Source organism: Mustela lutreola, chromosome 4 (genome assembly GCF_030435805.1).
Source record: "Mustela lutreola isolate mMusLut2 chromosome 4, mMusLut2.pri, whole genome shotgun sequence".
Taxonomy (NCBI): Eukaryota; Metazoa; Chordata; class Mammalia; order Carnivora; family Mustelidae; genus Mustela; species Mustela lutreola.
This window is the reverse complement of record NC_081293.1, coordinates 185,396,261-185,518,156: the sequence shown is the minus strand read 5'-3', so window position 1 is coordinate 185,518,156 and position 121,896 is coordinate 185,396,261. Positions and strand designations below refer to the sequence as shown.

Genomic DNA, 121,896 nt, shown 5'->3' with positions numbered 1-121,896 from the left:
AAAGTTTTTCCCCACGTGTGTGGTCTGCAAAACACATCCTGGTTCTACCTGAAATAGCCTAACTGGGCCTCCGCCCTGGGCCCTTGCGGCCCACGGACTCGCTTCACTGGCCTCTCAGTCCCGCCCACTCCCCTCGGACCCGGTCCCTCAGCCTGCCTCGCCACTGCGCCTGCGCCCGTGGAGCGCTCCGCCGCGGGCCGTCAGGGCGGGGTCCCGAGCGGGGTGTTCCGCCCAAGGGAAGAGGAAGAGGAAGTTGGGGGAGGATCCTAGCTGGGAGTGAACCGGAAGTGCAAACGCTCCTGCTTCTCTTCGGCCAGGCGGAACCTGCTCTGCTGGGCCGGGTGGCCGCAAAAGAACTTTCTTTCTCCCGCCCAGCGGTCGCCGCGGCCAACTGCCTCGCCCGCCTGGCAGCCTTCCCCGCCTTCTCTTCCCCTCTCCAGCTCCGCGCGGCCCTGTCTTCCTCTCACCCCGCGGTATCCGCTTGCTGCTACCACCGCCTCCTCGTCTTCTGCCCGGCCAGGCGGCCCGCCCCGCTGCAGTGATGTGCGACAAGGAGTTCATGTGGGCCCTGAAAAACGGAGACTTGGATGAGGTGAAAGACTATGTGGCCAAGGTAAGCGGCGACGAGTGGAGTGCGCGAGAACACGGAGGTGGGATGCCGATGAGGCTCTGGAAGCGGACGGGAGCTGGGCTGGCGGGGGTGGGGGTGGGGGGAGGAGAGACAGCCTGGATGGAGGTGGCCCCGAGGAGAGAGGGGAGCCTGGGAGCGTCTGAACTGAAGCAAGGGTCCGGATACCACGGTCGCGTTCTGTCAGGTAACTGGTTGGTGTGATACGGTCAGACTCTTCTTGTCCGCCTGCTCCCTGGGGGAGGGGAGGAGGGGTAACCCTCTTTGAGAGTCGCTTCTGAGCCCTGGTCATTTGAGTTTGGTCGTCTTCTATGGCGGAGTTACTTCAATCTTTCTTTGAATGGAGGTAATTCTCCATCTTGGACCTGCCGGTTGCTGAATGAAGTAACCTCAGTGATTAGAATCAGAGGAACGTTTTCTTGAACTTTGAACCTGTTGAGAATTTGAAGTATTCATTGACCCTGGAAAAGAGTGCCGAAAATAGCAATGGTTGAAATTTTGAAATTCGGTATCACTTCACTGTGAAGTCTTAACTTTGGGTGTGGCCTTTTTCCTCTCCCACACTACAGCGGACAGGTATTTGCTTCAAGTGGTGAGGTTGTCAGTCAGCACTTGGCAGTGTTTCAGATAATCAGACTAGTTTTCAGACAAGTAGGTTGACTTCAGTTACTCCATGTTTATCCTCGATCCCACCTGAAATGCTCAAACGTGTAATAGATAGTATGCAGTGTAGTCACAGTGTGTTTAGGGGTAAAATCGTGATGAAGAAAGCTCATCTCAAACCTAAACTCAGAATAGAAAGTTGACTCTGCTTTGTGGTGGAATGGTAAGCTTAGAATCCCACGCTGACCTGCCTCTGGACCCTGAAACTGTGCCTTTTGTAATCGTTAGAGAACTGACCTGCGATTATAATACGATGGTAATGTAAAAACAGATCTCCCAAAACGAAAGTATAACCTTATGACGTAACCATGGAGGGTGTCTTCTGAAAAATATAATTTTATGACATAACCAAGGAGGACATCTTGCTCATCTTCTTAAAAAGTGAGAATTGGATCTGGATTTTAGTTCTTCAAAGGGTATGACCACTGGTATGTTGTTTTTGCTTCAGAGATCTGTGTTAGGAAGGAACTAAGCAGAAGCAGTGTTTCTTAAAACTTGCAGGATTGTGCAAGGCAAACCACTGCTAGTTTTTACTCATTTAATACCATTACAGTTTAGACTTTTGCATCCAGAATATGTATTTTTGTTGTTATTTGCAATGGATTCATAGGACACCATTTGCTGCCTTCTCAGGTAGTGGCAGTCTGAAACCTGACTTACTGGATGTTTCAGTGTAAGATTGAAAGGAAAACATGACTGGGGTACTTTTATCCATGGTACACTTTCCAGTGATGGGACACTGTGGTACTCTGGAATCAAGTGGGCTTTTGTTTTTCTGTTATGGAAGAAGCTAGGTTATTTGATATACCTGAAATATGAAAAGTTGGTAAATATTAATGGAGCTTACAGCTACAAAACAATACCATTTATGTGGTGTCTTCCTGATCCATTATTTTATATCATCCTTGTGAGTCTTGTGAAAGTCCTTTTATTAATCCCATTTTACAGATAGGAGTACTGAGATGCAGGGTACTTAAAAATCCAATATATATATATTATATAGAGATAACAGATAATGAAGCCAGAACTGCTGACTCCAAAACTTAGGCTCTTTTAACTGCTCCATGCAGTCTCTCCCAATATAAACTGTAATTGTGAAAGTATTTGATATCAAGATTCTAGTAGAACATTACCCAATTTTTTTTAAGAGTATCAAAATCAGGTCATTATGTTCAGTTTGATTTTGTTCTTTCCCTATACTATCCTACTGCCTATTCTCATCAAAAGAGAGATGCATGAGAGGGAGGCTAGGCATTCAAAGAAAAGCAAAAGGAAGTATTAAGAACTGGCTTATCTCAAAAGTTTGACTATAATGTAATCCTGTGAACAATGAGCTTTTTCCTTAGTTTTATTGAGTATCTCGAGTCTCTTAAAATATCTTTTGTTAGTGAAAAATACCCCCCAAACCCAAAATCGCCAAAACCCACCACTCCAGTATTTACTGATTGAGTTCCCTTACAGTGCTATTCATACTCTCAAGTGCTTATAACATAGTTTCTTCTGCTCAGCAGCCATCTTCCCTGCTTATTCATTGCCTCATCCTTTTCATCTACCAATTTATGAACACTCATTATGATACTGAGTTTATGTAATGTGCATTTATCTGAGTAAAAGTATGTAGACAAAGTACATAAAGGAAGTTTGGACTCATCTAATTTTCCTTCTAAGTGGTGAGTCTTTAAAAATATTCTCCTCAGTACTCCTATGAAGATCTCTCACATTGTTAATACATAAGAATGGACCCATAGGTGAAGTATTTTAGTATTTTCCCTTTTTAAAACTAATATGTTAGGGGCGCCTGGGTGGCTCTGTGGGTTGGGCCGCTGCCTTCGGCTCAGGTCATGATCTCGGTGCTGGGATCGAGTTCCGCATCAAGCTCCCAGAGCCTGCTTCTCCCTCTCCCACTCCCCCGGCTTGTGCTTTCTCTCTCTCTCTCTCAAATAAATAAAATCTTTTTTTAAAAAAACCAATAATCTTACTTTTCTACCTGCTATTGACTTCTATACAGAAATCGGAAATAAGGATAGGCATAAATTACTGGTTTTGAGTGAGTTCTTAACTCTGAAAAGTAAATTCAGAGTCTCCAGATCATTGAAAAAACTATGTTATTAAATGTAAAAAGCAGCATATAAAGAAAATTTTAGGTTAATCTGTATTAAATGTTCATCTAGAACATTAAAAGCAGTATCTAAGACACTTTGGCTTCTTGAATTGACCTAAAGACCACAGTCGGTTAGTTAATTCATTTTTATTAGGCATCTTGCAGGTCCCAAGCACTCTGCTAGGCCTGACCCGATAGTGAAGAAGCTGGACACGGTGCTCAGTAGACTTAAGCATCTACATTCAGCAGACTTGTAGGGGGCAATTTTCATGCTTTTAAAGAAGTATGAAAACGATAAGTAACATCTCACTTACATAAAATTCAGTTTGTCCAGTTGGTAAACGAGCGAAAGCCAGAGAGTGAGATCTTCATGAGCAGCAGTAATAGATACTCGTAGCCCCATCCTCAGTCTCTGTACTTCTGGGTGACGTTACCTTTGCCTCATCTGCATTTCTATCTCTCTGTCCATTTCTTCTGTCGCAGTTAATTCTGCTTTCACCTGAGCTCCCATCTGCCAAATGGACGCCTTTGTTCACATAAAATCCAGATTGAGCCCACACTGTCTTCTCAGAAACTTTTTCATTTTTGTTGTCTCCATTTTGACTAATGACCTCCTGACCCAGCAATTTGACCAAATGAGAAATTGGGGGATTTTCCCCAACTACTCAGTGTTGTCAAGACTACCCACTTCATCTCTCTCTTTACTCATTCTTATCACTACTACTTGTGATTAATTGCTGCATCTTTCCCAGCTGAACTGTATTTTCCTTGACTTTGGTAGTCCTCTCTTTCCTGGTCAGTTTGCACATCTTAGTTGGGGAGATCTCTCTGTATTGTGAATTCTGACCATGTTATCTTTTTCAGCCAACCTCCTCCACTGTCCTTAAAATACTTTGTGATTCCCCATTATTATTTTTTCCCATTAATTAATTTTAAAAAGGGCCAGTTACTGCTTGGTTTGGAGGATTAGGCCATTATGATCTGGCCCATGCCTACCTTTCTAAACTCTTCTCTCTACAAACGCTCCGCTCCAGGCTGTGCCAGGCTGTTTCTTACTTGTATATCTTTACATGGGCTCTTTTTATCCTCCCGAACCAAGTCTGTGCACCTCAGTCCCTAACCCCCAACCTGGTTATCCCCTGTTTATCCTCTGAGCTTAAATTCCACTTCTTCCAGGAAAAAAAAAAAAATTGACTTAAGATGGTGCACTGCTTCTTTTACTGTTTGACTTATCAAATTGCTGTGACTTTGTTTACATGTCTGTCTTTAATTAGGCTCTGAGCCTCTGGAGTTTCGATACTATATTCTTTTTCATCTTTGTATCTCTAGTACAGTGCCAAGGAATTTCACACATTAAAAGCATATGTTCCAAGAAATTCTTTTTATTCTTGACTTAGCTACAGTTTCAATATACTTCATTAGCTGTATAATAAAGATTACTATTAACAGAGTGATTTATATTGCCGGGTACGAGAAGACACTCTGCACGATCTTTACCTAAGTTTTCTTTTACTTTTTACCCCAGCATTTCAATATAGCTAATAGTATTCCCATTTTAAGGATGAGGAAATTGAAACTTAGAGAAACTAAGCAACTTAACAAGGTCACAAAGTCAGTAGCATAAGGATTTAAATATAGAGCTGTCTGAATCTACCACCCGTATTTTTTTTTACTGTATCAGTCTGCCTTGAAATGGTTATCTGGTTTCTTAGCTCAGAGTAGCTTAGCATCAGCACCTTAAGAAAAAGAAAGGGGCTTGCAAGAAGGAGACACAACAAGTCATCTCTGATTATGAATAAAGACATAGGAAAAATGGCTATAATTTTTGAAATTTTTAGCTGTAACAATATAGAAATAGCATAAAGACAGCATCTCTTATAAACTTTAAATCTCCTCAGAGGCTCTCTTTGCTCAAGGTACTCTCTGAAGAGACTGATTATTTGATAGCTTGTGGAAACTTTTGTATTTATAGTCACATGTTCTTTTTTTTTTTTTTTTTTTTCTTAAGGTTTTGTTTTGTTTTTAAATACCTACACCCAATGTGAAGCTTAAACCACAACCCTGATTCAGAGAGTTGCACACTCTACTGACTGAGCCAGCCAGGTGCCCCTGTAGTCAGACAATCTTACAATTTATATTCCTAGTGATGACCCTGTGCAGTGCAGAAAGGGTTAAATTATGTCTGCATTAAGAAACAAAGTAAAGTATTGAGATCTTTATTCAGAATGGTTTCAATTAACAAATAGCACTTTTTTTTTCAAAAAGTATGTTCTTAAAATTTTATTTGAGCACTGTCATGCCATGTATAAATATAATTTCATTTACTTATATCAACCCATGAGCATAGTTAATGTTGTTAAACCCCCATTTTAGAGATTAAGAGACTGAAGCAAAGATTAAGTTAGCTTGCCTAAGGTCATAAAGCTCTTTTGAGTAGTGAAGCCGAGATTTGAACTCTGACTTCATAGCTCCTTGCTATATACTTCAGCATACCATTGACCTTCATTTCTCAAGAATGCTATGTAATTCAGGGGGTACTGTTTTATGCAAGTCTTAAAAATAATCACAGCAGGATGGTAATTATCCACTGAGACTACTTAGAGGTGAACTTTGTGGTAGAGTTTGAAGATCCAACTATCCTAGGAGTGAACGTTTGTGAGTTGTATTAATGGGCCCTTATAACCTCCAGTAGGTCTGATGTATGTACTCTCTTGTTTACATGTGCTTCTGTTTCACTTGCTGTGAAATACTATACATCAGGTCTCTAACTTCCCTTTCTCTATGGTTTCCTTTCCCTCTCCAGCCCCCATTCTAATTACATCTGCCTTTGACACTCTGATAGGTTTGAAAAGCCACAATTGTGCACCCTTTGAAAGGATAGGATCTCTTGAACCTGAGAAAAGTATCAACTCTAATCTTTAGAAATTGCAAGACTTATTTGGATCGCTTTTCACTTTTCTAATAAAATAGGCGATTTAAAAGCAGTCTTAATTTAATCTGTCTTGCATTTATTCATTTTAGGCAGTTTCCAGTTTTTCCATTCCTTTTTTAGATTACTGGCTTCTTTCTTATAAAGATTTGTCCCTGTATTCTGCCCTTTCTACATCAGGGCTAGTGACTCAGTCAGAAAGCAGATATATCAGCTTGTATAAATAAATATAGGTGCCCTCAGAAGATAGAGAAAATTTAGTGTAGATACACTTTTCTGTCTGTTAGGCTTTTTTTGAATGTAAAAGAAGATCTTTTTATATTGGAAGGGTAATGTTCACTCTGATATATAGTGTTTGGTTTGAAATTGTAGACATTGCCCTTACACTAGTGCAGGCAGTTAAAAGTATAATATATTAAAGCTGATTTGATTACAAAAATATAAGCTTTTACTATGTAAAAGATAACACTGCACTGAATATAATAAATTGAAGCTAAGTGTCCCATTGCCCATTTCCCCTGCCCAAGTAGTTTCTTAAATATAGGTTGTATTAGGTATTTTTAAGACAGAAAAGCATTAAAAAGACAAAACTTGCCCCATTATTCTACTACCTAGATAATTCCTTTCAATTTTAAAAATCAATTAATCTTTTAAATTAATTAATTAATTAATTCAGGAGCAGATTAAAAGATGCAGCAGCTATGACTTCCTTCTCTGGTCTCTGTGAACAAAGTGAACCAACAGTTTCACGTAATTTCAGAAAAACACTGGAAATTCAGTTACTCGTCTACTTCCCCACTTAAAAACAATTCTGTACATACGTCTACACTTGCGTTTTTAAATTCCTTGATAATTTATCTTAAGTTCCACAGTGAAATTTACTCATTTTACCCCCCCTTTTGTTCACTGGGGCATAGTATTCTATTTTATGGATATACCGTAATTTATTTGACTAGTGTTCTGGGGCGCCTGGGTGGCTCAGTGGGTTAAAGCCTCTGCCTTAGGCTCAGGTCATGATTCCAGGGTCCTGGAATCGAGCCCTGCATTGGGTTCTCTGCTCAGTGGGGAGCCTGCTTCCTCTTCTCTCTCTCTGCCTACTTGTGATTTCTGTCTGTCAAATAAATAAATAAATAAATAAACCTTTAAGAAATATATTTGACTAGTGTTCTATGATAAATGTTTTTTCCAGCTTATTTTTGTAATTAAACAGTGCTATCACGATTACCTTTGTATACATACCTTGGCAGTTTTCAGGTTGTATCTGTATTACTCTCCCAATAAAGTTTTATAAACTTAGGCACATATCAGTAAGCACATTAGACCTATTATTCCCTGACAACATCAGCAGCACTGGGCATCATCACACTTTTAGTTTTTGCTATTTGAATAAGTTGCTTCAAATTCCATTTTTTAATGAGGAAATCAAACATCAAAACTTTATTAGCATTTGTGTTCTTTCCCCCAAATTTTTTGTTCATATCTTTTGTTCATTTTTCTATTAGGTAGTTGGTCTGTTTTTTATTGATTTGCATGAGCCCTTTATAAATTAAGAAAGTTCATTTTGTCCCATACTTCGTAAATTTTTTTTTCCATTTTATCTCTTGACTTCATTTATTTTGTTGTTGTTCTATAACAGTCCTTAATTTTTATGTGGTAAATATATCACTCTTTCCCCTTTTGTGACTTGAATATTGTCTCCTACTTACAGAGACATCTTTCTTCTCTGTAAGATTATAGATAAATTTGGTCTTCTAAAACTTCTTTTTTTCTTTTTTTGGTATTTTAGGCATTTGATCCTTCTGCTATTTACTTTGAAGTGTTTGTTTTTATAACAGTTTGCTTCCATACCATTTATTGTGTATACCATTTATTCTTCTTTCCTTACTAATCTAAACTATTATCTTCATCACTGGCAGAATTCTGTGCTTGAATTTCTTGCTCTGGTTCTATCTATACTAAATTGTTTTAATTACTGTAGCTTCATAATATATTTTAGCATGGAATAGAGCCATTTTTCTCTTATATTCTCTTTAGAATTTTTGCACGAGTGTTCCTTTAAGATTTTTTTCCTTTTTTCTGTTGTCTTAGGGAAAATATGAGCATTTTTGGAACTACCTCAAGTTTAACCCTTATGTCTCCATAAGCATTATACATTTTTTTCTTGCATGTTGACACCATCTAATCTGAAGAACATAATCCAACATAATCCTTTAGGTAGGATCAGAGAATATAGTACAGTGTGGGAATATTCTGTATCAAGTATTTGAAGTAGTGAAGTTGTGTTGAGGTAATCCGATCATAGCTGAGTTGATAATTTTAAGAATTACTCTAGGTACCATAACAAAGGCCACCTTGTAATGAGAAGACAAGAATTAATTTTTTTGCAGCTATATCTTTACTATATTAATAGTTTTGATAGCTTGGAAGCTTGATTTTTTTTGTGGGGGGGTGGTCCACAGAACACTACCAACAGTGGAGAGGAGCTGTGATTATTGAAAGCAATGAAAGAGGAAGCAAACATAAGCTTACCCTAGAAAATCAAAGAGCAAAGAGTCATGTGACCTTAAAGTTCTAGAGGCCCATCCAGTGATTAATATGTATGGATATAACATTGAGCTTCAAGAAGAGTTTAAAATTAGTCTACTTTTCTCTTATTTAAAAAGTCAGAGATGTGTAGGATATATTTTGGAAAGATTTCTATTTCATAATACAAGATAATGAATACTTTGATACTTAGGTCTAAATTCCTGACCTTCTGAAAAATTTAGATATCAAAGAAAGGGGGTTGTAGATAATGAACACTTTACCTGTAGTATAATAGAAGCAATAACAGTCTCCTTAGGGAATTTGAAATTTCATTGTTGGGTTAGCCATAATGGCTTTGGAATTAGACCCTCTTGGCTCTGGCTCTCTTAACTAACTGGATTGTGTTGAGCACATTAGTTCCCCGCTCAGAACCTGGGTTTCCTCGGCTGGGGAAAAATGAGGCTATTAATAATACCTGCTTGGTATATGTTGACTGTGTGCCATTTTCCCTCGCATGCGGTGATTGTTAGCCAAGAAATGTTAGCCACTGTTACTCATAATAATAACCATAAATTTTTTTAGAAGCAGAACTACGTAAATATCATGTAGTCCTCCCCCCTTATTTTGTAGATGAGAAAAAATAAGTCATTAAACGTCTTGACCCAGATCATACTGCTAATTAGGATTAGGACTTTATGGCAGTTTTCTGGAACCAGAATAGGTGCTTCTCCCCCCCCCCCCCCAACTATGGTATTTTATAATAAAGTATTTTGTACTTTATACTAGTTACCGCCTCTGTTGGTGTGTTCTATTTTGCCCCACCCTATCTGCAGAGTAAATTTCTGCTTATTTTTAAAAGTTCTTGTTCTGTATGGCACTCCCTGTTTGTGCACTTAACTCCTCATTTATGCCAATGTGGTATCTAACACAGAACTTCTTTGAGGTGTTTCTGCTATACTGCAGTTACTTGAACTGGAGAGCTCTAGGCTCCTGATTTGACTGACAAGTCCCTGGACTTGAATTAGAAAAATAGTGGTTTAAGAAATTCAAATCTTGTTCTATGGAAGTCTTGCTCTTGTCTTCAAGTTTTGAATATTCAAAAAGAGTTTTGTGTTAATGACTGCTTAAGAAAAAAAAAGTGCCATGTGGGAGTGGCTCATTTGTTACCATTTAGATGTTTGAATAGTTTTTCTCAAACTTTAGAACTCAGAGATCACCTCCCCCTGAATATTTCACATCTTGATTTAAGATACAATGTTTGTAGTGGGGCTTCCCAGAATTTGAAGGCCCTTCCTGTGTTTGAGGAGTTCACTCTTATATGGTATGAATCTTGGTGAAATGCAAGACCTACCACAACAAAAGCCAGAAAATACAGATAAATTTCTTTTTCCTGCCTGCACTTAGAAAATAGGCCCCAAATTCATAATCCTTATTGGATGCTTTTTTCCTGGAACTGATACAAAGACACTGGCACTGTAAAGAATGTAGCAGCAGCAGTAAAATATGCAGTTTCCAAAAACAGAAGTCATCCTATGCCCGTTGTGGTATCTTCTACGCAGGTGCTTCTTGTGACAGATTTTGGTTTTATTTCTTGTTTTGAAGCCTCCTTCATGCCTGCACATTTACTGAGCTTGGATCTTGCTTGATTTCCAAACTGTGGAATCTCAAGAGAAGGCTAGTTACTGCAGTTTTCATTGGTTCATTCATAATTCATTCAGCATATCATTTGGGCGCCTATAATACCAGCCACCGTATTCAGTAAGCCTAGGAATACAGTGATTGTTTCTGAGGATCCATTTTCTTTAGTAGGCTCAGTTAAAAGGGTATACACGACAAACAATAAATAAGATAGTTATATGGGTTCTGAATAAATTATTTTCTTTCTTAAAACATGACATAAAAACTTAGAAAGCAAACATACAAATACGTTAATGTTAAGGAATATACAACCATATAAAAATAATAGACTGCTATAAGAGCCAAGAAAAAGTCATATTTGATTACGGTATAGAGGAGAATCAATGCTATAGAACATCAGACTCAAAATGGAAGATAATGGGAACAGAATCCCTTCTCTTTAAGGGTTTTCTTTGTGTCAGGTATGGTCCTACAGAATAAGGTAATATACATGTAGATAATGCATATTATTTAATCCGTGTCTGTCCAGGTAGGCTTTATCTCCATTTTATAGGTAGAGAAATGAAAATTAAGTAACTTGCCTGAAATCCTACAGCTAATAAGTGGAAGGACAAGTTTTGATCTCATTCTAAAAGAGTATTCTTTTTCCATCATTTGCACTGAAAATTTTCAGAACTACAAATGGAATACATAGATGGAAAAATTGAAGATTATTATGATATGTAAAGCGTTGAGATAGAACCAGCAAAAGATAGCATAAGCAAAAAGAACATACAAGTTCAAACTGATAAATAGAAATACAAGTTTTCACACCTGAAAAGAACACCCACAATTGGAAATAGAGGGTCCCCACATTTTATTCAAAATAGGTAAATGTAAATGAGGAGCATAACACATCCTGACTAAAATGATTAACTTATGAAGATTTTTTTTTTTTAGTTTGTATGCTTATAGGCAAAATAATAATGTGAATTTTGAGGTTAAATCGTCTTACCTTTAGATTTTCTGGGATAGTATTGGAAAATAGTGAAACAAGCAGTTCTGTCAGGAATAAAACATTGAATCAAGTTGTCACTTATGCATGATCACGACAGAAAAACAATCTTAAGAAAATATATATACCCCCTTCCCCACTCAGTAGATTTCTGCAGAAATCATATTTAAAATTTTAGAAATTGAATTACTTTTTCCCTTCTGTCTTCTTTTTTGCCCCCTCTTTTCCTTCCCTTTTCCCTCTTTCTCCTTATTGTGGTTTTATTTGCACATATAAACTTTAGGAATGTAAACCATTGGATCCAGACACGAAGATATTTCCCAGCCTACGTAAGGTTTTAGGAATAAATTCCAGCTGTGACGCCATGACTTAGTTTCTTGAAAATGAAGCTAATTTTTTTATCACACTAAGCTTTCTAAATTGAGGTACTACCATAATATTTTGAATGGATTTTTTAAATTTTGGTAGTCTTCATATAAATGCATGCATTCTGTTAAATTAAAATTTTAATTTTATACCACCAGTAAGAATTTTAATACTTCACTATTTCCATCTGAAAATTTCTAAATGTGACTGATTGCTTTAAAATCTTCCAGAGAAGAAAAATCAAGTGAGCTTTTAATAAGTAAATCAGCTATACAAAATTAATTTCAGTGCCAGAAGTAGTCATCTTGAAGAAAAAAAAAAAATGAACCTTACGTTGAAAGTTCTGTGTAGTATACAGATGAGGGATTATACCATAAGATTTGAGCTCTGAACTCTCTGGGCTTTCGTTTAAAAACTTTTTTGTTTTAAAAAAAGTAGATGCTTTAAAAAAAAAAAAAAAGTAGATGCTTAAAACTTCTATTAGGTAAAAAATACTTAAAAACAGTCATGCATTATGTTTGCACTTAAAATTTTTTCCAGCTCACATTTTGATTTTTATTAGTTTTGTGTGATACCAGTAAGTAAATTAATGAAAACGAACTCTAATTTGAATGTATCCTTCCAGAACCTTGAATAGTCCTAAGTTAAGAGTCCTGGAGACAGAAAATCATAGTTATTTGCATAACTATTTTAAAAACACAGAACTTTGTTTTATTTTGTAGTTCTCATCTTTACACAAGGTATATGTGGTTTTTTTCTGTGAACAGTATTTTTCAAAAATTTTTTGCCAGATTCTCAGCCATCCATTAACCATTGAAATATGTAAAAGTACTACCATTTGTAGTAATTTTGTCAGTGAAAATAACCCACAGTTCGGATTGTGTATGGGGTGACTAATCCTGGTAGATTTTAGAAGGTGATTATTTTGGTCAGAATCAGCATAGTAAGGATTTTAACTAGTAATAAAAAAATTGTTCTTCAAAACAATTTAAAATGTTTTCTGTGGATGCATTATTATTTATGTACTAAGTAGGTGCTCATTAAATGAATGCTTATTATGGGTGTTATTCCTGTTCATTACTTTGAAATGAGTTCATATTTATAATATTGAAAGTTTCATGCATTTGGTATGGCAGACCTTTACTGAAAACTGTAGAAAATATGTAGAATTAAGAGCAAGTGATTAAATATTTCTCAGACCATCTCCCTTTCTCCTGTGCTGTCTGCCTGTGAATACCACCTTTTTTGTTTTCTTTGCTTCTCAGTGGTAAATTATACATTTGAATCCACTGCTATGTAATTTATAACTCTGGTATTTTTTATCCACTAATATCACTAGTGGAGTATTGCATAATTTTTTTTGGCAAAGTTGTATCCTGAGGCAAGGATTTGTACCCTCGAGGGGCAGGAGAGAGGACAGAGGGACAGTTGTAGGAAAGAAGAGGCCATAGCATTCATCCAGTTCTCAAAAGGTTCTGTCATTATGAAAATACTTAATACTACAGTCTTAAGGAAATTTTGAACTCTGAGTGAGGAAAGGTAATACTTAGCTGTAACTGAATTACCGGGTACATTGACTCAAATATATAGAATTTGTTAAATTTAATAGTTTTACTGCATTCTCCTGTCAGTCAGGTGTCCAGTATTAACTTACCTGCTGTGCTACAAAATGGTCACACATATGCTAATTTAGTCTATTCTTTGTTGACTAGCTTTTGAGGACACTGGTTTCTTGTGACAGTACAGTATGTTCTTATGCCGGTGGAACTCAATTGCAGTAACATCATAGGTATCTTGGAGATCAAAGGAAGCAAATTACCTGTGTATTTTCACCTGAAAAAAGTCCTTAAAAAGAGTTCTCGGCAACAGTCAAATGACCATTTTATTTGAAAATACTGTAAAGAATGCCATCCCAGTCTGAATGTTTATTATTCAAATGAACCTAATGTGTTGCAGGAAGTACTGCATCTAGTAAACATCACACCCAAACCACACTTCTGCAATGCATATAAAAGGTTTTGCCATTGGGGCACCTAGGTGGCTCAGTCCAAGCATCTGCCTTCAGCTCAGGACATGATCCCAGGGTCCTAGGATCAAGCCCCACATTGGGCTCATCCTGCTCAGCAGGAAATTCATCTGGTCAAGTAACACTTATTACTTGACCACCCCACCCTCCTTGTGCTCACTCACTCATTCAGATAAATAAGTAAAATCTTAAAAAAAAAAAAAAAGATTTGTTGGGTTATGGACATTGGGGAGGGTAGGTGATATGATGAGTGCTGTGAAGTATGTAAGCCTGACTATTCACAGATCTGTACCCTGGGGCAAATAATATATTCTATGTTAATAGAAACCATTTTAAAAAATTAATAAAAATTAAAGATTTTGCCATTACAGATAGGCAGTCTGAAATTACTGAAAGTATGTATGTATTTGTAAATGTGTTTTTATTATATATTAAGACCGTTTTGTTAGGAGAGTAGATAAGGCGAATATTAAAAAAAAAAGCTGGGGAAATTTGGTGAGAGGAAGATACAGAAAAATAGAAATACAAAGGGAACTAGACTAGGTGAATGGACCTACTCTCTGTTTGGACTGTGAATGATAGAGATAGAGCACTTCATATCACAAAGCCCCTTGAAGTGATTTTTTTTACTCACTCTTGTACCTACCTTTTGCCACTTATTTGCCTTAAACTTCCAGAAGACATACTTAACAGTGAGGTAGTACTAGCACCCACTAGAAGAAAAATTACTCTCTGGACCATATAAGTGATTAAAATGGCAATATTTCTAGAATATAGGTAAAGCAAAGCAAACCAAAGACCTCATACTTGTCCTGTGTTACAAATAAATATAATGATACTCTAATAGCCACCATGTAATATTAAGTTATTTGCAGAGTGCTTTGTCTGCATTTTCTTATTTAATTCTCATAACATTTGGTTTAAAAAAGACACCATGAAAGATTGTTTTGACAGATAAGGTAAATGAGAATTGAAGAAATTTAAGTAATATGCCCAGGTTAACCAAGCTAGTAAATGGCAGAGCCAAGATTTGTCTTTAGGTGTTTGATTTCATAAACCACTCTCATTCCACGTCATGAACAGGAGTTTTTTGTTTTGTTTTTTTTAAAGACTGACAGGGTAGAGAAATGGAGTTTCAATTTTTTTTTTTAGTGACTTAACACAAACCTATTGTCAAAAGACAATAGAACCACAGTGACCATAGTCCAGCTCATGCTTTGCAAATTACACCTGTTACTTGACCTGATGAATTTGTGTCTTTTTGTTCACTTCTGTACTTTTCTACCATGTAGAGTAATATCTCGCTCTTAGTGGGAGCGTATAAATATTTGTTGGATAAATGACTAGGGAATGAAAAAAATTTGAACCTCTTATAAAAGATCTAGAGCTGTGCATGTGATGATAAGAGTTTATATAGAAAGAGCTTGTAGTTATTCTCTCTCCAGAAGATGAAATTAAGATCAGATTAAGGATTATCAGCTTGAGCTGAAAGTCACTGGCAAGATTTGAGTCTCTAAATGGCAGGAAAAGAAGAGCATCCAAAATCTAGACAGGAAATAAAGTGTTAACAGACAGAATCCAGGTGAACCAGTTCCCCTTCACGTTGGCATTAGCAAACTGGCAGAAGAGGGGTCTGAATCATGGTGAGGGGGAGTTACAGTATTGTCTTGGGATTTAACTCTTGTCACCCAGTACATTAGGGTTCTTCAGTGCTTTTAACTAGTTTCTAAGGTGTAACACAAAAGATAAGGAGATCAAAACATAGATGCCGGGCCACTTTGAGTTACTCATGTAAGAAGTCCTTTATTTAGGGGTGCCTGGGTGGCTCAGTGGGTTGAAGCCTTTGGCTCGGGTTATGATCTTGGGGTCCTGGGATCAAGCCCTGTGTGGGGCTCTCTGCTCGGCAGGGAGCCTGCTTCCCCACCCCCACCTCTGCCTACCTCTCTGCCTACTTGTGATCTCCCTCTGTCAAATAAATAAATGAAATCTTTTTTAAAAAATCATTTATTTAGATCATTATAAGACTTCTTTACCTTTGATAGAGAACGTTGCTCATTTTTTTTTTTAATGATTTGTTATTCAGGAAGAAACCATCATATTAATACCAAAGCCAGGTATTTGTTTGCTGGTTTTGCTTAAAATGAAAGATGAATTCAGCACCTCCTTTGGCTCCTAGACTTTGACTCAAAATATTAAGACTTCTTTAAAATAAGACTTGGAGATTCTCTGCAGTTAGTCCTAAAAGTGCTGTATGCTGTTAATTCTTGTTTTCATTCCAAATACTCATTTTTATAAGGATATTTTTCGACCAGATTTATGGATAATTATTTATTCCCTGTCTAGAATTAGATAATTATTCTAAAATAGTGGATTCTGTGTGTGTGTGTGTGTGTGTGTGTACACATACATTATAAATACTGGGGTTTTTTTTCAAGCATTGAAAACTCTTAAATGCACTTTTACTACTGATATTTATGAAACTAGAAAAATAGATTTTTGAATTTGAAATCAGATATTCTGAGGTTAATTTTCTTTGGAAGCAAGATGGATTGGATGATGTTTCTGTATAGGTTTTTCTAATGGATTTTTAAGTTTATAAAAATTGTCATTACCTTTTAGCTAATATGGAAAGTTACCAGAATTAGTATACTTAAAACTTCTGTTGTTGCGAGATCTAGGCAAAACAATGTTTTCAAAGTCTAATGTGAATTAAAATAAATTTAAGATTTTAAAAAGCCTATAACTTTATATTAACACTCTTACAAAAGCTGTGGTTTTCCACAGTTTTGGGCCTAAAGGTAATATTCTTACCTTTAATATAGTAATTTAATATTTTTATCTTTATTTTTAAAGCAGTAATTTTCCGGTATTGAGCTCTTTGCTTCATCAGTAATTTAGGACATTCACTATTGGTTCCATTGTGTATGTGCATGTTTTATGTGTCTAAATTGGTATGTTTTGTGTGTTATTTTTGTTGCTTCTTCCTTTGGTGTTTTTTGGTCCTGGTTTGTGTTTATGTTAAAGTTTTTGGTATTACTTTATAGTTTTATTGCAGTGGGGTTAGAGAATAGGTTCTATAAGATTTTCAACTTCAGGAGGTACTGAGGTTTTCTTTAATCTATTACATTCAAGTTTTGTTAATCATTGTAAGTTAAAGGTGTAGTTTCCATAAAGTTTGAATTTCAAAAAAATTCGGTATGTATTAATTCAGTCTTACTGATTGTTAATCATGCCTTCTATAGTCTTACCTGCCGAAGCCTGATATTATATTGGTCTCTCACTACGGTGCCATTTTGTCAGTTGATTCTTGCTATTCTTTGGTAGATTCATGACTAACATACATAATTTTTAAATGTAAAATGAACATCTCTTTCACATATACTCTTTGCCTTGAATTCAACTTTGTCATGTAGTACTTACTCAGAAATTTTTTAGATATATGTGCCTGATATATTTTTGCCCATTTGTTTATATTTTTCACATTTTCTCACAGTATTTTGTTTTTAGGTGTGTCTCTCATTGGATTTTTGTTTGCTTTTCTTTTACCAATGTTACTTAACAAAACCCAAATTCATTCTTCATGTTTAAATTTGATAGTTAAACCTATTCACATTTGTTAACATAACTGATCAGTTTAAATTTTCTTTTTAGACTTTGAATTTATTTTATTTCAACTTATTCTCATTTTGCTTTTTTTTTTTTTTTTTAGTCATAGGAATTAATTTTCTTGGCTTCCTTTTCTTCCATGACTTGAAAGATACTTTTTTTGTTGTTGTTCTACCAGAACTTAAATTTCATCAGAAAAAAAGTGTTTGAGTCTAAATTTTTGCTAAGCAGTAGCCTTTTTTGTTTTTGTTTTTCAAAACAAAAATCTGTGTTGCTGTAATTGAGTAGAAAAGTAATGGATTTTTAAATTTTAAAAAATATAACATTATTATAATTCAGAAAATGAGAGTATTCTCATGGTCCTTGTCTCTAAAGATGACAACTAATAAATTTAGTGTATATATTCTTTGAAATTTTTTATGATTATAGATAAACATATTTTTCTAGGCTTTGAAGTAAGTAGGATCATTCCTTTATTCACTCAACAGAAATGGTCATCCCCGCATGTCAGCAGTACAGATTACCTTCATTGTTCCTCAGTTTCCTTGTAAGGGAATAGTAGTACTAATTTCCTAAAGCTTTTGTAATAGTTAAGTGAATTAATACCTGGAATGTACTTGTAACATTGCCTGGTCACATGGTAAGCATTCAAGAACTATGTTATTTTCATCTTAAATGATTCTGCATAGTATTTCATGGAGGATATGCTAGCATTTATTTTAAAGTCTTCCATGTACAGTATTTAGTTGTGATTGTGTCATTTATAAGGCTCAAATTGGATAGAATCTAGTCGATTTTTATTTCCTCACCTACTTTCTATTTTATATAAATGTGTGATTGTATGTGTGTGTTAAATTCTATCTTCTCTCTTAAGACTTCTAACATCTGTATTATCTAGTTTTTAACCATATTTGCTTAAATAAGGACTTAATTGGCTTTTCATCATTAATTCTTTGATGCCCAAACTCCCTGATCTTGTGTTCTCATTTTGAATTCATTTCTTCTATTTCACTAAAGCAGCAGTTCTCAAAGTACTGTAGTTCTCATAGATCTTGGCGGCGGGGGGGTGGGGGTGGTTGGGACCCTCTTCAAGACATCCGTGAGGTCAGAATTATTTTCATAGGAATATTAAGACTTTCTTTGCTCTCTTCACTATGATGACACTTCTACTGATGGTGCAGAAGCAGAGGTAAGTAAAGCCACTGTTAAAATCAAGGCAGCAGCACCAAACTACGTGACTGCTAGTCATTGTGAACTTCATTTACCCCAACACATGCACAATTAAATATATGCCAGTTTCCCTTCAGAATGCCCTTGATGAAATGCTAAACAGTGCACTTTCATTAGCTCTTGGTTATGGTGTACACTTCTTTCATATTCTGTGTGAAGAAATGGGAAGTATGCGTAAAGCACTTTTGCAGTTGGAGCTGCAACCTGAACTCGCTGCCTATTTGATGGAGCAAAACCCTGCAGATTATAAATTCGGTTACTCCATCTTGGATATTTGGCAGGTATTTTCTTGCAAATGAAGTTAGTGAGCCGAAGAAAAAAGTCAAAATTGGAACATTTGCATCTGCCGTTTTGAGCTTGACAGCGTCCCAGAACTTAATGGCTTTACTGATGAGATTGGAAGTGTTATCAATGAATGTGATTGTTTTGATACTGAAGAAAGAAGTGTGTGAACATTTGGAAGATCTGTGAAACTCAGTAAACCGGTACTTTCTAAACGACCAATTCATTACAAAATCATGCATATTTATAAAAGATCCATTCAAAGTGTAAATAGACTGATGGGTTTTAATGTAACAGTATGAAGTTCATTGCTACAGTGACAGATTCCACATTGTAAGTGACCTTTAACAAGCTACCACTTGTTGAGTTTTAGTGTAGAGTCAAAGAAAATCCATAATTAACTAAAAAGGCTGTTAAAAACATGTTAAATCTGGGGTGCCTGGGTGGCTCAGATGGTTAAACTTTTGCCTTCAGTTCCTTCAGCTCAGTCATGATCTCAGGATCCTGGGATTCAGACCCTACATCCTGCTCCTTGCTCAGCTGGGAGCCTGCTTCTCCCTGTCGCTCTCCCTCTCTTTTTTTAAAAAAGGTTAAATTTTTTACTTGTTCAACTACATATCTGTGGGAGGCCACATTTTCTTCATATATTTTGCCCAAAACGGTATGTCAGAACAAATTGAATGTGATAGCAGATATGAGAAGTAAGCTGTCCCCTATTAAAGCAGACATTAAAAAGAATTGCCCAAAAAAAAAAAAAAGTGTAATGCAGTGTCACCCTTTACATTTTGGGGGAGAAGGGAAGAGGAATATAGTTATTTTTCATTTTTAAAAATCCCATTTATGTTAGCATGCAGGGTTTCTTTTTGTGATTTCTAAGTGAATTACTTTTTAAATTTTATTTATTTATTTGACAGAGAGACACGGCGCGAGAGGGAACAGAAGCAGGGGGAGTGGGAGAGTGAGGAGCAGGCTTCCTGCCTAGTAGGGAGCCCGATGCGGGGCCCAGTCCCAGGACCCTGGGACCATGACCTAGCCAAAGGCAGACGCTTAACGACTAAGCCACCCAGGTGCCCAATTAATAAATAGTTAAAAGGCTGTCTGTCTTAACAAATACCCATAGATGGAACCATTATAAACAGAAATAACTTTGGGATGCTGAGACTAAATGTTGGAGAATTTACTGCATTAGAAGACCTAAGATACTGCTCACCTCCTCCTCCCCTCATGGGAGCATCAGTGGTGTATTTTCTGATTTGCTGGTGCCCAAGACTGCCTTTGCCTTTATATATGAATGTTGATTTGCTTGGTGTGGAATGCATGAGTCATAATTTGTTCTCTCTCAGCTGCAGATCAGAAAGTGTGTAGACTTTCTGCCTACCTCCAACATACTTATGGACACCTCATACATCCCCCCAGCAGTGTCAGTGTCAGTAACTCTCCTCAGAGGCTTAGACGTGATCCCCAAGTCCTCTCCAGAAAGCATTACTATAGATAGTTTCTGTCTCTTGTCCTCTGGAATTCAGTGTTGGAGAAAGAGACTAGGCTAATTTAATTTTCGTTAGAGTTAACATATCTTTTACTTTTTTTTTTTTTTAAATCCTTGGAAAACAGAAATTGCAAAACTAGACTAATGGGCACTGGGGGCGGGTGGTTCTATTGAATTTTGTCAGTGGGCTTTTAGGATCTGCAGGTTCAGGTCTTTTTTTTTTTAACTCAAAAAGTTTGCTTTTATAACTTTCAGTTCCCTTTGTTTTGACAATGTATTATTTATAGATTTTAGCTTTACTATCATTATATCATGTAAATCATTTTTATTTGTTTATCAAACCTCGGTATTCTGGGAGAATTTCTTAAGCTTATAGTCAGTTCTTTATTTAAGTTTTCTTAATTTAGGCTTGGTACCGTTACCCAACTCTGACTTTGGTGCGGATTTTAATCTTGCAATTTCAGTTTTAATTCTCCTGTCATATTTCACTTTCTCTACCAGTTTCCTATTCCCAAAAGCCTGGATCTCCGTTTGTTCGCTTTGCATATTTGCTTATTTTCCTCTTAAGATACTTTTTTCATAGAAACTATGTCTTTTGGATTCTATCTTGATCACTCTGTGAATGCTTTCTACAATTTTCTTGAGTTTTCAGTATGATTTTATTTCCTTTGTTATAGTTTTCTTGTAGTTTTCATATACCCTGATACTGGTTTTTTTTTCTCTAAGTTACCCTTTAAAGGGGAAAGCTGTCCAGATTGAGGGTATGCAAACATGCCTAGAGTGGAGCTTGACATAATAACCCTGGGGCTTGATCTTATAACCCTGGGATCATGACCTGCACCGAAATCGAGTCAGATGCTTAACCAACTGAGCCACCCAGGTGTCCCCATTCTGAGCTTTTTGAGTTGGCTTTTTCTGTTCGTTTTCACAGAAGTTGAAGCAGACATATTAGGAATGTGACCTGGAGAATGTATCAGTTAACACTGGAAGACAGTGTGCTTTCTGTTTTAGTTTGTGGACACAGTTTAGATGAAGTGAGAACTTCTAAACATTTAGTATTAGCATTAGGATTTAATGTGTTCCTACTAGTTTTAATTTATTTAACATCATTATTACATTATTAACATATGAAATACTCTATTCAGTTTCTGAACTAGAATTGATGGCACACTCACCCATCTCCCATGAGAATACTATGAGCAGGTCTTGCCTTCAGTGAATTTTGCCATTTTCTCTTCCCCAACTTTTTTTTCTATCTTATAACCTGATTTCAGAGATGTTAAAATACAGGAAAATGCATGCTTTGGAATAAATGAAATATATGATATGGTTATGTTCTATAAAATAAGAACTTTAGTGGTACAGGGTATTTGGTATTAAACTACATTTCCAGAATTAGAGTAATAAGGTAAACTCTGGCACATCTGCTCAAGAATGGTAGCAAGATAAGATACCTTAGGGTTAAGGAAGTGTTATTTACTTTCATAGCAAAAAATTAAACAGAAGGACAGCGAGGTAGTAATAATTGTTGTGTTTTAGATGGCAGGACTCAGTAGAAGAAAGATCTCTTCTTTCCAAATCTTAATGAATGTGTTACTTTTTAAGTATTTTTGTGGTGGCTGTGGGGTTGTCTGTGACACTTATGAAGGGATCAATTAGATTATTTATAGACTTTATTAATTATGCTATGCTAATTTCCCTTTTTTTGCAGTTCCTAGACTACTATTAGATAAAGGAAATCTCCATCATTCCATTGAAATTTTTATGTTTTAATGTTATGCTTTGGGGAGTGATGGTAAAGGATGGTGGGATAAGAATGTCGTGAACTAGATTCAAGACTACGTGAATGGCCGTATCCAAATACTCTGCCTATTTCTTTATGTAGTGAGCTAAAGGAAGTTTCCTGAGTACTGGCGGGCCTCCTTCCTCATCTTTTCTCATTTTCTAATAAATGTCTTAGGTCACCATAATGAAGATAGGTGAGGTACAACTAGAGGGAGGTTGGGGATCAGAACTAACAAATTCCTTTTAATAAGAACCTAGAAAGAACTTGGTAGCCTAGAAAAATAAAATGGCCATTTTAAGTTGAAATTGAATAGCAATTAATGTAATGGCCCAGCATGTATGCTCAGAAAATCTGTAACTGAAGTTCGGGGTAACAGCAAATCATATAAAAAGATTTCATTTTAGTTATAATTTGATGTGGCTGCTAAACATAATGGGTAGTCCAACATGAAACCAGGGACTGCTTGTTCCATGTGTCCCCAAGGGGTAGAACCAGAACTGTAAAGTGGGAATGAGCTGATCAGTAAGATCTTGAGTTTCCTTTCATTAGAGAGGTTCAATTTTAGGTTGGACATAACACAAACAAGGATTTAAATGGTGTGAGGAGTTGGATTAGATGACATTCAGAGTCCTTTCTAACACTGAGACTCTGTGACTTTCAGACCCACTGATGATATTTTTAAACTACCTCTTTGTGGAGTAAGAGTTGTTATGGTAAGCAGCAGGTTCCATAGTGTGACAAAGATGCTGTAAATGACTGCACTAATTCATTAAATTGGACTGTTGGCACAAGTCACCCATAGACATCATAGGCGATATGTATATAAGTAAGGCACTCTCCTTTTTTTAATGGAGTTTTTATTGAAGTACATAAATAACAAATACCTAATTGAAAAAAGGTAAAATATAGTAAGAGACGTAAACTAAAAACTGTGAGGATTAAAAGAAGGGAATTCTATATCAAGAGTATCAAGGGGGGCAAAGAGTATCGGTAAAAGTTTCATGAGAGAAAATAGGTCTCGAAGAGTAAGTGGAATTTCAGCAGATCAGGACATGAAAGGAAGTGGGGTAACCCTGGCAAAGAAAGGCAACAACATGAAGTTTCCCGGAAGCAGGAGAGCACTGATGTGTTGGGAACAGTGTAGTATGAGGTAAAATGGCCAGAAAGGCAAGTTGGGGTTGAAGTGAAGAGGACTTGAATGTCATGATGAGGATTTTCTATTCAACAGAAGGTAGCAGTTGAAATTTTTTGAGTGAAGAAGCATGAGCAGTCTTACTTTTTAGGAACATTGATGTACTTGATCGACATTTGCTGAATTGCTGAAGGTGGAGAAATTGAGTGGAAAGGCATCAAAGAACCATTGAGGACTTTGTTAATAAAAGCGTTTGGCATTATTGAGTGCTCACTATGTGTCAGGCACCTTAACGTTATTTCAGTGTAACCTCACAACTATGTCGTGTGGTAGGTACTTTCCAAATTAATACTTCCCGGATTCCCAGGAGGAAATTCCTATGAGAAATCCATACACCATAATTAATTTCTGCAGGCATATTCTCTTATGTGCATGTATGCTGTGTTCACCCACATTCTCCAAATCACCTTAGTGAATATTGTTACGTCTTAATATAGCATTTTATAACTATTATAACCAGCAGTCACAAATTATTGAGGTTTAAAAGTACCATATTAGGTATTGTGGTAGAAATAAAAGAAGTACAAGATATAGTATCTGACTTCTAAGGTAGGCACACCTATCTTAGGTATTTATGGTATAAATTTAGGTATAAATTCTACTTTTTTGTACCATTCGCATGCCCAGCACAACATGGCTGCTCAGTAAATAGTAATTGATTTATTGATATTAAAAGTAGAACTAGGCCATTACACCAATAATTTTCTAGTCAGATAAGAATTTATCAGTATGGCTCAGGCTCTTAGTTATTCAGAACAGTGATACTTGAGAAATGAAGCATGATTAGCCTTCACAAATGCCAGTAATGTTATTTAATTTTCAAAAACCACCCACTGTCCAGCCCTAAAATGCCATGCTTCAACATAGGAATAAAGGATATTGCTTGCAGTTTACTTGGTTCTCCTCTTAACATAGACCTCACTGATTTATAGATATAAACTAGTCATGCATTATCACATCTTTTTTTTTTCTTTTAGTTCTATGAATAGTTTTGATTAGGATCAGGGAAGAATTGGAGCAGGTAGTCTACGGTTGCTGGAATATGGAATAATCTTAGAACTCTTCTTGGGTTCCATTCAATTTGGAATGTCACATAGACTTTCTCCTCCCACCGTAGTCTAAACCCCCTTACTTGAGAGGCACCAGGAGTCAACCTGTCCTAAAGCATTTCATAGTCACTATAGTGCTTCTGGATAGAATGTATTTAATTTGAACTGCTCACCAGAAAATATTGTGAAGTTGATTATCTCTGCCATATTACTTATCTGGAATATGCCGTGTTTAGAGAAAATAAGAATAGCTTAAAAACAACTTAGAAGAAAAATAAGTCAAAATATAATTGTAAGATAATAAAAATCTGTGTTGTACATTTAACAACCAACAGGCTTCATGTTGCAATAAATGAGTAAAATGAAACTGGATAGATTATTCTTATTAAAAGGGAAAGGAAAAGCTAGGCAAGCCTTGATGTGATTACAAATTAGGTGTGTCAGTTTGCATTACTTCACCTGTATATGAAGGTGTGTGAAGAGTTGTGTGTGTGTGTGTGTGCAGAGCTGTTATTTGTGACCTGCAAAATTACTTACACACGTATCATGATGAGAAACAGTCTCATAATCACAGTGTTACTGCATGGTAAAGTCTTTAAACACATGTAAACTTTATCCCTAAGGAAGCATTTGTTATTCAAAAAAATCTCTAGTCTAAGTATTTTGATATAGATATTATTACAGGACTGTATAGGGCTGGCTGAATTTAACACCTGTTTAAATTACATGTGATGAAAATCAGAAATTATAACCAAGATCCCCAAAATTTGTTTTAACCACCTGGTTGTCCTGGGTAAGTCAGGAGAAGTGACAGAGAAGCAGTAGTCAGTAATGTGGTGTAGCTGAAGCCAGGAGAGTGTGTGTTTAAAAAAGGAAGAAATGATTGACTTTGTCACTTCTGTGAGGTCACTTAAGGTGAGGACTGAGATAACCTTTGCATTTTGCAACATGGAAGTCATTGACCTCAGCGGAAAATGGTAATGGTTTAGTGTTGAGGGTGGAGGTCAAATTAGAACAGAAGGTAAGAAATTGGAGATAGCAAATATGGACTGTGTTTTTGGAAAGCTTAGCTGTGAGAGGGAGGAGGCGAACAGTAAGTGAAACGTCTTAAAGGAGGGTCGAAGGAGAGCGAATCGTGTTGTATTTTGCTTGTTTAGTGGAAGAGTTGTGGATGGCACATACTGATGAAAAGGAGACAGTCCAGCGGGAGAGGTTGAAAACACAGACAAGGGCGCCTGGGTGGCTCAGTGGGTTAAAGCCTCTGCCTTCCGCTCGGGTCATGATCCCAGGGTCCTGGGATTGAGCCCCGCATCGGGCTCTCTGCTCAGCGGAAAGCCTACTTCCCCCTCTCTCTCTGCCTGCCTCTCTGCCTACTTGTGATCTCTCTCTGTGTCAAATAAATAAATGAAAATCTTTAAAAAGAAAGAAAAGAAAACATAGACAAGAAAAGGGATAAATAAGGGATTAAATTTTCTAAGAAAACAAGAAAGGATAATATCCAAAACACTGGTGAGAGTTTGGCTTCAGATAGGAGGAGAGATTTGTCAGTTGTAGGAAGGTGTAGTGGAGGGAAGCTCCTGGGGGAGTGGCTGTCTGCAGGTGTCTTCTGTGTGAGGGTGTGATCAGGTTATCTGCTGAGAATGAAAGGGAACAAGGAGATAGAGAAGTAGAAAGTCGATTTTAAAAAGTGGAAGAAACTTAAAATAGTCTCTGTGGAAAGTGGAAAAGCAAGAGAAAAAGGAAAACATGGTGAGATTGTCATGTAATGCTCAGGGACCCCTTGAGATAGTAGATCTTTCTTTAATCCCAGAATCTGGGGGACTGAAAATTAGGGTTAGATTTTTCTTTGTAGCCAGTAATGTTTCATTAAGTTAGAATCAATATTGCAGAACAGGTGTCTAACTTCCTTTCTGGTGATGTCACTAACGCGTAGAGTATGGGTAGAGGGTAGGGAGAAAGGAACTAGATAGAGCACTATCTTCCTCCGTATTTTTACCACGTCTGCTGCAGTTAAACCTGTCAAGACTGTTGGGAAGAAAATGGTGAAATTCTCTCTACTTCGCTGAACACACCATTGATCTCAAGTTACTGCTGCTGTTACTAGATAGTTAGCTAATCCCTGTTTGCTTGAAATGGAAGGTGTCCTGTATGACCTGCTTCCAAATCCATTACTTGAGCAACCTCACCATTTCTTCAACCAGAAGCTTTATCATATCAATATTTACCTTATGTCAGAAACTGTACTAGGCCTTGGAGATCCAAAAGTAAGTAACAGCATCCGGGTACCTACCTGACCTGTGTTCATAGCGGATACTGATATAGGCAGTTTGAGTACAATGTGATAAGTGTTAATGACAGAAATGCAGGGTGCTTTGGGCACACCTGTGAGGTTCACATTACTCAGAGCTGAGCTGAGGTGGTTAGAGATGACTTTCCACAGGAAGTTGTATTAAAGCCTGCTTCTAAAGGATTGCTAAGAGTTAACTAAACAAAGAAGGGGAGGGGAGGGGAGGGGTGTGCTGGGGGAGGAATGCTGTGGGAATTGAAGTTGGAAGGGCAGTCACCAGATAGATGACTCCAGATCTTCTAAACTGTGTTGTTTAGACATTATCCTCTAGGAGTGATGAATAGCCTTCAGAGGACTTTTTTTTTTTTTAATTAACATATAATGTATTATTTGTTTCAGGGGTACAGGTATGTGATTCCTTAGCCTTCCACAATTCACAGCACTCATCATAGCACATACCCTCCCCAGTGACCATCATCCAGCCACCCCAGCCCTCCCCATCCTCCCCACCCCACCTCCAGGCCCAGCAGCCCTCAGTTTGTTTCCTAAGATTAAGAGTCTCTTGGGGCGCCTGGGTGGCTCAGTGGGTTAAGCCGCGGCCTTCGGCTCAGGTCATGATCTCGGGGTCCTGGGATCGCCCCGCATCGGGCTCTCTGCTCAGCGGGGAGCCTGCTTCCTCCTCTCTCTCTCTGCCTGCCTCTCTGCCTACTTGTGATCTCTGTCTGTCAAATAAATAAATAAAATCTTTAAAAAAAAAAAAGGAGTCTCTTACCGTTTGACTCCCTCTCCTCCCCCGTCCCATCTTGTTTCATTTTTTCCCTTTTTCCCCCACAAATCTCCACCCTGCCTCTCAAATTCGGAGGACTTTTTAAAAAGGGAATGATGTGATCACATTTTGTGTGTAGCAGGTTCTCTGCAGAGTAAAAAATGGAGTAGGCAAAATAGTGCTAGAAGTTGCGATCTTGATAAGGATGTTTTTTCCAGCAATTGAGACAACTGTTTTGATCTCTGAAGACTACCCAACAGGTAGGGGTCACCTTGATCCTCTCTCATCATGCTTTAAAACTGGTTCCATGTAGTTAGTTGAGGTATAGGATATAGAAGGCAAGAGGGAGCTGTGAAGGAGCTTGACTCAACTAGGTATTGCTCTTTAAGTCTCCCATGAAGATTGATAGCCCTGCTCTCATCCTGTCTCAAATATTGCCTTGCTAGCCATTTTGTAGGAATAGAGCCACAGAGATTTGATTTCAGGAAAATCTGTTATTGAGGTACATTGAAAGTTTTGACATGTATATACCTGTGAAATCATCACCACAATGAAGATAAGGAGCAGATCCATTACCCTCTTGCTCTTTTGTAATCCCTCCCTCCTCTTGTCCCTCCCCTTCCCTTCCCTTCCCTCCCCTTCCCTCCAGAAACCACTGATCCACTTGCTTTCACTATAGTGATAAAGCCTGGGTGGCTCTGTGGGTTAAACCTCTGCCTTCGGCTTAAGTCATGATCTCAGGGTTGTGGAATCGAGTCCCACATCGGGCTCTCTGCTCAGCAGGGAGGCTGCTTCCCCCTCTCTCTCTGCCTACTTGGTGATTTCTGTCTGTCAAATAAATAAAATCATTTTTAAAAAATTATAATTTTACGGTAATGCTATACCTTCTTGATTACTTCAGTTTCTAATAATTCTTGAAGTCATGTAGTACCAGCCTTCCGAATTGTTCTTTTTAAAGTGGTTTTGGCTAGTCTAGATTCTCTACATTTTCAGATCAAATTTAGGTCAGTGTGTCAGTTTCCAAAAAAAGCCTGCTGTGGTTTTGACTGGTCTTGGGTTGAATCTACACGTCAACTTTGGGGAGAATCAACATCTTTACAGTCCTGAGTGTTCCAGCCAACAAACATGATATATCTCTCCATATCTTTAGGTGCTCTCTAATTTCAGAACTTTTTAGCAGTTTTGGTGTATAGGTATTTCACATTTTTGTTAATTTATCACTAAGTATTTTATATCTTTAGATTCTCTTGTAAATAATACTGATTTTAGTTTTGATTTGCAGATACTCATTGCTAGTATATAAAAATGCAGTTGATTTTATATATTGTTTTGTCCTGAAATACCACTAAAGTTACTTACTAATTCTAGTAGCCTTTTGGTAGCTTCCATAGAATTTTCTACATAAATGATAATGTCACCTCCAAATAGAGAGTTTTGCTTCTTTTTTTTTTTTTCAAAATGGATTTTTGTGTGTGTTGTTTTTGGTTTTTGTTTTTTCTTTCCTAATTGCACTGGTTATGTTGAGTAGAATTGGTAAGAACAGATATGTCTTGTTCCTGATTTTTAGGAGCAAAGCATTGAATATGTCCCCAATGAAATATGATAATTGTTTTTTTGTTTGTTTGTTTGTTTTGTTTTGGGTGAAAGCCCCTTATTACACCAAGGAAGTTTTCTTCTTTTCCTAGTTTGCTGAGCTTTTATCAGGAAAGAGATTTAGTGTTTTGTCAGGTACTTTTTCATTTACTAAGATGATCATATGGTTTTTTCTGGTTTGTTGAAATGATGATTTATGTTGACTGACTTTTCAGATATTTAACCAACTGTGTATTCCTGGGATAAACTCCTTTTGATCATGGTTATAGTCTTTTTTTTATATCTTTGGATTCAGTTTGCTAAAATTTTGTTTAGAATTTGTGTTCATGAGGGAAGAATGCCTGTAGCATTCTTTTGTTTTGTTTTGTTGTAGTGATCTTCTGTATCATCATTGTCGCATTTTGAAGAGTAATGCTGACCTCATAAAATGAGTGGAAATCTTCCCATCTTCTGGAAGAAGATTGGTATTACTCTTTTTCTTAAATGTTTGGTAGAATTTACCAGTGTAGCCCTCTAGGGCCTGGGAGTTTCTTTGTGGAAAGATTATCAGTAAAGTCTGATATTAGCACTTTGTGTATTCACTCTTTTTTTTTTTTTAAGATTTTGTTTATTTATTTGACAGAGACACAGTGAGAGAGGGAACACAAGCAAGGGGACTGGGAGAGGGAGAAGCAGGCTTCCTGTGCTGCTGGATCTCAGGACCCTGGGATCATGACCTGAGCCCAAGGCACTTAATGACTGAGTCACCCGGGCGCCCCCAGTCTTTATTTTTCTGATCACCCTGGTTAGATATATATCAATTATATTGACCTTAGAGAATCAGCTTTTGATTTCTATTACTTTTTTGTTTTCCGTTTCGTTTGTTCCTACTTTTTTATTTTTCCCTCTGGCTTACTTTGAATTTAATTTTCCTTTTTATAAAAATAAAGTTTATTTTTTGGAGCATACTTAGGTTCACAGCAAAATTGAGCAAAAGGTACAGGGATTTCCATAAACCTTTCTTCTTCTCCCTAGTTTTAAGTTTTTATTTAAATTCCAGTTAACATACAGTGTAATATTTCACATGTACAGTATAGTAATTCAGCATTTCCGTGTATCACCCTGTGTTCATTCCAAGTGTGGTTCTTAATCCCCATCACCTGCTTCATCATTCCCCCCACCTCTGCTCTGGTAACCATCAGTTTGTTCTCTGTAGTTAAGTCCGTTTCTTGGTTTGCCCCCCTCCCCTTTTTTTTTTTTAACCTGTGCTCATTGTTTGCTTGCTTGCTTGCTTGTTTCTTAAATGCAAATGAGTGAAATCATACGGTATTTTTCTTTCTCCAGCTAGTTTATTTCACTTAGCATAATACTCTCTGGGTTGGGTGTGTGTACGTGTGTGTGTGTGTGTGTGTGTGAGAGATACTCTCTAGTTTAAGGTGAAAGTACAAAAATCATTATTTTGAGGCCTTCCTACTTTACCAGTACAGATCTTTTAGTATTACAAATTTCTCTTTGAATATAGCTTTTGCTAAGGCTCCACAGAAGAGGATTTTTTTTTCCCTGTCCATCATACAAAGCCTTTCTGATATTGTCATCTTTTGTCTGCTAAAATAAGAGTTGTAAAGATATGTCTGCAGGGATAAAGGATGAAGTTTAAACTTCTGACTCCATTTCATATGCATTTCCATAATTAGACTAAGTGGGAAGATGCCACTTACTTTGATTCAAGAATGTATCTTTTTGACGAAGTCCTCTTATTGATTACCTACTACAAGCAGTACTTTCTTTTCATGAAAAAAGCACCTATCCAGTTAATGTTCTCTAGCTAATATTAGTAATGGAAAGGAAATACTAATAATATAAGGAAAAATATATTTGAGAGTCACTGAAGCAGTATTTCCATTTGCCTCAGAGCCTCTCATTTGTGCAGTTGTGAGTAAAGGCTAAAGTGGCATATCAAGTTGCCCTTACTATTTAAATTTGTTTCCAAATACCAAGTATATAACATTAAGTCATACCTTTAAATCTCGAGCATTATGCAGAAACCTGCCTTTACTCAGTTTGGATGATCTTTTAGTGCTAGTATAAACCAACATCAGGGTCCACAGAAATAGTAGCTGACCTTTATTAAACATTTTATACTGTGTCAGAAACTATGTTAAACTGCACCAAGTGGCTTAATGATGCACTAAAACCTTGTGAGGTCTAAGCATTTTTATTCCCATTTTATAGATAAGGAAATGGATTTGGAAAATAACCAGTCTAAGGTCCCATACTACAAATAAGTAGTAGAGTTGAAGCTTCAACCCCATCTCCAGTGACTTTAAGCATGTTGTATACCTTTCTTCTGTACCCATATAGAGTGTGTTTGAAAGAACAGCTTTTAATGGCCATGGAATGATAGGGTTCTGAACATCTTGATTCAGAATATGGTTTGATAAGTAGTTGACCATACCAGGGTAAGTTGAGAAAATAAATTCCTTCAGACATGTTGCCACTCTGAAAATCTGAACTTTGTTTAAGAAAGATGGGCAGTGGGACGCCTGGGTGGCTCAGTTGGTTGGATGACTGCCTTCGGCTCAGGTCATGATCCTGGAGTCTCAGGATCGAGTCCCGCATTGGGCTCCCAGCTCCACGGGGAGTCTACTTCTCTCTCTGACCTTCTCCTCGCTCATGTTCTCTCTCACTGTCTCTCTCTCTCTCAAATAAATAAATAAAATCTTAAAAATAAGAACTTCAGAAAACTTAAAAAAATTGTTGAAGAAAGATGGGCAGATACTGAGTTGGAGGCAACGTGAGTTTAGATCTCACTTGTTAACTAAGCCACAGTAAATTAATTAGTTAACCTGATTTAGCTTCAGGCTTTTCATTTATTAGATAGAGATTTTCTCCTTTAAGGTTGGTTTAAATATTAGAGATTGGGTGTCTAGCACAGTACCAAATCCATAGTAGCTGGTCAGCAAAGAGGCTGGTTGTATTTGTTACTCTTAGAATCTTCTCAGTGAATGAAAAGTTTTTTTGAGGCCTTCATGACCCACTCCCCATCCATCACCAAGATTAAGTCCTGGTCTTCTTCTTTTTTTTTTTTTTTAATTTAATTTTATTATTTCAGCGTTCCAGGATTCATTGTTTATGTACCACATTTGGGCTCCATGCAATACGTGCCCTCCTTAATATCCACCACCAGGCTCACCTAGCCCCCCACCACCTTCCCCTCCAAAACTCTCAGTTTGTTTCTCAGAGTCCACAGTCTCTCATGGTTTTTCTCCCCCTCTGATTTCCCCCAACTCCCTTCTCCTCTCCTTCACCCAGTGTCCTCTGTGTTATTTATTCCTTGCGCTCCACCAATAAGTGAAACCATATGATAATTGACTCTCTCTGCTTGACTTATTTCACTCAGCATAATCTCCAGTCCCATTCATGTTGATAAAGTTGGGTATTCATTATTTCTGATGGAGGCATAATATTCCATTGTATATATGGACCATATCTTCTTTATCCATTTGTCTGTTGAAGGGCATCTTGGCTCTTCCCACAGTTTGGCGACTGTGGTCATTGCTTCTATGAACATGGGGGTACAGATAGCCCTTCTTTTCACTGCATCTGTATCTTTGGGGTAGATACCCAGTAGTGCAATAGCAGCATCATAGGGTAGCTCTATTTTTAATGTCTTAAGGAATCTCCACACTATTTTCCAAAGTAGCTGCACCAACTTGCATTCCCACCAATGGTGTAAGAGGGTTCCCCTTTCTCCACATCTTCTCCAACACTTGTTGTTTACTGTCTTATTAAATAAATTTTGACCATTCTGACTGATGTAAAGTGGTATCTCGTGTGGTTTTGATTTGAATCTCCCTGATGGCTAATGATGATTAACATTTTTTCATGTGTCTATTAGCCATTTGTATGTCTTCTTTGGAGAAGTGTCTGTTCACATCTTCTGCCCACTTTTTGACGTGACTATCTGTTTTGTGTGTGTTGAATTTGAGGAGGTCTTTATAGATCTTGGATATCACCCTTTGTCTGTACTGTCATTTTTTAATATCTTCTCCCATTCCATTGGTTGCCTCTTTGTTTTGTTGACGGTTTCCTTTGCTGTGCAGAAGCTTGTGATCTTGTTAAAGTCCCAAAAGTTCATTTTCTCTTTTGTTTCCTTTGCCTTTGGAGACGTGTCTTGAAAGAAGTTGTTGTTGTTGAAGAGGTTGCTGCCTATGTCCTCCTCTAGGGTTTTGATAGATTCCTGCCTCAACGTTGAGTTCTTTTTACCCATTTCAAGTTTATCTTTGTATATGGTGTAAGAGAACAGTCAAGTTTCATTCTTCTATACATAGCTGTCCAATTTTCCCAGCACCATTTATTGAAGAGACTGGTTTTTTTCCACTGTATATTTTTTCCTGCTTTGTCGAAGATTAGTTGACCATAGAGTTGTAGGTCTGTTTCTGGGCTCTCTACTGTGTTCCACTGGTCTGTGTGTGTGTTTTTGTGTCAGTACCATGCTGTCTTGGTGATCACAGCTTTGTAGTAAAGTTTGAAATCAGGCAATGTGATGCCCCTAGTTTTTTCTTTTTCAACATATCGTAGCAATTTGGGGTCTCTTTTGGTTCCATATAAATTTTAGGATTGTTTGTTCCAGCTCTTTGAAAAATGCTGGTGGAATTTTGATTGGGATGGCATTGAAAGTATAGATTGCTGTTGGCAGTATAGACATTTTAACAATGTTTATTCTTCCGATGCATGATGCGTTTCCATCTTTTTAGGTCTTCTTCAATTTCTTTCATGAGTGTTCTGTAGTTCTCGTGTACAGATCCTTTACCTCTTTTGGTTAGGTATATTCCCAGGTATCTTATGGTTCTTGGTGCTATGGCAAATGGAATCGAGTCTCTAATTTCCCTTTCTGTATTTTCATTGTTAGTATATAAGAAAGCAACTGATTTCTGTGCATTGATTTTGTATCCTGCCACGTTACTGAATTGCTGCATGAGTTCGAGTAGTTTGGGGTGGAGTCTAAGTCCTGTTCTTCTGATAGTATTTGTACAGCACTGAGTTCCTTTCCTTTGTAACAGTTATGTTTTGATTTTTTTTTTTTTTTTGGTGTAAGTATTTTGTGTGTGTGTGGTTTTTGTTAACATTGTTTAATTATGTTACTTTTTGATTAATATCTTCCTCCCCACACAAGATGGTTAGTTCCATCCAATCAGAAGCCATGTCTGATTTTGTTCACCTTTGTCTCTGTGCACGGTGCCTGCCATATAGTGGGGCTTTAGTAAATGTTAAATGAAGGAAATGATTCTTAGTAGCAATACTAACTACCTTGTGATAATGATGTCTGCTTCCTTCAAAGTCATGATTCTTTTCCTTGAATTATAATACATGTCCTGTGATCAGCATAAACTCTCAGTATTTGAACTTACCAGTGTTCTGTGGTCACATCTTGACATTATGCTGACTGAACTCCTTAGAGTACAGTAAAGTATTTCATGACAGTTAGCATTATTGTCTGTTTTCAGTTTGGCTAGACATGATTGAATTACCTTCATACTGTATGTGTGCTACTATGCAGAATTTAATTTCAACTTCTTGGTCACTTATTTCACCTCACAAAAAATGTAACTGTTTCATGAAATTCTAATGATTTAAGAAGGGAAGAATACCAGGTATTTTCATGTTCCGTCTTCAGTCTACCATCCATCTAAATATCATTTTCATTTGGCTTCTCTTATAAGGGAGAAGATGTCAACCGGACACTAGAAGGTGGAAGGAAGCCTCTTCATTATGCAGCAGACTGTGGGCAGCTTGAAATCCTGGAATTTCTGCTGCTGAAAGGAGCAGATATTAATGTATGTAAAGAACAGTGTCATTTTAGAAAAAAAAAATTTGTTGTATGCCCTGAATAATATTTTCTATAGGCTTGTAAAATAAGAATAAAAAGTCTAAAATTATACCAAATTTCCTGTAACTAAGAATTTTTTAAAAAATAAGCAGCACAGACAGACTTTTAAAACTATAGGTAGCAAATGGCTAGCGTGCAGTGGAGGACTCTGCAGTCCTAGGATAAATCCAGATTGGAGTTTTGGACAAAGGTCAATAGGCAGAAGGTCAGACGAGAGCAGTCATCTCCCGGCTCTTGCCTTTTATAGCTTTTCAGACTTTTGGACAAATGTTTAAGTAACCATGATAACAAGTGAGATATACTTTATACATCTCAGGGGACACCGTGTCACCTGGCCCCATTGTATCAGTCTTTTACCTCTTTAGCAGCTAATTTCTACCCACCTCTTCCCTTCCTGGACCTCACTGACATTCCTACAATAGTGAGGACTTGGGGCTCAAAGAGGTTAAATAGTCAGTACAATAAGTGGTAGAGTCAAGGTCTGAGTTGAGGTCAAAACCCTGTGTCCTGTACTTCACTGCACTGATACCCAAGGAGATATTTCTTATGGGCTTGGGCCTTGGCCGCTGTCTAAATAGTGGGAAACTTATAGCTATAAAGCAATTTCATGTAACAAGGCAAATAGGAAAACATTGAGAGTTCTCTAAATAATCTAGAAGGAAGGGAGAAATGAAAAATAAAGTTTTTTATCTCATTATTTCATAGGCTCCAGATAAACATCATATTACCCCTCTTCTGTCTGCTGTCTATGAAGGTCATGTTTCCTGTGTGAAATTACTTCTGTCAAAGGTGAGGTCAATTGCTAATTGTTTTTAAGTTTTTATTTAAAATTCCACTTAGTTGATGTACAGTGTAATATTAGCTTCGAGTGTACAATATAGCGATTCAGTACTTGCATACACCACCTGGTGCTCGCCACAAGTGTGCTCCTTTATCCCTATCACCGATGTCCCCCATCCCACAGCCCTCCTCCCTTCTGGTAACGCAGCAGTTTGTTCTCTATAGTGAGGAGTCTACTTCTTGGTTTGCCGCTCTTTTCTCCTCTTTGCTGGTTTGTTTTTGTTTCTTAAATTCCACAAATGAGTGAAATCATAGTATTTGTCTTTCTCCGACTCATTTTGCTTAGCATAATACTAACACCATATGTATTGTTGCAAATGGCAAGATTTCATTCTTCTCATGGCTGAGTAATATTCCACTGTGTATATGTGTGTTTGTATAGACATCTTCCTTATCCGTTCTTCAGTTGTTGGACACTTGGCCTGTTTCCATAATTCAGCTATCGTGGATAATGCCACTGTAAACATCGGGTGTGTATATCGCTTTGAATTAGTATTTTTATATTCTTTGGGTAAGTATCTAGTAGTCAATTCGCTGAATCATAGGGTAGTTGTATTTTTAACTTAAGAGGAACCTCCATACCATTTTCCAGAGTGGCTGCACCAGTTTGTTTTCCCACTAACGGCGTGCAAGGATGCCCCTTTCTCCACATCCTCCCAACACCTGTTGTTTCTTGTGTTGTTGGTTTTAGCCATTCTGACAGGTATAAGGTGATATCTCATTGTAACTTTGATTTGCATTTCCCTGATGAAAAGATGTTTAACATCACCTGTCTTGTGTCTGTTGTCCATCTGGATGTTGTCTTTGGAAAAATGTTAGCTCATGTCTTCTGCCCATTTTTAGTCAGATTATTCATTTCTGGGTTTTAGGTTTTGTAAGTTCTTTATCTTCTCCCATCATGTAGGCTGCCTTTTAGCATTGTTGATCATTTCCTTTGCTGTGCAGAACCTTTTTAGTTTAATGTAGTCCCAAGACTTTATTTTTGCTTTTGTTTCCCTTCCCTCAAGAGACATATCTAGAAAGTTGCTATGGCCAGTGTCAAATTACTGCCTATGTTCTCTTTTAGGATTATTACGGTTTCAGGTCTCACATTTAGGTCTCTCATTCATTTTGAATTGATTTTTATGTATGGTATAATAAAGTGGTCCAGTTTCTTTCTTTTGGATGTTACTGTCCAGTTTTCCCAACATTGTGTGTTGAAGACACTGTCTTTTTTCCCACTGGATATTCTCTCTCTCGCTTTGTCGAAGATTAATTGTCCATATAGTTGTGGGTTCATTTCTGGGTATTCTCTTCTGTTCCATTGATCTGTGTGTCTATTTTTGGGCCAGCACCATACTGTTTTGGTTACTGCGGCTTTGTAATATAACTTGAAGTCTGGATTTGTGGTTGCCTCCAGCTTTGTTTTTCTTTTTCGGTGCTGCTTCGGCTATTCGGGGTCTTTCATGGTTCCATACAAATATTAGGATTCTTTGTTCTAGCTCTGTGAATAATGCCGTTGATACTTTGATAGGGACTGCATTGAATGGGTATATTGTTTTGGGTAGTATAGACATTTCAACAAATATTTGTTCTCCTAATCCATGAGCATGGGATGTCTTATCATTTCTTTGTGTCATCTTCGGTTTCTCTCATTGGTTTTTGTAGCTTGTTCAGAGTACAGGTCTTTTACCTCTTCGGTGAGGTTTATTCCTAGGTGTCCTATTATTTTTTATCTCAGTTGCTAATTTTTATTGTTTGTTTTTTTTTTTTTCAATTACTTTTTGACTGTTTAGGCTAAGTATATGGTTGGTCAGTTAAATTGTGTGTGGCATCAGGGATAGAAAACTAGAGGCAGTATTTAAAATTGAGGTCTAGAACAAGTGTTATTTCCAAATAGCTGGTCCACAAACTGTTAACCAGTTCATAATGGATAAGGAGCTTGAGCTAAACTCTAAATCAGTCCAGTCTCCTTTATCAAGAATATCTTGCTATGAATAAACAAGTTAGCTGAACTAAGCATTATACTTAGTGATGTAGATAATGTCCTAGACTACTAAGTTTGCAGACTGGTGCTAAGTTCACAAACTGCACTTTGAGTAGCCCTGGTATGAAATGTGTAAGCTTCATTTTCTGTTGTACATACCGAGTGAGATTATTAGAGGCAGTTTGCTATAAATAAGGGCCCTCCACGTCATCTGGTGTCTTGATATGCTTGTGGTTCTGTTAAGTTTGGAATTTTCCAGTGTTAACTCTAAGATGGGGTTCAAATTCCAGTCTCAACAAACCAGTCAGTTGCAAATGATGGAAGACAAGATCTTTATAAAACAGGGCACCAGTATTAATCCCAAGCTTATCATTTTATGACATACTCTAGAAAATACTGTTTGTAGCATTTCACTTGGGATTTTAAAGTAAGTCCTGCTAAAGGAAGAAAGATACCGAAATTAAATGAGTAAATGGATATAAAGTATTTTGCCACAGTACCTGACAAATGATCGATAAATAGTGGCTCCTATTTTAACTAAGACTGAAGAGGATTTTATGCTTCATAGATTTAAAAAAATTAGGAAAGAAGGCTAGTACATTTGTCTCTTAACTCTATTGATAATTTTTTGAAGATTTTAAGGATTTAAACTGTCAGCAGTTAATTCAAGTTCTCTTTCCCCCCCCCCCCCATAGCTGCATGTTAAACACCATTACTAAATTTCATTAAGTGTGTGGTTGTTACTGGCTTGGGGTTGGGTTTTTATTTTGGTAGAGGAGGTATAAATCAAGAGTAATTTTTAGATACTACACATTATACTGATATGAATGATGTGGTTCTTCCAAAGCCAAACAAATGAAAATATCATTCTTGGTCACTGCAGTTGATCCAGAATCTGTCGTAGGATGTGCTCACAGAGATAACTAGTCATTCTGTCTTCCTCCTCCCTGTCCATTCCTCCCCCACACCCATGGAAAGATTCTTTTGAAAGCTGACAGCTTCTGAAAGTCTTCCTTTAATCACTACTCCGTGAAGCGTTTCACTTGCCCCACCTGCCTTTGAGTCTGCCAAAATGCAAGGCTTGGTGGCTGACTCCCTTGCTGTGGGAAGTACAGAATAAAAATACCTTATTTTTCTCCTCAAAATTAAAAAAAAAAAAAAAGTACCTTTGAAAAGTACTGGACCATTTCATCCCTGGGAAAATATTTTTGCTTACCATATTCAGAACTGTTTGTCACAGGCTACAAGTATTGATTTACAGTTTGTTAAAGATTTATATAATTCCAATATTTTATTAGTTAGAATTCTTTATATTGCACGTAACTAAATCCAGCTCAGATAGGCTTAAACAGTAAGAAGACCTTGTTGACTCACATACCTACAGTTGAGGCCCACAGCCTGACCCTGGGGCTTAAGCCATATTACCAGGATCTGACTTCTCTTTGCTTCTCAGCTCTGTTCCTCAGCATGGACTTAATTACATTCCCCTGGCCTCAACCTGTCTGCTGAGTGTATAGTAAAAGAAACAGTAATAATACTGTCTTATAAATTTGAAAATTGCTAAGTAAATCTTAAAGTTCTCATCACAAGAAAAAAAACTATGTGAGGAGGTGATAGATGTTAACTAAACTTTAGTGTAATAATCATTTCGCAATATATGCATGTATCAAAGCAAACTAATACAACTCTAATACAAATGTTATATGTCAATTACAGCCCAATATGTCAATTACAGCCCAAAATATAAATTTGTAAGTCAGAATAAAAGATAAAACAGGATTTCTTCCCCCTCTCCTTTGTCTCTCTTTCCCTGATATTTTTTGATGCAGCTCAGGTTTTGTTCTCTGAAAATAAAAACCTAATTAAAAAATTAAATTAAGGGGTGCCTGGGTGGCTCAGTGGGTTAAAGCCTCTGCCTTCGGCTCAGGTCATGATCTCAGGGTCCTGGGATGGAGCCCCGCATCAGGCTCTCTGCTCAGCAGGGAGCCTGCTTTCCCCTCTCTTTGCCTGCCTCTCTGTCTGTCAAATAAATAAATAAAATCTTTAAAAAAAAAAAAATTAAATTAAAAAAACTATAAAGGAATCCTTTTTAGCTTAGGCTCTGTGGTCATTAAATGAGATGCTCCTAAGCATGCTCTTTCTTTTTAGCCATATCTCATACTCTGTTTCTTTCTGATATGCCCCTCTTTCTCCACGGGAGAAACAAAAGAGTTACTGTTTTACTAGAGAAGTCGCAAACCATCGTTGGTATTCCTTACTTCCAAAGCATGATGCTCCAGGTCGTTAAGACATTGCTATAAGATTCCATTTTCTGCCTTGATTTGCATGTACATTAGGCCCTAATATGTTTTCTTAGAAAGGTCTCTGTAATTATATACAATGTTGCTACATTATTGATTGTAAGTTGGTTGTTTGACTTTTAACTAGCTTATTTTTTCTTTCACTTGTGACTCTAATACTGTTCTTTTGTTTGTGTCTGAGCCTTGATTTCTGAAGGTAAGTGACGTTCAGAGACGGCTCTGTTAATGGCAGATGAATTGTACCCATGCAGAGCTGTTATTTTAGATGAAAGGGGTTTTTTTTACCTTTATGAAAGCATAGTAAAATTCAGTTCTGCTTTTTCAAAATTACTTTGATTTTTTATTATTGCATAAGCTTCTTTAATGGATACCCTATAGTTTTGTTAGCCAAATACTTTTTTGGAAATTGATTGTGCTCTTTCAGAAATCCTTCGTTGCTAAAATAAGGCTATTCCAGAGCACTTTTTTGTTGTTGTTGTTAAAATCAATATTTCTATTACGAAATCTGGTTCTGCCTTTTGTCAAAAGTTTGAATCCTTATCGATTATTACGAATTCATTTTAAAAGTACTTAGTTTGAAAAGTTTATCAAATTGACATTTATAATATATTATCCCGCTGATGTATCATTAGTATAAGAAAAAAGCCAAAGTAAACGAAGTTGAAAACTCAGTATGATTACAACCCATAGGGGTAAAAAGAAAGAAAAACCACAAAAACAAAAGAAAGAGGGTTAGTAGAACATTCAGAATCAAACTATGTGATATGCTAGATCACTTACTGGACAAGTTTTTTTGTTTCTAATTTAATGCAATGGAAGATGAAGTTTATGACCCATGTGGGAATTAGAAACATTTACTTCTTGATTGGAATGTCCATATAGCAGAAGAAGAAGCTAATATCTGTGGAGAACATAATATGTACAGGCACTTTGTTTATCTTATCACCTTTAATTTCTGTCAACCCAAATATATAGGTATAATGATCTCCATATTATGGATAAAGAAACCATTTGGCTCACGACGGTTAAGTATCTACCCAATGTTAAACAAAATACAATGGAATTAAGATTTGTTCCAGGATTATGACTCAGAAGTCCATGTTCTTTCCCTATCAGAATTACAGGGAGGGACAGTTACAAGAATGAAACACATTTATTTCTGTAGATAAAGTTATTTGGCCCGATCTTTTATTTTTGAACTAATAATTTTTTTTAAAAAGATCAATACACGTGGGACTTCTACTTCAAGATTGAGGTACGAGCACATGCCATGGTATCCCCTTTTTCCCTCCTATGACAGAAAAGTGGTTTTTAAAATGAATGAGTCAGTATTTGCTTTGGAACATAAGCAGGGCTCCATTAGAGAAGTTATAATGAATCCTTGAGACACAGAAAGCAGAGGGGTTGGGGTTGAAGAAGAAAACATTCCCTGAAATGAGCAAGAGAGTATTGAAAAGGTAGGAGCTGATCCAAGACTGCTCTAAGCCCAGAAGTGGTGAGCATCCTGAGTAACAAACAAGTGAATATTTGGATTCACTTCAGGAAGAAACCGATTTCAACCCAAAGAGAAAAACTGAGATGCAAGAAGGATCAGAATCAAGAACTTAATCTGTGAATAAATCTAAATGAATATGAAAATACAAAGCAAACACTGAAGTTAAAAAAATAAGCTACTATAGAATTATTAAATAACAACCTATAAGATGGAAAGGAGTACTTGAAAAACATCGTATAAAACTGGGGAGAAGAGACCAGGGAAAGGACACAGGTTAAAATGCAGGCCCAAGAGGCATCCTGGGAAATGTAGCAGTAGCAGAGGAGGAAGCAGCCCAAGCGAGAGTATGAAACAAACTTCTGCATAGAACCAGCAGCAACCAGACAGCACAGCAGTCCATGAAAAGGCCAAGCCTAATTGACGTCAGCTTGTTTTTATCAAAACAAAACAGACTGTTGAAGTATATATTATTTTCAATTGTAATTTTCTCAGTTGAATAAGGTTTTTTGTTTGGTTGGGCTTTTACCTTAAAAAATCTCAACCAGGAAATGTGAGGAGTAAAAGGGATGTTTAAAAGGTAGAAAAAATATATATATATATATATATCCTATAGTCTAGAGGTTGGCACATGTTTTCTTACAGTCATGTATGCCTTTCTAGACGATGTGGTCACTGGAGCTCTAACGCAGCCAAGGACAAACTAAAACAAGTACAGGAGTTTGTATGGATTCACAGAAAACCTGAATAGCAAGGCATTCTTGAGAATGAACAAAGCTGGAGGCATCCTAACCCTTGATTCCAAGATAAATACTCCAAAGCTATAATGAAACACTGTGGTACTGTCACAGAAATACACATTCTGTTCAGTGGAACAGAATAGAGTCCAGAAACAAACCCGTGCTTAATATGGTCAATAAACCTGTGACTGAGGAGGCAAAAATATACAGTGAGGAAAAGAAAGTGTCCAAAACATGATGCTGGGGAAACTGCACAATTACAGAAGAGTGAAACTGGACCACTTTCTTATATCAAGTGCAAAAAATAAACCCAGAATGGAATAAAGACCTGTAAATGGGACTTGAAATTTCCCAGAAAAAAAAAGTAGTAATCTTTTTGACATTGGCCTTAGCAACATTTTTCTAAGGCAAGGGAAACAAAAATAAACTCTTGGAACTACACTAAAATAAAAAGCCTTTGCACGGTGAAAGGCACTATTAACAAAATGAGAAGGCAGCCTACCGAAAGATTTAAAAATTATATATTCAATAAGGGGTAAATATCCAAATTATATAAACATACAGCTTAACACCAAAAACATCCAAGTAATCAAATAGACATTTTTCCAAAGAATGCATGTAGATGGCCAGCAGACACATGAAGGGATGCTCAGTATCACTAATCATTAGAGAAATGTAAAATTAAAACCACAATGAGATAACAATACCTTATACCAGTCAGAATGGCTAGTATCAGAAAGATAAGGAATAACAAGTGTTGTCAAGGACATGGAAAGAAAATAACTTTTGTGCATCATTGGTGGAAACAAATTGATACAGCTATTGTGGAAAATAATATGGCGGTTTCTTAGAAAAATTAAAAGTAGAAATACCATATGATCCAATAATTCCACTACTGGGTATTTACCCAGAAGAGATTCAAACGTTAATACAGAAAGGTATGTGCACTCCTGTGGTTATGACAGCATTATTTACAGTAGCCAAGATATGGAAGCAGTCTACTGTCCATACAGAGATAAATGAATAAAGGATACACACACACACACACACAATGGAATATTAGCCATAAAAAGGAAAGAAATCTTGCCATTTGCAACATGGACAGATGTAGAGGGTATTAATGGTAAGTGAAATCATAGACAAATACCATATGATTTCACTTCTATTTGGAATCTAACAAGCAAAACAAAGCATGAACAGACCCATAATTACAGAGAACAAGCTGGTGGTTGTCAGAGGGGATGGGGCAGGAGGATGGGCAAAATGGGTGAAGGGGAAAGGGGAGTACTGGCTTCCGGCTGTGGAATGTAGATGTCACGGGGATGAAAGGTACAGCACAGGAATATCGTCAGGGGCATTGTGATAGGCTTGTATGGTGACAGGTGGTAGCTACACTTTCAGTGAGCAAACCATGATGTATAGAGTTGTCCAGTCACTATGTTGTGTACCTGAAACATATGTAACATTGTATGTCAACTGTAGTTGTAAAAAAGCTGCAATGGAGAAAGGACAGGCATGGCTGCATGCATTCCAGTAAAACTTTACTTACAAAAGCAAGCATCTGGGTCATAGTTTGCACACTCCTGTTCTAGCTCATGAATAGTTTGGAATTTATAGCACACATCATTTTAAAACACCAACCCTCACTGGGAAAGTGATCTTTCCTAAGTGATACAAGTTGAGAATGTATCTATCATTCTGGGTACTTTCACTCACCTATGTTAATACTTATTTGTTGAAAAGTTTTATTACCAGTTAATGGAGCTAAACAAGAGCTTATAGGACAGTGATCTGGAATTTTCCTTGTTTATTACTGATCTTCCTGACTAAAATCTCATCAATAGCATTGTTTCATGAAGACCTTAGTTAGAAGAGGGTTAATCATGAAATGATACTCTTGAATTTTATTATTAGCCAGTGGACTCTCATAAGTCCAAAATTCATTTCTTTCCCACAGCTATATATATTTTGGTATCTTAATTTTCTGAGAGAAAGTTTGCCTGTAGCATTAATACACTGTCATGTTAGGCATTTCCTATAATATTTTTATGATATATATTATCTAACATATAGCAACATTTCTCTATTAATACTAAAATTCCTTATAATTTATGCAATATCTTATAATTTATGTAATTGATAATTGGATTTTAAGAAGTATTCTTGTTTCCTAATCCTGAGGAAAACCCCTTCTAAATAAACCACTGTGGTGAAAGGGAAATATTTAAATGTTTACTTCTGTTCCTCTTTCAAAGATGTTAAGTTTACTATAATTTTGTAGACGGGTAAGCTGAGTCATCTACTCTGGTGTGTGTTCCTATTTTGTCCCCACGTAAGTACACATCGCTATTAAAAATGACCACTCAACTTCTGTGAAAATAAGAATTCTTTTAAATAAATAGAAAAAGTTGTACCCTGGCACGTGAGAATGAAGGTCTTGTAAATTGAAAATGTAATCCAAGTTTTTAAAACATGGTAATTACAGTTTTCCTAGACTAACAAACCTATAGCATATTTCGATTGTTATTATACACGGTCATTTGTTACTAGTGGTAATTAGCACAGTAAGCTGTATCTGAGAGGAAGAAAGCCAAAGAAACTTGGGCTCTTTTTGTTTTCCATGACTTCTCTGCTTCACTGGGTCAACAAAGTTCCCTCCTTAGCAGGACGTATCTGCTCTAACCGTATGACAAGTGACCGCTGATGTGCAACACTAATTGTAGTGACTCCTAGCTGTTGCAGACAACTGATATCTCTGCTCCTGTTTGAGTAGGACAAATGAGATACCTTCCTCTTATGAAAAGGAAATGAAGCTATTAGTGTTTTATGGACAGTTGGTCTAAAGAGTAAAAAATACTTAACATCAGTTTAAGAAAATTTAGAAGACCATCTTATAACATTGATGTTTTTGCTAAACATATTGGCATTGTATTTTTAAAATGCAGCAGCCACTTAATGATAAAAACTGAATACCCCTCTCAAATACCAGCATTGTCAAATTTTCAAAGTGACTGTGGTACAGATTTGCTACTGAACGGAGAATCTAATGGATAAGAGCCAGAGATTGGGAAGTCCCCCTTCTCAGCAGAGACAAGTCCATGCTTGCAGGTAGAACCATTTTTCACTCTCATTACTCCTTGCTCCACCCCCAGTAGAACTTAGACAGCTTTACATACCCTCAAGCACAGATTCTCTGATTGCTCAGAACCCCCGAATTCTGTTCCATTTCACAGGGGCAAGTCTGGCTTTAAAAATGCTTTAGGACAGATGACTCTCAAAGAACCCAGCCATGCCTTTCTGAATTGCCAGAATTAATACAGCCACAAATTTTACTGCCTCAAATGAAGAAATCAGTTGTTACACTGTTTAATGTTTCCTGAGTCTCATACAGATACACCCATGGTAAGCTAGTTTTTTTCCCATTTAGATCTTTTAGTCTGGGGTCATTATTGAATAGTTTTTGTCACGGGTGTATACTGGGGCTCTGCTGCTTCCACACCAAAACCCCCCTACCCCACCCTGTCCAGTGTAGCTCTCAGTTCTGCTTCTTAATAGCTTTTGTGGTTTTGAGCAAGTTCCTTCACATGTAAGCCTGGTGAGTGTTCTCTCCTGCAGCACGGAGCCAGCACAATAGTTCCCCCCACCCCCCATCCAGAGTTTCACTTTTCACAGTTTCAGTTACCCTCGCTCAGCCACAGTCCAGATTCAGATGATCCTCCTCCTGACTGTCTGCAGAAGGTCAGTAGTCGCCTGGTGCAGTGGCCGTGCGCCAGCGTTCACCCGCTGCATCTCATTATGTAGGCCCCGATCATCTCATACCACCACCTTTCAAATGAGCAACAGGCACCTCTTCCTTTCACTTGAACCGTTAGAGGCCCAGTAGGGTTATTAATTGGCTTAATACCAGACCATGTCTCAGGGAATAGGGAGGCTGGAGGAGAAGGAGACAGGCTGGGGACTAAGTTCCTCATCTGATATGGGCACAATTCAGGGTGCCCCAAAACAGTGACAGTGGGAACATCAAAGATCACAGATCACTCACAGATCACACACAGATCACCAGAACAGAAAATGAAAAAAGCTTGAAATATCTCAAGAATTACCGAAATGCAACACAGAGATGTGAAATGAACTAATGCTATTGGAAAAATGGCACTGAGAGAGACTTGTTTGATCCAGGGTTCCCACAGACCTCCCATTTGTTTTTTAAAAAAAAAAAAAAGTATCTGAAGTGCAATAAAGCAAAAGCACATTAAAATGAGGTATGCCTGTCCTTGCCTCCGAGTAATGTTTTGCATACGTGAGCCTTTCCTTTGTCCTCTCCAGGTTGTGAAAATATGCAGAGAACTGGCTTCTTGTTCTCTTTAACGCCCCAGAATAGGAGTTGACAACCATTTTCTGTAAAAGACCAAATAATAAATATCTTGGGCTTTGCAGGGCACATGGTCTCTGTTACAGCTGCTCAGCTCTGCTGTTGTAGCACAAAAGCAGCCCTAAGCAATTGTGGGGGAGGGGGATGAGATGTCTGTGCTCTGGTAAAATGTTACCAAAACTATGTCTAGCAATGAATGGAAAACTTCATAAATATATGTTGAATAGTCTTGGGAATTGGTTATCTAGAACACTGTTTTTAGCTTGAAAGTGTTCAACAGTTGACATACTATATACATAATTGTATAAGGTTCTTCATTTTCCTGTAGGAGGCACAAAAATACTTAAAGTTAATAAATTCCTGAATCTCGGTCTCACCCTGATGTTTTTAGGAGAAAAGCCATAGGTCATTTTTAACTAAAGATAGCATGGAACACAAAATGTATAGTCAGAAAGCTCTAGTTTCTTTAACTTGCTAACTGACTTTGGGCAAGTTTCTTAACCTCTCTGAGCTTCGAGTTAAATCTCTTATTAAAAAGAGAGAATGGGGCGCCGGCATGACTCTGTTGGTTCCGTGTCTGCCTTTGGCTTAGGTCAATCCAGGGTCCTGGGATCAAGTCCTGCATTAGGCTTCCTGCTTGTAGGGAGTGTGCTTCTCCCTCTGCCCCTCTCCCCCACTCCTGCTCACCCTCTCACTCTCTCTTTCTCTCAAAAATAAGTAAATAAAATCTTCAAAATAAAAAAGAACAGTACCTACTTTATAGGGCTGCTGTGAAGAAAAAATGAGATGATGTATCTGTAGTATTAGATAAAAACTCAAAACTGCTACAAAAAAAAACTAACATTCGGTGCGTTGAGTATTGTATTAGATTCTTTGGGGTACCCAGAAATATTCTTCACTCTATCTCCTGTGTCTTTATGTAAATTAAATGTGCTATTAAATCCTATACCAGTAAATAATATACAATATGTATAAATGTAGATACTTGAATAATTCTTTAATGTTACTGTTTTTAGTAGATTTCAAAATTGAATTGTATAAATTCTATGATAATGGTAATATTTAAGTGTATACTCAAACAACTGAAAGTTCCCAGATTCTGAGCACTTTATCATACTACTGTGGAACTATAAAGAAATGCCCCAAATCATGAGATAAGGGAATTCTTAATGAGCAGTTTCTCAAGACTGTTCTAAAATGTATATGAATTCAAAATACATATTTTGCAGTTAACAGTGATTTGGTATGTATATACATAAGATGGTAGAAAGGTCCATTTCCTTTTAATGTGATGGATATATATGATCACTAAGAGTAAGATTGATGTTACTAATATTCCCTTGCACTGTGACCTACGTATGCATTTTTGTTGAGCAACTGTTACACACCAAGCATCATCCTAGGTGTAAAAAGTACAGAGATGAATATAACAAGACCCCTACCCTCCGGAGCCCAGCCTAATTTGGGGGAGACACGTCTTTGAATATAATTAAAGACTGGTAACTGCCTAAAGAGAAGTAGAGTTCATCTGTAACAAAAACTCCTCCTACAGTGATTTAACCAAGAAAGTAATTCATAACAAGATGTCTGAGGTGTGTAGGCCCAGGCTGGGCAGCTGGATGTGCTGCGTCATCAACATCCCACACTCCCTTCTCCATCTTCCCCAGACCTTATGGTCACAAGAGGACTGCTGAACTTCCAGGCCTTATGTCTGTGTTTTGGGTAGGAACAAGAGGAAAGAGCTAAGAACTCTGTCCTCCTAGGGCTTTATTGAAGAAGGAAAGGCCTCCAAGGGAGAGGCCAAATTTGTGTCAGATGGCCTTCTATAGCTCTGTAGGCATCTGGGGATTCAGTTTCTTTTCAGCCTCTGAAGCAGGGGAGAGCAAAGTCTAGTCTAATAGAAGGAGACAAATACAGAAAACCAGTGCATTAAAGTGTGATTGCTGTGGCAGTAGTTTCTATGTGACATAGTAGGCATTTGAAGGAAGAAGAGGTCAAGTGTGGTCCTGGAGGTCAAGGGCATGATGTTATAAATAAGGGTGCCATTACAACTTCAGGCACCACAATTCATAAAGCACTTGTAATGTAATTCTCATAAAGCAGTTGATACCGGAGCTGAACCTTAGAAACTTGTGTCCAGGAATCTAACAGAATTGTGGGGCCATTCTAAACAGAAGCAACAGTGTTAGAAAAGGCAGAGGGACAAAAAGAGGCCTTGATGCATTAGGGTAAGATAAAAAATTATTCACAGCTACAACATACACTAGAAAGGATTTAGCAAGAAATATGACTAGACAGGTAAATAGCAAATTATGCCTCATTTGCCATAATATTTATCTCTTCTCTTCTGTTAGGATACCTTTAAGGTTTTTTGGTAGGTGGGTAGTATGATGAGACTTGGATTTTAACAGACATCACCCAAATAAGTGTACGGAATCTGAACCGAAATGGTGTAAGAAGTGAAAAAAGAGGGGTGCCTGGGTGGCTCAGTCAAATGTCTGCCTTTGGCTGAGGTCATGATCCCAGAATCCTGGGATCAGGCCTGGCATCCAGCTCCCCTCTTAGCAGGGAGTCTGCTTCTCCCTTTGCCCCTCCCCCCACTTTCTGCTCTCTCTTTGCCTAATAAATATTTTTTAAATGTGAGAAATGATAGGAAATTATTGAATTATGATTTCTATATAAAAATCCTGAACTAAGAAAGTAATGGTAGCAAGGACAGCTGAGAATTGTTAAGAATAGTCTGTTCTAAAGACTTGGTGACTGATTATGTGGAAAGTAACAAAAATTATATGGTGTCTGCACATTTCCTGGAAGATGGTGGTATTCTTTACCATGATAGAGAAAAACTCAAAAATGAACACATCTGTAGGAAAAGATTATGGAGGAAGCACATGTAGAGGTGAGCCAGCTTGAGCCAGACGATGAGAACAATAACATAGGAAAACGGGCCTCTATCCCTAAATGGCCTTATCGGATGGAACCACCCTACCAATCTTAATACTCTTAGCACTAAACTATTTGAGAATAATTTATATTGTTAGAATGCTAGAATGCACATAATTACCGCAAATAATCGACTGCCAATGCAGTCCCTATCAAAATCCAGTGGCATTCTCACAGATACAGAAGAAAAAAATCCCAACTTCATATGTGGAACCACAGAAGATTCCAAATAGCCAAAGCAGTCTTGAGAAAGAAAAACAAATTTGGAGACATCACACCTCATAATTTCAAAACCTATTACAAAGCTTATAGTAATCAAAGCAGTAATGTGTTAGCATAAAAACAGACACACAGGAAATAAATGGGATAGCACAGAGCACCCAGAAATAAACCCACATGTATATGGTCAACTAGTTTACTAAAGAAACCAAGAACATAAGGTCAGAAAATGGCAGTCTCTTCAATAAATGGTATTGGGAAAACTGGAGAGCTGTCTTAACACCTTACATAAAAATCAACTAAAAATGGATTAAAGACCTGAACATAAAACTTGAAAAACCCCAATGTTTTCTTCCTAGAAAATGTTTTCTTCTAGGAAGAAAACATAGGGGTTAAACTCCTTAACATCTATGTTGGCTCTGTTTTTTTTTTAATTTGACACCAAAAGCAAAGGCAAAAAAAAGCAAAACTAAGTAGGTGGGACTACCTCAAACAAAAAGCTTGCTGTACAGCAAAGGAAATAACAAAATGAAAAGACAACCAATGGAATGAGAGAAAAGATTTGCAAATCTAGTATATAAAATATATAAAGAATTACAATATATAAAGAATTACAACTCAATTGAAGAAGAAACACAATCTGATTAAAATATGGGTAGAGGACTTGAACATTTTTCCAAAGACGACACACAGATGGCCAGCAGGTACGGATAAAAGTGCTTCCCCAGTCATCAGGGAAATGCAAATCAGAACCACAATGAAATCTCACTTCTCACCTGTTAGAATGGCTACCATCAAAAAGACAAGATATAACAAATGTTGGCAAGGATAGGAAGAAAAGGGAACCTTGTTGGTGAGAATTTAAATTGGAAAACAGTATGTAGTTTCCTCACAAAAAATTAAAATAACTTCCGTATGACCCAGCAATTCCACTTCTGGGTATTTATCTGAAGAAAATGAGATCACCATCCTGAGAAGATATCTGCAGCCCCCATGTTCACTGTTGCATTTATTGACAGTAGCCAAGACATCCAAACAACCTAAGTGTCCATCAACAAGTGGATAAAGAAAATGTGGTGTATAATATACAATCATGTGTGCATGCACACACACACAGGAATATTATTCAGCCATTAAGGAAATTCCGCCATTTGCAGCAACATTGATGGATCTTCAGGGCATAGTATAATAGTGAAATAAGTCAGAGACCAGTACTGTATAATCACTTATATGCAGAGTCTTTAAACACACACACACAGACTCATAGAGTGAGCTGATTGATGGTTGTCAGAAGTGGGGTGTTGGGAAATGGACAAAATGAATGAAGGTGGTCAGAAGATACACACTTAACAGTTGAAAGAGGGAGTTCTGGGGATGTAATACATACCATGGTGACTGTAAGAGGTAAAAAAGAATCAAAAGTGTTCTTACAGAACAATATAAAAGTTGATCTTGACAAAATAGAAAAGCTTAAGTGAAGAAGTACAGGGAATGATGGGAAAGTAGAGAAAATATCTTATAAAGTAGAGGGATGAGATACTGTCAGAACTGATGGAACAAGAAATAGAAATTTAATAAACTTATAAATTTAAATGCTAGTTATTTAAACCTCTAAAGAAACAAACTGATATTTTAAATATAAGAAATAAGATAGTCTGGGGAAGAAGGTGGTGGTGAGCTAAAGCCTCATCCTGTGGCAGGAATTAAGAAGATAATATCCAAAGTTAATAATGCAAATAAACGAGAGTATTATTTAGAGCTTGTTGAATGAGCAACTCTCCCGGAGCACTGGGGTAAGGCATTGTCTGTCTAGAACCCGGCGTGTATAGCGACACGGCCCATGGCACATGAGCGTGTTGAGAAGTTCCATAGGATTAGCACACAGAGAGGTTAATGGGGGAAGAGACTGGGGAGTTTGACCAGAGTTGGTCTTTAAAGAACTGTTTATGTCAAGTTTGGAGAATTCTCTAGGCCTTAGAACAGAACAGTGGAGATCTGACCAGGAGAGGAGGGTGGGGTACTAGCGGCTGTTGAATGGCTGAACCCTGGTCGGGGCTGCCATGCTGGCTTCTCTGGGAGTTAAAAAGGTTCAGACGTGGTACGGGAACAAACTCACCTCCCGAACACTGGGCACTTTTCTAGGTACTGGGAGCTCATTAGTCAGTAGCACAGAGGAGATGCTCCACTGGAGCTTCATTCTAGTAAAGGCAGCTAAAAACAACAGATAGAAAGCTGTATGTACACATTCTCAGAATTGAAACGCCAAGGTGCAAAGAAGATATTCTAGAATCCACTGTCCAGGTAAAGCTTTGGAGTAGGCCGGAGAGGATTTCCCTAGCATACAGAAGGGAGCCTCCTTTTATAGCCCACAGGACAACCATTTACTGCTCAGTTTTTGTACGTAGAATGTTCGGTGTTACACAGCGTTCTTTCAGAACATGTCTCGAGTAAATGGTTTGTAAGCTCTGAATTGTAGAAATAGACGTGTAGTATATATGCACTCTCCACAAGGTGTTGCAAAGAAATCATTTTGTCACAGTAATACGTCCTTTAGCAAAAGTGATTTTCCCCACATTACACCTAGGGAAACTCTTTTCTAAAGCTTAGCGAATGCATGATAGTGTAAGTGAAAGGCAGTCGTTGCCTGTATTATTGGCAAGTTATGTTTGTAGCTTACAGTTTCTGGTGCCTGAAAAATAATCTGGTATTTTCACCACTTAGTCTACAAACTTGCCAGATGTTTGGGGTTTCTTTTCAGTAGAAGGGACCCCATTAGTATAGAGATTCTTGATTCTTGATCTACACATTAGCCTATGCAGGTGATGGAGTCTCTGCGTTAGGGTGGACTCGTTCAGTATTAATGGCCATTTCCTCTCTTTTCAGGGTGCTGATAAGACCGTGAAAGGTCCAGATGGACTAACTGCCTTTGAAGCCACTGACAACCAGGCAATCAAAGCTCTTCTTCAGTGATGGACGGATGGGCTGACAGCTCTGGAAGAAGGGCTCTCCTGTGGCCTCACACTGCTGCCTGTCTGTCTGTCACTCTCTATCTGCCAGCTTCTTCAGCTAAATACTTTAAGAGGGGTGAGGGGAGAGAGAAATTCATAACAAATCAGACTACCAGAAAAAAACAATGTTTGGGAAGAGAGGAAAAAAACTGTGGTCAGGCTTTTACTCGGATTCCTGATCAAGTCCGCCTCTTTTCCATTTCCAACAAAACATACAGCTTATGCCCAAGGGAGAGCAAAGACAAAACCTACCAGTACCATTTGACCCTTTCAGCTCCCTAGCTAGTTTATTCATGAGATGGTGTCGAGGGTCTGATCCTCCCAAGGCCAGCTCTCCGTGCGGGGTAGCCGTAACTGCGCGAGCAGCGGCGGCTGCTGGGACCTAACTCCGGGTGCTGAGATAAGCAATCAGCTCTAGCCTTCTGCCTTAAGACGCACTCGACTGGGGGCCTCCTGGCGTAGTTAAGAGCGCTGCCCGTGGTCGGCGACCAAATCTTCCCTCAGCGACTTTCATCTTTACGTGGGAGCTCAGTTAAGGTGAGGGGGCACACTCCTAAATTGCCGGATGACTCAACTTTGGATTTCCTCTCCCCTTTCACATGGATTTCATGTATCTTTAGATAAAACTGACTAGTTTTATTTATAAAATCTTAAATTTTGGAAGCCTAAAGGAGAAATCATTCCAGTGTGCATATTTTTTTCTCCTCTAGATTCAGACGTTTATATAACATTGAAACACTTTCAACCTCCTGCTGGTAGTAAAAGGGGATTTAAACTTAGAATCATAGCCATAGCCTGTTAGTGTCCTATAGAGAATGGTTGTCTTAGTACCTCTGAATTTTCTTTATTTGCTCTTTGAATGGATTGGCCTCAGTTATGTTTGGAGAATCAAGGAACATTCTTTGGAAATCCTCTCTCAGACCCTCCTTGGATGCTGATTACTGCACCAAAGCTGTCACTGGGGTGAGATTTACGATCTGGACAAACTGAGCCCTGTCCCTTCAAAAGTTCGCTCATTACCAGGTTTCCCCAACTTGTCAGTAGGCTTCTGCTGAACACATGCCAGCCTGCCTGCATAACAGATCTTTTGTTTCTTTACTAAACCATGCATCACATTTAATGTGACCCCTTCAAAACGTATTCTGTGTTCTTAAAAATACAGGGCCCTTCAATGGGTGTTCTGACCTGCAGGAAATATTCGGACACATGTTCACATGTTCATTTCGTGAGCAGTACAACGAATTAAAACATATACCCTTAAATTTGCTATCTTGCATTTAAAATATTGACTCCTTTGACTTGCCATCCATAAAAGCTTACTAAAAATGTTAGGGTTTTTCCTCAGCCAAATCATGCAATAATTGAATGTACCTCAAATTTTTAAAGGGGGGGGGGTTGGGTTAGGGGCTTGTATTCAGATTATGGATAACAAAGAATTATGATTTTGTAAGGCAATGTAGCATTCTAAAGCAGGGTTAAACTAGTATCAAGAGTAGCCAGCTAATAACAAATTTGAGTGATTGGTTGCTGATCGGTTGTTAGGGTGGGTGTGTGTGTGTGTGTGCATGTGTATTTTTCCCCATGAAACTTTTTTTTTTTTTTTTTAAATCTTGTGGCTTTTTGCTTACAGCTAGCCTAACCCTGTAATTTTCCTGCATCCAAGAAAACAATCATAAAATAGAGGTTTAAATACTTCGATATATTTGGCTAATTCTGCTGTCTTAATACAGCTTATTAGAGTTGGATTGGAAGTCTGCAAACAGACTTCATTACACGACTGAATGGAAGCAGAGCTATCCTCACGAAGACGGAGGGCATTTTATCAGTCTGTATTTTGGGAGCAACAAGGTGTTTCAATACCCTCGTTTTCACCTTTTGGCATAATGCTGTTGACAAGGCGTGGGTTTTACCCGCTCTGGTTGTTACCTTTCCTTTCTAACCAGTGTGTTGCAGTTGGCCGTTGCAGAGAGTGCACTGTGTCCTGTCATTCCTAAACCTGGTCTGCTTTCCTCAGTCACCCGGCATAGAAAGCACGTGGTTCTTTGTACAGTTCATCCTGCTGTTCGTGTCGCAGTAGAGGCTCCTTCGCCTTCCCTCTTCTTTCTCAGCCATCTTGTAGGCCCCGTAACCCTGGGGCGACTGCTTGAGAAAATCACGTAAACATAGAATAGACTGGCCAATGTGGTTTACACTTTTTTTTAACTAGGTTATTTATAATGTATTTCTGAACCACTTGGCAGAGAAATTCACAACACTTAATGTTCATTTTTTGAGTAAAGGAAGCTAAAAACAGGTCTGCTTTTTGGTACTACATGCATTAGTGAAAGGTTAAGTAAGTTTTGTTCTCCGCTGAATATTTAACATCTCAGAAGAAATCTTGCATGTTCTGTAGTTTTTGTATTAAGTCAGTCATTTTGTATGCACTATATCAAGTAAAATCAGGTGGTTTACCTGTTTACATTAGTATCCTAACAAACTCCCCCCCCACCCTTGCAGCTTCATTCTGGTATCGAAGTAGACTTAGAGTTCAAACACAGCACCCGACGATACCCAAGTCACCCTCTATGCAGAACTCACCTTCTACACCCGGCAGGGCACAAAGGAGAGGTAGGCGGGTACAGTGTGTGCAAGCTGCAAGTAAGGCCCTTCACTCACTGATTTCTTTCCCCCCAAATAATGGATCTTAAATCTAGATGTACCAACTTTTTTTTTTTCCCCTAAAACTTCAACTGAGCTGCTCTTTACTTCCTTGCAATATTGTGTACTCGGTTGTGTATAGAAGAAGCTGGTGAGAGTGCCCTCCTACCTAAGCAATTGCAGTGTTTTGCATGCAAAATTTTAAGAATTTAAATCGTCCTGACTCTATTTCGTAAATGGAGAAACAATCATATCTTTCTAAGCAGTACTGAAGGAAGACTAGTGCTTTGTGCATTTTGATATATTTGAGTTCTTTTTTCCCATCATGTAATACTTTTGACGCAGTTGGGTTTCTCATATGATCCTAGTTCATGTACATCCGAATGCTAAATAATACCGTGTTTCAGTTTTGTGTTGCAAGAACAAATGGAATAAACTTGAATTGTGCTACAAGGAACGAGTCGGCAGCTTTTCCTCCCTCGGCTCCTGCGGCCTTCCTTTCCAAGCCCACCTCTCACAGCTCAACCCAGCCTCTGATTGACTCCGACTCTGGTCATCCATATTCCCCCTCGTAACCCCCAATGCTAGAAAAAAGTGGAAAGAAATAAGACAGGAAAGATTTAATTGAAATAAACTGCTCTTCCGTATCTGGAAGCTTTGGTCTTGTATTAGTCTCCCAACGCAGACTGGCTCACTTACAAAATGTTCGGCAATCCTGACTTTCTAAAAGCAAGGGCTAGCCAGCATGTCCTCGAGCATCCGGGCCAGGGTCATGGGCAGCCACTCAGATCTTTCCTATGCTCACTGAGGTTGCCGCACATCCCAGGGTTCACGTTTGCCAGACCTACTTGACCATGAGCATGCTCTTAGCATGTACTCCTCGGAACAAATGTTCTGATTTAACATTAAATCACTTTGAACCTCAAAATCTGAGCAAGATTATATTCAGCTGGATTCTGTTGTAATCTTGTCAACAACCTAAGACGACCGTGTATTTTTCTTTTGAAATGGCCAATGAATAATAACAATATGTGCAGGTGCTCAAAGGCAGAAAAAGCCATCTTCCAGGACCTTCCTATTGCCAACCAAGGTGTAAGCATGGGGCACCATGTAGGGTAGATGTGAGCATTCACAGATTTTTTGATCAATGAAACCTTAGGAATCAGGGGTGCCTGGATGGCTTACTTGGGTAAGTGTCTGACTCTTGGTTTCAGCTCAGGTCGTGATCTCAGGGGCCTGGGATCCAGCCCACAGCCAGCTCCTCACTCATTGGGGAGTCAGCTTGAGATTCTCGCCCTCTCCCTCTGCCCCTTGCCCCTACTGCACACACTGTAAAATAAATGTTCAAAAAAAGAAGTGGGGTCCATCTAAGTGTTTAAATCTAGTTAAATATGTGTAAAAGGGAACAGGGCATCTTCTGTAATCACTGAAGAACAGACCAGTATTAGTCAAGGAAGGCATTACATCTAGACGAAAAGCACTTAAGAGTTACTGTGAAAACCTGCAGTTAGACACCAGCAACCACAGGACTGCGATGCAACAGAGTAGATGAGATGGTTAGAGGATTTTTTTTCTCCTTCTGTGAGATCAGGGGTTCCTAAAATGTCCCTGGCCTAGCCACGTCACTGCCACCTGAGGACTTGATTGAGGTGCCCAGTCCAGGCCAACCGAATTGCAACGTGTGCTGAGCCCATCAGTCCACAGTGTAACTAACCCTCTGGGACATTCTGATGCACACTCGAGTTTGAGGACTACTGTGAGAGACCATTAGAGTCTAAAAACCTGCAAATGGGACGTCATCGAGGTTGGCTTCCTAGAGATGAAGTAAAGGGAAGCCTCTAACACGGGAGCGTCAGCAAAACTGAACCCCCAAGAAAATCTCAAGATGAGCCTCAAAGTTAGGCGCTGGGCAAAAGAAGCGAAGGGAAGATGTAACAGCTGGCCCAAAGAGACCATGCTTGTGAGAATGACCCTTTGTTATTAGGGGGTTTTCCCTGCAGGATGTCCTGTCACATGCTGTGGGTAGTATTTCCGCAGGAGCCCAGGGTTAGGGTCCCCATGGCCAAGTTGCTTGAGCCTTTCCCAAGTCCTTCCTTGAATCCCACAGAGAGGCGAGGAATTTGGGAAGAGAGGACACGCGTCTCCTTATCTTGTGCCTGACTCATTGCAGGTCACGGGGATTGCTCCAGTCACTTCCCCCGTTCCCTGCTGGTTTCTGCCTGTCCATCCTACAGCAGGAGATAGCCACACTGGGAGGCCAGTTCCTGCTGTCCCCACTCCCCCCCCATTCCCCGTGCTGGTGTTAGTGCTGTGAATGTGGATCCTTCTCTGCGGTGGGACCACCATGGGCTCAGAAACCGCCACCTGCCTGTCACCTCACCGTGCTCTGTTTAGGATCAACTCTTCTGCCCAGATACTAGCCCGATCATCACACATCAGCCATAGGTTACTTCCCTGCAAGGCTCTTATTTCATTGAAATAATAACTAACTGCCTGAGAATAAAATACGTCAGCAGCTTTTATAGTACCTGCCCCTTGGTGGACATTCACCATATTTGTTCTGAACTTCTCATGTGAAATCACTACACAGTCCAATAGGACAGAAGCGTTGTTTTCAGTAAATCAGGACTAAAGGATCGCGGTTACGACCATGGGACTATACCTAACTGTCACTGTACGCAAACGGCCCTGTAGCATCGTAAGTACTACTGGGACCACAAACCCCAATCAATGAAGTAAAGACAAATATCATAGTCACAATGTCACATGGAGGAGTGCTGACCGTGGGGTCACATGCAGGCCACCGAGCCATTGTGGCATATACCGAACACAGCTCTCAATAGAGCAGCAAAACAAAGCACATTCCGGCCACCCTGGCAACTTCTGAGCCTTCAGCAGCTGCCGCAGCAGGGATGGCCTTATTTACAGAGTTGGGATAGAACGACGGGTCACATGTCTAGCGACCTCCGCAGTCACACCTCTTAGGACACAAAGGAAAATAATGCATCGACAATTCCTGATCACTGGGTGCTGGTTTTGAGGATACTACTAGATCACTAGAATCTTTTTTTTTAAAGCCGCGATATCTTCCTAAGCTCTTAGTAACAAATCTGACGATGTATTACGTAGCTGTAGGTCCCTGGCTGACCTCTAATACTGTTCCATCTCCGGGGGTTGGCTACCAAGTCACTCTGTGTACTCAGAGCAAGGCTACCTTTACCATTGAATTTTTTAATTAACATTTATTGGGTGCAAGTTAGGAGCTAAGCATTGTGCCGAGGACTTTTTACCACAGGACCTTATCCAATATTCACAATCATCGTTTTGAAAAGGGAGATGAAGAAATGTTCAAGAATTTGCTCACAGCCAGTCAGTAGCTCAGAGCAGTAAAAGTTAATTCTGATCTGAGTGTTCCAACTCCTTCAAATTAAGTGGAAGTAAAAGGTGTTCTCACCCAGATACCCAAAACCAACGCTCAGACCTACTGCCTTGGCAGAACCCTGCCCTGATCCATGGAGGACACTGTGTGGCACTGGCGCAGTCATTCTCAACAGTGGGTGTCCAGAACTAACTTCACATGACCGAAGCATTGCCCTATCCCCCAGCCCTGGGCACCTGCCATTCTGCTCTCTGCTCCTGGGACTCTACTTGAGTTTCCACATATGAGTGAGGCTGTGCAGTATTTGTCCTTTGTCTGGCTAAATTCACTTAGCAGGATGCTCTAAAGGCCTAGTGATGTTGTTGCATATGGCACGATTACCTATTCCAAGGCTGAATAATAGGACATCATAGGTCTATAACCACATTTTCTTTATCTGAGCATCGACATTTAAGAGGTTTCCCTATGCTGGCTCCTGGGAATAACACTGAAGTGAACACAGTAATGCAGACAGACCTCTTTAAGATCTAGATCTCAACTCCTTTGGATATACACCCAGAAATAGGATCGCCAGTGTCCCAAGCCCACCTTAGAGGCGTACATTGTCTTTCCACAAGCTCAGCTTTATTCAATCATAAAGGTTGACTATAATTATCAAACAGGTTCAGGGTTCTAAACTCAATGACCTACAACTTGGCTTCATACATGTCACACAAAGCACAATACAAAGTCACACAACAAAGAAGACAACGAGGTATAAGAAGTGAAAGCAGCAAACTCCCAAGTCCGTCCACGAGCGGGCAGCTGAGAGGAGAACTCGGTCCAGTCCAGGTCAGCTCTCCGCACTGACGGCTAATTCCGTCCAACAGTGGAGAACCTTTCTTTTTTTTTCTTTTTTCTTTTTTTTTTTTTTTTTTAAGATTTTGTTTATTTGACAGAGATCACAAGTAGGCAGAGAGGCAGGCAGAGACAAAGGGGAAAGCAGGCTCCTTGCTGAGCAGAGAGCCTGATGCGGGGCTGATCCCAGGACCCAGGGATCATGACCTGAGCCGAAGGCAGAGGCTTTAACCCACTGAGCCACTCAGGTGCCCCTGGAGGACCTTTCTTTAGGTCCTGGGCAGAGCCCTAAGCAGCAGCTGCCTTTTCAGTGTGGTCAGATATGGGAGAGTCCCAAGTTGAGAGTCTGACAGTCTGACAATATGTTACTTTGGCTGCAAAAGTCATCCCTTTTTAAAGGAGTTTAATCAGTCTTGGGCCCTCTGGTTCTCTCGATTACCAGCTCTCAGTTCTTCTAAGCTATCTTGGCTTGGATGCCTATACCAGTTCTGGCAGCCATCAGCCCCTGCAGGTTTCGGGGAAACCTGGTCTTAGCTGCTCTGCCCCTGGCCGCTTCCATCACTGCTTGACAAGAATCACTGCCTAACATGAATGACTCCATCTTGCTCTCTCCAGATGGATTAAACATTAACTCTAGTTTTGGTGTTTTGAGAAACCTCCCCATTGTTTTCCATAGTGGCCACACTAATTTACATCCCCACCAATAACTTGGACAACACAAGCTCCCTTTTCTCCACTTCCTTGCCAACACTTCTCCATTGTTGTTGGTTTTTTGTTTTTTGTTTTTTGTTTTTTAAATAAGAGCCAACCTAACATATAGGAGGCAATAATTCATTGTGGTTCAGATTTGCATTTCCCTGAGAATTAGTGATATCGAACATGTTTCCATATCCCTGATGGCTATTGGTAGGTCTTCTTGGAAAGGAAGGTCTTTTGGGCTGTTGAGTTATAGTTCATTATATGTTTTGGATATTAACTCCTTATCAGATAAATGGTCTGCATATATTTTCTCCCATTCCATAGGTTGCCTTTTCATTTTGTTGACAACTACCTTTGCTGTGCAGAAACTTTTTAGTTTGATGTGATCCCACTTTACTTTAGCTTATGTCTGCACTTTTGGTGTCCAATCCAATATCAGCAGCTTTTCCCTGTTTTTGTCTATGGGTTTTATTGTTTCAGGGTTTATATTTAAGTCTTTAATCCATTTTGAATCAATTTTTCAATAACAGTCTAATTTCATTATTTTTCATGTGGATCTCCAATTTTCCCAATACCTTTTAACAAAGAGATGTTTTTCCCCATTGAGTATTCTTGGCCCCTTTGTCAATATTAATTGACTGTATATGTGAGGCTCTATTCTGTTCCACCAGTCTGTATGTTACTATACCAATACCATATTGGTGATTGCTATAGCTTTGCAATATCTCTTAAAATCAACGAGTATGATACCTCCAGCTTTGTTTTTCTTACTCAAAACTGTTTTGGCTGTACAGGGTCTTTGGTGGCTCCCCGTCATTTTTAGGAGTGTTTTCTTATTTCTACAAAAAGACCACTGGGGTTTTATTAAGCATTGCATTGAGTCTATGTACCACTTTGAGAAACATGGTCCCCATTTTAACAATAGTAATTCTTCTAATCCATGAACATGAGAGGTCCTTCCACTTGTGCTATTTTTTTCTGTCAGTTTCTTATATTTTTCAGTAGACAACTCTGTCACCTCCTTGGTTAAGTATCATCTTCCTTTGATACTGTTGTAAATGGATTTGTTTTCAATTTTCTCTTTGCAGAGTTGTTAGAAATGTAACTGATTTTTGTATCCAAGGACGTACTGAGTTTTAGGTCTAACAAGTTCTTATAACTATACTGGAGTTTTAGGTCTAACAAGTTCTTATAACTATACCGCAACACTATGAACCTGGAAACAGTCCTATACCTATGCTTATCAAAAAAAATTACCATTTAAGGGCGCCTGGGTGGCTCAGTGGGTTAGGCCGCTGCCCTCGGCTCAGGTCATGATCTCAGGGTCCTGGGATCGAGTCCCGCGTGGGACTCTCTGCTCAGCAGGGAGCCTGCTTCCTCCTCTCTCTCTCTCTCTCTGCCTGCCTCTCTGCCTACTTGTGATCTCTGTCAAATAAATAAGCAAAATCTTTAAAAAAAATTACCATTTAAGGGAGTTAGGGTTTCAGGATATTTTGATGTTTCAGCATTTTAAGTGAGCATTTACTATGATCTGGGCACCATTCTAAGTAATTTCGTGGACCACAATGTTTACTCTTCCTAAAAACCCTATGAAGTAGGACTATCATCATCCCTGTTGTCAGATGAGAAAACTAAAGCTCAGAGACGTTAAGTAACTTGACTATGGTCCCACAGCCAGTGAGTGTTAGAGCAGGGCTTCAACTCAGGCAGTCTGACTGAGTTGCCTCTGAACCAAATCATGACATTTTAGTCAATTAACACAGTTCTTTAAAAGATACATAGAAAACAGTTTATGGATTTAGGATTTTAAACAATCAGGTAGAAAATATTATGTAACATGCATTCGTCAAGGACTTTGCATGATGAAATCAAATTCTACAAAGATGACATTTAATTTTCAAGTTTGAGAAGCAGCGATATTTGAGTGTAACATACATGCAAATACATATTGAGTATAACATACATTTTAGGGGGGGCAGTCTAAGAGATTAGGATTCAGAACAAGAGTCAGCAACCTACAGTCCATAGGCAAACCTAGCCTACCACCTGCTTTTGTAAATAAAGTTTTCTTGGAGCGCAGCCATTCCTGTTCATTTGCTTACCACATATGGCTGCCTCCACCCTTCAAGGGCGGGGCAAGCAGCTGTGGAGCCTATATGGCTGACAAAGCCTAAAATATTTACTATATGGTCCTTCATGGAAAATATTTGCCAATGCCGGTCATAGAGGTTTAGGTGTGCTAGACTGAGAAACACCCGCGGTGAAAACACCTTTAGGACCTAGTTCTAGAGTGATTAGCAGAATCAGGAGAGAATGTTATGGGTTTGTTGAAGCAAATGAAAAGCCGAGCCCATCAGTAAGGCACCTCTTTACAGCTGTGGGGAGACGGTTACGGTAACCATGCCCAGTGACTCGTGCCTCTCAGTATGGGTGCTCTCGGGTAACCCCTCTCTGCATGGGGTCTTGAGCTTGGCCATGTGACTTGCTGGGGCCAAATGGGCCAAATGTGAAACCAACAGAAGTTAAACATGTACTTCCTCATCGGGGTTTGGATCTCAGCAGGAGGAAGATGAACTCTTCAGGAGAGGCCACTTGGAGAACAGATGCATCCCAGCCTGCAGGCCCAGCTAACCGCCGCCCGTGACTGAGGCCATCTGGGCCGCCACCTCCAGACTTAGGAGTGACACCAGGTGAGACCAGCAAAAGCCCACTAGCTAAACCCAGTCCAAGCTGCAGAACTGTGAACAAACAGTGGTGGTTTTAACCCATTAGGTTCTGGGTGTTGTTGAGTTTTTTGGTTTGTTTGGTTTTTGGTTTTTTGTTTTTTTTAATGCAGAGTACAGGCGGGCAACAATACCCTAGCTGAAGGGCATCAGGAACCAGTGGCGTTGCCTAGGGATGAGAAATTACGTCTGAAAATCAAAGGGAAAGTGATCACACACACACACACACACACACACACACACACGAAATACCAAATGCCATTAAGGACCCAGGATTGCCTTTTCTTTCAAACTCCTGAAAGGAGGGAGAATAGATTAAAAGACAAAAATCTTTGCCTTTTTAGGGAAGGTCAGATGCTGTAAATAATAAACTCTCCTCTTTCTAGAGAATCGTTATTCCCTTCTGTCTTCGGAGACAGAAAAGGAATCGCTCCCAACCCTGCAGGGCTTTCTTTTTGCCTCTTGGAGAACTCAAAGGCTGGTGGGGATTTACACGTATGAGCCAGATCCCTGAGCCAAATTAGGCAGGCAAGGCGGAGAAGCAAGCTGTGGTTTAAGTAGTGTGTGGGGAAGGGGCGCCAGGCGGGCTGGGGGAGGCTGGAAAGACAGGGCAGCGCAGAACAAAGGGGAGCCACAAGGGCGAAGACCCTCACCAGAGATTCCCGGGCAAACTGCAGGGAGAGCCAGCCCTGGCTTCCAGCCCCAGATGAAGGCCAGGAGGGCCCTCAGTGCTGGCCAGCAGGGGTGGGGGTGGCGGGCTCCCGCCTGCACCCGGGGCAGGAGCCTCTCACACTTCAGACCAAGACCTGGGAAATCCTGCGAAAGCAGCCCTCCCGAGATCCATGCCAGCCTCGAGCCCAAAAACTGCCTTGGAGAGCTCTAGAAGCTCAAGAGTGCCTCTGACAAGGAGACAAGGGAGGGGAAGGTTGCAGGTCTGAAGGAGGAGGGACAAGGTCACGTGGGATGTAACTAACACAGGAGACAAAACGTCCACTACAAAAGCAACTGGGGCCATTTCAGCTCAGAATGAAATTCATGAAGGGAGGTAGTGAGGCTCGTTCTCCAAACTGTGAGCTCATTCATTCAGTCAACGTGTATTTATAGCCTCAAGGTGCGCGGCACTGTTGTGGGTCCTGCAGACAGGACAGGACTCCTGCCCAACTAGGGCTTACAGCCCGTGAGGGGAGAAAAACCAAACAGTAACAAGAACGGGAAGTCTAGGGGTGACTGGGTGGCTCAGTCGATGGGTGTTTGCCTTCGGCTCAGGTCATAATCCCAGGGTCCGGGGATCGAGCCCCACATCGGGCTCTCTGCTGGGTGGGAAGCCTGCTTCTCCCTCTCCTACTCCCCCTGCTTGTGTTCCCTCTATCCCTGTGTCTTTCTCTGTCAAATAAATAAATAAAATCTTTTTTAAAATAAATAAATAAATAATAACGCAAAGTCTACTCCTAAAGATCATGACATGTCCTGATGGGTGCCGGAAGGAAAGAAGCAAGCTGGCTGAGAGAATATATGGGGTGTGGGGGAGATCGGGAGGGGGCCTCCTTGTTCCTGGGGGGCAAGCACCTGTGTCGTGCTCAGGTGTGTGTCCCTCCCAGTGTTTGTGCATTTGAATGAAATGTTTTGGCTTCAGGTCAGCAAAGCTCCACGCGGTTAGACTTCTCCCACTTTTCACTCTATGGTCTTGTGTGACGCTGATGCAGGCTAAGACATGGTGGGGGAGGGGCACCAGCAGCATGGTGACCAGAGTAGATGCTGAGCAGGCCCTCCAGGGGACTCACCGGGTTCCCTGCTAAGGACTCAGCAGGTAGGGACAGGGAACAATTCTCCAGTGCCATTTCTGCATAGGAACATTCCCTACCCTAGAGCCAGCAGTATGGTCCCCATACACTGAAGGGTTCTGCTCCAGAGTGCCCTAGATCATCCTAATGGGACCACTCAGGAGAAAGAGCCCAGCTTTCTCTGTAGGGAGCTAATAATGCTGGCCATTTCTGGGGGAGGACGACCAGGCTTTGCTCGCTTTACAAAGCAGGAACATGGTCCCTAGGCTTTATCACCCCGAGGACAAAGGGGTTTATTACCCCGAGGAGGACTGGGGTTTCTAACATCTGCTCCTCACATGAAGCAGAGAAGCCCTGGAGATTTGCTTTTCATCTTTTTCTTACTCTCCCCTTTGTCCTGAGTGTACCATTACATAACAGCACTATAGATCATCTCTGTTCAGTAGCTACGAGTTTAAATCTTGTTTCATGTCATTATTAGCAATTCTTTTCATAATGAGAGCAATGCATAAAAACCCCAATTGAGACCTGGACATCAGACACCTAGTTGCCACAAGTAAATGAACTGTTTGCTCCAAACATTTCACCGTGGTTTGATGGCACGGGGTGGGGCGGGGGGGGGGGGGCTCCCTCTCTGAGGATAACCAGACTCAACACAAATGTTTTGGTTGTGTGACCCTGTGGATTATCTTTTTAAAGTTTAAACTCCCTCATTTCAGAATATGCAAAGGGTAGGACTTTAAAGGGCATCTTCCTGATCAAATCTAATACCTCTGGCCCAGAACTTTCATTTGATTAAATTTCACTTCTTGAGATACTGACTCGTGAGTGTCAAATACATGATTTAATATGCTTGCTAAATTATGGAGTGTTGAACAAAGGGAAAGGATTTTTTTTTTCTCTTGCCACCGTTATTTATTTGGGTTAAAGATTGCCTTCTGCTTCCTGGCATATGTTAAGAAATAATTATGTGAGAGTTGTGTCACATCATGAATCAACCTGACCGTCTTTTCCGCCAAAACTTGCACCTCTACTTTTGGCGTCCCTCTCTTTGAAGTTGTCCTCTCTTTGCTAAGAAGAAATAGATGCTTTCATAAGCCTGTGGGCTAATTATGTCAAGGGGAAGGTGAGGAAGCAGGTTCCTAATATAGGTTCAGGGGCTGCACAAGGTTGAACTTAAGCTGACCACGGGAGAGTAGCACTTCCTTTTTTCTCATTGCGTTTTGTTCTGCCTGCACTGAGAGACAGTCGTTCTGAGCCTTCAGGTAAACTTGTACTCTAGATGAATTTGTCCAAGTTTCTTGTGCCCATATTTGCCTGAGCTGAAATTGTTTCCCAGGATCCAGAAACACTTCTGACACTAACCACCAATCTCTTGTATCCGTAAGTCAGTCCATCCAATGAAAATTGAATTAAAGAGTCCTTGCTGCTCCCTCTGCTTCCTCCCCAATGCTTAACTGTCTAATAAGATTCAATTAAGACCACTCGGGCCTCCCCCAACCAACACAGCAGCACAGGAGAGCCAAATGTAAACCAGGTTGACTAATGGAGTCAAAAACACCAATGGGTAATCAGGCCAGAAGAAAAGCATGGAGAACACAGAGATAGCACCAATATTGCAACACAAAGTGGTTATGAAATGATTCAAGATATTTAAAGACAGACATTGTTCTAAGAAAGCAGTAGTTCTGGGTATTAGATCAGAAAACATCCTGCTTCCAGTCCTAACTGGGAGGCTTCCAGAAGTATGGTGGCATGAACAAGATACTGTGGAATTAAGAGTTTTAGCCCAGCTTGGTGCAGTCCTTCTGCATCCTGACTCCTTAAGCAGATTTATCTCCTACTTGAGAATTATCCCAAAAGCCCAGCACGCCATCAACACAAGGGGCCTCGGATTCCTTTATTACCACGGGGCTCTCGATGGTATTGGAGACAGGAGTTGCACACAACCAGAATTCCCAACACAGATGCTCAACATCAGAACAAGAACAAAAGCGGGTCAGGGGTACAGGCAGTCAAGTCAAGGGTGCCAGGAGCGCCCCCCACCCACCGCCCATCCCTGCCCCCGCGAGGAAAGGCCTCCCAGATCCACACCTTTCCTGAAACTCCATTCAGACCCTGAGTCCTTCTCTCCGACTACCTTCTGCACCCAAAACTAAACCCACCATCTGCACTGCCCACCCACCTCCGCAAAGAAAACATTTCTTTCCTTCCAAATATAAAGTGCATTACAATCGATTAATTGAACATAGGCCACAACACCATTCTTTCAATCATGGAGATTTGAAACCCAGTCAGACTTGCTGGGTTACACACTGTTTCATCCTCTCCTGCTGTCCTTTCTTCTATTAAAAGCCTCCTTGGCCAAGCTGGACCCTCCATTCACACGACTCTCCCCCCCCCCCCCCCGTTACGGATCGAATCATGTCCCCAAAGAGGTATCTCAAAGTGCTAACCCCCCAGTACCTTAGAATGTGACTTTCTTTGGAAATAGGACTGCAGATGCCAGTAGTTCAGAGGAGGTCATACTGGAGTAAAAATGGGCCCTTGATGTCACATACCCGGTGTCCTTAGAATGTGAGGACAGAGGCAGAGATCAGAGTGACACAACACCAAGCCACAAAGTGCCAAGGACAGATGGCCACCAACTGAGGCTCAGAAGAGGCAAGGAGGGTTCCACCCAGAGTCTCAGAGAGCACATGGCCCCACGGACACCTCTGTGGCTGACCTCCATCTCCAGAGCCCTGAGACAATGAATGTCCATTAAGGGATCCAGTGGGTGGTACTTTGTTAGCCCTTAGAAACAAACACAACCACCTTCCCTTCTAGGAACCTCCCATGGATTCCTGTTTCCTCATCATCTCAAAGTTCTACTCTTTGGCCAGCTCCTGAGGCCTGCACCTGCCCAGCCCATCCTCCCTTTACAAACATACCTACACCATTTCTTTGTGACTTCTCTGAATTACAACCTACATCGACCTCTCCCATCTTCAATGTCCTACTACTCCTGTTTCCACTAAAATCTTCTTCCCCTCCACCAACTGTCTTGATTTCTGCCTTCCCTATCAGTCCACAGCCCCTTGAGAAATGGGCTAGGACTTACTTTCTTTTGCATCTCCCCTGAGCACCCAAATACATCAGAACTCATGGCAGATGAACAGATCTAGTCACCTTGACACAGGCTTTATCCTTGACCTGGAACATCAGGCAGCCCGTAGGCTACAGGCCAGGGACTGCAGTTTTGCTTTTTGTGTCCCCAGTGCCTAGCCCAGTGTCTGACATTTCGTAGACTTTCAGTAATTGTTTATTCCGGGTCCGTCCCAGGTAGACCAGCATTCTGCTTCTTTTAAAGGACTCACTAATTAAATAGCTTGAAGTTCTTCAGACAAAAGTAGCTGGACAGGGAGGAAATGCCATTCTCTTTCTCTGGTAACCCCACTAATAGGTCATTAAAAGGGCCCCAGCTTGGAGCCCCAGGAAGCCTCATTAGTCCCCACGACCCATCAGGGAAGGCAGCCTTCCTCCCAATTATCAGGCTTCCTGTTTATTAATACATGACAAGCCTTGTCCTTCAGTCCATTGTTACCTGTGTTTCCAGAACTCTTTGAAAGCATAAATAAATGATAGCTGGCGGGTCTCCTTTCCCCAGGATGTTGTCAGTGTTGAGAATCCTGACAGTTTTCCAAGACATCATTTGCCACTACAAATGCCAAGTGCTCCTGTCCTCTCCTATTTATAGAGATGCTTGATAATCTAAGGAGCCAACTCCTTCCAACAGAGACAGACCAATGCTGTCATAAGTCTGCAGGTCACAGAGCCGTGCACCTGGCTTTTCAGAGAGCCCAAGGCCTGGCAGTGGAGAACCCGTCTGCTCAGCAGGCCAGCCATTCAGATCCCCAAGATGCCAGACCCAGAGAGCCTGCAGGGGCCACAGGGTGACTCTGGGAAGGGCAGAGCTCCAAGGAAGGTTATTGTTGTTCCAACTCTGTCATTGCCCCCTTTCCACCAACCTCATCTCTGATCCACAGGTCCCAAAACATTTGAATTAACCTCTCGGATACTTTTTCCCTGGCCATCCACTGGATGTTTCAAGGGTCAGGATGGGGAGGAGAGTTGCAGTGGCGGGCGGGAGAGGGGTGGGTATAGGAGAGTGGGAAGGAGGGGGTCCAAACCCGGAAGGTAGGTAGAAGCCAAAGAAAGAAGGGGCCGTTCAGTTTCTAGTTCCATGTGGAAGGAGCTCAGGACTCACTCGGTCTAGACAACAAGTAAAAAGCTGAACACACTGAACAACCAAAAGTTCTTCTTGGGTTGGAGACATGAGGACACGGAGCAAACCACTGCCCCTGAGCCTGGAGAGAAAAGCGAGTGGACACGGCGAGTCGTGACTTACCAGACAGAGGAGGCACCTCCGAGGGAACCCGTGCCGGGCAGGAAATCCTCAGCTGTGATGAACAAACTGGTAGGGGCTCGGTGTGGACAAATCTGAAAGTTGAAAACTCTGGGGGGAGCGGGTATCCAGTCATAGGAAACCCCCCAAATACTGTGAGATTTACTTCCAGGAGCTCCAGCAGATTCCCACAGTAAGTATCTGAGGACAAACTCCCTCAAGCTTCCAGCAGGGGTTGGGGGAAGGAACCATTTTAAACACACCAGAGCATGTTGTTCTCAGTTAGGGCTGCCCTCAGGTGAACAGGAGGCTAGTCTGTAGGGTATTTCAGGGCCTAATTGACTGGGGGGTTGGGAAATACCCTACTCCAGCTGTTTCTCGACATCTCGTCCCACCTAAAGGAAGAGAAAGAGCTGAGAAACACCTGTGAAACTCAAAGCACTGAGGCACAGCCTCACAGAAAGGCTGAGACTGTGGCACACTCCGCCTTTCCCACACCTCACCAACACATGACTAGAGACCTACTTATGGCAGTCCCTCTTACCTGATACGTTATGTCTAGCTAGCCAGAGAAAATTACAAGCCCACACCAAAAGGTGAAAAAACACAATTTAAAAAGAGCCAACATCAGAACCAGACAAAGAAGGATGGTAGAATTATCAGACCAAGAACTTTACCCAACTATGACAATATGCTAAGGGCTCTAGGGGCGCCTGGGTGACTCAATCAGTTTAGCACCCAACTCTTGATTTCAGCTCAAGTCATCATCTCAGGGTTGTAGGATTGAGCCCCAAGTCAGGCTTCATGTTCAGTGAGGAATCTGCTTCTCTCTCTCTCTCCCTCTGCCCCCCAACCACTCACACACATGCACATACCCTAACAAATAAATTAATCTTTTAAAAAATATATGCTAAGGGCTGTAGTGGATAAAGTAGACAGCACATAGGAATCATGGTCAATGTAAACAGAAGAATATCCTAAGAAAGAAAAAAAAAAAAAAAAAGAAACGCCAGATTAAAAAAACACTATAACAGAAATGAAGAATGTCTTTGATGAGTTCATTAGCCAATTGGATGTGGCTGAGGAAAGATTCTCTGATCTAGAGGATATATCTGTATTCTCAAAACCATAAAAAAGAAAATAAAGACTGGGAGGGAAAAGCAGAGTATCCAAGTTCTATGGAACATCTGCAAAAGTTATATGCATAATATGGATATCAGAAAAAGAAAAAAGAAGAAACACTTGAAACAACAATGACTATTTTCCCAAATTAATATTAGATACTAATATTAATATCAGTAGATTATTAAAACAGTGGTATTTTATTATTAAAACAGAATATTAAAACAGTGGATCCAGGGAGCCCAGCAATCATGTGGGATAAATGCCCCCAAAAAAGTACAGCTGGGCATATCATTTTTAATTACAGTAAATCAAACACAAAAAAAATTTTTGGAAAAAAAGCCAGAGGAAAAGAATCACATTACCTACAGAGGGACAAAGATAAGAATTACATCTGAGTTCTTCTCAGAAACCAGGCATGCAAGAAGAGAGTTAAGTAGGATATTTTAAATGTTGAGAGGAAAAAAACCACCAAACTGGAATTTTGAACTTATTGAAAAATTGAACTTACTGAACTTATTGAAGAAATTATCCTTCAAAACTGATGGAGAAATAAAGACTCTCTCAAACAAAAGAAAACTGAGGGCATTTGTTGGTGTGACTGGGTAGCTCAGTTGGTTAATTGGCTGCCTTCAGCTCAGGTCATGATCTCTAGGTTCTGGGATCAAGCCCCACATTGGGCTCCCGGATTAGCAGGGAGTCTCTGTTTCTCTAGCTCTCCCTCTGCCCCTACCCACTGCTCATCCTCTCTCTGTGTCTCAAATAAACAAAATCTTTAAAAAGAAAAAATTGAAGGAATTTGTTGCCAGTAGATCTGTCTTACAAGAAATATTGAAATACATTCTTTAGGAAGAAGGAAAATAATATAGGTCAAACCTTGGATCAACATAAAGAAAAGAAGAGTGTTAAATAAGGAATAAATGAAGGCAAAATAATAACTTTCATTTTTTTATTCTTAATTGATCTGACAGAAAACTGTTCATAATAATAGCAACAATATATTCAATTGGGTATTCTTATGGATATAACATATCTTATATGCTTATGTCTTTATATACTTATGTATATATCTTATATATATTTATGTATGCTTATGAATAAGTGAAATGAATGGCAGCAATGATAGGAGGAAGCAATTAGGGTTATTTTGTTATTATAAGATCCTCACACTACCCACAAATTGGCATAGTGTTATTTGAAAGTGGACTTGGATTAGTTGTAAATGTATATTATAAACTCTTAGGGAAACTACTAAAAAGGTTAAAAAAAAAAGAGTTTTAGTGATATGCTAAGAAAGGAGAGAAAGTGGGATCATATAAAATGTTCATTTAAAACCACATAAAGCAGAAAAGAATTGAAGACAAAAATAGTAACAGAGAACAAGGGCAACAAACAGAAAACAGTAATCAATGTGTTAGATATTAATCCAGGTATGTCAGTAATCCCTTTGAATGTCTAGAGTCCAAATGCATTCATTAAAGGGCAGAGATTGTCAGAGTAGATCAAAAAACAAGATCCAACTATATGTTGTCTTCATGAAATCCACTTTAACTATAACGACACAAATAGATTAAAAGTAGATGGATGGAGAAAACTGCACCATGCTAACACTAAGAAGAAAGGAGGTGTAGATTACCAGAAGAGTTTATAGTTGATCAAATGCACTTTCAAAAGAAGAAAGGAGCCAAGATCATTTAAAGAATCAGAATTATATGAAGAGGGCAATTAAGGAACAAAATTTTTCAAGGGAACACATTTAGAAAGTGGATATCTAGGCTTATGGTGTCTTGAAATAAGTTACTGAGGTTATTCCGTAAGTATTTTTGCCAGTTCTCAGTAACTTTCTGACCCCCAATACTCAAAATACTGTGTACGTTCCCAAAATAGAGTGAAGGAGTCCCACTCTCTGTTTAAGAAATGTAAAAAATGTGAAATGCAGCATAGGTCTGGCCTTAGGTATGTATATGAGAGAGCAGTAACAGCAAGAGGTGAACACCCACCTTCTCTTCAGTCAGTGGTGTCATGGCTGTCCTCAGCTATGGGCTAGGTCTATGCAGCATAGGTCTGGCCTTAGGGATGTGTATGAGAGAGCTGTAATAGCAGGAGGTGAACACCCACCTTCTCTTCAGTGTCCCTCCCTGTCAGCGGTGTCATGGCTGTCCTCAGCTATGGGCTATTCCTGGGCCTCCTTCACAAGGAGCCCTCTTTTATCTCATGTTACGTCATCACTTTATCTTACAATCCAGAAATGTTTGCATCTTAACTGCACACTGAACAACCTTCCAGACCCGCTGTCTCTCTCTGAGGTAGCTGAAGTGTAGCAGGATGACTTACTTTCAATCACACAGTTTTCTAGAAGTCTCAAAACTCCAGGCACTATGGCAAATGGGAGCAAAGAAAACTATGTTTGGAAGGAAAAATGTCCCTTTATTATTGGCAACCCAGTGCCAACAAGCACACCCATGACCCAAATCATGGTTTCTAAATACCATCCTCCAACAAAAGGAACCAGGGCTCCTTGAAGAAGCAGTTGATTCTACATCCAGGCAAGAAAAATACTAGATGATCCTGGAACATTTTATGATGCCAAAAGTAGGGAAGGACTCGAAAAGGACGAGGGCTTCCTGAAGGAGCATAGAAACCAACCAGAGTTCCCAGAGACTAAAGCTGGGACAAATTGAGCAATAAGCAAAATAATATTTAATTGCGATCCCTAGAATAAGAATAAAGTAAACATACACAAGTCTATCCTGACATTTAAAAATAGTTGAACAGGGGCGCCTGGGTGGCTCAGTGGGTTGAGCCTCTGCCTTTAGCTCAGGTCATGGTCTCAGGGTCCTGGGATCAAGCCCCCGCATCGGGCTCTCTGCTCGGCGGGGAGTCTGCTTCCCCCACCCCCAACTCTGCCTGACTTTCTGCCTACTTGTGATCTCTCTGTGTCAAGTAAATAAATAAAATTTTAAAAAATAAAAATAAAAATAGTTGAACAAATAAGGACACTGGCAATAAGGCATAGCTCATCCTTACAAAAGAATTTAAATTAATAAGTGTGGAAGGAAAGAAAGAGATATCAAATCACCATTAGAACTCCACAGTAACAATTCCTGTGGGAAAAATAATCCACCCATTGCTGCTAAAATTAGTGGTTGAGAGTTTGAGGAAAAGCAGAGTATTTCTATAATCTAAAAGCTCCTCCCCAAGATATGTATTAATTGTAAGAGGAAACACAGTAACTTTACATTCCATCCCTTCAGACACACCTTAGCTGAATAACAGAGGGAAAAGCACCAGTAATAAGAACTACTGATATCATGTACCCCTGGTATCAGATCAGGACCCCACACTTAGGACCTCATTGAACCTTAACCACCTTTTTAAAGACCTTATCTCCAAGGGCAGTCACATTGGGGTTTAGGGTTCCATCATATGAATTTGGAAGGGGGAACAATTCAATTTGTAGCACTTGCGAACCACAATCTAATCATGAAAATACATTAGACAAACCCAAATGATCCATGAAACAACTTATAAGCACTTTTCAAAAGTGTCAAGGTCATAAAAGACCAAGAAAGACTAAGGAACTATCTTAGGCTGAAGGCTATTAGGAGACATGATGATTAAATGCAACATGGGATATGGGATTGATTCCTGGGACAGAAAAAGGACATGAATGGAGAAATGGACTCGATCTGAATAAAGTCTCCAGTTTAGTTACTATTGTTGTATCCATGTTAATTTCCTGGTTTTGATTACTGTGTGATAGTTATATAAAATGTTAACATTACGGCAGCTGGGTGAGGGGTATACTGAAATGCTTTGTGCTCTTTTTACAACTTTACTCTAAAATTATTTCAGAACAAAAAGGGTTTTTTTTTAAAAATGTCCCTTCACGTCACACTCTTCACAATGTGGTGGGAGTAGAGAACAGACCCTGGAAAATCTCTCTTTTGTGGGGGAAGTGTGGGGAGACAGCACAGAGAACTGCACAATTTCCCCACCACCCTCCAGGATGTAAGAGAGAGCGGGAGATGGGAAGAGTCGAAGTGGAAGACAGATTTTAAAAGCCGGTCTCATGAAGGCAGACGTGGAGCATGGCATCTGCCATAAGAGAGATGGGGACTGGCCTCCTTCCAGAGGTCCAGTTCAGAGACCCATCACGCACCTTTATTTTAAGACTGTCAGCGGTTTGTGTGCACAAAAGAGAAAGAGAGGACTCTGTTTCCACACAAACAGCCCAGTGGACATGGACCACTGGCTGCTCTCCCTCCCAGCTGGTTGATTCTCTGGCTCTGAGAGCCCCAAGGCTGATTATTGTAGGGATTAGCACCTGACAGCCTGTGCAACCCAGATAATTCCTTTTATTTAGGACAATCCACAATAAAGTGGATGGCCAACCCCTCACCCACTTCCTACTCTCCCCGCCATCTTTCAGCTTTTGGTTCTAAGCATTTTTGTTCTCATTCATTTTGCAAAGGTTTTTTTGAGGTTTTTTTCCCCCCTGAGTACCTACCTTGTTTAAGGCATCAGTAAACCCTGAAGATAGAAAATAACTCTTAGATAAGAATGGAGTGCTAACACATAGTAGGATTGCCATCAAGAGTTTGCTGAATTGAGTTGAACGCCCTCTGTGGATTATATCCAGAAAGCTTTTCTATACTTAGATTGTGGTATTTCTGGCCATAATCTCTCCTATGCACAGTGGCCGGAAAAGAATATAAATTGCTGGGCCGAGGTGTAGCTGTGAAAGTTTCTAAAGATACACCCTTTAACACAATGGCTCCTCTAGATATGATGCACCATGAACCCTGGATAAAAGATAAAAATAGAAATAATAATGAGAGTGGTCAGCTATCATCAAGTGTTTACCATGTGCCGTATATGTAAAGCTCCCAGCCCCAAAGCTAGTGTGTAGGAGCTAGTACAAGTTTGCAGATGGCTAGTAAAGAAGAGGCTGAGCCTAGACACAAGCCAAGCACCTGGACTGGAGTGCAAGCTCTAAACCAGCGGGCTCCGCGTCCTTCCCATTCCTCAGTTCTGTTCTAGCCTTACTGTGGGACTTTGAGCAAATCTTTACAATTCTCTGGGCCCCTGACTGCCTGCCTATAATACAGGAATCATCATACCATCTTGTCTTGTCTACTTCGAAGGGTCAATTACATAAAGGTCAACACACAAACGTCGAAGTCACAGTAGACGAAGGGGATCAACAGGACACTTAATGCGACGAGCACTGAGAAACGGAAAGAATTGTTCAATCATTACATTGTACACCTGAAACTAATGTAAGACTGGAGGTTAATTGTGCTTGAGGTTTTTTTTTAAGATTTTATTAATTTATTTGACAGACAGAGATCACTAGTAGAAAGAGAGTCAGGCAGAGAGAGAAGAGGAAGCAGGCTCCCCACTGAGCAGAGAGCCCAATGCGGGGCTCAATCCCAGGACCCTGGGATCATGACCAGAGCCGAAGGCAGAGGCTTTAACCCACTGAGCCACCCAGGTGGCCCGAATTTTTTTTTTAAGTTGTCTAAAATGTCTAGGACTCTGGAGCACCTGGGTGGCTCAGTCAGTTAAGCATCCAACTTCTGATTTTGGCTCAGGTAGTGATCTCAGGGTGGTGAGATCCAACCCCTGGTTGGGCTCTGCACTCAGTGGGAAGTCTGCTTGAGATTCTCTTTCCCTCTCCTCCTGCCCCTCCCTGCCACTCACACTTGCATGCTCTCCCTCTCTCTCTCAAATAAATAAATAAAATCTTTTAAAAATAAAACAGGGGCACCTGGATGGCTCAGTCAATTAGGCATCAGCCTTTGTCTCCAGTTGTGACCCCGGAGTTCTGGGATTGGGCCCCACATCCAGCTCCCTGCTCAGCATTGAATCTGCTTCTCCTGCTCCCTCTGCCTCTCTCTCCCAATTCTCTCTCTCTCTCAATGAATAAATGAAAATCTCTTAAAAAATAAAATAAAATAAAATTAGGACTCTATAGGCAGAGAGAGAGGGGGATATCTCTGGCCAAGGATGTGGCCATAATTGCATTACGGATATTATCCACATAAGGATAAGGATATTATCCACATCCTTGGCTATAATGCAATTAGGAAATCAGCTATAGAAAAGATACTTCAGGGGCACCTGGGTGGCTCAGTCGGGTAAGCATTGGCCTTCAGCTCAGGTCATGATCCCAGAGTCCTGGGGTAGAGTTCCGCATCAGGCTCCCTGCTCAGTGGAAAGCCGCTTCTCCCTCTCACTGTCTCTCTCTCTCTGTCAAATAAATCAATAAAATCTTAAAAAAAAAAAAAAAAAAAAAGAAAAGAAAAGAAAGAAAAAAGAAGGTACTTGAAATTTATTTTAAACTAATGTGTTCATAAATAAGTCACAGGTTAAAGAAATTAAGTATCATTAAAATAACAGATTTAAAAAAACAAAAGATATAAATCCACAAAATCAAATTCCTAAGCTGCAGTGAGGAAAACTGAGAGGCAGCCTATTTTTCCCCTTCAGAACTCCTGAAAGATCTGGACATTTTAGGAATCAGGAAGCTCTGGAAGCAAGGATGGAGAAAGGTCTGAAAATAGACGGACCGGCTGGAAATGAGTGTAGGAAGCACTGAGAAGACTCAAGGTGACTTCCCTTGGCACAGCCCAAATGACAACCTCTTTATACACTTGCCAGAGAGAGTAAGGCGGGGGTCCTTGGTCCAGCACACATTAGGCATGGCTGAATTTTGCTGTTGTTGTTGTTTTGGTTTTTTCTTTGTTTGGTTGGGTTTTTTTTTAAAGATTTTATTTATTTATTTGACAGACAGAGATCACAAGTAGGCAGAGAGGCAGGAGATAGAGAGGAGGAAGCAGGCTCCCTGCTGACCAGAGAGCCTGATGCGGGGTTCGATGCCAGGACCCGGGGATCATGACCTGAGACGAAGGCAGAGGCTTTAACCCACTGAGCCACCCAGGCGCCCCTGTTTTGTTCTGTTTTAAGTAGGCTCCACACCCAGCACAGGATTCAGGGCCCAACACAGGATTCAAATGCACGACCCTGAGGTCAAGACCTGAGCCAAGATCAAGAGCGTACGCCCAACCCACTGAGCACCGAGGTACCCCACAGCTGAAGTTTTTAGCCGTCCTCACAAAAAGAGCTGCATCTTCAGTGGGAACTCTTCCTGAATATTGACACTTTCTCCTCCCAGCCTTCTTCCCTGACTTCCTGCCACTCCAGCAGCCAGGATTGTAAGCCTCAGGCCTGACCTTGAGAGAGGCTTCGCTGCGGGATCTCAGGATTCTGAAATCCAGAGTCCCTCAGGATCTGGCCTACCCAGACTCCTTTCAGGGATACTCACAGCCCATCAGCTCTACCAATGGGCTCAGGGCTGCCAATCACTTTTTTCCCTATTGTGGTAAAATATGTGTCACATAAAATATGCCATCTTGGCCCTTTATAATTTCACAATTCAGTGGCATTAAGCCCATTCACAATGTTGTGCAAGCACCACCACCTTCTATCACCCCAAACAGAAACTCTTTATCCATTAAGCAATAACTCTCACTCCATCTCCCTCCAGCCCCTGGCAACCTCTGTTCTCCTTTCTGTTTCTGTAAATTGGCCTACTCAAGATATTTCAGGTAAGTGGAATCACGCAATATTTGTATTCTTTAGTGTTTGGCTCATCTCACTTAGTATAATGCTTTCAAGATTCAATCATATAATTTCATTCCTTTATAGCTGGATAATATTCCCTTCATTCACCCACACCTCTGCTGATGGACACTGAGATTGTTACCACCTTTTGGCCACTGGGACCGATGCTGCTGTGAACACCAACGGCACAATATCTAAGTCCCTCTTCTCAATTCTTTTGGGTATTCTCTCTTCCCATCACTTTTTAATTCCTTGTCATCATAAAGTGACAAACCAGGGATCCCCTGACATTTGAGGAAAGCATTTATGATGAAAAACAGAACACGAACAGGAAAAAAAAAAAAATTGGTTTTCAACTTAGAGGAAACAAAGACTATATACAGAGAAGAAAACAATGCAAAACAAAAATGTGTATCCTAAGAAAGATAAAAAGCAGATACAGCATCTAGGAAATAAGGAGAGTATGCTTTAAAAATAAAACTTGCAGAGAACAGAAAAGTTCTTTGTAAATAAATGTCTGAGAGCAGAAATAAAAAGCTAGAACTACCATGCTGTCCAGCAATCCCACTGCTGGGTCTGTCTCCAAAGGAGATGAAAACAGGGAACCGAGAGACATATGGGCTCCCATACCCATCACCACACGATTCACAACAGCCAAGATATGGAAACCACGTTTGTGTCCATCAGCAGATGGACATTTAGCAGATTGGCTAAAGAAGAGGTGGTACATATATATACAGTGGAATACTACTCAGCCTAGAGAGAAAGGGAAATGCTGCCATGTGCAACAACATGGATAAATCTTGAGCATATTATGCTAAGAGAGGTACATTAGAGAAAGACAAATGCTGCATGGTATCCCTTATATGTGGAATCTTCAAAACCAAAAAACAAAACAAAACAAAACAAAACAAAATTGTAAAAGAGTAAAATGGTGATTCCCAGGGATTAGGGGTGGGGGAATGGGAGCAATATTTAAGGGTACAAACCAGCAACTAATAAATAATTAAGACCTGGAGACCTAAGATAAAGTACAGGGATGATAGACAATACAACTATTATAATCATTCAATTTGCTAAGAAATTAGATCTTAACTGTCGCCAATGGACGAAATGATCATTACGTGACATCACAGAGATGTTTACTAAAGCTACAATGACAATCATACTACAACATAAAATGTACCAAATAGGTATGTTGTACACCTTAAACTTACACAGTGTGATATGTCAAATATATCTCAATTTTTAAAAAAGAAAAGAAAAGAAAATATCCCATAGCTAATACACATCAGAAAAAGCCCACCATGTGTCCAGCACACAGGATAAAAACTGGCCCTTGCCAACACACATCATCATGGAACTCTGGAGTTCTGAGGATTAACAGAAGACCCTAGAAGTTTCCAGAGAGAGAAAAACACAAGCATGTATGAGGGGTCTAAAGTCAAGATGATTTCTGACATCTTCCCAGCACTTGAGAAGCTAGAAGACAATGGAGTAATGTCTTCAAAATGCTTAGGAACAAAGATTTCTGACCTAGAAATCTCTATTTTAAGTTCACTTGTGGTCCATACACCCATATATGAGCTTTCACTTTGGCAGCATTTTTCCCAAACTTCAAAAATTCACGTACTATCTTCTTGACTTTTGCCCTAATCCCAACGACTTCTACTATCATTATTCTCTTCTTAAATGGAGTCTTTTTTTTTTTTTTTTTACTTAAAAATTTATGGAATTTGTTATGGAAAACCAGCTATCACTTGTGATGAATAAAAAGCAAATATGGAAATAAAGACAATCAAAGCAATGATTTCAAGTTCTAACTGGCTCCTGTTGGTTTCCCAGGGCTCAGCCTGGTGCCCTTCTCTGCTTGAGAAAGATTTAACAAGCAAGAGTAAGAGAAATATTGAAGACCTATATACACTGCCTGATAGGTCCTTTGATGTAATCAAAAGGACCAAAAGAGATTTGAAAGAACTAATTGTCTGTATGCATCAACCTTCTATAACAACACCTTCTGCACCTCCTATTCCCCCATGCCCCCAACCATTCCACCAGCACCTCATCTTGGAAATACTGCACTGAAAGGACACACAGAGGCCATGTCCCACTCACTGGCAAGTCTCAGAGCTGACAAGGTGGCCTGTGTCTCCACAGAGAAAAGCATGAAGGGCCTTGAGACCCCATCAGGCTCAACGGCTAAGATCAGACAAGAACACTAAACCACTAAACCCTGTTTTGGTTTTAAAACCTGTCTGTCTCTGCTCTTCAAAGCTCAGAAACAAAAGGGGGCCTGCCTGCAAAAGGGCAGGTCTCATCTATGAGCTCAAACCAAGTCTTGCTTTAACAAACTACCCCCCAGCCCCCACATCTCCAAGTTTGCTTAAATCATCCTAATTTGACATTTCACAGCAGAATGGTTTCTGCAGGTGGTCTACCCCCAATCCCACCCCCACAGGGTTGGGCTATGTGTGAATGGCAGCTTTACGGTCTTCTCCAGGCCTCGGGTAATGTTTGTGGTTTTCCTCTGTGTTCACACAACCACTGAGGCTGGTCTCGAGATGTAAAGACTTGCTGGTCCCTGACTGAGATGGGCAGCTTCATAAGTACATGGGCTAAGTGTGTTCAGCACACTCTCTGGCAAGACCAAAACAGGTCTCAGACTCCAAGACTCTATATGGCCAGCATCATCTACCATCCATGACCCACTTCAGGCATGAGACGAGTAGGAGCAAGGTCCAGTAGTCAGAGACCAAGCAGAAGTTCTAGCAGTTGCAGTTACAATCAGTCAACAAGAAACCAAAACATCGTTCCTGCCCTGACTAATAACAATAACCACCTCAGTTCAAGAAAATACCTTGCCAGCCTATGTGGAGTGTGACCCCCAGGGCCCCTTTTCATCTGGATTTTTTTTCTTTAAATGTTGGAGAAGCCCAGAGTTCCTCCTTAGACAGTCTCTCACTTTTTCCATATGCCCTCTCTCCCTTGTCATATAATCCAAGCTCATGGTTCAAATAAAATCTATATGCTGATGGCTCCCAAACTCATATCTGCATACCAGAACTTCTCACCTGACATCCAGACTTGTATATTCCTATGCTTACTCCATTTAGAAATTTTATAGGCAACTAGAATGCAACATATCCCAGATTGAGTTCCCTGTGTTCTCCCAAAGAACCATCTCCCCTCCAGTCTTCCCTTCTCAATTTAAGTGGCCACCCCTTGGTTCCATTTGCTAACCTTGGAATTAGCTTTAGGGTTTTTTTGCTCTCACACTCCCTCCACCATCTTGTGAGTTCTACTCCAGAATATGTCCAGAGTGTGACCACTTCTTACCACCCTCACTGCTCTCACCCTGGTCACTGTGGCTATGGCAGTGGCCTCTGCTTTTGCCCTAACCCCAGTCTATTTCAGGGCAGTGGTCAGAGTTCTCCTATAAGACAGACCACATTACTCCCGTGGCTTCCATCCCCCTAGAAGGAGAAGAGAGAATATTCACGACAACAGTCCCATACAATCTGCCCTGTTACCTCTATGACTTCTTCTTCTCCTCTCCTCCTTTTCACTTGGCTCCAGCCACACTGCCTTCCTTTCTGTTTGTGAAATAAACCAGGTATGTTTCTACCTCAGGGCCTTTGCACCTGCTGTTCCCTTGACCTGGAATACTCTTTCCTCAGACAGTCACATGCTCGCTCCTTCACCTCCTTCAAGTCTTTATTCAACAGTAAGGCTTTTCCCTGCCACTTATTATGGGCTGAATTGTGTCCCCACCTCCCCACCCTTCCTGAAAAATTCATATGCTAAAGCCCTAATGAACACAGAGGAGCTCAGAATGTGACTGATTTGGACATAGCATCTTTAAAGAGGTGATTAAGTTTAAGTGAGGTCATTCAGGTAGGCTCTAAACAATAGGACTGGTATGCCTAGAAGAGGAGGAGATTGACACAGAGGGAAGACCATGAGAAGACACAGGGAGAAGGGCCCCATCTACAAGCAAGGAGAGAAGTCTCAGAAGAACCTCCTCTGCAACACCCTGACCTCAGAGTTCTAGCCTCCAGAATTGTGAGGAAATTAACTTTTGCGATTTAAGCCAGTCTGTGGTACTTTAGCAAACTAATACATCACCCCATCTACAATGCCCAATGCCCTCCTCCAACACTTCATATTCCCCTTCTGTGCTTGCTTCTTTCTCCCCAGAATTTTCCACTGGTAAATATGCTATAGAACTTTCTTATTTCATTTATTATGTGCTCTCACATTACAATGTGTTTACCTTCGGGAAGATGGAGACTTTTATCTGTTTTCACCCAGAAGTAGAATGGAACCCAGCACACAGTAGGCACTCTAATCATTGCTGACAGTGAATCTTCCTGCTCCCTGCAGAGTATGAACGTGAGCTTGCATTTACATGCAGAATCATGGGTCTGGGGGAAGGCTGGGCCACCCTGTGTGCATTCAACAAGGTTTGAGGAGCACCCACTTTCTAAAAGATGGACATTTTAAACACTGAAGTAGAAGGTGGTCACAGTGAGATGAGGAAGATGAGATGATATCAAGCAATTATTGATATAGACACAAATAGTTTGGTCTCTGGTCCCTTTGGGAACCTAAAACCTTGCTGGAGAGCTTACTACACTCTGCCATACACTAGGTTGCATGCTTGACCTTCTCTCAATCCCCCCCAATCACTTAATAAAGCAAATATTATTCTTACTATTCCCTTTTTACACAGGAGACACCAGGCTCAGAGAAGAAGGTTGAATGGCTCGATCAAGTTCACCTATTGACAAAATGGCTACACACTACACTAGAGGCCATTTGGTGTCATGGCCATGTGCTACTGGAGTCCATTTGGTGCCAAAGTCTATGCTCTTAACCACTATTCCAGAAAGATATAACTGAGTCTTTGGGTTGCCAACCCGCTGGGCTACCCTTGGGTATTCTGCTCTGATTAACTCTTTAGACCTTCCCAGCCCAACAAGGAGAAGATCCTGCTGAGCTTCAACTCCAGAAACATAGCCTCTCCTACTCATTAGCCTTCACATTCTAGGTCCCTGCACTGTGTGAGCAGCATTGCTGCTGCCAGTCCTCACCCCCCTCCCCCAGCAGACAAGGGCCAGTGAGCTCTGGCTTCAGAGTCTAGAACAGCCATCTCGTCCCAAGGGTGTGCTGGCACTGAGAGCCAATAGCAGGTCCCAGTGGAGACTGACTGAGGTCAGGAGTAGATACATTCAAGGATTTCACAGTGACTCTGGGGGAGGAGGCCCCAGTTGTCTTGAAATAATCTTTGGTGACATCTATGGCTAAACCCAAGTGTCACAGTGAGGAGTGCCAGTCACCAAAACATGTCTGGATTTTCAGAGCTAGTGAGGTCTGTTGTTTGACACCTTCTGTGTCTTGGTCAACAGGGACATGAGTCATGATCGGGTACAGGAAGCAATGCAGAGCACCAGTCATACATTTAATCTCTGTGACTCCTAAAATTTCAAATGAAACTTATGTTTAATGGGGACCTGTTATATGCCAGGGACCATATTGGTGCACTTCATTCCCAAAACCTGTGAGATAGGGATTGATATCCTCATTTTGCAAATGAAAAAACAAGGCTCAGAGAGCTTGCAAGTGGTGAGATCTAGCTTCAAATAGAGCCTGTCAGTATCCAAAGCTCAATGTGAACTTCCTGCTACACAAATTTGCCTTTTAGAAGAGAAGAGTCCTTTCTCTCTAGAAGGACTTTATATCTCAGGAAAGTAACAACTTTCTAACCAGATGTGCCCACAGCACTATCCAAGTTCCAAAACAACAACAAAACAACTTACCTAACTGGAAAAAAAAGAGTTTTTCATTGGAGAGCTCAGAACTTGGAGCAGAAGAATAGCCCGAGAAAGGATGGGGGGTACACATAAGCAAGAAAATCCCTCTCCACTCTAGGAAGCTGCTCCTAATTGTCTTTCTCTATACCCAGAAGGTGTTCCTTTGGGTTAAGATGTTTATGACTATAAGAGTCCCTGCAAAGTTCACCTGCTAGCCTGACTGACCCCTGGGCAGAAATTAATTCATCTGCTTCCTAGCTGCTATGACTGCTGGTAGGACCTAGGGCAGTGACAAGAATGGGGGGAATGCATCTTGAGGAGATTTGAAGCAGTCATCAAAATTAGTCTTGTCCTACCTCATAAACTTTCCTGTTCACAGCTCTGCCAACAATTCACTGTGTCACATTTACATCTCAGTGAGTGCTATGTCTCAGAACCATCATCTCTAGGTGGAAGAAGCCTCCAGAAGCAATCCACTTCATCCCCCAACTCCAGGGGCCACCACCACTCTCCACGTGGTTAAACAGGGATCCATTCTTGAAGGTAGTTTCTCAGTTCTGCTATAAGTATCTCCCAGGGACTAATCATCCCACAAAGTGTCTCCAAGGAAATTCCAGCTCCTTTTGTTCTCTTTGAAGATGAAAGGCCCTTTTCATGACAGATTTAAATATATTCAAAAAACATGGGGCACTTGGGTGGCTCAGTAGGTTGAGTGTCTGCCTTTGGCTCAGGTCATGATCTTGGGGTCCTGGGATCGAGCCCTTCGTCAGGCTCCTTGCTCCAGGGGGAATCTGCTTCTCCTTCTGCTTCTGCCACTCTCCCCCACCCCCATTTTCTATCTCTCTTTCTCTCTCAAACAAATAAATAAATAAACTTAGAAAACATTTAAATATATTTAAACATTACAAAAATCAGCAAAATTTGTAAAATATTCAGTCATAATCCTGCCATCTTACCTTAATTTTTATTTCTCTGTATCCCTTTCCAAAGTTTATCCTTATAAATATTTCCAGTAATTATAATCCTAACATAGACACCATTTTGTAGGTTTCTCTTCTCATTAAAATACTTCTTCACACACTACCTAATTTTCATCCTCTTCTTGCAAAAGAAGGGTCATTAGTGTGCTGTCTTTCCTACCCAGATTATTCCTGGAGTCCTCACCTATACTCCAGAAAAGATAGAATGATTGTTTCTACTTGAGGGGTGTGTATGTCTGCCCATTAATAGGATGGGACTCACTGAGCCAGTTTACCTAATCTTGCCATATCTCCCTTGAGCCCAATAATATTCATATATGAGAGGGATGGTTGAGGATTATGTCAAGATTTTCTTACATTAGCATAAGTGTTCCTATTTCTTGACTCCTTGTTATAGACTTATGATTCAACTACTTAGTTTCCAATGACCATATTCAGCATGATCCATGCTGTTCCACAAAAGGGTCAAAAAACTACAGACAGTGTATTATACCAAACCTCCTCCCCAGTCTTCACCAAAACAGTTAGTGCCTGGCATCTGAAACAGCTCTCTTTTAACAATACAGGTCTGCTAAGCTCTGGGGTCTATTGGTGCTTCAGCTTCACTGAGGACTAGACCTCACATGACACCAATGTCCCCTTGAGGAGGCAGAATATGTACAAAACACCGTTGGTAATTCAAGTTCTCACAGTCAAACAGCACATAGTCTATAGCAGGAGACAAGATTGTTCTGAGTATAACTCACTGGCTGCTACAGAATGGAACATATGACCTTCCATTGTGCTTTCAATTATAGTTAACTAAGAGTGAAATATGAGTCCCTACCAGAGCATATCCCAGGAACAATTTTTTTAAACAAAGGCAAAAAAAAAAAAAATAGAGTACTAGCCCTCAGAAAGAGCAACAAGAGATGAATGCATACCTGTAGGAAAGTGATGCCAGTCCAGAATTAAAAGCTGATTTCACTTAATGAGCAGAAGACTAAATGCCACTGATCATCCTACAGAGCCCCACCTCACTCCCGAACTTCCTTCCATCTGGCACATGGGAAAAGACTCCATCTCTCTACTTGGAACAATTCTTATTGGAATCCAGTTTCTGAGGGCCATTATGTGCCCTTCTGCAAGCTTAAGAGAATGATGACTTTCTGGCAGAAGGCCCTGGGAGAGTTGTCAGACATCCTGATAAACAGGAAGCATTCCTATTCTCAGTGTTTGACCACATATTTCACTGCCAATCTTCCACAATTGTCTCGTGTCCACACTGACTTTTCCCAATAGCCAGGCAAGGAGCCAAGAAAATGAGTGAGCATCTCTGCCCCTGACCGTGTAAGTCCTGCTTCTCTCAGAATAATGGACTAGGAGGCTTATTCATAAGGGCGTGGAGCCAGCTCACAGCAGGTCATGAGAGCGGAGTATTACATTTTCAGGAATTTTGTGAGCAGGTGGACACCAACTCAAAGGCTGGAAATCAGCCATGGTGAGAAGATGTAGACCACAGAAATTGGCAAATACTACAAATCATCAGTGCCAGTTGTTAAACATTGACCAGCACACCATTGCTCATTATTGAATCTTTGGGATTTTATAGACATTCAGAAAGGGTCAGAACTTGAGCTATTTGATTTTTTTTTATTCTCCCCAGAAAAGACCAAGAAAGATAGAGACAGAGAGTCAAAAATTGGGGGGATGAGAAGGGATGCTAGAGATCACCTGGTGAAAACACTGTGATCAAATGACAAAAATGTCACACGGCTGGGTTCCAGACAAAAGACAAGACCCAGATCCCTGTGTCCCCATCAGTGTTCTTTGGATCATCCCATCCAGATGCTACAATAACAGCAAACTAATACTTGCTTTCACCCCATCATTCTGGGAGTAAATTTTCCCACCCTGAACACAGAGCATATGATTTTCACCGTGACATTCCTTGACCTGAGAAGCAGGAGGGCCAAGCACTTCCCAAGCGTTTTATGGAAAAGAACCACTTCCTGCTTCACTTGAGATTTCAGGCAGGGAGTGAGAGCAATTCTGAGCAGGTGCAGTATCTGCCTCTGGGCAATGGTCATAGTCAGTAGGGTCACTGTGACAAAGGAGCATGGACTGAGTGACTTATAAACTATAACCATTCCTTTTCTGAAGTTCTAGACATTGGAAATCTGAGATCAGGGGGCCACCCCAGTTGGGTTCTGGTAAAGACTCTCTCTAGGTTGCAGACTGCTGACTTCCCATCGTCTCTTCGCATGGTGAAAGTGAACTCTCTGGGGTCATTTTTATGAAGGCGCCCATCTCTTTCATGAGAGCTCCACCCTCATGGCCTCATCAGCTCCCAAAGTCCCCACCTCCAAACACCACAGTGGGAGTTAGGATTTCAGCACATGAATTTGGGGAGGACACAAACATTCCGTATCTTGGAGGGCTAGTTAAGTTTGCTGGTGCCTGAAGCAAGCAACCAAAGAGACATCTCTGAGTTCAAGCATCATGGAATTCCTTGAGTTCCTAGCCATGCTGAGGACACACGGTCCCTACCCCTTCCTTTACTGCAAGCTGAGCTGGCATAGCCACCCTCCAGCTCTGGTGAGGACCATGGATGCCTGGGACCCAGACTACCAGGACCTGGAAAGCATGTCAGAACTCCTGTCTGGGAGAGCCCCAGATCTTCATCAGCCCGAGGACCAGAGAAGCCTGGAAGTTGAATGGGCCATTATTCCCACTTTGTGGTTTGGGACAGAAAAGGCACAGCCCCTGAACTTGTGTGAGTTCATAAAACACAAGGCAAAACTGGGAACTTTTGACCTTATGGGTTTATTTTGGCTAAAAAATAACTGAGAGCATCTCAAAGGAGAAGAGTGAAGTGTTAATGAACTAATTAGCACTTGTGTATTGGTTGCTAGCAGTTCATGCGTGTACACAGTACCTGCCTTTGGTACTTAGAAGTTTGTTCTCGACACTTAATTAGAAGATTACCTACTCAAAGGGAAAAAGTTAGGTGTTAGATTATATGGGTGACTTTACAAAAAATTACAGAGTATTCTATTTGAAAAGTATTTTTTAGTCAGTTCAGTCTGAAATTGCTGATACTCTAGCTCCTAGGCTGGAAGTAAATGTAACCACTGGTGCTGTGTTACTTGAAACAGATGTCACCAGCCAGGCAAGAGACAGACACATTCACCGCATCCATAACCTCCAGTAGGGTTTGTTCTACCTCCATGAACCTGACTTTGTGACTTTGGTCTATTTCAACAAAAGGAAATCACTGTTGCACTCTGAGGAGTCTGGACTGGGTTGCTGGTCCTGTTCAACATTCAGTGAGAACCTATTGCCCATAGGACATAGGCCAGCTTCTCAAATGGTAAGGTGCATAGGAGTCCCCTGGGGGACCTGCCTGCTAAAATGCGGATTCAAACAGCCTCCCAGGTGATGCTTATGCTGCTGGTCCAAGGCCCAAATTTCCACTGGCATAGCGCTAGACAATGAAAACAGAATGATCAACAAGACAAAGCCTCTGCATCTTAGGAGCCTATAGACACAGGTGATTTCATACATTGTAGCACCATGATAGAGATGCCACATGCCCACGTGCTGGGGCAGAACAAGGGGGCATCTAACAGCTAGGAAAGTCTTCTGGTGAGAAAAACAGAAACAAACCATGGATGGCCTTGCATCTGTGGCTACAGTTGCTTAGAACTGTTGGATACCCAGGGAGGAACTATGGACGGTTCTTCAACAGTGGAAGCAAGGATGCTTGAGCTATGTTTAGAAAATCACTCTGGAGCCACTGAAGGAGGCTGGAGAAGACATCCTGATTCTTTTCAAGTCCTAGGGATTCTGTATCCAGATGATATCACAATTCCATCCACTCCTGTCCATCTCCACTGCTGCCCCATTGGGCCAGCATCACCATTTCTTTTCTGGAATAATACAATCACCTCCTAACTACTTCCGGCTGTGCTCCTACAACCTATTTTCCATGCAGCCACTAGAGTGCTCTGCTTTGGAGGTGCACCAGACCATGTCACCTGCCAGGAAAAATCTTCCCATGGCTTCCTATCACACTGTAGATTCCCAAACTCATCCCATGGCCTATAAGGCTTAACACAATCCTACCTCAGCTGATACCTTCCAAACATGCACCTACTCAGAGCCCTTCTACATGCTGTTCTCCCCACCCTGAATGCTCTTCTTCATCATTCAGATCTCTGCCCAAATGTCACCTCATCAAAGAGGCCTACTTTGAACATCCAAGTTTAATCCACTCCATCAGTCAGTTCTTATCCTTTTATCTTGTCTTTGGAGCACTTACGGGTATCTGGAATTATTTAATGTGGATTAAAACACACACACACACACACACACACACACACACACACACTCACACATTACCACAGTATAAGCGCAGTGACAGGAAAGGACATAACTATCCTCCTTAACACTATATCCCCTGCCCCCCAGATCAGTGCCTATGGTAAGTGCTCTCTGAATATGTGTTAAGCGAATGGGTTTGTGGGAGGTAAAATGGGTGTCAGGGACACCTGTTAGGAAGCCTTTGGAGTCATCCAGGCAAGAATCAAGGAAGCCTAAAAGAAGATATTGGTTGAAAAAAAAAAAAAAAAAACGTTGGAGAGATAGCAGCTTGAGGAATATTTACGAAGTAGAATCAATAGGACTTGGTGATTGAAGAGAGATGGAACATGTGAATGAAGGAAGAAATAAAGACGATTCGAAGACTTTGATCTTCTGTGTCTAGTGAATGGCAGTGACACTCAATGAGATAGAGAACCCCAGAAGTAGAAAATGATGAATTCAGTTATGGGTGTGATAAACTGGAGGTTCTTCTGGTACATCCAGATGGAGGGGAATATATGGGTCTGGAGCTTGGGACAGATGTCCGTACTGAAGATAGAAACTGAGAAGTTACTGGTATTCCAGTGCTCAGAGAGAACATGCAGAATAAGTCAATGAATACACAGTAGGCAAAATCTTGAGGTACTCCAACAGTCAGACGGTGGGTGAAGAAAGGGGAGCCCATGTGGGACAGAGATAAGGAGAACTCGAGCATTTTTCTGTGTCATGGAAGCCCAGGGAAAGTTCCCAGGAAGCAGGAGTGATTAATGGTGTTAGATGCAGCAGACAGGTCAGGGAAGATAATAGAAAAAAGTGCCCATTGGATTTGCAATTAGATGTTCGTAGGCACCTCCCATTCAATAGAACTGTGTAGGTGGAAGTCAAATTGCAGAATAATGAAGACAGAACCAGAGGTGAGGAGATGATTAAAAACCAATCTTTCAAGAAGTTTGAATGAGAGAGGAAGGAGAAAGACCAGCAGTTACAGAGGTCACAGGAAAGCTCTGCTGAACATTTTTTAAGGATGGGAGAGATGATATGTTTGTGTGCTAAGGGTGAGAAGGGGGAGGGTGAACACAGGAGGAGAGAGGGAAGTGATGGCCAAGCCCCTGGGGATGGGATCCAGGACACAGGTTGTGGCATCAGCCTTTAGCAGAAAGAGGGCTACTTTATTGTCTGAGGCAAGAGAGAATAAGGGAAAAGTGGAGCAAGGTAAGTCCAAGAGAGTACGTGAATAGAATTGCCTCAATTTCTCAATAAAACAGGCGAGAGAGAGGCAGGTTAGTTGTTTTTTTAAAACAAACAGGAGGGACGCCTGGGTGGCTCAGTTGGTTAAGCAGCTGCCTTCGGCTCAGGTCATGATCCCGGCGTCCTGGGATCGAGTCCCACATCGGGCTCCTTGCTTGGTGGGGAGCCTGCTTCTCCCTCTGCCTGCCACTCTGTCTGCCTGTGCTCGCTCTCGCTTCTCTATGACAAATGAATAAATAAAATCTTTAAAAAAAAAAAAAAAAAAACAGCAGTATTTAAAAAAAAAAAAAAAAAAAAAAAAACCAACACGGGATCCAAGATCATGAAACTGACAGCCTGTGCATAACACACTGTCTCAAGTGGGATGGAGGCCGGGAGGCCTGAGAGGAGGCTGTTTCACACCAGCATGAACAGACATAACTAAGAACCAAGAGAACTCAGGATATGTGGGAGGCAGAGTGTGAGACGCATCCCATCATCCCACGGGGGCATGTACACTGCGGTGTCATGAAGACTCAAAATTCATACAAGACCCAGAGTCGCCCTTGCCTTTATGTCCTGCCCTGTCACGCCTTTTCCCTTGTTTGGAGGTCTCAGAGTGTGGGTACGTGGAGAAAACAGTTAACATACCAGGTCTGAGACTGCTACCCTTCTGCTTGCATGGTTGGCATCTGGGAGCCAGACACTCAGAAGGTTCCCTGGATGATAGGGGAGGTTACAGTGCCTGGACTGTTTGTGCAAACAGTGTGGTTGATGCTAAACACCCTCTTTCCTTCTGGGAGCCTGGAATTTTGGTACTAGCTATGTAATCGGTGCCTACATGACCAGCCCCCAAGAAAAACCTTGAGCCCTGAGTGTCTAATAGAATTCCCTAGGCAGAAACATCAGACACATGGGAAGGAGTGAACATTTGGTGACGTCCCCCACTCATGGGAGAGATAGAGCGTAAGAAAGTCTGCATGTGGATTCCTCCAGACTCTGCCTGTGCCTTTTTCCTTTCCTACACCCTTATTGTATTGCTGCAATAAATCGTAGCCCTGAGTACAATTATCAGCCAAGTCTGGGAATTCTTCTAATGTATCACTGAACACGGAGGACCTTGGGGACGCCTGACACACGGGCCATACTTGCCACCCACTTTGTTGCCCCCTACCACCTACTCTGCCACCAAACACGATCCACCTTCTACGTATAACACATTACAGAAACAGGGCTTACTGGGCCCATCTCCAGTCAAAAACACTGCAGGAGTTGTGAACACCGGGGTACCATAGACAGATGAGCATCAGTGTGGCGAGTTCCAGCATGGCTTTCCAAACTTCTGGACGATATACTTTCTTGTATGATTCAAAACATGTCTCAAGCAATTTCTTCAGAAGCCCAGATGGTTTTATCAGTCCCATTACCTAAAGGCTAAAGTGTAGCTTCCAATACTTCAGTGAATGCTGGCTAATAGATTCAACCCTAGAGCAGGAGTTCGCGAGCTATAGCCCAGAAGCGAAATTCAGTCCAGGGCTTGTTCCTGTAAATAAAGTTTTATTGGAACACAGCCATGCCCATGCGTTTACATGACATCAATGGCTGACTGGACACCCCAACAGCAATTTGAGTAGTTTCAAAAGGGACCCAATTGCCCTAAAATATTTACTACCTAATTACTAACTACTAACTAACTACTAACTAATTACTATTACTAACTAATACAAAAAATACTTGCTGACTCTCACATTAGATTTATAAAGTTCAGCAGAAAGAACAGGAAAAAAAGAGGAGAAGTTAAAGACAAATTTTCCCATTGGCAAGTTTGCCTCAGCCTGGATTTTGAGTCTTATTCCTAAAGTTTCTGGAATATTTGGCTCACAAAATGTGACCTTAAGAAAAAGAAGAAGTGGGACGCCTGGGTGGCTCAGTTGGTTAAGCAGCTGCCTTCGGCTCAGGTCATGATCCCAGCGTCCTGGGATAGAGTCCCACATGGGGCTCCTTGCTCGGCAGGGAGCCTGCTTCTCCCTCTGCCTCTGCCTGCCATTCTGTCTGCCTGTGCTCGCTCTCTCTCCCTCTCTCTCTCTGATAAATAAATAAAATCTTTAAAAAAAAAAAAAGAAGAAGAAGAAGTCACAGATATTGGGAGAAGTCTCTTCATTTGTTTGGGAAAAAGGTCTTGCTCTCACAAGTAAGAATGGCCACTTTAAAAAAAAATTTTTTTACTACATGTATTTATTTTTTTTTAATTTTTAATTTTTAATAAACATATATTTTTATCCCCAGGGGTACAGGTCTATGAATCACCAGGTTTACACACTTCACAGCACTCACTAAAGCACATACCCTCCCCGATGTCCATAATGTATTTATTTTTAATTTTTCCAAAAATTTGATTCTATTAAAGTTTTAGAAATATACTTGCACATTGTATAGCATAAAAAATAACTAAAATTCTCTATGTGCCTTTTTTAAAATTGTTTTTTGAAGTTTTTATTTTAATTTCCATTAGTTAACATACAGTCTCATGTTAGTTTCATGTGTACAGTATAATGAGTCAACACTTGCACACACCTGGTGCTCATCAGAGCTAGTGCCCTCCCTCGTTCCCATCACCTACCCATCGGCCCACCTACCTCCCCTCTGGTAACCATCAGATTGTTCTCTGTAGTTAAGAGTCTGTTTTTGTTTTTCTTTCTATTTTTTTCTGCTTTTCTCACTTGCTTTGTTCCTTAAATTCCACATGGTATTTGTCTTTCTCTAACTAACTTATTTCACTTAACATCAAATGCTCTAGCTCCATCCATGTCATCGCAAATGGTAAGATTTCATTCGTTTTTTTATGGCTGAATATTCCATTGTGTGTATGTCTATCACTTCTTTATCCATTTATCAATTGATGGACACTTGGACTGCTTCCATACTTTAGCTATTGTAAATAAAGCTGCTTTAAACATAGGAGGGCATATACCCCTTCAGACTAGTGTTTTTGTGTTCTTTGGGAAAATACCCAGTAGTGCAGCTGCTGGAGCCACACTCAAATTTATTGATTCAGTAAATGTCTACAGAGCAGCAACTTTGTATATGTTTTGCAAATATCTCCCTGTGTAGGACCCAGCATTTTCACTGTCATAGCGATGACTTTAAAAATGTTTCTTGAGCATGTTCAATGAACTCATTTTTTAAATTTGCGTGCTATTTTAGAATCTTCGTTAAATTTAAGGTTGCTAAGATCTTCTCATACATTTTCTGCTGGAAACTTCATAGTTTCATTTCTTCTATGTTGGTTTCTGCTGCACATCAAGTTACTTTTTATAGGTTATGTGAGGCAAAGGTTAAGGTACTTTCCGATGGTTTGGTTTTTGTTTTTTACATCTGGCCATCCAGTTTTCCCAGTACTTTCTGTTGCAAAGATTATTCTTTCCCAGTTGAATTGTCCTGGAACCAGTATTGAAGACCAATTGACATATAGGTGGAGGTCTATTTCTGGACTTCTGATTATGTTCCATAGGTCTGTCTTTATGCCAGAACCACACTGTCCTTATGACTATACTTTTTAATCTTGAAGTCAAGCAGCATTAAGTCATCCCATTTTGTCCTTCTTTGTAAAAGTTGTCTGGACTGTCTATAGTCTGAATTTCCTTGTAAGTTTTCAATTGGCTTGTCAATTTCTAGCAAAAAAAAAAAAAAGTTCTGCTAGGATTTTAATTAGGTTTGCTTTGATCTATAGATCAACTTCAGGAGAACAGATATCTTAACATTGGTTCTTCTAATCCATGAACATGACATCTCTCTCCATTTATTTAGGGGTTCTTTAATTTTTCACAGCTATGTTTTATAGTTTTCAGTGTACAGGTCTTTCGTGTCTTTTGTCAAATTTGCTCCTAAATGTTTCCTATTTGGGGGGACAGTTGTCAGGGGTACTTTTCATGGCAATGTCTACCTGCTAGTGTATAGAAATACAATTACTTTATGCATTGGTCTTGTATCCTGCAAATACAAGTTCTGGGACCTTTTTTGGTAGATGGTTGGGGTTTCCTACATAGAAGTCATGTCGTCTGGGTATAAAGACAGTTTTACTTCATCTAATCTGCGTGCCTTTTATTTCTTTTATGTGCCTTATTGTACCAACTAACCTCCAATACATTGTAATAGGAATGTTGAGCAGACATTCTTGCCTCATTCCCTATCTTAAGGAGAAAGCATTCAGTCTTTCACCAGTAAGTATGATTTTATATTATAGGTTTTTTGTTGGTCATAGGTTTGGTTTAGGCTTAAGAAGTTTCTTTCTGTTCCTGGTTTGCTCAGAGTTTTTATTTTAATGGGTATTTGTTTCATGAATCTATTGTTTTACCCTTATGTATTTGTGATTTCCATTGATAAACGACCATAAAAACGTTTTCATTTGAAAGTAATTTCTGTTACTCATAAAATATACTTAATTTTCAATATTGTCAATATTTTTTCATGGTTTAAGGCAAGCACACAAGCCAAATGGGAATTTTAAATTATAACTTAGGGGCGCCTGGGTGGCTCAGTGGGTTAAAGCCTCTGCCTTCGGCTCAGGTCATGATCCCCAGTGTCCTGGGATCAAGCCCTGCTTCCGGCTCTCTGCTCCACGGGGAGCCTGCTTTCCCCTCTCCCTCTGCCTGCCTCTCTGCCTACTTGTGATCTCTGTCAAATAAATAAATACAATCTTTTTTAAAAAAATAAATAAATAAATTATAACTTAGCTTCCATATATTTGATTTTATGTGATTGACTGCTGTATTGTCTGTCTGAGTCATAAGCATTTTTAAAACTTTGTATAGCATTCTGATAAACAATGGCTTATTAAATACCAATTTTGATCCTTGAAAGAAAGGATTCTAATAAGAGAGAAATAGGAAAAGAACACAATCAAATATACAGAGTTTAGGAGTTATTGCCTATTAAACTGCACTAGTTTGGGGTACCTGGGTAGCTCAGTGGGTTAAGCCTCTACCTTTGGCTCAGGTCATGATCCCAGGGTCCTGGGATCAAGCCCCGCATCAGGCTCTCTGCTCAGCAGGGAGCCTGCTTCCCCCTCTCTCTCTGCCTGCTTGTGATCTCTCTCTCTCTCTCTCTCTCAAATAAATAAATAAAACTCTTTAAAAAAAACAAACTGCACTGGTCTTTAAGTTTCTGGACTGTATGAGAGTCTCAACCGCATATCAAGTACTATTCTCTCTTACTTCCTGCTAGTTCACAGAAATTTTAATTCTCAAAGCTCTACTATACCTAAAAACTCACCTGCGTAAGACCAAAACCTTGAATACCTTATATAAATCTTTCAGATTCATTTTCTTTATAAGAGAGAGATTGTCTGGGGTCAAGAGTAAAATTAATTTGATCCTCAAAATTTTAAAATTTATTCTATCATCTAAACAGCATACAGAGATCTGGCAAGATGCCTCCTTGTCTTGCTGGGGACTCAGTCTACAGCGATAAAATAAAAATGATTCATACTCATAAGCATTCAGGAACCTGCAGAGAGTTGCCACGACAGCAAATAAATGAAATGTCCATTTCCCGCAGCTGGGTGGTTATGTGAATGCACAAAACAAAAGCCTTGGTCTCGCCATCCCTTCTTTCCTCTCATCTAGATAACACCAGCCATCTTCAAGGCTCAGCCTTCACTTGCCTAGGGAAGATGAAATAAAACCCTGGGGAGGAATCTGTCCCTACTCCAAAAATCTACTCCACCCACAAGCTGCCCTCTGGGATTTCACTCGTGGATCGCCTTGATTATTTGGTCTGGAGTCCCTTTGACAGCCGTCCTTCTGACAGCCTACTGCATCTTTGGGCAGTTCTGATTCAAAGAAGAGCCATCTTGGGACTCCTGGCCTGCCCAGTCGGTAGAGCATGTGACCCTTGATCTTGGGGTCGTGAGTTCAAGCCCCACATTGGGTGTAGAGCTTACTTTATAATAAAACAAAACCTCTATGTACATTTCACCCAGTGGTCCTAGCTCCACCCTTGGCAATAAGATATTGAACAAATCTGCCCCCTTCCTAGAAGACATCCTTCATGAGGTAGAGCATAGCTCTCCAGGCCTTGCTAAATCTGCTCTTTACTCCTTACTAACCCAAATGTATCCCATTGTGTCCATGTGTTTCTTCAAGCTAGGAGTCCAAAACTCTATGTGGAAACTCCAAGAGAAATCTGATGCCCATAGAGTCAGATTGGAATTTATATGTCTTCATGCTTCATTTTGTGTTCACATTAACACAGCCTTCCTTCTTGGGACAGTCACATCATATCATTATTTTTTTCTTAGCATAGGATAGCCCAACTAAATATATCATTCCCTTAAAAAGCCATTCTTCTAAAATGCAAACATCTCAGGAAGAGTTTGCAAAGAACACTATAGAAAGAAACATGTTATGAATTGATTTCTCAGATCTATTTCCTCTGTGGGAAGTCTGACAATCGGGCACCAAGAGAATTCTCAATTTGAGGGAAGAAGAGGTAAATTTATGAGAACTGAGGAAGGCAGGCCTGGGGGTGCCACAGCGGCCAAATGAATGGGAGGGGAGAGAGAACACCAAAAGAGGAGGTGCGATTCGTGAAGGATCAAGTCCAATAGTTTTATAGTTTTTCCAGGGTTTAGAATTGCCCAAAACTGCAAGCCTGCTCTTTCCCCTTTCCTTCCAGTGAATTCTCGAAGAACAGAAATCCTGTCAGTCAGCCTTCTCACATGGGCAAGGCATCATTCCCATTGCTGTGCTCAGCAATTTCAAGTTCTTCACCCTCCTCTGGCACATTCTAGTACCCCCTGCCCCAACTTTCCCTTTAAAGTTTTTTATATTGATCTCTTCTTTTCCCTCAGCCAATATATTCATAAATGACTGCATCGCTCTTTAGCCAAGGAAGTGATTGTGCCAAGGGTAGGGGTCGTGGGACAAACCCAACAAACCACCCAAGTAACAGCTGTGATATCACAGTCAGAGCATTATGTAAATAAAAGAACATCTGAGTCCTCTAACGAAGGATTCATGTTTTACACGGACACCTAGGAGCAGAGGGCAGTGGGCTGGGACAGCTTTGGAGAGAGCTGGCAACCAGTGACTGCGGAATCAGGGAGGAGGGAAGAAAGGTACTCAAGAGATACCTCCAGACACAGGTTGGGGGTTTCACCCACACTTAACCAGCCACGCCAACCTTGGGGAGTACGTATTACAATGTTCTCTCTGTAGGCGAACGCACAGAGGTTAAGCTCTCAGAACTTGCCCAAGGCCACACAGCTCATGGATGGATGACTAAGATCTGGGCCACACAAAGTCCATTGTATCTCCACCTTCCTACACAGCCCTCTGGACCTCAAGAGAAGTGCTTCTGAAACCATGTGTCCCACTTAATTCTTGGCTGTTGAACTTGAATGCTACATGCTGGAAACACAGATACAACTATGTGATCCTGGAACACGGAGAAAGAAACAGGTTCGAGTTCAGAGGAGGCACCCCAGTGGGTGAGCAAGGGGAGGGGACCCACAGTTATGTATCATAAACAGATGCGTCTATCTGCCCTGTGTGGGGCCCATCTGTACAACCATCTCTCACTTCAAAAGCAGTGATGTTAAGTCAACAGATATTAGCATTCACAAACAAGGCATCACTGTAACTTGGTTTCCCAACCTGAATGTCATTTAGGTCCATAAAAAAAGATGCAACGTTGCCATTGTTGCCTGAGAGGGTGACGCTGGGAATTGGTAGTAATGTGGAAAGAGAAACACGAGGAGCTGGAGTGAGCTGTGGGTGGAGAGAAGCCATGATCTGTAGATGGGGGATGAACAAAGGCAAAGGAGTGGCTGACAGCCTCCTCCAGGATGATCTGCTTAAATACTGATCCATAGCGGATCTTGGAATAATTAGTAACTATGTGGTAGCCAGTTGATTCCAAGTGCTGTGCTCACAAGAAAAAAAAAAAAAAAATTCAGTAGGGCCGCTGAATCTTTGATTTCTAGGGCAAAATTAAACAGCACATCTGTCTCCAGGGGATTCTTTCTTACTAGAAATCACAAAAGATCTTAAAGAGTGTGCACACATTGGATGTACTCCCTAGCTCACCTCACAGTAGATAAAATATGTTAAAAAAAAAAAAAAAAAAGAAACGTTAAAAGTCATAGTTGTACTCAAAAACAAAATAAACATCCCTGTGGAGGAGCTGAAAAGGGAGATGAACCATAAGAGACTGTGGACTCTGAGAAACAAACTGAGGGTTTGGGAGGGGAGGGGGGTGGGGGGTTGGGTGAGCCTAGTGGTGGGTATTAAGGAGGGCACGGATTGCATGGAGCACTGGGTGTGGTGCATAAACAATGAATCTTGGAACACTGAAAAGAAGTTAAATTAAATTAAATTTTTTAAAAAAGCAAAGTGATCAAGACTGGTGATGGGGTACAGGCTACTGAGCCCCAAAGCAGACAGAGGCAACAATGTTTTGGTCACCCTGAAGGAAGGTATGTTAGTCTTCTCGGGCTATCATAACACAATACCAGAGACCAGGTGGCCTGAACAACCCTTATTTTCTTACAGTTCAAGAGGTTGGAGGTCCCACGTCGAGGTCCCAAGGGTTCAGTTTCTGGAGAGAGGTCTCTTCTGACTTATGGATACTCACCTTCTCAGCATGTCCTCATATAGCCTTTCCTCTGTCATACGCAGGGTGGGTTAAGAAGGGAGGGAGGGAGTTCTCCCCTGTTCCTTCATATAAGGGCCCCACCCTCACCACCTCATTCAACCTACTTCCTCAGAGGCCCCATCTCCAAATACAGCCATGCTGGGGGTTGAACTTCAACATAGGAATTTGGAAAGGACCACCAACATTCAGTCCATAACAAGAAAATTAGCCTCGGGAGGTGACAGGGGGACAGGCAAGATGAGCATTTCTTGCCTCGTGGCAAACAGCTGAGAACCAGGCTATGGACCTGAGAGGAGCCTCCTGATCAGGAATTAAGCTACTGGTCTGTATCTTCCTGGCATTTCCATGGAGCAGGAGCCCCAAAACACCATCACAGGACTTGATCCTGGACTAAGAGCTTGAGAGGCCAAATGGAAGCATTGACAAAAGTCATCTCTAGATATGAAGACAGAAAAGAGACACCAATTTCCATTGAAGGTGACCCTGCCAGCATCTTTATGGGTATTTATATTTGATTTGTTGCCACCACTGCTGTTTCTACCTTCTTGAAATGGGTGCTTAGCTCATTGATTTTCAGTATTCTTTTTAATTATGTGAATTTAAATATGTTCTGTAAGTTTCCCTTTAAGCAAGTCCAAAACTGCATCCACAAGTTTTTGTCTGCCATAGTTTCATTATGATTCAGTTCAAAACATTTTAACATTTTTACTGTGTTTTTTTTTCCTCTGATGCATAAGTTATTTATGAGAGTATTTCTAAATTTCCAAATATAAAGGACTTTGAGTCTTTTTGTGGTGGCTGTGTGATTTTTAGCTTAATTGTACTGGATTAGACAGCACATTCTATATGATCCCAATATTCTTAAATGTGCCGAGATTTCTTTTAAGGCCCGTGATAAAGATTTAACAAACAACATCTCATGTGTTTGAAACTTAAAATGTACTCTTAAATCATGCTAAGATTCAAGAGATAATCCTCAGTGAAACTGCAAAATATTTTGACCTGAACTACAATGAAACCGATGCATATTTAAATTTCTGGGTGAAGTTTAGATTGTAGTTAGCAATTCAGAGCTTTAAAGAAAGTTTTCAAAATTAAAATTTAAAAAAAGATTGCAAAAGAAAAAATTCAACTCAAGGAACTAGAAGAATGCCAGAACAAGATTTTAAGAAGTAGAAGAAAATACAACAAACACAAACAGATACATATGGTAATGCTTGCTGCAAGATTTTCTATAAAAGATCCCCTCCCCAAAAAGTAACTTTTAATTACCAGACACCAGATTCAGAATTGACAGCTGAAAATGGTTTCCCTTTAGTTATATAAGTTGTGGTATGTCCTTTCACTGGAATATTATGCAGCCATTATACATACATCTTTGACTCTTCATTTATTGACCTAAGGAAATGCACAAGACACATCATAAAGAAGACAAGGTTAGAGAGCTGTAAATATGCTATCTGCGAAGTTTCTTCAGGTTGTAAAGAAGAATTGTGTCTGGCTGGAGTAGGAGAAACAGAAGGAGAAAGAGAAAGAAAGGGAAGAGGGGAGGGCATGGCTTCACTAGAAAGATGTTGGAAAATCTCATGGGATTAAAGAATAAAACAACTAAGAATGAGGAAAGGGCCAAAACCAGCATAGTTTCATGGATCTCGGTAGAAAAAAAAAATGCCAAAGTACATTTTTTTAGTTGGTTTAGATTAACCTAGGTTGGATCCAATGTCTACATCAAAGCCAAGCAGCTTTGGTTTATCAAATAATGTAAATCCTGATTATGAGGATGGTCACAGAGTAAGAAAAATGATTGTACACGTACCCAAGGAGTGTCTATCACCAGTAGGATCCCCCGCTGTTTGGGTATGTGTGTGTGTGTACATGATATGGTAATGGAATAGCGAGTGATAGTCACTCCCTTCGAACTTTTCAATATACCTCAATGACTACGTTTTATTTTTGTAATTTTAAATGCAATTTTCTGTTTAGGAAAGAAAAACTCACTTCAGAATGTGCTAGCATATTTTATGAGACTCTGGACAGACCTGACAGCCACAGGGTACAAAGCTGTCATCACATATTCCTAAGAAAGCACAGTGACCACCAGCTCCATCTTCCTCTCAGCTGTCTGCCCACCTCTGTTTCCTTGTCACTCACCCAAATCTGTTCCCTGATTCAAGAACAAGAAAGAAAAGGTTATTAGCCTGTAGGATATAGGGCAAAAGCAAGGACAATAGACCCAAATCATCCCAACAGAAGGAAACAGTTTTCAGCTGTCAATTCTGAGATCATCATCTGGTAATTTCATGCTCTGCAAAATCTGGAGTCTTTAACCGAGTCTGCATCTTTTTCTGCTACTGATTCACAGAGGATGGGCTTTGGTTGCTCTTTCCTCTCTTCTTCCTCTACACACACACAGGAGAAGGAAATATATACTTATAGGAGGAAAAAAAATGCAGGTATTCTTTTAAGATCTTTTCAGCAACTCTCGTGTCTCCGCCACTGCCTGTCTGGGCATTTCCATGAGCGCATCCCATGAATGAATATTCATCTGACAAGCAACAACCAACATCTCCTCTAGACAGAACGGCTCAGCCTTTGGCATCAGCATGCCCTGGGTTTGAATTTTGGCTTTTCTTTTTCTTTTGCTATTTGCAAAAGAAATTTTTTTTCTTTTATCTTAAAAATATTTTAAGAAGTTTTTATTTCTTTTGCTATTTGAAAAAAATCATAGGACTGCCATAAGCCTTTGTTTCCTAACCTGTGAAAGGCTTCTGTGAGGAGTACCTGAGACAGAGCATCCTAGCTTCTGACCTACACCTGTCTAAAGCATCCTCTAGACCATCCAGTTAAGGGAAAGAATTACAGCTTCTTCTCCTTTGTTTGCTGAGAAACAAGGACTACCACCATCAGGCATGGCACTAAACATACACCCTTATCAAATCCTTTTACTTCTCTGTGACCCAAACCGTATCCCAACCATGTTATAGCAATCTCCTATACCTTTTGTGTTCCTAGAATGGTGCCAGATGCTCTAGTGGGACTCCCATAATTATTTGTAGAACTAAGGCATGCAGCGAGCCAGTCAAACACCCTCACATTTAATCAACATCTCCTCCTATCAAAGGTGCTCTTCCGGATAGAGTCAAAGGTAGCAAGAAGTCGCGCGTCAGTGTTGAGCCATTAAGGAAACTGAGGCACAAAGATATTAAGTGGCTCACCCGCAGCCAAGTCAATAGTACAATATCATTCTATGTTCCCATATCCATTCCCTACTCAGTGTGCAAGTAAGAAAAGAACAGAAAGTCCCTGGGTGTGTGACAAGGAGTAAACAGATAGTTCCCACACCTGAGAATGAGCATAAGCCCAAAGGAGGCCATTCACCAACCTTCACAGAACATAGCGCTTCAAGGTGAGAAAAGAAACCTTCCAAAATGGAGGTGGAAATCACGACTCAGGAACCCCATATTTAATCTACAAAGCCAAAGAGTGATTTGCCCTGTTGGGGAGAGATCCCAAGAAGGGAGTGGTGAGCATCTGTCTGGGGCCTCCCAAACGTATCCATCCTCAAAAGCAACTTCTGCTCCCACAGGGTGACCACCATGGCCTTCAGCGAGCTGTTGCACTTTCCTCTCGGGTACAACAAATAGAACTGTTGTTGCTTCTCAGATGAGCCTGTTTCTGTTATTCCAGAATGTGCTCAGACTGCCCAAGGGTGTCATGTCAGAATGCAGGTCATGTTTGATTCCACGTTTGCTCTTCTTTTTACAAAGTATAAAAATAAAATAAAAAGTAAAGATGGCAGAAAGTGATCAAAATCTTGGCTCCTTTGACAGAAGAAAAACTCACTCGAAAAGTAAGAAAACCGAGGGGACGGTGTAGAAGAAAGTGCCGCTGATGAAATTCAGAATCATGGGTACTCAGAACAATCAGCATCCCATCAGAACAGTATGTCGGTCACAGATTGTACCCCAACCCTGATGGCTCCTTCTCCAATCGACACCAGTATCACAACGCAGCAGGCAGGCCTGTGTTATCTGGCCTCACACTGGAAAAACAACCCAAAGTATCATCTTCCCCAATAAGGGCAAAACATCGATAATGGGTCAGCTAAGGGGACCTCCCATGGTTCTGGCAAAGAGCTCTGTGGCTCCATTTGTTGCCATGTATGAAGCACTGGGCATCAGGGATTGTGTTCCAGAGCTAGGACAATGTTGCAACAAGTCCTGAGAAGTTTGGTACTTAAGGTAAACACTATTCAAATGAAATATTTTTTTAAAAATTAAAATTAATGCAGAAGCTGCTATAGAAAACAGTTGGAAGCTTCCTCAAAAAATCAAATATAGAGTTACTATATGACCCAGCAATTCCACGTCTGGGTGTGTACCCATAAAGAACTGAAACAGAGACCTCAACTGTTATTTCTATCCCCATATCCATCACAGCCTTACATTAGCCAGGAAGTAGAAACAACCCAAATTCCATCAATGGATGAATGAATAAGCAAGATGTATTGTATACCTACAATAGAATATTATTCAGACTTTAAAAAGAAGGAAATTTTGACACATGCTACATCATGGATGGACCTAAGGGTGCCTGGGTGGCTCAGCTGGTTAAGCATCTGACTCTAAGTTTTGGCTCAGGTCATGATCTCAGGGTTGTGAAATCAAGCCCTGAGTCAGGCTCTGTGCTCAGGATGGAGCCTGCTTAAGATTCTCTCTCTCCCTCTCTCTCTGTCCTTCTCCAACCCCCACTCACACACTCTCTCTTTCTTTCTCTAGAAAACAAGACAAAACAAACAAGCAAGCAAGCAATAAAACCATGGATGGACCTTGAGGACATTCTGCTAAGTGAAATAGACCAGTTGCAAAAAGACAAATACAGTACGATTGATTCCACTTACAGGAGAAGCCAAAAGCAGTCAAATTCACAGAAACACACTGTAGAACAGCAGTTGCCAGGGGCTGGGAGAGAGGTGGATGGACAGTCAGTGTTTCATGGGGACAGACTTTCAGCTGGGGAAGAGGAAAGGCCTTCCGGAAATGGATGGTGGTGACGGATGTCTAGCAGAGTGACCGCACTTAATGCTTCTCAACTGTGCACTTGAAAATAGTTAAAATGATAACTTTTGTGTTATGCAAACCTCACCACAATAGAAAATGGGGGAAAAAATGGGGAAAGCTTCATGATGAACAAAATGCAAACATTTTACATAAAGTTGCGGTCAATACTACTGATTTCTCCTTTTGCCTGAGGCTCCAATATGGCTCCACATGGCCGGTATCCCGGTCAGTATCTTGTTCACTACAATTTTTTAATTGTGATTTTTGCAAATACTGCCTTGAAGCATTGCTCACCTTGATTTCTGAGATCGGGAGCTCCCCATTAAAGTTTGTGACCCAGGAAAGGGGCTCCCTCTCGTCCCCTGCCTCTCCCTGGGCCCCGTATTTTTCCATTGCTTTCCTTTGACATCCTTAGACCTCTACATTTCCATTTAGTCTCCAGTCTCTCTCTGTTGTGTCTGGAGAAAGAGAAAGGACCCAGAAACCAGTGCCTCTGGATCATCAAAGTCATGTTTTCGTCTGTGAGCCTTCCTGATGCTCCCTGGGCTCATCACTGACTCTAATTTGGGCTTCTTCACATGCCAGGTCCCTCTCGCCCTAATCCTATCATCACCTGGAAACTTTCAGCCTGTGACCCTGCATTACCTTTAGCAGAAGGCCCTGAAGAGCTCCTGTGCCAGCTGTTTTTTTCCTCTTCTGGAGGAATTGATTCCTCGTGATCCCCTGAGCTGTAATCTCATCGGGCTGGAATAACTTGACACTCCCATTTGTCTGAAACAGAAGTCATTTGTCTTCCAAACCTCAGAGCTGGGCTTGTTGTGAATTCCACCCACTGGCCTCCTCTTAGGGGACTGTGACCACTTCATCAGCTGCTTTTGCCTTGCCTCTGAGAGAAGCAGGGCTAGCAAGGGCAAGAACATTCCTGAGCAGCAGGGAGCGAGAGCTGCAGGCAAAGTCCGTTCTGGGTGAAAGCACCTCACCCACTTAGAGGGAGCCTGGCTCACATAGCCTGGCCTGGTGGTCTGGACGGAGCTCAGACGTGGGTCGGCAAACTCCACAGGAGGCACAATTGTCCACCCCAAGGCTGGACCCTGGGTGAATTCTTCTTCCTAGCAACAGTCCATGGAACACCAAGAGAGAGGTAAGGGGAGCTACGGCCAAGGCCAACCGTGCCCCTTAGCAGCTGTGTGACCTCAGGCCCTTTGGGTCTCAGGGGCTTGACTCCATGGTGGGGATAAAAATGGCCCAGGCTATTTCAGAGGGAGGCCAACACAGTAAAATCGGTTCCTCATTGTGGAGATGTTTGAAAACACTCTAGTGCCAAACAAATATAATGTGTTGTTTTGAGTGATCTAACCAAAAGCAATGACTAAGCACTTTTCAAAAAGAAATCCAAAACAAGGAATTGAGCCCTTGTGATACACCAGGCAACATGGGCCAGGGTTTTGAGAGGACTCCTGCTGGGGCTGTGGAGACCTCGGGAAACATGAGGAAGGCCCCAGCTCCTTGTGTCTTATACCCCTTTGTTTCATGGGACCGCAGACCAACTACAGGCTGGGTAGGGGGAGACCTGAGGGGCAGAGCACCTTGGGATACTGTCCCGAGGACAGCCAAGAGAGCATGCAGCGGAAACAAGACTGACCCAGCATCTCTTCCAGACTCCTCCCAAAGCCTGCGGAAGAGAAGAGGGCCCAAGAATATCCTAGTCAGAGTGGAGGCGGTACAGTGAGTAGTGGTCCCATGGAGCCAAATCTGACCAGAAAGTTCCCACATACCTGGGCCTAACCCAGGTGATGTGTGAGATCGTATACATCTGCAGAGCGTGTGCCCAAGTGTCATAGACATTTTTCTTTTTTGGTTACTCAGCACTGAGTATCCTCCCTTTGTTTATAGCACATTCCCCTGGTGCTTCTCCATAGAAAGCAGAGCCTTCTTCCCACTAGAGATCCTGAAAAAAGCCAAAGACTCTTTTTCCCAGGCTCCCTTGCAGCTCAGTGAAGGTGAAAGCCAGGACTTTGAGTCAGGCCCCCTGGTACAACACGCAGAGACAGAGCATCCTTCTGGCAGTGCAGCAGCGGCCATGACAGCAGCTTGGCATTTCCGGGGGCAGGAATGTCCAGTGCCCTGGGCCAGCAGCAGAGGTGATGTAAGCGGACATTCCGTTCCCACTGCAAAAGCAGGATCTTGGGTGGAGGTTTCGTCACAGCAGCTTCTCCCCTGCTGTAGTTTGGAATGTGACTGGGGTTGTGGTCTTCATTGATGCCCCATCTTTTGTTCATGCCTGCTTTCCAAACCTCGCTCTAGAACCTTCTCTAAAGGTTCTTTGGCCTATCTAATCACTGGTCAATAAATCTCTTTACCATTATGTAAACAGAAGTAGCGTCTCTTGCTTACCTTCATGAGTTCTGGGTGATAACACCGAGTAAAACAAGTATCACAGGCCAACCCCTGCCAATCCCTGACACCTGCTGGGAACACCCCAGACAGCCCACAGCTTCTCAGAGGCCCCGAAATGATGACCCAGGGCACTGGTGTAAGGAATGTGCCCCGCTGCCCAAGTCACATAGGGCAAGATGAAAACCTCCCTCAGATGAGGAGCAAAATCACAAATATTTAGTTCATGTCAAAAGTTTAAAGAAATTTCATATTTTTGATCTTCTGTTTCAGTAGGTTTTATCTTAATAACAGAATTCTTCTCTGTAGTGACTTTAGCCAGAACCTGGATTAAGAGAACTTTTAGACGTTAGAATGTATTCCTGGCACCGGCTACCTTAGAGTGAATAAGTGAGGACTTGGCTTGCTAAATCAGGAGGGTTGCCAATTCCTGAGCTAGGAAAATGCCAAAATCTTCTGGCCATTGCACAGAAGGAAGGTTCAGCAGAAAAGGCCTGGCTCCAAGCCAGCCACCTCCTCAGTGCTAGGTCTACCCCTCGACTTAGTCATCAGTGACACACTGAACTCCAGGTCCATACAGACGCCCCAGGCCCCAGCTTTAGCCCTCAAGAAAGGAGGCAAATGATATCGCCACCATCTCTTAGCCCCTCTGTACAGAATGTGGGCCAAGGAAAACGGCGCGATTCCTTCTGAGATAACAGCATAAAACCTAGCATAGTCGCAGAATTCCAAAGCTGGAGGGGCGCCTGGGTGGCTCAGTGGGTTAAAGCCTCTGCCTTCAGCTCAGGTCATGATCTCAGGGTCCTGGGATCGAGTTCCGCATTGGGTTCTATGCTCAGCAGGGAGCCTGCTTCCCTCTTTCTCTGTCTGCCTCTCTGTCTACTTGTGATCTCTCTCTCTCTCTCTCTCTCTCTGTCAAATAAATAAATAAATAAATAAATCTTTAAAAATTAAAAAAAAAAAAAAAAAAGAATTCCAAAGCTGGAGATGGTGTGCACAGGTAAATACTTAACAACCAACTCTCCAAAAGGAAAAAAAAACGGACAAACGGGCGTGTATAAGGATACTGTAGACTTTGCTGATAGAGCGTGCATTTACAATACCCAGTTTCTAGATTGTAAGGAAATACCCCACAGTCCTTACTGCAGATTCCATAGTGAATTTTTGCAGAGCCCTTGTATTCACAGTCAAATCATGGCCATGATTCCACCACGACCTGACAAATAGAGTCGCACATCAGGCTGCTAAGTCTCCTTCCAATAAATGTATATATAGGATGAAATGTACCGATTTAGTCACTTTTATACAAATTATGTTCATTGAATTAAGACCTCACTCTCCTTCAGCTCTGGTCATGACAGACTTTAAAGTCTAATGTGCATTATTAATATTTTCTCCTTTACTTTCGGTCTAGAATATAATAAATCAAGCACAGATTTATCCTTCGTGTAAATACTGCCATCATAGTCAATGTCAGGCAACCAAGGGCTATCACAAACCACTGAGCTGAGAAGAGATGGCCAGTCGCTCACCATTATGTAGTATTTCCACGATACAGGTAACAATTGATGTAAAAAACTTGAAGGCATGAATAAGATGTGCTGTCATAATTAGGCAGAGATGTGTTTTGAATATTTATTACCTTTGTTTTTAGTAAAGATATGATTTTTAAATTCATATAATTCTCAATAATGGCTATAGTTAACAACCAGCTCACTAAATTCCTGAAAACCTATTCAGCCTTCGAACGCTGGTATAAGCCGACTCCAACACACCCCTTGCTGAAGCAGACCCAGAGAGACCCCTGTCTACATCTGTTTCTCCACATAGGCAGAATATCAGGAGATGGGCGGTAGGGAAGCGGAATAATAAATACTGGGATCAGGAAATCAGAGATGTTCTTTGTGTCCGTTTGTAAGAAATCCTGGATGTTCAAAGGATGGAGTCTGGGTTCTGGCTGCCCTGGCATGAAGCTTCCAGCTCCTCCATGCCTTTTCAGATCTGACCTATTTTCAAACCAAAAAAAAAAAAAAAAAAAAAAAAAGATTTATTCTCCAGTTGCCAACTTTGGCTACTGGTTGCACAGACCTTGCTCTCTCCGTGCAGACACACCCTCAGTTTTGACAGCATTTCCCGTAACTCTGCAGGTCCAGAAGAATGACGCAGCTGGAGATGATTTTGAAGACAATTAAAGCTAACGAGCTGACCCAGCAAAAGCCGCAAGGAAGGCAGGAAATGGCTCTGGCTGGAGGAGAGTTTTGCCAGATCGCGGGGAAGAGACCAGTTAGGAAGTAAAATGGGAGAGGATCTGCTTTACCCACAAAGATTAGGATTTGCTTAGCCAAACCTTGACCGTAACTGAAATGGAGAGTGTGATTCTGGCGGTGCTGTGGGGACCCAGGCACTTTTCTGTCCTGTTGATAGAAGCGTAAATCTATGATACAGCCTCTACGGAAGTGTTTTTGACAGTGACTCTCGGGGGTTTGGCACGTTCTCGTTGAGCCGGACACTCAGGATATGCATTGCAACACGGTTTCAGTGAATAATGATATCAGGTTAGAAACAAACACAGAGTCTCTTAACAGGTGGGCTGCTAAATGTATAAATGACAGTAAATCCAGGTAGAGGAATACTATACAACCACTAAAAAGGATAGGGCGACTTATCACCTGTTGAACGATCTGAAATAATGCTGTTAATTTAAAAAAAAAGAGGGAGGCGCACCAGATGCTACCATCTGGCTGTTTTAAATAATTATTTATACGTTTAAAGGAGCATAAAACATCTTTGGAAGGATACACAAAGAACCTGGGCACAGTTTGCCACTGAAGAAGTGAATGGACAGAGGCTGAGTGGTGAAAGACTTAACCCTACAGCACATTTTAATTTTATATCATGGATGATCCCTTTTTTAAAATTATTTTTTAATTTTACTTCCCAGATAATTAACACAGCATCAGTTGCAAGCGTACAACATAGTGATTCAACAATTGTGTAATCACTCAAGTGTTCTTAATCCCCTGCGCCTGTTTCACCCATCCCCCACCCTCTCATTTTTCTAACCAAATAAATAATAAAGTGTGTGGCTATTTTTAAAACAGCAAGAGTAGCTACTCTTCGATGGGTCTTAACCACTGTCCTGAGCTCCCTTGAGTTTTGTTTAAGTCACCTTCTAAAGTCACATTCCACAGTCTGCCTGGCCCCACGTGGTCCCAGCATGGGGAGCTGTTCCTGTCCTGCACCCACGTGGTCCCTCAGGTGAGCCAACCACAGTGTCCACCCCAACGGGCCTCTCTTCTCCCTGACTCCCACCAGTGCTTCCTGATGGCCACGTCCAGCCAGAAGCCAGGGGGCAGGGAGCCGTTGGTTGCAGTCTAAGCAGGTCAGCCCCCTGGGCCCCGAGCTGGGAGCAGGCTCAGGAAGAGGCCTGGAGGGGCCTGGCCTCTCCAAGAGTTCGCACTTTGGTGACCTGAGAACAGGGACAAGCAGGGACTAAAACCTGGGTTCTAGTTTCAAATCTTTTTTTTTTTTTTTTTTTTTTTTTTTTTTAAGATTTTCTCTCTTTCCTTCTTTGTGAGCGATCAGTGGGAGGGGCAAAGGGAGAGGGAGACTCAGACTCTCCCCTGAGCAGGGCGCTCATCACAGCCCAATGCCAGGACGACCATGACATGAGCAAAAGACAGATGCTTAACTGACTCAGCCACCCAAGTGCCCCTAGTGACCTTCAGTCACCCTCCAGGGTCCTAATGGTCTCATTTGTAAAACGAGGGGGAAAGTGGGCCCCTACCATGGCCTTGGTCACACACTTAGCCTGACTTCTCAGCCCCACGTGCAGGGTCTCAGGGCCCAGTAGGCAATGATGTGCGTTTCACTCATGTTCCACGTTCCCCCACAGAATAACGGAAGCCTCAGGACTCTCCATTCAGACCGCCTTCACAGACAGGAACCGGAAGTTTCTACCCAGAAAAGCGACCCATGGTCCTTCAGGATCCAGTGGAAAGTTGCCTTCTCTCAAAGTAGCGTTTCTTCGTTCAAAATGTCAACCCACAGGCCCCACCCCCGGAGCCAGAGGGTCTAGGGTAGGAGGCCAAGAGAGGTGTTCCTTGTAGCACACTTGGAAACCCACGGTCTTCAGGAACAGTGCTGCATCATCGAGTAGGAATTGCCAAGTTCATTTCCCTTTCAGTGAAAACAAGCTATTATTCTGTAATGGTTATTTTTTCAAAACAACAATAAGAGCTTGGGGACAACCAATCCACTTAATGCTTTGCAGCATGGATGTGCGCGCTAAATAGTAAAATTACATTTCAAAACATGATCAAACATCAGCCTAATCAGCCAGGTGTTAGACGCTCAATCACAAGCCTCAAAACACATCATCAAGGATCAGTAAGCAGGTGTTTTAAGTGAAGATTGAGATAAACAGTTGCCTTTGTGAGTATTTAGGAGGTTTTGCAACATTAAAATGGAGCACCTCGCACTCCAGCCGGCAGACGTCAGAAGCTTTGCGGCTGAATAAAACCCAGGCAATAATTAGCCTTGGAGATTTTCACTGGATTGCAATCAAAAGTTCTGAGTCTTACTGAGGAAATCTGTGTCCTTCCTTTATTTCCACTGTCTGTAAGGTGTCGCCCTTGTGGGTGGAGACGCTTTTAACAATCACGAGGACACATTTTGCTTTGTTGGGACTAAAGATTTTGATCCCGTTCAGAGAGTGTGTAGATCACACACACACACACACACACACACACACACACACACACGCACACTCAGTGACATGGACCCATCCCACCTGTTTCTCCAATGTGGCAAGTTTAGGCCAGGGAGGGCGGAAGAAACAGCAAAGTTTCCCTCTAGAAGTTCATTTGTGTTTTCACACACATTCCATATGGCTTCCCAGTGGCCCCACTATGCTAGTCCAGCATAGTCTCCCGAAAATCACTGGGGACAATTTCAAGTGACTCACCAGCCTCGGCTGAAGCACCATTTTAAAAACCATTATTAATAAGACCAGCTTATCACGTAACCATAGTAGTTTGTCCTGGGTTTTTTTGTTTTTTTATTTTTTATTTTTTAGGAAATGCCAAGCAGGGGGTGCAGTCGTTAAGTGTCTGCCTTCAGCTCAGGTCATGATCCCAGGGTCCTGGGATCGAGTCCCGCATCAGGCTCCCTGCTCAGTGGGGAGTCTGTTTCTCCCTCTCCCTCTGCCTGTCATTCTGCCTACTTGTGCGCTCTTTCTCTCTCTCTCTCGCTCTCTCTCTGTCAGATAAGTAAATAAAATCTTGAGGGGGGAAAAAAAAAAAAGGAAATGCCAAGCAGCAGTGCCTGCTTAAAAACAGGGACAAACTACTATTCTTTTCTGGTAAAAGTAAACTTCATCTATGCACTGCCTCAACAGGAACACAGTTGTGTTGTTTTGTAATGGTCTTTACTAGGCCATATATATTTTTAAAGATTTTATTTATTTGAGAGCGAGAGAGGGGAAAAAGAGAGAAGCAGGCTCCCTGCCGAGCAGAGACTTGATCCCAGGACCCTGAGATCATGACCTGAGCCAAAGGCAAACACTTAGCCCACCGAGCCACCCAGGCATCCCGGAGAGAATTGCTTAAGCTTCGTTTTTCTATTTCTTTTCTCTCTTCCCAGGCCTTGAATTCCCACCAAAATAAGAGTTTCAGTTCTTACCATTTTACCTCCTACAGTTGAAGGAGCCGTAGATCCATGTTGGGCCGTCCAGCACACCAACTTAACCGAGTCGCCATCATCCTCACCCGTCCGCAGAGATAAAAGTGAGACATCACAACGTTTCACTGTCGATCCCAGCCATCAACGCATTGCTCTGAAACAAAATCGAGTTTTGTCAGGGGTTTTGAGACTGTGGATTCAGAGTCTGAAGGAGCCCAAAGAACTTCATTCTTCCCTCCCACCAGTTCCCAAAACCCGCCGGTAATTGCCGACCACATTAGGGCTGGTCTTTCATATCTTCGTCCTCTTCTGAGCTGTCGGATTCAGCGGGGTGCTGGTTAGTGGACAGCTGGGGCTTCTGTGACTCAGGACATCCGATCCTGAGCTGTGAGTCTATTTGCAAAGATAAAGAGTTTCCTCTCTAAACCAGGGAGTCTGACTATCTTTGGGCTTTTCTGGCGCCCCTTTGTCCTGTGATCTGTACTCTCTTTGGTGATGTGTACTCTGTCATCTCTCCTCTCCCAATGGTGCCAGCCCGGGGCGTATTAACCTCCACTTACCCAGAGGGAAGAGGAGCTCATTGGCCCTGGCAGCCTCCTGAGCCAGCAGGGGGGGTTATAACTTTAAGCTGGCCTGGAAATTCCCTCAGAAGTCCTGAGGGAATCACACAAATGATTCAGACCACTTCAATCATGGTTTTTCCTCTTCTCTGTCCTTCAATAAACCTCTGGCCTCCTATTTCATGGAGCAACCAGAAATCATTGACTGGAAGTCCCATTGATTCCTTGCCTGTCTCCTCCCATCTAAGAACTGCCCTCTCCTGTCCCTCCTGTCTGCTCCTTTCCGCCCCCCCCCAGACCCTTTCCCCACCAAGGCTTTGAACCCCAACTCCATCAACTGCTCTCCTTGTCTTCAGCTCCTGATCTCAGGGTCCTGAGTCCTCTGTTGAAGCCCTGGCCCATCGCCATTTGTACATAACAAAACAGTAAATTGGAGGTTGGGACCGGAGCGCCGAGATAGAATAAAGATTATATTCCAAGGTCTGCACTAGACCCGATGCAAAATCTCAAAGCGAGATAAGCAAGAACCGGTGTTTTGACTTTGAAATTCCCTCACTCACATGGAGGATAAAAAGAGTCAGAGGAGGGGGAATTGCAAGGATTTTAGAGCAGGGCCGGTAGAAAGCTATGGTTCTCATCCCTCAAGGAGAGAAGGATGAAGGGCATGTCTGCCTTCTCCTCAAGCCCAGTGAGAGAGCTTTAATAGAACCCCTTGGAGAAATTAATGGGTGTCCCCTGGAGCTGGGGGACTGGAGGGACTGGGGTCTAGCTTATGCCTGAGAGAGTCAAACCAGGACCATGTCAGCAGGCAGAAGCCCGGATCTAAGGAGGAAGTTTGCTCCTGGAGACCAAACAGACAAATCCGGCTCAGGAAAACTCGGCCTGGGAAAAGAGGGCCCTAGAAGTAAGAGGCAGAGCAGTAGTGGGGTGGGTAGAGGGGGTTTGAGAGTGAACCAAGTGGACAAGACCAGCAAAAGTGTTGCCACTGGAAGGTCCTACCAGGTGAGATTTCAAAAACAAAATCCCATGGAAATGCCCAGTGTCCATGATGTACTCAGAAGAGACAGACAGGGCAAAGCCGTCTCACCTCTCGTCCTCCTGGCTCTGGCCCTGATGCCCTCGTTAGCAGTTGGTTATCAGCTTGGAGCAGACGTTCTAAATGAACTAACATGACTTGGAACCTTCTTTTACATAAGAGGAACCAGAGAAATGACCAGTGCCTGAAATAGATTTAAAGGGGCAGGGGAAGGGGCACGTGAGTGGTTTAGTTGGTTAAGTGGCTAACTCTTGATCTCAGGTTCCTGAGTTCAAGCCCCACGTTGGGCTCCACAGTGAGCACGGAGCCTACTTTAAAAAAAAAAAAAAAGAGGACAGTGGAAGACAAAAATAAGACTGCTTCAGGAAAACTCAGCCCGCAGGCTGATATTCCACACATACAGACAGATAGACTCCTTAGAAGAGAAAGCACAAACCTCCCCTTGACTCTACAACAACTTTTAGCTTTGCACATCTTTTCCCTCCCCCACTCCTGAGGTTATTCAAGGAAAGTTGCTCTCCCCCCGCCTCATGCATCACGTCCACAGCCAACCTGCTTCTGCCTTTTTATTACTGCTCAGAGACATCTCTTGGATAAGGTCACCATTCATATCTTTTTATTTTTTTCTTATTTTCTCAAAATAAACTTTTCTTACTGTAAAAGCAAATATACATATTGCAGAAAAATCAGAAACCTTAAGTACCTAAAATGATCATTAAAATAAAATCAGGGCGCCTGGGTGGCTCAGTCAGTTAAGCGTCTGCCTTTGGCTCAGGTTATGATCCCAGGGTCCTGGGATCAAGTCCCACATCGGGCTCTGCTCAGCAGGGAGCCTGCTTCTCTCTCTGCCTCTGCTTGCCTTTCCCCATGCTTGTGCTCATTCGTGCTCTCTTTCTCAAATAAAATCTTAAAAAATTAAAAAAAAATGTTTTAAGTAAATAAAATCCATAAACCCATCCATACCAGCTCAACCACTGTTAATGGGTTGATGCAGATCCTAGACTACTCTGTGCATACAGATATTGTGTAGATACACACACACACAAACGGAGTTATTTCAAGTGTTTCATGATAGCCATGATGATTTAAATGAGCTTGAATGCAAACATAGACATACATGCTACTTAAAACATGTGTATGTACATGCACAAATTTGAGATGTATTTTTTAAGTATTTAGCAGGTTCAAATAGAAGTCTTACACACAAGCAAAAACAGGATTATGGGAGATGCAAACAATTTACATAGGTACATTCCTTACCCCGAAATATCTTTTTACATAGTGAGCTTGTAAAATAGGAGAGTCTACAGCTGCGTTTCCTTCACTTGGTCTCTTGTTCTTCTATCTTCGTGTGTCTTATGTAAATCAAAACTGTCCTATTCTTTCTGCTGCTTCTGTGTTTTCCAAAGATTTATGAAGACGTTGGCTTTTATTAAAGCAAGGACTCTGGGACAAGTTGGCACTTCCATTTACATCAGAAAACAGTGGGAGGTAATGGATGTGTTTTTAATGCTTTATCCAATAGTAAGACATCATTTCATTTATTTTTCTTTTTTGTCATTTTTTAAAAATTTTATTTATTTATTTGACAGAGAGAGATCACAAGTAGGCAGAGAGGCAAGCAGAGAGAGTGGGGGAAGCAGGCTCCCCGCTGAGCAGAGAGCCTGATGCAGGGCTCGATCCCAGGACCCTGAGATCATGACCTGAGCCAAAGGCAGAGGCTTAACCCACTGAGCCACCCAGGTGCCCGTTATTTTTCAATTATATGTAATGTGATGTTAAGATAGGAAAAGACAATGGTGGAAATTCTGAGCAGATGATTTTTTTTTAAAGCTGTACTTTTGTTTTTTTTTAAGTACACTCTGTCGCCCAGTGTGGAGCTCAAAGTCATGACCCCAAGATCAAGAGCTGCATGCTCTACTGACTGAGACAGCCAGGTGTTTCATGGGCAGATGGTTCTGACATAGGAAATATCTTTTACACATATAATCATGTGAGGTCCACTTCTGCCAATATGTAATTTATACTAGTATTTATTCAAGTATTTATACACACATACCACTTTGTTGTTTTGATACATTCCACTATGTTAAAAAATAAACACTAAAGATTTAAAAATCCCACTCCGTGGAAAAGACAACATTGAAGAATGTTGTGTAAGACTTTCAGACCTATTCCTAAACAAATATAGCTCTGTAAACCTCCCTTCTTTTTAGAGAGAGAGAGAGTGGGTACACACATGTGAGTGAGTGGGAGGGCAGGCAAAAGAAGAGGGAGAGGGAGAGAATCTCAAGCAGACTCCGTGCTGAGCCTGGAACCTGATGTAGGGCTCGATCTCACTACCCTGGGATCATGACCTGAGCTGAAATCAAGAGTTGGACGCTCAACGGACTGAGCCACCCAGGCACCCCACCATAACCCATTTTATTTTGTTATTTTTACAAAATGAGAGATCATGCAGACTGTCCTACAATTTGCTTCTTTTACTTAACCTGCCATGAACATTTTTTCAAATCTAGACATCCAGACTGACCTCATGCCTTTTACCAATTGCGTATTGTTCTGCTGGATGTTATGGCCCATGATTTATTTAAGCACGTCCTTGTGGAGAAACATTTATTTCAGAGAATTTATTATCACGGAAGGTGCAGCTCTGCCCACCAAGTACCTTTATCTCCAAACAGTTGTCTAATCATTTAGGTAGGCTCAGGAGTCAGAGGTGAACTTGCTTGATCAAAAAAAAAAAAAGCACATTCAAAAAAAAGCACATTCAAATTTCAATTTGAATAGAATACTCTAGAAAGAATGCACTTATACTCTAGAAAGACTGCATCACTTTACTCTCCCTTGAGCTCTTCAAAAATGAGTATTATTGATCTTTCTTTTTGCCAAGCTGATAGGTATAAATGAACATATTGTTTCCATTAGTATTTTTTTTCATAGTCAATTCATCCTTGATTGGCTGTCTTGTTTCTCCCAGGAATTGCTGATTCTGGTCTTTTTCCATCTTTCTGCTGGGCTATTTGTCTTTTCTAGCAATTTATAAAATCTCTTTGGCTAATAGAGATATTAAATTTATCGTACTGATTGCCAACAATTTTTCTGAGTTCTTCTCTTGGCCATTGTCTGAGGGACTCCCTGCTATGAGAAATGTAAATTTTTCTACAATCGAGTATACCCACCTTTTCCTCATGGTTTCTGGTTTTAATATCATGTTGCACAGGGTCTCACTACTCTACTCTTCTAAGAATAGTCACCCATTTTTTTCTTCTAGTATTTCTAGAATTTTGCTTCTACACTTGTTACTTCATAGAGGATATGTTTGGGTATAAGCAGTACAATCAGAATCCAACAGTATCATCCTCTGCATATTTTGACATCCTTTTTCACTTATTGCATTGTGACTGTATTTCCATGTGCACGGATTTATTCTGTAATATTATTCTATACCGGTTCCGTAACTTATTTAATTTTATTTAATTGGATAATTATGGTGTTTGCAATTATTTAAAACAGCTGGGTGATAAACATGCCAGATGCTAAGTCCTTATCCATCACCTAACAAGCTCCTCAGTATTTCAACTCTTTAGATCTTAAGCTTTGCCCTGCCTTTGTACCACAATGAACTGTACCTCCACCCAGCCTATTGCTCAAACCAAAATCTTAGAAGTGACTTTTGTATCCTCACTTTCTCTTCACCTTCAAACTCAATCCATCAGAAAAATCCCACCAGCGCTATCTAATTGTCCGCCTGTTCCCTGTTCTCCTCACCTGGATGATTACGACAGCCCCTCTGTTCTCACTCTTGCCCATTGCAATCCAGTCTCTAGACAGCAGCCATAGCATCCTTTTAGAATGGAAATCGGATCAAGCCCCTTCCCTGCTAAATCTCTCTAATGACTTCCCATTGCTTCAGAAAGTAACATATGAACCCCTGACCAAGCCCTGGAAGGCCTCTGTCCTCTGTCCCTGCCAGGCTGCCTCTCTGACTCAGGTCCTACCATCCACCCCCAAACACTAAGTTTTCTGGGTTTTTTTTGTTGTTTTGTTTTGTTTTGTTTTGTTTTGTTTTTAGGTAGGCTCCACACCCAGCTTGCAGCCCAGCTCAGGGTTTGAATTCATAACCCTGAGATCAAAACCTAAGATCAAGAGTCAGACGCTTAACTGACAGCCACCCAAACTATCCCCCACTTCTGCTCTTTAAATGGACCAGACTTGTTCCTGATTTAAGGCAGGGCTTCTTACCCTCAGCACTAGTGATATGTGGAACCAGATAATTCTTTGTTGCAGGGACTGTCCTGCACATGGCAGGGTGTTTGCTAGCATCCCTGGCCTCTACCCCGCTAGATGTCTGTAGCACTCCCCATCCCTCCTGATTTGTGGTGACCAAAAATGTCTCCAGATACTGCCAAGTGTCCCCTGGAGGGTACAATTACCCCCAGTTGAGAATCCCTGTCTTAGGGCCTTTACATAAGCTGTTCCCTCTATTGGAACAGTCTGCCCCCTGGATCTTTATGCAAATGCTTCTTCTCATTCAGGACTCCAGTCAGATGTCACCTCCTCAGAAAGGCCTTTCCTGTCCATCCAATCTGAATGCCCTCCCACCCATCAACAGGTGCCCCTGTAGTCCCTCTGTTTTGTTTTTTAATTGCTCTTACCACTGAAAAAGCCTCGTCCAGGTTTGGGTATCTCTGCTTGTCTCCCCTACTAGACTGTAAGCCTCAGGCCAAGAGCAGGCCCTTGTGTGAGTAAGCAGATGTTCAGGGGATATTTGTTGATTGAAAAAAAATAATAAATTCCCGGGGCGCCTGGGTGGCTCAGTGGGTTAAGCCTCTGCCTTCGGCTCAGATCATGATCTCAGGGTCCTGGGATCGAGCCCCGCATCAGGCTCTCTGCTCAGCGGGAAGCCTGCTTCCTCCTCTCTCTCTGCCTGCCTCTCTGCCTGCTTGTCATCTCTCTCTGTAAAATAAATAAATAAAATCTTTAAAAAAAAAAAATAAATTCCCAAAAGTGGACACCAAAGTTCTCTTTGTTGCTAAATCCAGTAGGTACTTTCAAGTTCATCTATGATTTCTTTCCAACATTGGACATTCCCAATGACCTGTTCTTTTTTTTTTTTTTTTTTAAGATTTTATTTATTTATTTGACAGAGAGAGGCATCACAAGTAGGCAGAAAGGCAGGCAGAGAGAGAGGGAGAAGCAGACTCCCTGCTGAGCAGAGAGCCTGACACAGGGCTTGATCCCAGGACCCTGGGATCATGACCTGAGCCAAAGGCAGAGGCCTAACCCACTGACCACCCAGGCGCCCCTGATGACCTGTTCTTTAACTCATCACTTCCCTTGGCTTCCATGAACCTGTGCTGCCCTAACTGACCCTCATCTCTTGGACTCTTCTTTCTAATTTCCATCAAGGGTTCCTCTTCCTGAGCACATCCCCGAGACACTGCTGATCAGGGAGATCCATCCTGGGGCACCTTCTCATCTACCTACTTATCATCTAGCAAGGAGACCTCAGCACTCCTGTGCACATCTCATCAATTACCATCTATTTAACCATGACTTCCAAATTCCTACCTCTACCCTATGTGCATGAGGCCACTGGAACATCCCACAGGCCCTTCAATATTTCCCAGCCAAAGGCAGCACTTCTACCAACCCCAAGCCCCCCAGCTCAACAATTTCCACTGTTGGACACAGCTTAGCCAGCTGCTCCTGAAGCTCTAGTTCCTACGGTGGAATTATTCTGCTGGATTGCTGCCAGGCCCTTGAACAGCCTCCAGACCATCGGCCCTGCTCCCAGGCAACACATGCTCCTTGCTTTGCTGCTCGAAACTCTCAATGGCTTCCGATTGACCTAAGCCCCAAGCCTAAGATACAATTCCTCCCCATACCTTTCTCTCTTTTTTTTTTTTTTAAGATTTTTATTTATTTGAGAGAGAGAGAGTGAGAGTGAGTGAGAGATAGAAAACATGAGCAGGGGGAAGGGGCAGAGACAGAGGGAGAAGCACACTCCCTGTTGAGCAGGGAGCCAGACATGGGGACTCCATCCCAGGAGCCCAGGATCATGACCTAAACCCAAGGCAGATGCTTAACCAACTGAGCCACCCAGGTGCCCCCTTCCCATTCAAGAACCTCTGTAAACTGGCTGTTCCATCACCCCAACCACTTAAACCATCCTCTCCCGTCACCTCTGGGACTACAGAAGTGCTTATTCCTAAATCAGAAACATTTGCCTCTACCCCTCTGTGCCAGGATCCATATGATATTCATAAAATCAATGGGCAATTTCCATTCTCCCTTTTCTTGAGTCATTATGTGTTTGGTCTGGGCATCATGAGCCTTTGAACCTCCTTTAAAAATAGACCTGAATACTCTTTCCTCCGTTGCTAGTCCCCAAATGGTCTTTGCTTCAAATGACCTCAAGACACCTCTTTGAAATCACCTGTGGGGTTTCTATATCCTATCTATCTTACTTCCCAAACCCTAATCCTAGTTTTTAATGTCACTCTCTCTGCTCTGTACAGCAAGAGACATCCTAACAATTTCTGTGAGGGTCTGGGTTAATGAACTTGCATCATCCAGCTAAGAATCTAGCCCAAGATTTACACGTTGCTGCCACTGTACACTTGGTAACACTGAGCAAGCATTTTGTCAGCTCTCCAATTGTATAAAAGAAATTCAGAGATAACATAATCGATTACTGAGAACTAATGAGAAAGCAACATGGTATAAATAAAATGCGGATTAAGAAGTGACATATTAAGACCAGCATGCAAAACCAATAGCAAACTGCTATCTGTTCAGAGCTGTCATGTTCATCCTCTCAATCTGTCCCTGTCCTGTTGGCTCTTGGGCTTCAACTTGACATTCTGTGTGAATGAATTCCAGGTTGGGCCTCTTTAAAGGAAGAAGGACCCACCGCTGTCAGGCTACCCAACTTCCCCATCAGGCCAACCCGAGACACATCACCAAAGGATCATATTCCTCTCACCTTACCCTAATTATTACTATCAAGGTGTGCAAAGGGATCCTGGGACCCAAAAAGGACCACAGGCTCTTGCCTGTGGTCTGTTCTGTTCTTCCCAGCTGTGTAGGTACAGGAGAAGAGCGGTAACACGTGACAGTACCCAGACCATGTCTGCGCCAGGCCATCTCCTGGGGGAGGGAGCAGGGAATCTACCTTGTAGGATAGTGACAACTGGTACTCACTGGGAACACACTGGCAGGGGGGAGCTTTCCCCTCCTCCACAGGGAACCATAGGAGCCCACATGATGTGACCCGAATTGCAATTTTGAGAACACATAGCCAAACACATAGCCACTCATCTGGGTTGGGTGACATGGGACTCTCTTGGTGTTAAGAGCCCATCATGCCCAATTTCTCAAGGCTGTGCCACAGAGAGGCATTGAGAGACCAGAGTGAGTCTGAGAGTGACCTTGGAAGCCAGAGAGAAATAGGTTCCCAAAGCTGGGGAAGGAGTCTCCTAATGATTGCCAACAACAAAATGTCTTCATGTTGCAATATATTAAAATAAGCCATCTAGTCCTAGCACTCGAGCCCACGCTCCACGCAAAAGGGAAGTCCCTAGAGACAGCTGTGGCCTATGTAAGGAAGAGAAAGAAACACCTGGCTCCTGGCCCTCCTGGCTCCCGGCCCCAGTTATACTTGATCAGTCAGGGAACTTTTTTTTTTTTTTTAAAGATTTTATTTATCTATTTGACAGACAAAGATCACAAGCAGGCAGAGAGGCAGGCAGGGAGAAAGAGAGAGGGAAGCAAGCTCCCCGCTGAGCAGAGAGCCCGACATGGGACTCGATCCCAGGACCCCGAGACCATGACCTGAGCCGAAGGCAGCGGCTTAATCCACTGAGCCACCCAGGCGCCCGGTCAGGGAACTTTTAAAATTCCTTTTAAAATCAGAAAAAAAAAGTGAGTGTAATCCAATCTGGACTGCACTCACCTTTATATACCACTGCAATCATAAAATATCGACTTTCCTATTTTTTTAGGCAGAGGGAGGCACCTGCCAGGCCGAACAGTTTCAAAGGATCCTG

General features: G+C 41.1%; 1 protein-coding gene and 1 long non-coding RNA gene across 2 annotated transcripts; one reads left to right on the top strand and one right to left on the bottom strand.

The window, feature by feature from the left end:
* Positions 1-258: 258 nt before the first annotated feature.
* MTPN (myotrophin) lies at positions 259-54,500 on the top strand. Its single transcript, XM_059171945.1, has 4 exons — positions 259-613; positions 34,851-34,964; positions 35,723-35,806; positions 52,773-54,500. The coding sequence occupies exons 1-4, from the start codon at positions 542-544 to the stop codon at positions 52,857-52,859; spliced, it is 357 nt and encodes a 118-aa protein (XP_059027928.1). The 5' UTR covers positions 259-541; the 3' UTR covers positions 52,860-54,500.
* Positions 54,501-108,185: 53,685 nt separating this feature from the next.
* LOC131830445 (uncharacterized) lies at positions 108,186-112,750 on the bottom strand. Its single transcript, XR_009353170.1, has 3 exons — positions 112,520-112,750; positions 112,247-112,400; positions 108,186-108,570 (listed from the first exon to the last, which is right to left on the bottom strand). It is a non-coding gene; the product is annotated as an uncharacterized LOC131830445 (long non-coding RNA).
* Positions 112,751-121,896: the final 9,146 nt, after the last annotated feature.

Excerpts from the sequence above, each read along its gene's own strand:
- MTPN (XM_059171945.1), top strand. The coding sequence starts at position 542 with ATGTGCGACAAGGAGTTCATGTGGGCCCTGAAAAACGGAGACTTGGAT. Across the intron at positions 34,965-35,722 it reads TGAAAGGAGCAGATATTAAT|GCTCCAGATAAACATCATAT; the intron begins GTATGTAAAGAA and ends ATTATTTCATAG. Across the intron at positions 35,807-52,772 it reads TGAAATTACTTCTGTCAAAG|GGTGCTGATAAGACCGTGAA; the intron begins GTGAGGTCAATT and ends CTCTCTTTTCAG.